This window comes from Vigna angularis, chromosome 3, assembly GCF_016808095.1.
Source record: "Vigna angularis cultivar LongXiaoDou No.4 chromosome 3, ASM1680809v1, whole genome shotgun sequence".
In the NCBI taxonomy this organism is placed as follows: domain Eukaryota; kingdom Viridiplantae; phylum Streptophyta; class Magnoliopsida; order Fabales; family Fabaceae; genus Vigna; species Vigna angularis.
The window spans coordinates 1,258,336-1,378,499 of record NC_068972.1 but is presented as its reverse complement, the minus strand read 5'-3'; the positions used below and the strand labels follow the sequence as shown (position 1 = coordinate 1,378,499).

At 33.2% G+C, this 120,164-nt stretch overlaps 11 protein-coding genes across 24 annotated transcripts; 5 read left to right on the top strand and 6 right to left on the bottom strand.

Annotated features, from left to right (window-relative positions):
* Positions 1-13,975: 13,975 nt before the first annotated feature.
* On the bottom strand, positions 13,976-16,459 carry LOC108325565 (monooxygenase 2). The gene is made up of 6 exons (XM_017558663.2): positions 16,339-16,459; positions 15,497-15,643; positions 15,350-15,421; positions 15,103-15,265; positions 14,781-15,009; positions 13,976-14,695 (listed from the first exon to the last, which is right to left on the bottom strand). The coding sequence occupies exons 1-6, from the start codon at positions 16,416-16,418 to the stop codon at positions 14,160-14,162; spliced, it is 1,227 nt and encodes a 408-aa protein (XP_017414152.1). The 5' UTR covers positions 16,419-16,459; the 3' UTR covers positions 13,976-14,159.
* A 6,724-nt stretch (positions 16,460-23,183) lies between these two features.
* On the bottom strand, positions 23,184-25,495 carry LOC108325427 (monooxygenase 2). Its single transcript, XM_017558497.2, has 6 exons — positions 25,340-25,495; positions 24,763-24,909; positions 24,604-24,675; positions 24,356-24,518; positions 24,034-24,262; positions 23,184-23,948 (listed from the first exon to the last, which is right to left on the bottom strand). The coding sequence occupies exons 1-6, from the start codon at positions 25,417-25,419 to the stop codon at positions 23,413-23,415; spliced, it is 1,227 nt and encodes a 408-aa protein (XP_017413986.1). The 5' UTR covers positions 25,420-25,495; the 3' UTR covers positions 23,184-23,412.
* A 4,308-nt stretch (positions 25,496-29,803) lies between these two features.
* On the bottom strand, positions 29,804-34,275 carry LOC108326377 (mechanosensitive ion channel protein 6). Its single transcript, XM_017559858.2, has 6 exons — positions 34,087-34,275; positions 31,913-33,921; positions 31,679-31,802; positions 30,830-31,123; positions 30,539-30,741; positions 29,804-30,439 (listed from the first exon to the last, which is right to left on the bottom strand). The coding sequence occupies exons 2-6, from the start codon at positions 33,886-33,888 to the stop codon at positions 30,154-30,156; spliced, it is 2,883 nt and encodes a 960-aa protein (XP_017415347.1). The 5' UTR covers positions 33,889-33,921; positions 34,087-34,275; the 3' UTR covers positions 29,804-30,153.
* Positions 34,276-42,708: 8,433 nt separating this feature from the next.
* Positions 42,709-54,588, bottom strand: LOC108326478 (serine/threonine-protein kinase STY46). 5 transcript variants are annotated; one of them, XR_008247764.1, is made up of 18 exons: positions 54,219-54,588; positions 53,730-53,844; positions 52,450-52,550; positions 52,154-52,273; positions 51,687-51,741; positions 49,302-49,412; positions 48,891-48,944; positions 48,620-48,795; positions 48,395-48,502; positions 46,787-46,860; positions 46,504-46,679; positions 46,255-46,350; positions 45,805-45,885; positions 45,676-45,729; positions 45,383-45,517; positions 43,652-43,768; positions 43,083-43,239; positions 42,715-43,006 (listed from the first exon to the last, which is right to left on the bottom strand). XR_008247764.1 is itself a non-coding variant. In XM_017560004.2 (17 exons), the coding sequence occupies exons 1-16, from the start codon at positions 54,437-54,439 to the stop codon at positions 43,694-43,696; spliced, it is 1,752 nt and encodes a 583-aa protein (XP_017415493.1). In that variant the 5' UTR covers positions 54,440-54,588; the 3' UTR covers positions 42,709-43,289; positions 43,652-43,693. The 5 variants fall into 5 exon arrangements, 4 of the variants coding, with proteins under 4 accessions (XP_017415493.1, XP_017415494.1, XP_017415495.1 ...); XM_017560004.2 differs by having other exon boundaries at positions 42,709-43,289; XM_017560005.2 differs by having other exon boundaries at positions 42,712-43,239.
* A 14,769-nt stretch (positions 54,589-69,357) lies between these two features.
* On the bottom strand, positions 69,358-71,997 carry LOC108326574 (F-box/LRR-repeat protein 10). The gene is made up of 4 exons (XM_017560144.2): positions 71,734-71,997; positions 71,452-71,657; positions 71,292-71,385; positions 69,358-70,969 (listed from the first exon to the last, which is right to left on the bottom strand). Exons 1-4 carry the CDS (start codon positions 71,944-71,946, stop codon positions 69,524-69,526), a joined length of 1,959 nt encoding a protein of 652 aa, XP_017415633.1. The 5' UTR covers positions 71,947-71,997; the 3' UTR covers positions 69,358-69,523.
* Positions 71,998-72,584: 587 nt separating this feature from the next.
* LOC108326042 (lysine-specific demethylase JMJ25-like) lies at positions 72,585-81,530 on the top strand. Of its 5 annotated transcripts, none has more exons than XM_017559282.2 (14): positions 72,585-72,776; positions 73,184-73,949; positions 74,062-74,177; positions 74,643-74,742; positions 74,824-74,962; positions 75,299-75,362; positions 75,446-76,154; positions 76,948-77,277; positions 77,678-77,977; positions 78,289-78,361; positions 78,445-78,530; positions 80,494-80,613; positions 81,021-81,078; positions 81,240-81,530. In XM_017559282.2, exons 2-14 carry the CDS (start codon positions 73,404-73,406, stop codon positions 81,242-81,244), a joined length of 2,646 nt encoding a protein of 881 aa, XP_017414771.2. In that variant the 5' UTR covers positions 72,585-72,776; positions 73,184-73,403; the 3' UTR covers positions 81,245-81,530. The 5 variants fall into 5 exon arrangements, with proteins under 5 accessions (XP_017414771.2, XP_052730715.1, XP_052730717.1 ...); XM_052874757.1 differs by lacking the exon at positions 72,585-72,776 and adding an exon at positions 72,858-73,058; XM_052874756.1 differs by lacking the exon at positions 72,585-72,776 and adding an exon at positions 72,858-73,074.
* A 1,601-nt stretch (positions 81,531-83,131) lies between these two features.
* LOC108326469 (lysine-specific demethylase JMJ26-like) lies at positions 83,132-91,731 on the top strand. 3 transcript variants are annotated; one of them, XM_017559992.2, is made up of 13 exons: positions 83,132-84,111; positions 84,225-84,340; positions 85,034-85,121; positions 85,211-85,349; positions 85,686-85,749; positions 85,833-86,541; positions 87,282-87,611; positions 88,048-88,347; positions 88,670-88,742; positions 88,826-88,911; positions 90,736-90,855; positions 91,247-91,310; positions 91,422-91,731. In XM_017559992.2, the coding sequence occupies exons 1-13, from the start codon at positions 83,362-83,364 to the stop codon at positions 91,427-91,429; spliced, it is 2,847 nt and encodes a 948-aa protein (XP_017415481.2). In that variant the 5' UTR covers positions 83,132-83,361; the 3' UTR covers positions 91,430-91,731. The 3 variants fall into 3 exon arrangements, with proteins under 3 accessions (XP_017415481.2, XP_017415480.2, XP_017415482.2); XM_017559991.2 differs by having other exon boundaries at positions 83,133-84,111; positions 85,034-85,133; XM_017559993.2 differs by having other exon boundaries at positions 83,135-84,111; positions 85,034-85,133; positions 91,250-91,310.
* Positions 91,732-92,751: 1,020 nt separating this feature from the next.
* On the top strand, positions 92,752-95,589 carry LOC108324063 (CAX-interacting protein 4). The gene is made up of 2 exons (XM_017556861.2): positions 92,752-92,916; positions 94,439-95,589. The coding sequence occupies exon 2, from the start codon at positions 94,466-94,468 to the stop codon at positions 95,453-95,455; it is 990 nt and encodes a 329-aa protein (XP_017412350.2). The 5' UTR covers positions 92,752-92,916; positions 94,439-94,465; the 3' UTR covers positions 95,456-95,589.
* Positions 95,590-98,780: 3,191 nt separating this feature from the next.
* Positions 98,781-106,007, bottom strand: LOC108324354 (pentatricopeptide repeat-containing protein At5g08305). 4 transcript variants are annotated; one of them, XM_052874752.1, is made up of 5 exons: positions 105,834-106,007; positions 102,872-104,945; positions 100,725-101,417; positions 100,357-100,457; positions 98,781-99,014 (listed from the first exon to the last, which is right to left on the bottom strand). In XM_052874752.1, exon 2 carries the CDS (start codon positions 104,763-104,765, stop codon positions 103,113-103,115), a length of 1,653 nt encoding a protein of 550 aa, XP_052730712.1. In that variant the 5' UTR covers positions 104,766-104,945; positions 105,834-106,007; the 3' UTR covers positions 98,781-99,014; positions 100,357-100,457; positions 100,725-101,417; positions 102,872-103,112. The 4 variants fall into 4 exon arrangements, with proteins under 4 accessions (XP_052730712.1, XP_052730713.1, XP_017412787.1 ...); XM_052874753.1 differs by having other exon boundaries at positions 103,104-104,945; XM_017557298.2 differs by having other exon boundaries at positions 102,872-104,899.
* LOC108324355 (WAT1-related protein At3g30340) lies at positions 99,496-102,161 on the top strand. Its single transcript, XM_052874754.1, has 6 exons — positions 99,496-99,863; positions 100,063-100,119; positions 100,375-100,491; positions 100,570-100,972; positions 101,139-101,290; positions 101,375-102,161. The coding sequence occupies exons 1-6, from the start codon at positions 99,556-99,558 to the stop codon at positions 101,493-101,495; spliced, it is 1,158 nt and encodes a 385-aa protein (XP_052730714.1). The 5' UTR covers positions 99,496-99,555; the 3' UTR covers positions 101,496-102,161.
* A 7,183-nt stretch (positions 106,008-113,190) lies between the features above and the next one.
* On the top strand, positions 113,191-119,469 carry LOC108326137 (E3 ubiquitin ligase BIG BROTHER-related). Its single transcript, XM_017559430.2, has 7 exons — positions 113,191-113,585; positions 114,261-114,615; positions 114,699-114,739; positions 117,848-117,889; positions 117,985-118,106; positions 118,188-118,296; positions 119,196-119,469. Exons 1-7 carry the CDS (start codon positions 113,289-113,291, stop codon positions 119,244-119,246), a joined length of 1,017 nt encoding a protein of 338 aa, XP_017414919.1. The 5' UTR covers positions 113,191-113,288; the 3' UTR covers positions 119,247-119,469.
* Positions 119,470-120,164: the final 695 nt, after the last annotated feature.

Sequence of the window (120,164 nt, the reverse complement as noted above, 5' to 3'; positions counted from 1 at the left end):
TAATTAAATTTTATATTAATTTTCATAAATTTTAATTTTAAATTTACTTTAATTTATTTTTAAAATCCACTTAAATAAACAATAAAAAAAGTTTATCTTCAAATCTTTTTAAATTCATTTAATCATTCTTTAAATAAATAAAGTTTTTGTGTTCTCTTCATGTAACATTACAAATATATCGGTACTGGTATTTTAAACTTTTTTAAATATATTTTTTAAAATATCAAAGTAATTAAAGTACTTTTAAGGTAAAAAAAAATAATAGATAGTCTAAATTACTCGTAAACTAATTTCGTGATCAATTCAAAAAAAATAATGAATTCTTGAAAAAAAAACAGATAAGCTGACGTTGCATCAAAATGAATGTATGCAGGTGTGTAACATCCCAAAATACAGTAATTACCATAATTCAGAATTAATTACAATTAACAGTAACATAAACAGTCTTTGCATTAAAATTAGGATTTAAAAGCCGAACGACATCAGTACAAAAGAAGGCGCATAAACGCAGGCCAAGAAAATCTGAAACGAACGTTCTTAAATGTATAAAACAACGTACGACAAAACAAGAATTAGAAGCTTAAGACGAACGACCTTACAAAATACTTGGCCGAACGTTTAAACTACACTAATGATCACAGATCTATTCTAACGAGCGCTCTAAGGCTCGGCCTTCACATCAACTTCCACCAGATTTGTTTCATCCAAATTTTCTTCTTCCAGCATTTGCTCAAGGGATGCACCACCATCTGCTCACATCCACAACGGATGATCATTGCATTTTGACAAAACGGATTATACATGGACAGTAGACAACACAATGGAAACGCAAGGGTAAGCTTATAATATTTAATTTATACAATCATACATACATTTACATTTCAAAACGCACATACAACATGTAGTTCATCACATGATAAACATAAAAATACTTATATAAGACAGACCGTCCGGACTGTATGAATCTGTGTAGTTACAAGCGTCCTTGCACCCGAGTGATGTAGTAACTGGGATACACCAAACAGCTGCCACTCGAGGTAAGTCCGTTCTTACGTCGCCCATGTTAACTTATGGACTAAGGACCTCCTGCCGTTCCCACACATGAATACCCCCTTCTACTTGAAGAGGCGTATCACGGAACATCAGGATGGACAGCGAGTCTTAACTTATCTACAGTCATACTTTACCAAATTTCATATTCAATATAGAAACCAGAGTCGTTCCTCCTTGGAACGCTCGTTCAAATATCAATATCACAACTTCATTTCTTAAATAGTTCGCACACTTTAACTTTTTCAATAATTCACATTTTCATTCTATGTTCCACTTTTATAAAAAGACGAACGTTAATTAACTGTATGGACAACGCTATTTGATATCAGAAAATCACTCAATTGTTCGAGCGCTTGATAGGAGACCTTACACGATTTAGAACGAACATTGGATAAGAGGTCGGACATATTCAAGAACGAATGCTCGACATGAGGTCGAACGAAATCAAAGACGAACGCTCGACATGAGGTCGAACGCTATCAAAGACAACCGCTCGACAGAAGGTCGAACGCCAATCAAGGATGAACGCTCGACATGAGGTCGAACGCCATCAAAGGAAATCGCTCGACATGAGGTCGAACGTAATCAACTACGAACGCTCGACATGAGGTCGAACGCTATCAAAGACAACCGTTCGACAGAAGGTCGAACGCCAATCAAGGACTAACACCCGACATGAGGTCGAACGCCATCAAAGGAAATCGCTCGACATGAGGTCGAACGCCATCAAAGGAAATCGCTCGACATGAGGTCGAACGCCATCAAAGGAAATCGCTCGACATGAGGTCGAATGCTATCAAAGACAACCGCTCGACAGAAGGTCGAACGTCAATCAAGGACGAATGCTCGACATGAGGTCGAACACTATCAAAGACAACCTTAGAAGAATTTTCCAGATTTCAAATTTATAAACTTTACAACTTTCATTCTAGATTTATTTCCCATTATCATCACCATACAGATCTCAACATTTTAAACATTCCTATTATTCAATAACTAAACTCCTTTCATACATCATCATATCAATATACATTTAAATCAAATTCAACAACAACATATATAATATATACATGCAGTACTCGTTCATGACAGATCAATCAAAAACCAGAATCATATCAGATATCAGTGAACAATCCATAACAGCTCAAACTTCACACAGTTCATACATGCAACTCAGAGCATACAACCTACAGAATAAATTAAACATATAAGCTTCCCTTACCTGGATAGCAGTGTACTTCCAACAGCAAGATTTTTGGGTTTCCTCTAACCACGTCTTACACCCAGGTTTCGCTCAACAGTTCTCACGTAAAAACTAAGACACCAAAATCAACGTACTTCAGACCGAGAACTCATGCATGCAACCAAACTAGGGTTCGCATGAAACCAGAGAGGACGACGTGTAGAAAGGAAAACTTACCAGTTCCGATCCAAGTTCTGTTCGGTCCAAATGAAAGATCACCGCTGGACGAACGCTTCTATGGTTCTGGAAAGTGAATCGGAGAAGAAGAAGATGAGTTACAGAAGAGAGAAGGGTAACTGGTTTTAGAGAGAGATCAGAGAAAATGGAAGGTTTGGTTCTGGGGAAGAAGACGAGTGATGCAGGTGAGCGGAAAGGTTTTCGAAAAATCATTTTTGTTCCTTCCAAATCCAGACGAGCGAGCGTCTCATTTTCGGACACCTGCAACCCTCATTCTGATTTCAGAACTTCCAAAGTGACAAGTGGCAGGCGTGCATGTAGCGCTTGGTGCGTTTTTAATGCACTGAGTGTATGTCGTGCGCACGTTTCAGAGAATGATGGGCGAGATTCTTCGTGCACGACAGAGAGGAAAATCAGAGTTTGGAAGTGGGTTTTTAATTACCCATAGCAGTGACGTGGTGTGTGTATTAGTGGTGATGTGCCAGAGAATTATTACTACTAATTATTCAGGGTTTCACATTCTCCCTAACTACAAAAATTTTCGTCCTCGAAAATTTAGAACTTACCCGTGAATAAGTGCGGATACAAGTCCCTCATTGCACTCTCCACTTCCCACGTTGAATCTCCAGTCTTGGCATCCCACACCACCTTCACTAATCGAATGTCCTTTCTCTTGTATAGTTTGGTGCGAACATCTTCAATGCGGACTGGTTGTAACTCCAACGTTCGGTTCGGTTGAAGTTGAATATCTTTCAGTTCTAAGACATGAGAGGGATTGGCTATATACTTCCTAAGTTGAGACACATGGAAGACCGGATGCAGGTTTGATAGCTGAGGAGGTAAGGCAAGCTCATAGGCTACGGGTCCAATCTTCTTCAAAATCTGGTACGGCCCTATGAACTTGGGAGACAGCTTCTTTGGACGAACGACTCGTCCTACACCAGTAATCGGATTGAGTCGAAGAAACACATGGTCTCCTGCAGCGAACTCCAATGGTCTTCTTCTTCTATCCGCATAGGATTTCTGCCTGCTCAAAGACGTCCTCAATCTATCTTGGATCAACTTAACCTTCTCGGTTGTTTGCTGGATGAGTTCAGGTCCAGTTAGTACGTTCTCTCCCTCTTGGAACCAGCAAAGTGGCGTTCGACATTTCCTCCCATAGAGTGCTTCGAACGGCGCCATTCCAATGCTCGCCTGGAAACTGTTGTTGTACGTGAACTCCACCAGTGGCAAGATCTCATCCCATGCGCCTAAGTGGTCTAGGACGCACGTCCTCAATAAATCTTCTAGCGTCTGGATAGTACGTTCGGATTGGCCGTCCGTTTGCGGATGATATGCTGAACTCATCTGCAGCCTGCTCCCCAACTCGCCTTGTAATGATTGCCAAAACCGAGATGTGAATCTTGTGTCTCGGTCAGAAATGATGCTTGAAGGCACTCCATGAAGACGGACGATCTCCTTGATATATAACTTGGCTAGGTTGGTCATTGACATCTTCAAGTTCACGGGCAGGAAATGGGCGCTCTTCGTTAGTCTGTCCACGATCACCCAGATTGAGTCATGATTCCTAACCGTTCGTGGTAGATGAGTCACAAAATCCATGGAGATGCTATCCCACTTCCATTCTGGAATCTCTAATGGTTGAAGTAATCCACCTGGTCTTAGGTGTTCAGCCTTTGCACGTTGACAGGTCAAACAAGATGTCACAAAACGAGCTATATCACTCTTCATTCCAGGCCACCAAAACGATTTCCGAAGGTCTTGATACATCTTAGTCATACCGGGGTGTATGCTAAGACGGCTATGATGCGCTTCCTCCAGTATGATCCGCTTCAGCTCGCCATCATTTGGAATGCACGTCCGACCCATGTAACGTAACATGTCGTCCGTTCCAGCGTTGAAATGTTTGGCCTGATCCGTACCGAGCGCGCTTAAAATCTCCAATAGCTTTTCATCCTCCCGTTGTTTCATCCAGATTTGGTCGAACACGTTGCTAGATATTCTAAGGTTACAGCACTTGATGCTGTTCGGTTCTAACTCAAAATGCAGCCTTAGATCTCTGAAACTCTCCACCAAGCTCAGCTCGCGTACCATCATAGACGACATATGCACCACTTTTCTGCTTAGAGCGTCCGCTACCACGTTTGCTTTTCCTGGATGATAGAGCAGCTCGAAATCATAATCCTTCAAGAACTCAAGCCACCTCCTTTGTCTCATATTCAACTCCTTCTGATCAAAGAGATACTTGAGACTCTTGTGATCACTGAACACTTGGAACGTGGATCCATACAAGAAATGCCTCCAGATCTTCAGCGCAAAAACGACCGCTGCCAACTCCAGGTCGTGCGTTGGGTAATTCCTCTCGTGAATCCTCAACTGCCGAGACGCATACGCTACCGCTCGCCTCTCTTGCATCAAAACACAACCCAATCCTTGATGAGACGCGTCACAGTAGACTTCAAACGGTTTAGACGTGTCCGGAATGATTAGTACAGGAGCACTCGTCAACTTCACTTTCAATTCTTGAAAACGCTCCTCACACAAATCAGTCCAAGCGAACGGCTGATCCTTTCTAGTCAATTGGGTAAGCGGAGCCACTATCTTGGCGAATCCCTCTATGAAACGTCTATAGTAGCCCGCAAGGCCAACGAAGCTTCTCACCTCCGTGACTGAACGCGGACGTTCCCAATCCCTAACCGCTCGTACTTTTGCTGGATCTACCGAGATCCCTCCAGCGGACACAATATGACCCAGAAATTGCACCTCCTTCATCCAGAATTCACACTTGGACAGTTTGGCATACAATTCCTTTTCCCTCAACACGCTCAGCACTGCCCTCAAGTGTTCTTCATGTTCAGCTTGCGTCTTAGAGTAGATGAGAATATCATCTATAAAAACGACCACGAACTTATCCAGATATGGCCGGAAAATGCGATTCATATAATCCATGAACACTGCAGGAGCATTTGTTACTCCAAAAGGCATCACTACGTACTCGTAGTGTCCATAACGCGATCTGAAAGCGGTCTTCTGGATGTCGTCCTCCTTCACTCTGATTTGGTGATATCCCGAACGCAAATCAATCTTAGAGAACACCGTTGCCCCATGCAGTTGATCCAACAAGTCGTCAATCCTTGGCAACGGGTATTTGTTCTTGATGGTTAGCTTGTTCAATTGCCTGTAGTTTATGCATAACCGAGAGCTGCCATCCTTCTTCTTTACTAAGAGCACAGGCGCTCCCCATGGTGACACGCTTGGTCTTATGAATTGCTTCTCCATTAGCTCTTCAATCTGCTTTTTGAGTTCAACCAACTCTGCAGGCGCCATACGGTACGGTTGAACAGATATAGGGGCTGCTGTTGTCACCAGATCAATGGTGAATTCAACCTCACGCACCGGAGGTAGTCCAGGGATCTCTTCTGGAAAGACATCCTGGAATTCGTCCACCACCGTTCGTCCTTCAGTACACTTCTTGGACGAACGCTCAAAATTCTCATCCGCACTCTCTCGGTCTTCATGCGTCATGATCAAGAAGCAAGACGCGCCCTCCATAATATCTTCTTTTAGCTGACCGAGCGTTACTGAAAATACTTCTTCTTCTTCACCAGGAAAAATTAACTCCTTCGCTCCACAATCAATAAGAATGCGATTGGCAGCCAACCAATCCATTCCTAAAATCACCTCCAAACCTTGAAGAGGTAAGCAGATGAGGCTAACCTTAAACTTACGTCCCTCCACTTCTATAGGACACTTGACGCACATAGTGGACGTCCTAACCTCACCAGCTGCTGGGGTAGACACCACCAGATCACACAACATCTCACTCACTTTTAATCCCAGTTTTTCAACACACGCCTTCGAGATGAAGGAGTGCGTCGCCCCCGAATCAAACAAAGCACAGCATGATCTACCATACAGCATGCATTCACCAATTACAAGGTTACCTGAGCTTGCTGCCTCCGCGCTCGTTATAGCATATACTCGCCCACTTGCTTGGGCTCGTCCTCCTCTCGCCTGATTCCTTCCAGCATTGGGTGGCCTCATCACCGCACGCCCACTCATATTGCACTCATGATCCGAGTGTCCGTTTCTCCCACAACTATTACAGTGCTTGACTCCCACCAACTGAGGGCAGGAAGACCTATAATGTGGCCCTCCACACCGGAAACAAACGACACCTCCCTGCCCAGACTGTCCGACAGGAACTACTGCTTGAGATCCGCTCGTCTGAGAAGACTGATTTGGACGAGCGTAAGGGGGTCTCCTGTGTACAGCACCTCCCCTGGACACGATTGGTCCTCGACTCACTTGTTGTGACCTCTTCTGACGTTCCGCTTCTGCCATGTTCCTCTCCAAGACCTTGGCTCTCTCAACCATAGCAGGGAACGTTCGGATACACAAACTGGATATCAGCACTTTCAAGTCGCTCCGCAATCCGTTTTCAAACTTTCTACACTGCCATACTTCACTTGTGGCCATGGTATTGAATCTGACAAGATGCTTGAACTTATTGGTGTATTCGGAAACAGACATACCTCCTTGAACCAGTTGTAGAAATTCTACCTCCTTCGCAAACCGAACGCTGTCCGGAAAGTATTCTTCATAAAACTTAGCTCTAAACACTTCCCAAGTGACCGGCTGTCGTGCGTCTGCGAGAATGGCTCTCGCGCTCGTCCACCAATGACTTGCTTCTCCCGTCAACAGATACTCCGCGTACGCTAATCTATTCTCATCTGGGCATCTCTTGGCATTGAAAATTTTCTCTATATCCCTTAACCATTGATCTGCTTCATCTGGGAGACCCTTCCCACCGAACTTAGCCGGATGGTGTTGGAGGAAACTCTCCAAGCTCCATTCAGCATTTGGTTGGGCAGCGTTTGAAGAGGATGCTCCAGACGCACCTCTAGTTGCTGCAAGTATCTCCATCAATTGCCTCTGCGTGGTCTCAGAATTTGCACGAGAGGACTCCAAGCTCTGCATAGCAGCTTGATTTTGCTGCATCAGAGTGGCGTTCTGCTCCATGAGGGTCGTATTTTGTTGCTGTAAGCGGTCTATCACCGTCTCCAACAACCTAGCGTTGTTGGACGCATCAGGTTCGTTAGGCTGCGGGGGAGGAGGGAGTCTAGGTGTCATTCGTTCTCTGGATACAGAGAAAAACGATCGTTAGATATGTCCAAGAGTTAAATAATAATAACTCATTAAACATGCAATAAGCACACAGCAAAAACACAGTGCACTCATAACCCTACAACGTCCTTAAGAGAACAAAACTGCTCTGATACCACTAATGTAACATCCCAAAATACAGTAATTACCATAATTCAGAATTAATTACAATTAACAGTAACATAAACAGTCTTTGCATTAAAATTAGGATTTAAAAGCCGAACGACATCAGTACAAAAGAAGGCGCATAAACGCAGGCCAAGAAAATCTGAAACGAACGTTCTTAAATGTATAAAACAACGTACGACAAAACAAGAATTAGAAGCTTAAGACGAACGACCTTACAAAATACTTGGCCGAACGTTTAAACTACACTAACGATCACAGATCTATTCTAACGAGCGCTCTAAGGCTCGGCCTTCACATCAACTTCCACCAGATTTGTTTCATCCAAATTTTCTTCTTCCAGCATTTGCTCAAGGGATGCACCACCATCTGCTCACATCCACAACGGATGATCATTGCATTTTGACAAAACGGATTATACATGGACAGTAGACAACACAATGGAAACGCAAGGGTAAGCTTATAATATTTAATTTATACAATCATACATACATTTACATTTCAAAACGCACATACAACATGTAGTTCATCACATGATAAACATAAAAATACTTATATAAGACAGACCGTCCGGACTGTATGAATCTGTGTAGTTACAAGCGTCCTTGCACCCGAGTGATGTAGTAACTGGGATACACCAAACAGCTGCCACTCGAGGTAAGTCCGTTCTTACGTCGCCCATGTTAACTTATGGACTAAGGACCTCCTGCCGTTCCCACACATGAATACCCCCTTCTACTTGAAGAGGCGTATCACGGAACATCAGGATGGACAGCGAGTCTTAACTTATCCACAGTCATACTTTACCAAATTTCATATCCAATATAGAAACCAGAGTCGTTCCTCCTTGGAACGCTCGTTCAAATATCAATATCACAACTTCATTTCTTAAATAGTTCGCACACTTTAACTTTTTCAATAATTCACATTTTCATTCTATGTTCCACTTTTATAAAAAGACGAACGTTAATTAACTGTATGGACAACGCTATTTGATATCAGAAAATCACTCAATTGTTCGAGCGCTTGATAGGAGACCTTACACGATTTAGAACGAACATTGGATAAGAGGTCGGACATATTCAAGAACGAATGCTCGACATGAGGTCGAACGAAATCAAAGACGAACGCTCGACATGAGGTCGAACGCTATCAAAGACAACCGCTCGACAGAAGGTCGAACGCCAATCAAGGATGAACGCTCGACATGAGGTCGAACGCCATCAAAGGAAATCGCTCGACATGAGGTCGAACGTAATCAACTACGAACGCTCGACATGAGGTCGAACGCTATCAAAGACAACCGCTCGACAGAAGGTCGAACGCCAATCAAGGACTAACACCCGACATGAGGTCGAACGCCATCAAAGGAAATCGCTCGACATGAGGTCGAACGCCATCAAAGGAAATCGCTCGACATGAGGTCGAACGCCATCAAAGGAAATCGCTCGACATGAGGTCGAACGCTATCAAAGACAACCGCTCGACAGAAGGTCGAACGTCAATCAAGGACGAATGCTCGACATGAGGTCGAACACTATCAAAGACAACCTTAGAAGAATTTTCCAGATTTCAAATTTATAAACTTTACAACTTTCATTCTAGATTTATTTCCCATTATCATCACCATACAGATCTCAACATTTTAAACATTCCTATTATTCAATAACTAAACTCCTTTCATACATCATCATATCAATATACATTTAAATCAAATTCAACAACAACATATATAATATATACATGCAGTACTCGTTCATGACAGATCAATCAAAAACCAGAATCATATCAGATATCAGTGAACAATCCATAACAGCTCAAACTTCACACAGTTCATACATGCAACTCAGAGCATACAACCTACAGAATAAATTAAACATATAAGCTTCCCTTACCTGGATAGCAGTGTACTTCCAACAACAAGATTTTTGGGTTTCCTCTAACCACGTCTTACACCCAGGTTTCGCTCAACAGTTCTCACGTAAAAACTAAGACACCAAAATCAACGTACTTCAGACCGAGAACTCATGCATGCAACCAAACTAGGGTTCGCATGAAACCAGAGAGGACGACGTGTAGAAAGGAAAACTTACCAGTTCCGATCCAAGTTCTGTTCGGTCCAAATGAAAGATCACCGCTGGACGAACGCTTCTATGGTTCTGGAAAGTGAATCGGAGAAGAAGAAGATGAGTTACAGAAGAGAGAAGGGTAACTGGTTTTAGAGAGAGATCAGAGAAAATGGAAGGTTTGGTTCTGGGGAAGAAGACGAGTGATGCAGGTGAGCGGAAAGGTTTTCGAAAAATCATTTTTGTTCCTTCCAAATCCAGACGAGCGAGCGTCTCATTTTCGGACACCTGCAACCCTCATTCTGATTTCAGAACTTCCAAAGTGACAAGTGGCAGGCGTGCATGTAGCGCTTGGTGCGTTTTTAATGCACTGAGTGTATGTCGTGCGCACGTTTCAGAGAATGATGGGCGAGATTCTTCGTGCACGACAGAGAGGAAAATCAGAGTTTGGAAGTGGGTTTTTAATTACCCATAGCAGTGACGTGGTGTGTGTATTAGTGGTGATGTGCCAGAGAATTATTACTACTAATTATTCAGGGTTTCACAAGGTGTACCGATTCAGAGAAATTAAGAAGTTACTATTAAAATTCAAATCATATGAATAACACTACTAATTGTAACAAATATTATTATTATTATTACTTAACTATTAACATTTCAGTATATTAAACTAAAGATATTTTTCAGCAAAAGAATTGTAAATAAGTGAAAATCTAGATCATGAAATTAATCTGATAGTCTATAGGTTGGATTATAAAGTCAAAATCTCTGTTTGAATTGTGAAACAAATATATATAAATACATGCTCAAGAAGACTCGGTTGTCTTTCTTTATTCAAAGTCACCGTATTAAATAAGGGTTAAATATGTTTTTCGTTCCTTATGTATCACACGATTTTGGGTTTAGTCTCTACTCGAAACTTTGATGATTTTTAGTCTTCATAGTTTTAAAAACTATTAATAGTAGTCCTTAAAATTGGACGGCGTTAACTTTTAGTAGATGTGGCAAACGGCGAGGTCACGTTTTATGTCAGCTTACCTCTTCACTTTCTGTCACGTTGCTTGTGTCGTTCGTCTTCTCCGGCAAAGCAGAGCCTCCATCGGACCAGCCGCTCAGTCCAATGTCCCAGCCCCAACGGTCATTATCCAGGGTGCAACATTTGCAAGTGAGGCCTTCTCGGGGCTGTTGTTCTCGGCAGATCAGGAGACAAAGATCCCCCTTGCCACTGCTGTGAACGCGCCTACAACAATGGTGTCGCGAAAGTACGGCGCGGAGCCGCTGCCAAGGGAGAGTGAGAGCATGTCAACATCGTCCTGAATGGCGTGGTCCATCCCAGCGAGAATGTCTGACGCAAAGCAGCCGTCGGTCTAGCAGGAATCTCAGGCATACCAGCGTCAGTAAAGCTTGGAGATTCAGGCCACACTCCTGTGTCCAGCACCCCAACAATAACGTCGTGCGACGCTTGGTTGAGCTCCTGCGCGGTGTGACCCTCCCACAGCCTCGTCTCTCTCTCGAGCCCCAAAAACTGCAGCGTACGCGTGGTGTGCAGTTGGTAGACTGTCTCCTCGTACACTCTAAGAACATCCTTGGATCTGAGAAGCTCCTGTGCCTGGTCCTCGGCCAGCGACGCCGCAAAGCCGTTGTAGGCATGAGTATAAGAGTAAAGCAAGGGATCAAAATCAGTTGTTAAAGATTGAAGATTTGCGATGTACCAGTCGGTGTGAATGGGGTAGATTGAAGGTTTGTTGTTCTGCTTCATGTGAACTATGTATGTCTTCTTGGGCGATGTTAGACACCAGCAGCATTGTGCCACAAGCAAGAGGAACAAAACGAAGGTGAAAAGGGAAGCCATTTCATGAAGAGAGTGAAGGTTTATAATTTAGTGAATGAATTGTGCAGGGAAGAAAACAAGGAAGTACAAATTAAAGATTAAAGTTTGTGGCTCGCGGAGGCTGGGCTCTCTCAGGCGGCGATTAACAGAGGAACAAGAGAGCTTCTCTCGCGCGCGGAGAAACGACAAGGAGGGAGAAATCCACGCCGCGGCCAGCAATGGTCCCGAGTGGCGATTGGTGTCGTCGGCGACGCGTTGGACTGAGCGGCTGGTCCGATGGAGGCTCTGCTCTGTCGGAGAAGGCGAACGGCACAAGCAACGTGACAGAGAGTGAAGAGGCAAACTGGCATAATGCATGACCTCGTAGTTTATCACATCTACTAAAAGTTAACGCCGTCCAATTTTAAGGACTGATATTAAAAATTTTTAAACTATGAGGATTAAAAACTATCAAAGTTTCGAGTAGAGACTAAATCCAAAATTATGTAATACTTAAGAGACGAAAAACATATTTAACCCATTAAATAATTACGTATACACGCAGTACCCTGATTAAAATTAAATTTTACTCACGATTTCATGGTTTACTTTTCATAATTAAGAGCAGCAACCAAACTTTAATCAAAATATATATATATATATATATATATATATATATATATATATATATATATATATAATAATAATAATAATAATAAATTTAAGAAGTTTTTAATAAGCTTATTAAATATTCAATAAATTTATATTTTTTAATTGAATTATGTTTAATTTTTATATAGGTGATATGGTTTTTAATTGACTAATATCAGTATTATTTTATTTTATCACATTGGTGTAAGTTGTCAGTAAAAGTTATCTTATCGTGTTAAAATTTATAAATTTATAATTTCATAATTTTAAATGTATAAATTGTAAAATTATGAAATAATAAAATGATATAGTTATAAAATTGGAAAATTATAAATTCTAAAATTTAAAAATTTAAAAATAAGAAAATAAGTTTAAAAAATGATACTTTAACACACATAATTTTTTTACATTCATTTGACACTACAATTCCTTATTTTTTACTTTCTTCTTTCTTGAAAAACTACAAAAATTCATTCTTGAGGGTTACTCCCTACACCACCCCACATTACTCCTTACACCACCACATTTTTTAAAAATTTCAAAACTATCATTTATATTTTAAAATATCCTACACCCCCATATTTTTTCTTTAACGGATGTCGATATCCGTTAAAGAAAAAATACTTCAACGGATATGTCACATCTGTTAACGGATGTGACTACATCCGTTCAAGTTTTTTTTTTAGTTTTTCGTTTATTAATTTAATATTTTTTATATAATTAGTTAAATGGATGTGCCACATCCGTTATTGTTCTTTTTTAGTTTATTAATTTATTATATTTTAAATTAACATATAAATATTATTTAATTTTTTTGAAAAATTTATTACATAATTATATATAAATTAATTTTATTTTATTTAATAAAATAATAATTATTAATTTAATTTATAAATTATTATTTAATTAATTATTATAACATTTTTAAAAATATTAATTAAATGGACGTGACCATATCCGTAAGGTTTTTTTTAGTTTATTAGTTTATTATATTTTAAATTAATGTATAAATATTATTTAATTTTTTTAAAATTTATTACATAATTATATATAAATTAATTTTATTTTATTCAATAAAATAATAATTATTAATTTAATTTATGTATTATTATTTAATTAATTATTATAATATTTTTTATATTATTAATTAAACGGATGTGAATGTGACAACATCTATTATGACTTTTTTTTAGTTTATTAACTTATTATATTTTAAAAATTAATGTATAAATATTATTTAATTTTTTTTAAATTTATTACACTATTATATATAAATTAATTTTATTTTATTTAATAAAATAATTATTATTAGTTTAATTTATGTATTATTATTTAATTAATTATTATAATATTTTTTTATATAATTAGTTAAGTTTTTCTTTTTTTTTTTAGTTTTTAGTTTTTAGTTTATGGATATGGTCACATTCGTTGACGGATATCAACATCCGTTGAAGGTGAAACGGATGTAAACATCCGTTTTATTGGAAATGCAAATTAGGTATGGAGTGGTGTAGGGAGTGGTGGTGGTGGAGAGAGTAACACTCTTCATTATTTTAAGAACAATTTATCCTTGTTAGATTTGTCAAATAAATGTCAATGTGTATCATATTACTCTTACTCAATAAATTATTGTAACTATTCAGAAGTATCAATTAAAAAAACAATTAAATAACATAAAGTCGATTGAAAAATAAAAATTTATTAATTAGTAATAAGCCATACAATTTTATTAGGAATTTAATTAAAAGTTTACAAATTTATCTTAAAACTTATTTAATGTATATATAACATTTATTTTCAAACACCATTGCATCATTTAACCCATTAAGTTACCCCTACCAATCATTTTACAAAATGATTGTGTAGTCTAGTAACGGTTTAACTTCCCACAGTCATAACCTGCCTTCTTAAGATATTGACCAGCCATGAACGTAGGCAATATGTTTTCCCTTAAAAAGGTAACCAACTTGGACTCAGCCTGCTGAATAGAACCCAACATGTAAGCTGTAGTAGTAACATCAACTGCTCTCCATCTTCTCTCCTTTGCATATTTCTTCAAACTTTCCTCAATCTTCTTAATATGCACCTCTTCTTCCTCTTTCTCTTTCGAAAATGCCTCAGCTAAGCATCTTGCCAAAACAATCCCATCCTCCAAAGCACAACACGCTCCCTGCCCAAGATCAGGAGTCATCGGGTGCAGAGCATCTCCACCAACACAAACATTGCCCTTACTAATATTTCCCATCATCAGATCCCATGTTTGTCTATATCTTAGTGCATACGATAGAAAACCATCTGCATCTGTTATTTCTATGCAGGCTCTAACAGCACTCGGCATGTTCTCAAGATTTTTTAACACAAATGGTTTCAATTTAGCACGATCCTCTTTCAGCTCCTTTAGCTCTGCAGGGCCAACAAATTAATCAATCATATCACATCATTTACAATTTAAGTTTCAAGTTAAGAACTTGCATTTAAGAAAAATAACCTTGGCTGGAGGGTATACAAGTGAAAAACCAGTGGACCTGTTTTTCATTACAAGGAACAACACCAACTCGAACACCATTGCCAAAAAACTGCATGAACCTCAGCTCCAATCCATGGTTGGTCTCGAACTGTGCAAAACCCCTGATTGCAAATCTCCCAGTAAAAGAGGGCTCCTTGAAGCCTAGCCATTTTGCCACCAGGGAGTTCACTCCATCACACCCAATCAACACCTGTTACCCTCAAAACATCCTCGTATCAGTTAGAGTTTACCAACTTCGATTCATAACAGTTGTTTCTCTTTACACATCACACTTACTATTTACCTTGGTTTTGATGGTTGTCCCGTCAGCAAGATGGAGTATCTTATAGAAACCAGATTCCTCAAAACCAACAACTTTTGAGGAATATCTGATGGTTTCTTTTGGAAGCTCATTCACAAGGACTTCCAACACTTTTGTTCTTTGAACACAACGAATTTCAATACCTCTACAACATCACAAGAACACCGATCATAGAAAGAATTTGGATAATTTAAACATTTAGCCACACTGATTCACATGGTATACATACTCTTGGCTTTCTGTGGATTTGAAAGACTTGGCTACTATTTGCTTCCCAGTAACCAGTGAAGTGGTGACAATCCTGTAGTCCAACTCTTGCATTAGAGAAAAATGAATGATACTAAGAGAAGAAAGTTTAAAAGATGTTTGTGCATACCCATGAAGTCGTTGATGGTTGCGGCGGAGTTTGTCTCCAACACCGACAGCATCCAAAGCCTTCCAAGCATTTTGCCACAAGGACAAAGAAAAGCCAGTGACCCTCAAAGTATCCGAAGATTCCAACACCAAACTTCGAATACCCAATCTGTGAGTATGAATGAAGAGTTGTGATACATGAACACAGTACATGTGTATATACACTATTGCGTGGCCTTTTATGGCACTAATATGCTCACACAAAATAATACAATTTGAAGTTCAAGTCCTGGTTTTGTTACCATTTAACCATGATTTTAACTAATTTCTTGTGTAATCCAAATATTTATATTCCTTAAAAATGTTGTTTCCTATATTATGAATCACTAAAAATATATAAATAAATAGGGAATTTAAAGCTTAATAAAAATATTGATTTTGAAGTATAAGTGACTGTCAAAGTTTATATGATCATTTAACTTATTTTGCAATGTATTTAACAACATTTTTAATTAATATAACCAATTTAACTTAAATGTTTTTATTCATTAACAAAGTATTGTTTTCATAACTTAAATGTTTTTATTCATTAACAAAGCCTTAAAAATGCTTTTTATTGGTGTTAACTGATGCACGCTGAGTGTGGTTGACTTTGAACATTTTTTATAAATAAAACATAGAAGTTTGGTAAAAGAATATTCTATTGACATCACAGGTATAACTTAATATTCATTATTATTAAAAAAAATCAACTTTTCTATATATAAAAATATTGAAAAGTAAAGTAATAGATGTAAAATATATATAAAAATATATTGATCTGAAAATAATAGTGGGCGAGTTTGTTAGTAAAGCAAAGAATACCTATGAAGACCTAATGAAGTTGTGACGCCTGCAATTCCAGCGCCCACAATCACAATATCTTCAACTAATTCTCTTTCCATTATTCTGTTGTACAGAAGAAGTATATGGAAGACGAACAGCTCTCTTGCATCCTTATATAGAATGAGAAAACGGAAGATGAACCATCTCTTTCACTGGACCGTGCAGCCTTGTGACCAATTAAATATCCACCTGGAAAGTGAGTTATTTAATGACGATGACATTGTACTTTTACAACAATACCCTTTCGATTTCAAATTAAAAATGCATTTCCTTTCCATTATTACAGGATAGGGGTATGCAAAAAGAAGACTCGCAGATCTTCATTCATTGCCTCTTCACATTGCTTATCAAACATTTCGTCGGTGGCCACACTCACTCTGCTTTAAAATCCAAAAAATAACCTTTCAGACCAAATTTATCTCTCAATACCATAATAACTTTAAATCTATTTCAATTTAATGCACACTCTTTTATGTCCACATATAAATTATATATTAATAAATTGTTCAATAACAAATAAAACAATATATTTAATAAATAAGAAATATATCAACATTAATATGTAAAAATTAAGAAAATTAGTATTTAAAAAATTATGAGATTTAATAAAAATAATATATAAATATTTTAAATAAAAACTAAATTATCAAACCATTATGATGGATAATTAAAGGTATGTGGTGAGATAGATGATCTTTGCATTTTTAGATAAAATACTTTGTTTTTGTTAGTTTTGTGTTGTTGTTATAAAATTTTATTTTCTAATTCCGTTGGATTAGAATAAAAAAATTTATACTTGTAACACAAAGTTCTTTACTTTAATGGTTGAGTTTCGGTTAGAAGTATTTAGTTTGAGTTATGTAGTTCTTAAAGAAAAAAAATTTGTAAATCTTATAAGGTCTTGTTCACTTGAATGGATTTGGAGGAGAGTGATTGAGGAGATTTAAGAGGATTTGAAAGTAAATTTTTTTGTTGTTTATTTGAGTGGATTTAGAGGTGGATTTGGAGGTAAGTGAGAATGAATTTGGAAGTAAAGTTTATGAGAATTAGTGTGAGATTTGATTGACGTGACAGATTAAACAAATTTATTTCCAAATCGACTCTCATTTATCTCCAAATTCACTCAAATAAACAACAACAAAATTTACCTTCAAATCTTCTCAAATCCCTTCAATCACTCTCTCCCAAATCCATTCAAGTGAACAAGGCCTAAACGATTAACTTTTGTTATCAATGTTGTGGTAGAATAAATTAGGCATGTGATATTGTGAATTGTTGTACCTTTTAATTGAGATGAAATTTCATGCGGAGACTATTTTAGCTATACTAATATCAGACACATGTAAAGTATAAATTATAGTGATAAAAGTCGATAAGAAGTTTTTATATTGCGTATATATAATTTTATCCTGTTATAGTTTATCGTGATTGTGATCGCAAAAGAGAAACGTCACTGAAACTTTGAGTAATTACTATTTACCTTGGAAAAGGGTGTTATTTTTTTTATGGTTTCAATTTCTTTTTATTTCTTAAATTTGTAAACACCGGATTCTTCACATGAATAATTATTTATATTTGTTGAGATTAGATATAAAACACTGAATTATTGTGTAAAATCATATTGTTTGGTTTTCCAATTCAAATTAGTTTTTTATTTCATATTTAATACTTAACGTGGACGTTCTTGTATTTGTGAGTTTTTAAGTGTTGGAAAAATATTTTTAGTATCTATAGTTGAAATTAAATGTCTGTTTGTATTTTCGAATAAAATTTGATTCTTTAGTAATTTTACACTTTTAAAATCAATGCATGTTATTGTAGAGGAAACTCGTTTGAAAATCTAGTATTTGAAATATCACTTTATCATTATGAGCTATATATTCATATTTACTAATATTTTATCTGGCAAAGTCATTTGATTAGATGCCTTCCACATAAGGAAGATCAAATTAATAAATAAGATGGATTCAAAATAATGATATAGATATCAGGCTTGGTTTCTTAACTATAATTCTCAAGATTGGAAGGTTAAAAGCAATCCGATTCCCTATTATTATAATTAACATCAGCCTCACGTTTGTCCAGATTCAACTTAAGCCACTCTCATCCATCATAAAAAAGAAGATAAAACTAACGTGACAAAAAAAATAAATAATTAAAAGATATCTCTTGCTAGAATCATGAAAAAACAAATTATATAATAATACATATACGTTGCACGTTAAAAGAGCATAATTAAAACAATTAAACACGTTTTATTCTTCCCCAGTTTCTTCTATTAATTTATAGATAATTGGCTATAAAACTAATCATTTGAAGTTTATGGTATGTCAGGAATTCTGTCATAAATGTGCTATATTTTTGATGATTTTAACATGATGTTATAATGTTTGTGCCTTATATTTTTCTAGATAATAACTAGAGATTGCAGGGATTAAAAGTTGTCTATTGACCTTCATATTTTTGCTATATATTAAACACTTGTACCTGACATTCACTGCAGAAGCACATGGAAGAACTGACCAAAGATGTGGAAAGATCCATTCATATTTTTTATTATCATCCATTCATATTCTTTGTCTTATTGTATTTTTTTTTATTACTTTGTGTACGTTTTCAAAGATTTTACTTTTTTATAAGTTTTGTTAAAATTGATTTTCCATTTTTTTTTCAACGTTTAAAATGATTTAATTTGATTTTTTAGTGACAACGTCTAGATCATTAACCAATTAATGTCCAGATTAATTATTAGTGAATGAAATGTAAGTTTATGATGTACATGACAACTTAAATGAAGGTAAGCTAGAATTATTTTAAGTGTTTAAGTTAATTCTTATGTATTTTTGATTATGAAAATGTTTGTGGTCTATTTGGAGACGAAAAATTATATAAGAATAAGCTGTGTATTATTTGTACAGATAGATTATTGATTTTATTTGTGTTTACTTTAAAGTATTTAAAAAGAAATTGTAGGATTGATGATTTATTTCATTTTTGCAACCCAGCAAGATTTGAGAGAATTTAATAATATTTATTTAAAAAATTAATTTTGTTCTTGGAAATTATATATTTTTCTTGTATTTATTTTGAAAAATGCATACAAATAGATAAAGAAAATTTAAACTGAAATATTTATTTATTAATTTTATTAATAATAGTAATTATAATAAATATTAAATAATAATAATAAAAAAGTTACGGTAGCGCTCTACTTCTCTATTTTCTTTTGCCATGATAAAATTATTTTTCATAGAAATTTTTTATTCAGATTATTAGTACAATTTAATTTTTTAATTATCTATTTAAATTCAATATTTTTTTACAAAAATATTTTAGTTTTATTCAGAAGATTTATTACTTCTTTATGAAAAATTGAAATTAAAATTAAAATTACGAAAAGAAAATTTGAATTTTTTGTTTAAATATATTGTATTAATTATTTATTAAATATATTGTATTAAACTTAGTTATTTTTTAAAATATATTTTATTAATTATTTATTAATTTTTCTTAATACAAATATTTCAAATAATTTGAGTCAAAATATATATTACTCTTAAATATTATTTTAACATTTTAGTAATTTTTATATTAATTTTATTATCAACAATTATCATTTTATATTATTTTTATAGGAATATTTTATAATATTCAATTTCTATCTATTAAACAATTTTTTTTATTTATTAATCAAATTCTATCTTAATTTTCACAAACTTTACTTTCAAATTCACTTAAAAAACAATTCTCAATTCATCTTCAAATTTCCTCAAATTTATTTATTCACTCTCTTTCAAATCAATATTTTAAGGTAAACACAATATTCTGTTATGAAAATGCCTGATTGAAAGAAAAATACCTTTTCAACATTTTTTTTACAAATGGTGGTTCGTGATTAATTCATTTAAAAAAAAATTGAAAATAAATTTAAATAGATCAATAAAATTTTAACACGTTCTTATTTTTAAAAATTGTCATAAAAAGTGATTACATGAAAAAAAATCCCACAAGAAACGATTTGTGAAGAAAAGGTGTTTTTTTTTTCTGCAATGAAAGTAACTCGACCACTGTGTTGTGAGAGGGGTTTACAAAATAAATAACTTATATGAATTAAATAAATAACTATAAAGATTAAAAACATTCGCATCAAGGTTTTACAAACTGATAATATAATATGCTCGAAATAAAAGTTGGATAGGATGAATTTGTATATTTATTTATTATTAACTAAAAGAAAGGATAAATAAACATCCCACTCCTAAAATGTTCTCTATGGTTTGTGGAGAAATGTACCATCATAGACAAACCACGTGGTTCCGTATTATTTTGGTGCTGTGTCTGTGTCTGTACGTCCAGCTTAATTATTGTTTTAGCAGCTCAGACCATCTTTTTTTGTCTGGTTTCGATTTTGCTTCGACATTTTATTTAGGAAATTGAATGCTTACAAATTAGCAACTCACATGTACCAGGATATGTTGTATGGGTTAAATATACACATATCTCTACGTTTGTTTGTTTTGGATTAAATTTTCAAGTGATTTATTTTACTGTGACATGTTTACTTAAGATATTGAGGGTGTTCTACCAGACAGAGAAATAGTACTAATTGAAGCAAAAAATGTCTAGCCCTAGTAATCAAGAGATAGAAGAGAAGAGAGTTACACAGGTATATGCTACTCCTTTTTTCCAATTCTTTCTTCGTGAAAACTACTATTTTTGAATAATTTTTCTTTACATCATATGAATCAATAAATTAACTTTTTGCTCAGAGTTATGAAAATCTAGAAAAGTTTCTGTTCTTGTTACGTGGACCTCAAATAGACCAATCATTGTGACCACATAGTAGTTTGGCATGAAAATTGTATCATATGATTGTTTAGATTAATCTTAAATCGGATTGGACGATATAATTAAGATTATCATGTCGATCACCTGAGAAACTTCGGAGGCCGAATAATGGAATAGTCATTTTTAAACAATGATTAGATTTAATGAATATTAATTTATGATAAAATATATTTAATAGCAATTAAGTCACAATTAAATTATCAATAATTTAATTTTTATTCCAAAATTTATAAATATAAATTTGAGATAAAAAGATAAATAATTATATTTATTATATATTAAGTTTTCTTGTCAAACTTATTTTGACATCAACATTAATAAATAATTCCATTTGACCAAATAGTAATAAAAATAAATATCAAAAGAGACGATAGTAAATAGATGATTTCAATCCCATAATATATACATATATATATATATATATATATATATATATATATATATATATATATATATATATATATATATATATATATATATATATATATATATATATATATATATATATATATAACGGTAAATAAATAAAATAAGTTTGTATTTAAAATTTATTGGTTTTCTTTGAAAAGTACTTTTGTATTGTGATAAGTTGAATATGTGTGGATGATAAGTGACAATCTAGATCATGAAATTAATTTGATAGTGTATAGGGTTGGATTATAACGTCAAAATCTCTTTTGAACTGCCAAACAAATACATAAAATAAAAAGTAGGTTGTCTTTTTTTTTTTCAAAAAGTAACCACTCAGATTAAAACACGTAGTTCCAAAAACAGCCCCGAATCAAAATTATATTTTACTCACGTTTTCTTCGTTTGTTTCTTAATAATTAAGAGCACCAACCAAACTTTAATAATATATATATTAAATAAATTTCAAATATTTAATAAAATTTGAAACTGTTCATTTCTTCTTAATTAAAAGCACCAACCAACTTTTTGTTTCTTCCTAATCAAGAGCACCAACCAAATTTGGAAACTTTTGAGTCTCTAATAATTTTTTTTATGATGTACTGAATGTTTAACAACTTTATATTTTTCAACTGAATATGTCATTTAATTTTTCTCTTAATAGGTTGATATGATTTTTAGATGACTACCATGGGTGTTATTTTACTCCATCACGCAGGACTGTTACCACTATGAGTTATTTAATTGTTTTAAAATTTATAATTTTATAACCATAATTTTAAAAATTTATACTTTTATAATTTTAAAATTATAAAATCATAAAATTATATAAATGTAAAATTTTAAATCTATAAAATTAAAAAAATTCTAAAATAATAAAATAACATGTAAATTAAAGTTGTCAAAACGGGTAATCCGGCTCATCATGGGTTGGTCACTTAGTGAACCAACCCAACCTGCCTCACTTATTAGTGAGTTGAAAAAATTCGAACCTGACCCGACCCACCACGAGTTCATGGGTTAAACAGGTTGACTCACTATGTTAAACTTCAAAGACAATTCAAAATAAATAAATAAAAGTATCATATCATCCAGTGTAATAAAAAAAACATGTAAAAAAAAAACAAATAAGTTTTTAATATTGATAATTTTTGTTCATTTATAATATTACTATAGTTCTGAATAGATAAATCTATAATATTTTTATCTCTTAAAACATCTCTTCTTTATCACCATCTACAATATAATAAAAAAAGTCTAACTAATAATATTGAAACAAAATAAATAAATAATTAAATTAAATTAGGTGAGTTGGTGAGTCAATCCGCCTCACCACGAGTTTAGCCCGGTAAGCCGAATTCTAAGTGAATCAAGTTGAAAATTAGCCCGCATAAAAATATTATATTTTTTTCAAATCCAACTTCACTCAAATATGTGATAAGCCAGATTGGCTCGCGTGTACAACGCATTTTGATATATAATAAGTAAAGTAAGAGAACATGCTAACAACCATCTCAATTTAAAATACATATTATTAATTAACAAAAAAAATATAACAAGAACCCAAATTAGAAAATATAAATTTATTATAAAAATTTATTAGAAAGCAACTTATAGCTTATTGAAGCCATACAAACACACATACATATTACAACATTTATTTTTCAAACATATTACATGATTTAGGATATTAAGTTCCGCTCCCAATCATTTTACGAAATAATTGTGTCGGTGAGGAACTATTTAATTTTCCACAATGATAACCTCACCAATCATTTTACAAAACGATTGTGTAGTCTAGGAACCGTTTAACTTTCCACAATCATAACCTGACTTCTTAAGGTATTGAGCAGCCAGGAACGTAGGCAAGATGTTTTCCCTCAAAAAGGTAACCAATTTGGACTCAGCCTGCTGAATGGAACCCAACATGTAAGCTGTGGTAGTAACATCAACGGCTCTCCATCTTCTTTCCTTTGCATATTTCTTCAAGCTTTCCTCAATCTTCTTATTTTGCACCTCTTCTTCCTCTTTCTCTTTCGAAAATGCCTCAGCTAAGCATCTTGCCAAAACAATCCCATCCTCCAAAGCACAACACGCTCCCTGCCCAAGATCAGGAGTCATCGGGTGCAGAGCATCTCCACCAACACAAACATTGCCCTTACTAATATTCCCCATCATCAGATCCCAGGCTTGTCTATATCGTAATGGATATGATAGAAAACCATCTGGATCAGTTATTTCTATGCAGGCTCTAACAGCACTAGGCATGTTCTCAAGATTTTTTAACACAAATGGTTTCAATTTAGCACGATCCGCTTTCAGCTCCTTTAGCTCTGTAGGGCCAACAAATGAATCAATCATATCACATCCTTTACAATTTAAGTTTCAAGTTAGGAACTTGCATTTAAGAAAAATCACCTTGGCTGGAGGGTACACAAGTGAAAAACCAGTGGACCTGTTTTTCATTACAAGGAACAACACCAACTCGAACACCATTGCCAAAAAACTGCATGAACCTCAGCTCCAATCCATGGTTGGTCTCAAACTGTGCAAAACCCCTGATTGCAAATCTCCCAGTAAAAGAAGGCTCCTTGAAGCCTAGCCACTTTGCCACCAGAGAGTTCACTCCATCACACCCAATCAACACCTGTTACCATCAAAACATCCACGTATCAGTTGGAGTTTACCAACTTCGATTCATAACAGTTGTTTCTCTTTACACGTCACACATACTATTTACCTTGGTTTTGATGGTTGTCCCGTCAGCAAGATGGAGTATCTTATAGAAGCCAGATTCCTCGATACTAACAACTTTTGAGGAATATCTGATGGTTTCCTTTGGAAGCTCATTCACAAGGACTTCCAACACTTTTGTCCTTTGAACACAACGAATTTCAATACCTCTGCAATATCACAAGAACACCGATCATAAAAGAATTTGGATCAAATTTAAACATTTAGCCACACTGATTCACATGGTATACATACTCTTGGTTTTCTGTTGGTTTGAAAGGCATGGCTGCTATCTGTTTCCCAGTAACCAATGAAGTGGTGACAATCCTGTAGTCCAATTCTTGCAGTTAGTTTAGAGAAAAATGAATGATACTGAGAGAATAAAGTTTAAAAGATGTTATATATATATTATACCCATTGAGTGGTCGATGGTGGTGGCGAAGTTTGTCTCCAACACCAACGGCATCCAAAGCCTTCCAAGCATTTTGCCATATGGAAAGAGAAAAGCCAGTGACTCTCAAGCTATCCGAAGATTCCAACACCAAACTTCGAATACCCAACCTGTGAGTATAAATGAAGAGTTATTATGCATGAAAACCACTGTGTGTAGGTACACTCTTGGAACACCATTAGGTAGCCATAAAAATAGTATACCGTACAAAGATAAAGTTGTTTAAAAGAAACTATTTTGTCAATGTCATTGTTTAAAAAGTATACTGGTCAGAATAATTTTATTTTGATAGGATGTTTTCCGAAGAAGCAAAAAGCAAAGGAAAATATTTTGCTTTTTCTGTGCATTCTTCCATTTTTTCAACACTCAGTCAACCTGATAAAAGATAATAATTTTATATTTTTAATTGTCTCTCTTAAATTAGGTTATGATCTTCCAGAAGCAAACATCCTAGGCAACTACCACAGGATTGTGTAGTGCACGCCAAGTGTTGGTGAATGTTAAACACAGCTGTGACAGTTAGAGAAGCGGAAAAAATACCTGTAAAGTCCTAACGATGTTGTGACGCCAGCAATTCCAGCTCCCACAATCACAATATCTTGAACTATTTCTCTTTCCATTGTTATAATATAACTGTGACTGGAAAATTTGCGTTCCCTTATATAGACGTATTAGCAATACGAACACTAGTGTATCACTTGAATGTGCAGATGTGTGGTGTAACTAAATCTCCGACATAAACTATAAATGTCCCCATAGGTGGGTGGGTTATTTATTGAAAATGGTGTAGTTTTACAAGATTACCCTTCCGCTTTAAGAGGAAACAGTTACGCATGTTAAAGGTGTGGGTATCTGCGTTTCCCTTCCATAAGAAGCTGGGTAGGGTGTCGTGTCCCAAAAGGAGCGCCCAGATCATCAGTCATTACTGACCAATTGATTGGTTGGTGAGCACCATTATTGTGCTTTAAAATCCACAACCACCTCGTAACATGCTTTCTCAGCCATATAGGTTCCTTTCATAGGATTTCTTCCTGCACCCCATACCCTTATTCAAAAATTTGCACCACCTCAATGTGGACTTCCATATAAACATTAGGATTCTACCATCAGAAATTAAAATTTACAAGGAATATATTTATATTTTGGATTTTTTCCTTCAAATTTGTATTATGAATTATATAATCCGAAATATAAATTTATATTATATGTTGTATAATATAAAATATTATTTGTATTATGAATTATCTTCAAATTTACATTTAAGATCTTATAATTTGGAATTTAAATTTGTATTACGGATTGTATAATTTAACATATGATTTATATTTTTTTTTTTTAAATTTGTAAATTTATATTATAAACTGTATAATCTAAAATATATTTTACATCACATTTATTGTTTTATTAATTTCAATAAAGGTTGGGATTTTAAAAAGTACGAGGTTGCGACTTGAAATTTTAAACAGTACGAGATGTTGGAAGAAACATGTGGTGCAGGAAGAAATTCCGTCGTTTCAAATGAACAAAAATATTTCAAACAATGAAAGAAAGAAAACAACTCGCGGGCCTCGTTTAGGGTCAACCTTAGGCCCCTTTTACCTATGGGTGTTTCACCTGTAAATCCAACGCTTCATATGTACTTTTAACTTTGTTTTTTAGAAAATTTCTTTTTTAACTTTAATAAATATTTTTTTAACTTTTTCTCTTTTTTTTATTAAAGTAATTATGTAACCATTTAACCTGTATTCCTTTAATAAAAATTTGTAAAACTTTGTTTTTATTTATAATTTAATAATTATTTAATATAATTTAAAAATATAATATTATTTAATATTTTTTATATTTTAATAATGATTAAAATATTATTTGTATTATTATAATAATTATATTAAAAAATTAAAATCAAAATAATTAAAATAAAAATAAAAACAAAAATAATAATATAAAATCTGATTTAATATATATAAATATATTCAATTATATTAAAATATTAAATTAAATTAAATTAAATTATTATTAAATTTTAAATAGAAAATAAAATTAAAAAAAAGTCAATCATCGAATATTGATACCTTTAATATGTTATCGGATTTCCACCGAAATGAAAGTTTTTTAAAATTTGTTTTTTATTTATAATTTATTAACTATTTAATTTAATTTAAACATTTAACATTATTTAATATATTTTATATTTAAATAACTATTAAAATATAATTTATATTATCATAATAGAATATTAAAAAAATAAAAATAATAGTAATTAAGAAATCTAAAAATTTGAAAATCCTATTTTATTAATTTAATATTTTAATTTAATTTAATGTATTTATATATATTAAATCACATTTTATATTATTATTTTTATTGTTTTTGTTTTTTGCTTTTATTATTATTACTTTTATTTGAATTGTTTTAATTTTAATCTTATTAATATAATTATTATGATAATATAAATTATATTTTAATAATCATTAAAATATGAAAATATATTAAATAATATTAGATTTTTAAATTAAATTAAATAGTTATTAAATTATAAATAAGTAACAAAGTTTTAAATTTTTTTGTTAAAATGATATAGAGTAAAGGAGGCAGAGTTACTTTGAAAGTGTAAGATAAAGTGTTGGAGGTGCAGATGAAACACCCTAACCCTATTCTGTCCAACTTTATTGTGCCTGGGCTGATTGCCAAATGAACGACCAAATTGACGAGGAGAAAGAAAAATATTATATTAGAAATATAAAATTCTTTTGATAAACAGTAAATAAATAAAAATAAATAATAAATTATAATAATTTATTTAAAATTGTGTATTATTTATAAATAATTAATACACTCAATAATGTGTTTTAAACTAAAAGTATATTAATTAATACTTTATCAGGCAATTAATCAGCTTTGTTAATTTTTTAGTTTAAAAAATTAGTACTGTCAGATACTTTAGTCCGACCCAGCTCGATCTACCACAAGTTGGCCATCCACCACAAGTTGGCCACTTAGTAAGTTAATCCAATCCGGTTCATTTATTAGAGAACCGAAAAAATTTGAATCCGACTTGATCCATCACGGGTTGGTGGGTTAAACGGGTTAACTCACTTAATTACAATTTCTTTTTTCAAATCTAAAAAAATTATATTTTTTTTTGTAATTCAAATCTAAATAAATTTCGCATTAAAATGATGTTAAACTCTAAAGGCAGTTAAAAAAAAGTATCATACAATCCAAATGTATTAAAAAAAAAAGTACTAAAAGCGAACAAATAAATTTCTAAAATTAATCATTTTTGTGTCATTTATTCCTTTATAATATTAGAGTCTTGAATTGATAAATCCATAATATTTTTCTCTATTGAAACATTTTTTTATCTCCATTTACAACACAATAAAAAAGTGATAACTAATAATATTGAAACACAATAATAAATAAATAATTAAATTAAATTAAATAAGTGGTGAGCCAACCTAACTTACCACGGGTTCAACTTGACTAAACCAGATTGAAAATTAACTCGTATAAAAAATTAACGGTTTTTCAAATCCAATTTAGCCTAAACTATAGTAGGCCGAGTTAATCTACGAATTCTTACTCATTTTGGCATTAATACAAAAAGTAAAAGATTTTGAACGAAAAGAATACTTATGTGATATAACTAATGAACTCAGGATAATTCAACCCAAATCAAAAAATTTGTATTAATTTTATTTTTTTAATTTTACATACATTGTTTTCTCAAAATATATACTCGATATAAATATTCGAAATTGTGTTAAAATGCACTTTCAGAATAAAATAATACTTTTAAAAATCATTAAATATTTTTTATTTGTATGTATCCATGAATCCAAATCATTATTAATCAAATTCGGTTGAACCCTAAAACACAACTATACAAGTTATAAGAGTAATTACAAAATGAATGGTCATGTGAATGGCGGTTAACTCAAGGAATTGGTTAATAATTCACGCTTCCTATTTTTTTAATCCACAAGGTCTCTTATAATTTTTTCATCTTATCGTGATTTCTCGTAATTTAATTTCTTTAAAGCTTAACTATATTTTGTAGGCCTCAAGTGATATCAAACGAATTTATGAATTAAAAATAACATTTCTATATTATAAAAAACAATACATTTAACTTCTATTTTTCTAAGTTTTGTTATCAACAAAACGAATTGTTTTGACAGTGAGCTGAGACATAAAACAACATAGTTATTAAATACATAATACACATTAAGTAAGCTCTTTATTTTCCTGCTAATCCTCTAATTTATAGAACAAAGACAAGAAAAAAAAAGTTAGAAAAAGAAAAAGAAATGATAATACAATAGTCATTTAATGATTTGTCAGAAGAGTTTAAGATTTGAATTCATATGCATTAAATATTTATTTTCAATAAAAAGCAACGAAAATTCTGTCTAACAATTGAAAAAAAAATTGTTGCTATAACAAGAAAAGTTTCACTGTAACATACAAATCTGAAGTATCCATATCATAAATTTTGAGCAAAGTCATCACAGCTGTGTGAAGGAAATAAAAAACAAATAAGAGGGTATTTTGTTTTGTTATGTTTACTTAGAATTAAAATTTCACTGTAATAATATGCATAATAACATTATGCATTAAAAATCAATGCATTTTAAATATTAGTGAGATGAAACTGAAACTCTAATCAGAAAACAAAGCCCTTAGTACCAAGAACACTTAAATATATACTCGAGGAGACAAGACCAAAGTAAAGTAATAAATATAACAATATAATATGAAAATTAAAAAAAGACTTTATCAACAAGCGTCTGTAATCCATGCTAAGGTGTTAATAATTTGAACTGGGTAACAGTGCCATCCTCCAAAATAACTGAGAATGTTACATTCCAAGATAAGTAATGCTGCTAAATCATTACTTATTTAACTAATATCCTCTTACAACGAATAATAAACAAATCTATATCAATAACAACATCTTGTTTATCTCCCCTAATTCTAAATAAAAATAAAGCTATTCAGTATCTTCAAAATAAGTGCATTGCAAACTTTCAGAATTTTTAAACGCGTGAGTTCATAAGATAGCTCTCTTATGTTGGGGGCAAGGTAGAACTAGGGAACTTTGATAGTGAAAGTATAAACAAGGCAATGATTACTACTATTGATTTCACCACATCTACTACATGCGTGTGCCTAGACATGCTTCATAGCTACAGACTAAGCTTGGTACATATGAAACTAATCTAACTAAGAAAAACCAAAGCCATTTTCTTTACACATGCTATCCTGCTAAAATATGGTGCCTCCTAGCAGTTAACGCCACGGGTATTCCACACAAAAAGGGGCTTTGAATTACATGAATTTGCTTCTGCTCAACTTGGAATCGATTGCCAACTAGGTGGAAGCCGTTCAGAGGAGGTAGGCACGGCTCTGACGTTAACGTCCAGCGGCAAGAGGCGATAACTAAGGTCGAGTTCCCTGAAAATCTTAATCAACTCTTCAAGCAAAATGGATCTCCTGGTATGCCTTTCTGTCTGATCTTGGAAGTTCATTCTATGACTGGGCCAGATAGCCATTTTCACCATGTGTATGTCTATATGATCCCTGACTACTACAGTAGGTGAAGGATACCAGTGCTCCTTCTTGCTTTCACAGAAACTGCATTGTGACCATCAGTAGTTTCAAGCACTCAGATATCACATTTAGAACAAAAAGAAAACAACAAGACAAAGGAGACAGACATTTCTCAGCACATACCTGTTTATTCTGTGTTTTATAAGTGAAATCTTTTCAACTGGGGTGCATACATGTATGTAGAATTCGATAATATCTTGCATGTCAGGACTCCGGTAAAAGTTAAATATAGCCTTGGTAGCAAGGACACTGTTAGGGATGATCACCTTATGATTATCGTATTTCAGAAATATAGTTGTCAATATGTTCATTTCTTCTACGATCATCTGAAATTGGTAAGCAAGCATGGGGTAGAAATTAGGACGTGTCTACAGGAGAATAGAATCTGTAAAGTCGTGAACGGATGAACATTACCTGAATCCCATCGATTTCACATCTATCTCCCACGTCAAATGGGTGCATGACAAATAGGAAAACAATTGCCTCAAATATGGTCTTGCAGGTGTTTCCAAATATAAATGTAACCAAGACAATCTGTGAACTCAAAAAGACAAGAAATTTGGTGGTGGCAAGTTCCAATATCAAGAGCCAAATAATCAGTACAACAATTCCAACTATAAAATTCAGCATTCGATGAAGTTTGTTCACTGCCGTTTTTGTGTCATTTAGTGTCAAAGCGAGCGCTCTCCTTTCCCTGAAGGCATTGACCTGGATAGTTAAATGCAGGATACTGCTGTAAATACTATAAAAGCAGGCATAAACAGTTGCATGAAATCAATAATTAAAAGCAGTCTGCAAATGCAAAAAAGCAAGCACAAACTGTTGCATGTAAACATTAATTGAAACCGGTCAAGGATAAATTTATTGACTCTGAACTCTATGCAAATATTATTCATAATAAAACAAAGGATTGAATTAGAAAAATGACATCGGCAAGTTAAATTATATGCTGTCAATCTTGTGTGAATTGTGTGTCATCAGCGCAACTGACAGACAGATTCTAAGAAATGAATTGGATTCTACTACTACCCCTCTTCCAACCGAACTTTGGGGTAAATACACTATTACATACCAAGTTTCGTGACAAATAAATAATTTCATAGAATCATATTGAAAATGTAAGAGAAAACATCAAGTAAAGCAATCGGACAACGAATAGAAAAAGAAGACATAACAGTAACTACATGTTTTTGACGCTACACTGAATATATCTATCCAGTTCTTCTGTTCAAATTAAGCTGCATAATGTTAGCTAATTCTCACCACCCAGTTCTTCAAAGCAGCTTTGCTTATTCTCCCAGAATCAGATGCTCCTTCGAAGAGATTCATGGTTTTTGCAGCTTCGTCTTCTTGCATAAATCGCATCAAGTCATCCGGGTATATATACCTGCAAAACAGAAAGCAATGAGAAAACGGAGAAAAGGATTCTATAAACTAGAAAAAGTTGAAATTATAAAAAGTTGTATGCAGCAAACAACAGATGAAGGTGTAAGTAACCTGCACCCACGCCTAGCAACATTTTGAAATATTTTCTTAGCAGCAGATTTTGCCTCGTTTTCACTTCTGATCTGCGTGGCGTTCTCATCTTCATTGGCGCTATCAAGTATCTGTTCATCCAAGGTGCTAAGAGCCCCATGCCGGACCATGTTCATCAACCTTTTCATATTCCAGGCAGAGATATTGTTGGGGTTGAGTTTGTTGAGGTTATCAATGGTGATGACATTACCATCGTCAGAGCCCTTGGAAAGAGGGCGCGAAAACTTGGCGCTCTTAGCTCTGGGGCTCTTGAGCACTCCACTCCTGGACCTGCCACTCTTGATATCAGAAAAAGCAGTTGCCTTAAGGTCAGGGGGTATGGTAACCCCAGCATTCTGCAGCTGCTGGACCTCATCAGCAAGCTTCTCCTCCTCCTCTTCAGCCTTCTGAATCTCCACCAATGGAGGCCCCGAAAGCGTCTCAATTACATACTGATTAAACAGTGACTCCTGAATCCTATCAAAGTACGTGCTCACATGGAAAGAAGAGGCCAACACCTTAACCATTAGAGTCTTCAGCAACCATACCAAAGTCCCCACAAGGAAACACACCAACACCTTGTTAACATACTCCAAGAAATTACTGTTGGTCTCCCTCTGCACCCTCTGGTCAAACAATAAATGCCATGCAATCAACACGAGCCCCAACCAAACACAATTCTGAACAGCTTTCTTCACACCGTACACAAAATACAACACCCTCTTCCTCAAGAGGAAGTTCCTCTCAATGCAGAATACGGCAATCCTAATAACCCAATCAGACACCAATCTCCCACATATCAAAACCAGAACCATAACCTCCCATTTCCACAATTTAAGATGCCACAGATTCATCTCCCTCAGAAAGGGAATGCATAGGGTGGTTATCAAAAACCCAATGATCAAAATCAAACTCACCCACTCCAGAAGAATCCAGAAGCTGAAATGAGTCTTCTTAAACTCATCAGGAAGATCCTCTTCCAAAAACGGATCGTCCTCCTCCTCATCACCCTTCCTCCCTAAAAACCCAGACTGGAGCTGACCCGATTTCATAACCCGACTCGATTTTCTCTCGGATTCGTCTGGCGGGGCCAGCAACCTGGATCTCGTTTTGGCCTTCAACAACGCAGATTTCCTCTGCATTGAGAGGTTTCTCTCGAAGGAAGCGTTCGAGGTGCACCGAAGTACCTCGCCGTCGTCAATAGGCGACGGCGAAGGCGAGCGACGATGGTCGTACTGCGGTGGGTGCGGAGGGCGTTGGAAGTCCGCGATCGTCGACGATTCCTTGCTGGGCCTTCTTCTGAAGGTGTCGTTCTGCTGTTCGAGGAGATTCGAATTGGAAAGGGGTTCATCGAAGGAGACCTTCAGCTCCCTGGAATTGCGATAGTTCAACGGAGACTCCTCAACCGTCGACGATTCTTTACTGTGTCTTCTTCTGAAGGGGTCGTTCTGCTGTTCGAGGAGATTCGAATCGGAAAGGGGTTCATCGAAGGAGACCTTCAACTCCCTGGAATTGCGATAGTTCACCGGAGACTCCTCCACCGGCGTCAACCTTCCTTCGCCGGCATCGTCCTGGAGCTCCTCCATTTCCAAATCCATGTCCAGCTGCATCTCGCCGGAGGCCCGCTGCTTGTGGAGGAACCGCCCTATCAGCTGCGACGGCGGGTCCTCCGTCTGCCGGAAATTAAAACTCTGGTCACTGGCGGCGGAGGACGAGCCTTCGCCCCTCCATGAGTCGTAGCTCGACTCGCGCCAAATCTTGTTGGCCTGGGTAGGATTGGCGGCATCGTCGATTTTAACGACGTAGTCGCCGGCTGGCATTGCGCTGTGGCGGTGCGTTTCTTGGTCGAGGAGAATGGGGAGCTGCTCGTGGTCGGAATCGGGGTTTCCGGCGCCGGAAAACCTTTTTGTTTGTTTGAAGGAACCATAAGATTTGAAGGACTTCCTGATAGATTGCATCAGGGTTGCAGGCAGAAATAAATGCTGCACTTTCTATTCAAACATCATAATAAAATTAAATTCATAATAATAAAATAAATTTATTTTAATAAAGTGGAGGCAAGAGAGTGAAAGAAAATGAGACTTCTGACGATCAAGAAAAACTAAAAAAATAAAAATATGAATGATATTTTGGGCTTTTGAGAATAAGAGAACTACCGATTGAATTTGAAATGGTCTTTTCCTGATAGTGTGTTGACGCGTGTAATGCAGATTCACAACGACGATGTTCTTCAGTCCAGGTGAATAATGTTGTTTTTAAAAGATTTCAGAGAGAGAGAGAGAGAGACAGCTAGGTGTTATGGTAGGTTGTTGATGTGGGACGGTGAGAATAGAAAACGTTGTTGTTGTTGTTGGTGATGATGTTTCTGGAACATCCGCGTATGTGTTCTTCGATGTGGGCCCCAACCCATGCTTAGTTGCTGATAGGTCCTTAGGGTGGCATTTTTTGTTTTCCTTCATTTTTAAAAACAAACCCTAATGAGAAATTATTTTAAGCTAAAAAAATTGTAATTTGTGCTGGAATTGTGTTTCAATTTCAAATCAATGCAACTTACTTTTGCATAACTTTTCAAAACTAGAAACAAAAAAGAGTCGTTTTGTTTGTCATAACCATTTTCTTTCCCTTTATTGACCAAGAAAGGTGCAAGATTTTATATCTTTTTCAACTTTTATATTATAATGTTAAATTGGTTTCAGTAAAATTTGACTCCAAACTACTGTTACTTTTACACTCTTAAACTAATTAATAATTTGTAAGAATTTAGCCGCAACTGCCTAATTTCCTTTAAATTTATATTTTCTGACATTATTTTAATATTAATCAAACATACTGTTCTTTTTTTCTTTTAAGATTTTCACGTTAGTATCATAAATGCAATTATTGTTTTTATTATTTTATTTCTGCTGATCTGTATGCTATTCTTATTTTTAATATTGATCATTTCATTTCATTCTCACCACAAAGTGTAAAATAGTTGCAGAGGTCAAACTAAATTTGAAATAAAATAGTCAATTAGTTTGAACTTTGAAAATTATAAATAATTATTAAAAAGTCCAGCTTTCAAAATATCAGTTTTGTTCATGATGCCATTAAAATGTGTAAATGCAAATAATAAATTATAAAATTACATTACCAACCTCAATCTAAACACAGAGTAAAGGATGACTTGAACTACACGTTAATATTATAACAGATTTTTTTCACATACAAAATATGAGGATATTTTCATATACAAAATATGAGTATTTCTTCCTGCACCTCGTTTGACAGTTATAACCTTTGTTTAATAAAATTTGAAAAAGTATAATGTTTTCAACTATCAACAATCCTTATTTATGTATTATTATATTGTAACCCTTGCATGCACTCATCTCATTTCTTCACTGTTAAGCTTGTGCATGTACTTCCAATCTCATTTATTTTGTTAATTTTTTGTTATTAAATTATTTTGTTATTTTGTATTTATTGTATATATATTTTAAGTATTAATTATTTTAACTTTTAATTTGATTTATAAGATGCTTCTATTTATATAATATGTTATATGTTGTGTAACATTCTAGATTATATAGAACTATATAATATAGTAGTCCACATTTTAATATAATAGAACAGTTAGAAAAAGACTTGCAAATAAAGTCTTGAGGTTACAGTCATCCCAAAACGGCTATAATTTAAAACTTTTAACATAAAATAGTATTTCCAAATACACAAAACGCCTATGGATCCTAACTAGGCTAAGCAACAGTGTCATCTCCCTCCAAGGCCTGCTCTAGAAGCACCTCATCTACCTCTGCTCACATTCAAATAGATGATCATTGCAACAAAAAACACAACACAAACAAAAGATAACACAAGCAGAAGGGTGAGCTAGGTATACAAAAATCATGTTATAACAATCACACACAACATGCAAGTTTAATTCACATATCCTGGGTCACTTAACACAACTTGTTACACTTTAAACTTGACTCGTCCGGACTTAGAATGATTGTCGAGCTATGGCGGGTTATGCACTCGTGGTGGCCTCTACTACTTTGCAAAGTCATTGTCAATGAGTTTCACACTACCACACTCACGAGGTTAGTCCATTATCACTCACCTTGCGCCATACTAGAAGCACCCAAGACTAGGACCTCCTGCTACTACTCACGACATGGTTCAATCCTCTCTACTTGAGAATGATTGACCATTGTAATTTCAGGATAACCCCTAAGACTGAGCTTCCATGCAAATCATTCTAAACACTAAGGGCACCACCATGAATCTTCTCCTTGAAGATCATGGAATTACGTCCAATAACATAAGGCACCACCATGTAACCTCCCTTTGAGATCCATGGAATTACGTCCATAACATAGGGCACTACCAAGTAATCTCCCTTTGAGATCCATGGAATTACGTCCATAACATAGGGCACCACCATGTGACCTCCCTTTGAGATCCATGGAATTATGTCCATCAACCATACTGTCACTTTGAAACTTAACTCAAGACATGAACAATCAAATACCATAATATTATCACATTGAATCCAAACATATAACCTCACTGATCATACAATATCATAGACACTTTTACACCATTCTAATAATCAAAACATAGTTCAAGGTTATCATAAAACAGGAATAAAAAGAATAAAAACAGGTTCTGGGCAAGTCACTCAGCGCACCAAACTCGTTGTACGAATAACAAAAACAGTGGGTTTTACTCACTCACATTCGCTCAGCGTACCAAGCCTGTGCGCTATGCTAAACTTCATCGCACAGCGCACCAAGTCTGTGCGCTATGCTAAACTGAAAATTCTGCTACACATTATCAGACCCTAAAACCTTGCATAGCATCCCAAATTTGCTATTCGAATTAAACTAGCATTTTCCAGGCAACCACCAATCGCACAACGCCCAAATTCGCTATGCGAATCACCAAACAGAGAGAAACCCTCTCTAGCCATTTGCACAACAAGTTGGTGCGCTATGTGAATGCCCTAACAAAGAGCATCTCGCTAGGGTGACTCGCTGTGCGAAACAATTCGCTCAGCGAGTCTGCATAATCTGCAGAACGCAAATTCTGCAGAATTATGCAACTCACACACTCTTTATTATTTCTAGTCATTTTCTCCAACTTCTAACACCCCTAATTCGTGTTTTATACTTAATTAAACTTGTCTAATTGATCCTAAATGTTCCTACTACATTTCTAAAGGGATTACTACTCAACTTTTACCCCTCAACATCAATTTCCACAACTCGAAGATCCCAAACCCAAATCTAACTCTTTGTACCTATTTGGACCACTTTGGTGACTCAAACAAGTCACAATGCACTGGTTAGGTATGCCCCAACAGCTTAAAAATACTCTAGACCTCAAAATGAACTAAACCCTAACAGAACACCAAGTTTCCTACTTATTCACTGATACAACATATCTCTCACCACAAGCACTTCAACATAGTCATTACAACAATTAAATACATCCAAACAGTATACAAACATCACACTCCAGTTCCACTGTCCTAAAGTTCAACACATGCAACTAAATCTTTCCAAGTCAAAACACAATACTAACAGTACAACAATACAAAACTTAGCATACATCACATGCAATCAATATAAAAATGTATCCTAGCTCCCCTTACCTTAGGGTTTCACAGCTAAGCTCACAACTTGATTCAACAGTGCCTGACTCAGCAAGAACTCAACCAAACCCTACAAACCACCCAATGGGTGATAGAACAGCTCTTTAGAACTAAGTTTTGACAAGAAATTGAAGGAGAAGGTTTTCTAGTTACATGAAATCAGTAGAATAGCATGCCCTAGGTTCTAAAACAGAGGAGGTAAAAAGGAGAACTATTTACCGGTCCGAATGAAAGAAGTAATCGGTTCAAAATAAATCCATCTACGTTGTGGACGCTTGGGCAGCACCTAAACAGACATGCACTGAGTCAGTGAATGTGGAGGTTAGAGAGAAGGCAGATGAACTTGGAGTTTTGAGTTCTAGAGAGAAGTTGTGTGTTTATGCTAATGAATCAGGATATATTTAAAATCCATTTATATTAAAATAAAATATGGTCTCATTAGTATAATACATATATTCACTCTTTTAATCTCTTTTCCAAGTTCTCACATGTTTTTTTTAAATTTAGTTTTATGTTGTTTGAGTTGTATGCTGTTTTAGTTTTATGCTTTTATTTAGGTGTTTTAGTTTTATGTTGTTTTTTAGTTAATAAATAATACTTAAATAACTGCAAATTATAACAACAACATTAAAAATTAAAAAATAAATTAAGAAACAAAATAATAAGTCAAAAATTAAAAATTTATGCATAATAAATATTATTTAAATAAATAAGTCATTTCAAAAACATTAAAGAGTAACAAACAAATATAAATTTCAAATTAATTACATTATAAATAATATTTAAATAAATATCAAATATACTAAAAATTTAAAATTAAAAAAATGTTAACAAATCAATAAAAAAAACCACAAAAACACAACAATTTAAATTTAAATTAATAAACGAATGAAAAACTAAAAAAAAATATACAACAAATAATTAAATAATAATTTATATTGAAAAATAAAATATCAATAAATAATTATAGATTCAGAAAATTAATAAACAAATTTAAATTTCGAAATTAAGAAAAATTAATTACATTGAAAATAAAATTTAAATAAATAAAGTAAAATACAAATTATAAAATATTAATCACAAAATATTTAATATTTAAATAAACTAATAAAAAAATATAAAAAGCAAATCAAATTTAGAAAATAATTAAATATAATAAAGCAAATCAAAATAAAAGAAGGAAAAGCTTGACCGTGGTTCAAGCTGCGACAAAGTATGAAACTGCACTTTCAAGTGTGGTAGCCGCATTTCCAAGAGCTTTGCAACTCTTCTTCCAACGTTGGCATGCTCTCAACCAGTCATCGACTTTCATCCCATCCAGCTTAGAAAGGCATGTACGCGACAACAAGTGAGGAAGAAGGGAAGGATGGGAGGAGCACTACACGCGAAAAGAAAGAAGAAAGGGATGTATGCGGTAGAGAAGTAAGGTTCTGATAAGGGTAGAATTGGAATAATAAAAAAATAGAAATGTGCAGGGTGATGCTGATGAGATGAAGAAAAAATCACTCACAAAATATTTATATTTACACGATAAAACGTGATAGAAAGTAAGCACTGCAGATAATAAATGATAAATAATTTAATATCTATTATAAAAGTTGGACTTGCATGTATTTAATATATTTAAAGTATCATGAAAAATTAAAATTAAAAATTAATTTACATTTTATTAAGTTAATTTAATTTATATTTAATTTAAATTATATTTAAATTTTTTTAGTTTTATGTTAAAAATTTATAAATGATTTTTTTAAATATCTATTGCATTTATATATATACCTAAATTTTAAGAAAAAAATCATAAATAATAATAACAAGATGAATAATAAGTTATAGATTAAATAGATTTTAAAAGCATCACTACTTTTGAAAGCAAATAGTTTGAGAATCTAAGTGTATAAGATCAAGTTTCATATAAATAAGAAACTATGATATTATATAAAGATAAAATATTTATTAATCTATTATCTTAAAGTTTTAGATAAAAAATAATATAAATCTCTGATTAAGTTCATCTTTATATATTTTCGATGAATCTCCCTTATAAACCTAATAAATAGTATATACATTTACGAAGGGACTACCATAATAACACTATGTAGTTTATGTGAATTTTGTATCTTTTTCTTCCCCCACATCACACATGATATTCTTTCTCATGGCATATATCCAAACAACTCAGTCCAACTCAAATGTAACAAAATGAGTTTGGTTTAGCTTAGGTAAGCAAAGCAAAAACAGAATAAAAACAAAAGAAAACAGATGAAAAGGTGAAAATAAAGACAACTAAATGCCATAAACATAGCTAAAATACGTGTTCCTTTTGGCATGTGATGTCTGCAAATAAGTGTATTATTATTATTATTATAATAATAAGAACGTAATATTTAATTGTTGATGAAAAATACTTATACCTAAAAAACATACATGCACGCATATTCATGTGACGTGAATGGTACAGAGACCAACACACTCATCACAAACCACCAGGTGTTTAGTGTTCCGCATCTCACGCCTGTCTCTTTTTATTTCTTTTTCTGTCGTTTGCATTTTGTAATCGAACAACTTTGTATGTTAATTTTAATATTTTTCATATTCATGGTTTTATTATATGAATTATAATTAGTTTAATCGATAATTATATTTCGTGAAAAATAAATAAATAGTTATTTGAAGTGAGATATTTTGTAATTGTTCTTGTAAACTGTATATTTTAAAACTCAATTTACCATTTAGTGATTTTATTATGTCAATGTTTTTAAATTTCATATATCTTACTAATTTTTTGACATGCAAAGTTTCAGGAAAAATATATTATTTTAATGTAGTATTAATATATTGAGTTATTAAAAAATGGAATAATTTAAAATTCAAGATAGTATATTTCTTAATTAAATACTTATTAGAGTAAAAGTTTATGATAATAACATATAATAATTAAAGTTAACTTTTAAAAAAAACATTTTCTCTCGCTTATTAATGAGCTGTACTGTACAACAAATAATGAGCTGTATTATACATTTGAAAAATATGTATAGAGACACAACATAATCATTGTTTTCTTTCAGTCAATAACTAATTTTGACTAATTTTCAACTTTAGTTTTCCCAAACCTACAATTCAATTCTTTAACATATAATTCATTATGATGATAAATAAATATATTTTTTAATGAGTAGTAATACATGAATAATTGGTATTCTTTATTTAATTATTTCATAACCGTTTACTGAATTATCTATTAAAATTGAATTTATTCAAATATTATTATTCAACTGTTCATTATCATTTTCTATACATTGATCTGGATCGACGTATCTTTATGGAAAAGAGAACAAGTCACGTCAACATCAATGTAGTGATTGTAAACAAAAACAAAAACACAAAATTATAAAAAATTTCAAAAGATTTGTAGTTTCTTCCTGCACCTCTTTATTTTCTTTCTCCACCTCCAAAATTCCAACTTTCATTACAAACAAACATATTTGAAAAATCGTTAAAAATTTTAAGTCTGGGAACTCTTAATCAGAATTTGATGATTAAGAATTTTACAAATTTTAAAAATAGTTAAAATCTTAATCGATTTTCAGAAACTAGTAAGATTTTATTTTGAAAATCAAGTAAATTTCTTAATTTTTTAATGAGCTTTTAAAAATTGATTAAGTAAATTTTTTAACTAATTTTCAAAAAAGTTGATTAAGAAAACTTTCAAAAACCGATTAAAGTTTATATTTTTGATATTTTTATCTAACAATTATTATTATTATTAAATTAAAACAAAAAAATAAATTATTCACCTGTAAACATATTTTTGTATATAATATTTTTAATTTGATTTCATTATTTCAATATTTTTATTTTTGTTCTATATTTGAAAGATAAGTTAATATATTATTTTTATTAAATGTGTGTTGTTGATGATACTGTATTGTCACTCGATATTTATTATTTATATATATTTTATTTTCGTAAAAGAAAAAAATAATTTTAATTAATCACATATATTTCATATTTTAATTAAAGGCCGTTATGGTTAAATTGACGAAAATTATTATATTAAGTTATTACTCAAACCAAATTGAGAACTAAATTAATAACATTTTGATAATATTGAAATGAAAAAGTTTATTTCATATAAGAAAGAATTAATATATTATAATATCTTTATAGTTCTTCAATAGGTTTGAAATATTTGATGTTTTTGTTTAAATTTTTACTATTAATAACTGTTTTGTTGTATGTAATTTCAACAAAAAAAAAAATACTAATGGACAAAAAAGATTCTTTTTATTATTTCATTTGAGTTTCAGAAGCGCATTTTTACTTCATGTCAAAGTTAATAACAAAAATAATTAGGAATTATAAAATACTTGTGGTATAATATTTATTTTATATTGTTATCTAAAATTAATGTGACAAACTTAAACAATTTCAGGATTAGAGTCTCTTAGAAAATATAATTATTTTTCAAAATAAAAATTATTAAAAAGTTAATAGGTATATATAGTAAATATATTCGATGTAAGAAATGTGAGAATAAAATAATTTTCTATACACTCATTTTAACATTTTTATTGGTATAAAGTCATTGAAAGGAATAACTTTTACAAGTTTTTTTTTATCATTTAATGACTTTTCTTTCTGTCATACATTTATAAATATCACCATTTTAATATACTTTAAAAAAATATATATTAAAAATATTGAAGAGGTAATACTTTCTTTAGTAATAAAAGAATTACATAACTCAAACCAATTTTTTAATATTACTATAAATTTTTAAGTTTTTACGGTTACAAAGAAAACAAAAATCTTTTTACACATTTTATTTTATTTTGCACCTTCTATTATACTATTTTTTATTTTTTTAATCTAAATAATCTTATTTTTCATAATTTTTCACTCGTTTTCTATTACATTGATAAAGACAAAACATACAATTTTAATTACTAAGACAATGATATTCTATAATACTTAACTGTTGAAACAATTATAAATTTCAAAATTTTAGATAAAACAGGAGAATAAGTTGGTCCTTTCAGTATACTTTTACAATCTGTTAATACAATTTTTAAAGCTGTAAATTAAAATAATTACATTTATAATCGAATGTCATTATTTGTCTCTGCATCATATTTTCAAAGTAAGAAATAAATCATTATAGATAAAATCGACAAGTTCTAACTTTTGAGATGAATTAGCAAATGTTTTATCTATCTACACTTGTTTTGTCTCCTTCACATGTGGTTATTGTCATTATTCAGAATACTTTAACGCGTTTTCTCTCTTTACAGATCCAAAAATGTCTCTATAAAGTCGGTGTTGTATAAAAACAAATTTGTGTCAATCTGGCTTTATTATATAATTGGATTGAATAAACTTTAATTATTAAACACGACCCTCCAGCAATCTAGTCTGGCTCCTTCTCTGCATGTGACCTACAGCAAACTTTGATTCCTAAGCATTCGACCTTCTTACCAATGTAAATTATGAACGCTTAAGCTTTAACCAAACCTGCAAGCTCTTGTTTCGTTTCACTTATGTAGCAAATGCAGGTACACCTTAATCGGCCATTTGCATGCAGTAAGTAATTCAACATCTCTTGCGCATCATCCTCTTCTTCAACTACGTCTTCGAAATATCTTCCCTTTCCACCAAAGCTCAGCCATAGCTGCAACATAGTTTGCTAACTACATTATCTTACACCTCTCCAGAGGTTTACTGGAATAATCCGTTCAATCAGTTCGATTAGCGAACAAACAGCTTGATAAACATGTCATCATGTGCAATAATTGAAGAATCAACTGATAAAGATTTTAAAATGTAAAAAATACTTTACATAATGTTTTGATGGGATAAAGACGGTTGATGTTACGATTTTAATTTAATATATACCATCAACAGCTTTTATTTACAGATATAAATAAATATCGTCGTAAAACTCGAAGAAATGTGCAATTGATCATATTCTCAAAATGCTTAAATCGTGACAAATCTATAAAGAAAGCAATTAGATAATGTGAAGATAACTGTACATGAGAATTTAAAAATAAATGGGAAATGGCCCTTGTGATTGATCCTACCTATGACCATGTTATGGACATCATCCATATTCAAATAATTTTTTAGTGATGTCCTCGTCTCAGGACTGACAGAAGTCCTCCAGATTTTTCTTTGTGCCGCTCCTCTCCATCTCCAACCTGCTCCACATATAAACAAAATGTTATCTACGTCATCGTCAAATTTATACGATCTCTTATATCTAGCACGTAACTAAGTCGTGACTATCAAATATAATATGCCCCTCTTAAACTCCATCTTATATATAACCTATTCTGATAAACAGGACTTGTATAACGATAGCTAACTGGATTTTATAAACTCAATTTCAAATCATCAGTCTTGACAACACAGTTAGAGTAAATTAAAAGAGATCATAAAAAAAGACGAATTATGAATGACCACAACTGTTACATACCAGTATGATATAATAGTGTCAAATGTAGAAGTATAAAATATTAAGAAACTGGAGAATTGTTTATTATTAACAATAAAATGGAAACCACAAGAGGAAACCTCCAATTACCCAGTGCATAACTCCTGTAACAAAATATAAAAAAAATAACAATGTTTATCCCCCTCTTCGACTAAATAATGACATGTTCTCACCAAGATTAACAACCTTTCCACTACTAATGCCATCTCAGTTTTAGCCCCTTCTTCCTTTTACGCTCATATACCCTCCAAGCCTTATGTGTCTCACGCCCCTCACGGACCAAGGGCTCTTTCGGCCCACGAACTTCTAGAGCTCCAACAACATTACTATAATTCGTTTTTTAAACTGACTTTTCTAAAAGTGTATGTTTTTTTTTAAAAATATTAGTACGCCTTTAAAGGCATTATTTACCACAGAATCTCTCTTAAAAACTTTATTACCATCTCTCTTTGACAGAACTAAAACACTTTTCAAAATTGTGCTGCTCCCATTAACTTTTGTAATGTCCAAATCTCTAATGTCCAAACTAACAAGAATTAATTTCTAATTAGACTTTTAATAGCGTTTGAAATGTGTAGAGTGGTGTCAACGTCGGAAACTGTTTGACACTGCTACAGATCAAACACGCGAAGTGTTCGCCCTTCATAAGCAATGAACATCCCGTCGTTCTGCTAGCACAAATGCCCGCTGCAATCCTCCTTTTCTTCATCTAACTCTTCTTCAGAACCTCCTCACAAACTTTTCCATCAACTACAATTTGCCTTCCTCTGTTTCTTCCAGCCCCGACTTTTTTGCACTTAAACAACTCCCCAGTGTTTCTAGCAGGTACATGAGAAGAACGAGAAACAACCCACTCGCTCTCGGGTCTCTCCTTTATCTCACTCAAGTTCCGACCACAAAGTACTTTGTCCTCCTCAAGTTCAACCCTCCACTCTCCTGTTAGCACCACCAATCCCTCCAACAATCACCATCATTACCACCCTTCTGATGATTATTCCCACTATCAACGGTGATCTTATCAAAACACCAATCAAATAATGATGAGGAAAATGAAGAAGCAAACAATTTTCTGACCAAAAACAGGGAGCAACAATGTTTCCATGTTACTTGCATTTCTGTTATAGCATTATAATGCTGTGTAGTTAACACAGGAACCAAAATGACTGTTGTATTTAAGAATAACGGACAACCTGGGGACCAGTTTCTATCTATTAGGAACCAAAGTCAAAATGATCGAACCCCAACCTTCCACCCTGATCATAAGAAATAATTTGCACCTTAAAAAATGACACATTTACATTAAGAAATCTTTTTATACCTCCTTCGCCAATTGCTGCAGGATGTCGATAATTTCAGAGAAATCGGGTCTCAATGTTGGATCTTGCTGCCAGGATCTCTCAAGAAGTTCGACAAATTTTGGATGAGTGTTCTTGGGGATGGTGGGTCGCAAACCCTGAAATGTATTTACAGTTATAGAAACAAAGAATCACTACCTATTTAACACACATATTTCCACTTAATAATGTAAATCGCTATCTTAAATTTCCAGATGTGACAAGACATTAACTGGTAGCTTATCCTAAAACTCAAGTTTAAGAGAAAAAATATTACCTTTTGAACCACTCCTATAGCTGCCTGAAGGGGGGTTAAATATTCGTATGGAAGCTGGCAAAAAAAACCCCCAATAATTTACTTCAGGAAAACAAATATTTGAATTAAGGTGTTGCAAATAAGAAATACCTTTCCAGTGAGCAACTCCCATAAAACAATTCCAAAACTAAATACATCAGCCTTGTGATCATACGGCTTGTGTTCTATAACCTTCAATACAGAGAAATCATGATAAGAAAATATACTCATAGTTATATCTCCCATCTACTTTAGGCACCAGAAAATATTTAAACTAGGAAAACTACTGAACAGCAAATTTTAGTGACCTAGTACAGACATTCCGAGCTTGGGATTCATGAAATCTTCAAATTTGTTATAAATTTCCACAATGATCGGTATGAAAAAAATTCATCAAGATAAGATAAACACTAACATTAATTTAGGTCGAGAAAAAAAAAGTTCAAAAAGTGAAGACATGTCACACTATAACAGATAAACACCATGGGTGTTAAAAGGCTGATCAATATCGTCGAAACTATTTGAATAACTTGATGATGGTAACTTGAGAAGATCAAGTACCTCAGGAGCCATCCATCTATATGTTCCAGTTTCTGCTGTCATAACACCAGACTGAGCTTTAACTCTAGCAACCCCAAAATCAGCAACCTTTACAACCTGTAATGGAACAAATGCACTACTTTCAGTTCTGTATGCCCCGTTTATTCACCCACATTTGTGATATACTGTGCGTGTATTTGTGGGTGGGTGGGGTGGGACACGGGCGAAGAGCAGAAGAAGCATTGCATATAAATAAAGGAAACATCATACACAATTTTCGTCCATCAAAAGGTTGGCAGCCTTCAAGTCTCTATGGATTATGTTATGTTGGTGCAAGTAGTTCATCCCTTTAGAAATATCAATTGCGACTTTAAGTAGGGTAGGAAATTTAAAAAAGCCCCTCTGCTTATGTAGGTAGTCATACACACTTCCACCTGACATAAATTCTGAAAATTGAAAAGGATACAACCATTACGAGGTTGAGAATTGCTGCATTTTTAAGACCACATATATTCCATTACTCTACAACAAAAAGTAATTCATTAAATTTCACCTGTCACTATGCATAAACGTGGGGGCTTGGTACATGCTCCTATGAATTGTACAACATTCTTGTGTCGAACCTTTCTGCTAGTTCCATTAGCAAGTTAAATACGGCAGATGCATAATATTTTCTTAAACAAGAAGATAAAACTATAATTAATTTGCTTTTTGTATTCTTTCACTGTACCAAATGACCAAAAAAAATTCAATTGTCAATAAAACAACTAAATTAAAACTTTGCATAAGATAACTAGTATCAAGTTAGATAGGAATGTAACTGTTAAAGTGCATCTGTAAACTCTGTGGCTAAAATGTGCATTACCATAACTAGTTTTAAGAAAGTCCATATTCAGGAGATACTTAAAGTCAATCTAATATCATTCATTAGTCAATTCCCCCCCTTGCTTACATTAACTATGACTATTTTTAACACAATATTATGAGGAGAAAATTTAAAACCTCACAAAAACTTAGGTTCAGATTGTCATATAGAAATCAAGATCGCAGGCAGAAATTCCACAAGGAAGTTGACACTAAATATGAAAGGAATTGGACCCTCTAAGTTGATAAATTGGTGACAACTGCTATGAAGCTCAACTTCACATCTAAAGACGGGGGATGTTCAATTACAATCAACAATGGGAAAAACTAGTACACTCCAAAGAAACACGTAACATTGTTCCAAATATCATTATGTGAAGGACAAAAGAATTGTTATGATCTCAGATCTTTATAAAATAAGGACCGAAACTTCATAATTAGGAATGTCAAGATTATATCTTTATTGTCAGGAACATTATTATTTATTCTAGTTAAGAACTTCATTATTAAAGGATATGAAATCTCCTCTATTTATTGTATTGATTTCATTTTCTCAGTATAAATAAAACGCCCATATTTTCACAAGAATAAAATGTTTCAACTTAATGCGCTTTATTTCTTAGTTAACAAGAATCATAGCATGTACATCTTTTTATTTTTTACTCCCTCTTAGTACTAGTCAATATAACACAGTAGTGAAGTGGACCAAACCTGGACTGCTACGGGAGTCAAATAGCAGAACAGTTTTTAATATCATCAATTTAGGAAGCACAACCATGGTTGTTTGGGTAAAATATTCCGCACAAAAGTACCTCTGTTTTGACATCTATTCCTTCTCACTCACTATACAAGTATTTTTTTTTCATATGTTCTATTCTTTCTTCTTACAGACTCCCCAGTTCACATTCTGTAAATTTATGTCTAACTTGTTATGTTCCTTTTCAATAAATTTCACCATCAAATTTCACTTGTTGATATCACTACTACGTTCATTGATCCTAGATTGAAGATGATTGTGATGTGTGTACTTATTATTTATCATGAATTTCTTTAATTGTGGTATTAATTCGTTTTTAATATTTTATGTGTAGTGTATATACTATTTAGTTTTATAGTAACATTTAAAATAGAGGTCATCTCCATTCCCACCATGGTGTTTCAGTGCAAGCCGATAAGTGACCTCTATCGGATATTGATAACTATGCACTCTACCAAAATTGATAGTTTTAGTTACAAAATCACCTTAGTCCTACTTTGAAGTTGTACAATCTTACAACACAAATTTATTAAAACAAACCTCATGATATAGACTTCTTGTGCAAACTCTTTCTGCAATTCTGAATTTACATGCTCAGGCTTGAGAACTTTGATCGCTACTTCCTGGCTACAGTATACACCTTTAAATCTGATTTAATTAAAAATAACCAGAAAATTAAAAAGTGAATTGATATATGCAATCAGTGAGAACATCTAACAGGAAGTAATAAAAGAAATGCATATTTCTCATCGGCTATGTACTCACAGTTCACCATATGACCCAGATGCAATTTGAGTTCCATATTTCAAATGTTTAGGATCTATTTCCCAAACATCTGTCCCATCATTTGGTATTGGCAAATGATCCAATTCAGTTTTCATCTTTGGTTGATCAGGCTCATCAACAGAAGATACAGATTGCGGACTGAACCTCACCTGTCTCTGAGAGCATTTGTTAAAAATAGATTGCACTTATCAAATATCAGTCAAATTGACTCTAACTGACATTTAGAAACACAGTATAGGGTCCAATTTACCTCAATCTTCTTCAAGACTTCTCTTTCTAAAGCTGCTTTCAGCTTTTCTGTTTCCTGTTTAAATGCCAAATAGTCAAGCTGTGCTTGATAAGAGGAACCTCTAACAATAATAATCATTAAAAAAGAGAATGGGAGTGATGGAAAAAAGTAACATAACAAGGTATTCCATAATGCATGAGAAGTAAAAAATAAAGACTTCCAGAGAAAAGAACCAGTTAGGCTTTGTGGTTGATGAACTGGTGCTTGTGACTCAAATACAGTTGCTACAACATAGTTCATATGAATTAGAACTATGTTTTTTAAAAAATAGATATGGTGTTCAATGACATCAAACTTTGAAATAAACTTCTGCCTTTTCTTAAGGATATATATCCATCAAAATAAACTTATAGCAAATGATTATCAGCATACCTCATAGGGCCATCCTTCAACAACAAATACATCTAATGAGTAACCATCAGTTGTAGAAAAGGCGTGTGCTTCTTGGATGTTCAGTCCAATCTCAGCAAGCAAAGCAGTTAACTGCACAAGGAGCAAGACCTTTCAGTTACCACGTGGGATTCAAAGTTACTCCAATTTGAGATTATCTGAGTGGGGTGATTGATTGTTTCTAAGCTATCTTAAATGCCCGTTTGATCCGAGTCAAATGCTAAGCAATGCTAATTTATCCAGTACCAATTTAAGAATAAGGTAGTACTAATATATGACCTTTTGATTATAAATATGACAAATCTATTACTAAAAATTGGGTATTTAGTAACTACAAATTAGCGATTCAATTTGTTCTTACATATTTATGATTTTGTTGTATGTACACTAACAAGTGACCCTATTTCATGTAATGTAAGACCCATACTCCTGCAATCCTCTCCAAACCTTTTCTGCCTTTATTCTTTAGACCTCCAACGGATCCTCTTTGGATTCTGGTACTATAGTAACATTTACCATTATCCTGCTGATCTAATGCGAAAAATTGATTGGGACAACTAACTACACTTCCTAGATTGTTCTGTCTAGTTGTGGTTTCAAGTGCTAATCACCTAACCAAACAAACCAAGGTTATTCCCAACAAGTTGGAAGAAAATTCTTGCCACTTTGTGAAGCATTTTTTGTTTTTTTTTTATTGCACCTAAACTCCAATAGCAAAACCAAGACTCTACAACTTACTATGATCTTTAGATAAAAGGCAATAATACTTATTACGACAATGGTCATCATCACTTTAATGTGATTTTCAACTTGATTTTGGGAAACATGAATATGCAAACCAATATTAATGAGCTTGATCATTTAATTGTTTATGAAACCCTCATGGTGTTTTAGTGATGCAACAACTCATGCTGAACAACACAGTAAAGTTTTCATGGTTCTTGCCCTTGTCATTGTCAGCCTTGTAACTAAACTTGATTCCATTTGTAATTTTTCCAGTCAATTTGGAAATGATGACATGAGCATGCAGGCCAATATTAGTGAGCTTGATCATTTAATTGTTTATTTGAAATTCTGATGGTGTTCATTGGTGATATAACAACCCATGCTGCACAACAAAGTCAATTTTTCACGGTTCTTGCACTAGGTATTGTCAGCCTCGTAACTGAACTTGATTTCATTTGTAATTGAATATATATTATCAAGATCCCATCTACCCTCGTATGATATAGATAATGAACAACTATTCTGTCCTTTAATCCACACTTTTGGCCACTTCTCTACAGCTGCTAATGATTCCTCAACCCTTGAATCCCATTCTTATCATAGAGGATGAAGTGGAGGTCATGGTTACCCATTTATTGCAACTCCCATGGATATATGGAGATAGAATGTCACAACAAGGCTAGACAACAGTCAAAACTTGCTACTGTGGCTCAAGTGATCTGCCTGTAGTATTGCTAAGGATGTTGCTATTTCTAGTAAAAATGATGTATTTGGGACAAATGCTAAAATTAAATTACTTCAATAATTTAATATTCATAATTGAATATTCTTATAATATATTGTTACAGAGATATTCTAGGTAATTAATTTTATTTGGACATAATACAGAAAAAGTAATCTTTTACCAGTAAAATATGAAAAGGGTATGTATGATGTAAATGAAAACAAAAAGAAATTGGCAACAATTTCAAACTTCAAAGTTTCCTATTCGTTAAAACTACTAATTTCAAATAATAGCAAACTTTCCCGACTTACCATTGCCATTGGTCAGTTGTAATCATGTACCCTTTGTTTCTCTACCTTATTTTCGAAGTCCTTGGTAACTTGATTTGTTATATCATTTGTTACTATTACACTAACTAGGTAGGATTATCAGCAAATAAGGGATCCACTTCAGCTATTATGATTTTATTGGAGGAAATATGACATCAATGAGAAATAAGAAGCATACACAGTTGCTAGATCGAATGCCAAGCTGCATATTGTGTTGTGGCAGCGACTACATGCCAGATTACATTGTTTAAAACAACTTTTCCGACTGCTAAAATTTGAGGAAATCCAATAAATGACACATATCAATGGCCCCTTCACATTGCACCAAATTTGGTCTTCCAAGAAGAGACTAGACATGTACAAATAGATCGCCACTTTGTAAGAGAGATAAGAAAATCTAATATTGGTTAAAGTATTGCATTATTTATTAGTAGAAATCAAAGTGTAGTTACTACAATTGGGGATTTAATTTATTCTTATGCATTTATGAATGATTGATTGTTATACTCTAATATGTCATTCTATTTGGTCCATAATACAACATCAAATATATCCTGTACATATTTTTATCAGAAAGATATCAAATACCTGGCTAAGAATCTTTGGCTTGTCATCTGTTGAGATGGTGATTTCATGCATGGGTCTGCATTTTTAGAATACAAATGCTTAATATTTCAAAGTAAACATCAAAACTATATTAGAACATTTGACTAAAAACTGCATAAACCATTTAATTGTTATAAAGGCTCCACACATCATACAAGTTCATATAGGCGTACTAGCAAAGTTCTTAAATTTGTCTTTTACAGGATTGACCAAAGGAAATTCAAATAATATTATCATCACACCTCAGCCTCAAGAAAGCCAAAAAAATATAACAATATTAAAAAGTATATATATGAAAGCTACAAGTATCACAGACCAGCTGGGTTATATCTTCATATCTACAGCCATGAAAATAGAAAAGCATATGCAATTTAGACTCTACGTCTTCAAAGAAATTTTCCATGCCTAGTTTCTAAATTATTGAGTGCAGCTTGCAGAAGAAGTTTCACCGTGAATATTGAACATTGGCATGTACAGATTGTTCCTCCTCTATGTCTTCAGAACTATTTGCTTCAAGAGCCAATGCTTCAAGATTAGGAGAAGAACCAAAAGCAGGAGGTGGATGTATACTAGAACGTTGAAAAGAAGAAGAAAAATTAGAATTGAAGAATGTCGGCATCAACCCTGGTTAACTAGAATAATTAGTATTGCTTTATGCAGACCCGTTTCTTGTCCTTTGTGATAATGGTACCCAATAAGTTACTAGAAATTTATGAAATATATAACAAGTGAGAGAAAATAGTACCTCTGTCTGCTAGAGTACTTTGAAGAACTTTGACCAGATTCTGTCCCAGGATCATCCAATTCAGAAGCATCAGCTGAGTTTCCATCAGATATGGGATGAACCTGCACGAAGATTCCAATACCAAAATGATATGACCAACATGGACTGAGGTAAAGGACATGAATCACAACACCCAAAAAATGAAAATTAAAATTAAAAACAACTTGAATCCAGCAGGAAAGAACATAATCATTACAAAATATGGGCATGAAAAATATATTTTGAGTACAAGGGACAAATCAACCAAACAAATCAAGGTTGATTTGCTGATAGTAAATATTCCTCGACATTCTAATCATACAGTAACCAAATAGACTTTTACAATATTAATCATGCTAATATGCAGATAGTGGCTCAAGTGAACATCCACAATGCTATATGAAGACAAACAAGTTGAAATCCACGAAGTATTTTAATTATTCGATGAATAATGTAATAAGAAAAATCAAGCAATGTTGAGTTTAGAGTCCTCGACCATCATAGATCATACAACTGTAAATTGAGCCAAAATCCATAAGCACAACTTAGAAGCAAATGCTATTTCAGGTATGAACCACAATTTCACAATCAAACTAACATTTGTAATCATCATTTTTTTCTTAAACTTTCCCCTTCTCACCAGTACTCGCAATCAAGCTAGCTTCAGACCACATACTAAGTAGAGACGCAAATTAACCTTTCTTAATCTTAGATACATTTATATTATTCCAGGATGATTCGGTGGAGATCCTGGAAGAACTATGGAGTGATCCTATAAAATCTAAACAAGCTCGTTTGGTTCTAGTTCAGCAAGAGACTGAATTGTGTTAAGTATGCTGCATTGCTGACAGTGTGTATTTGTTCGTAGTTGCATTTGATCAAAATGGCTCCCTCCTGACTCCAGACAGATAGAAGACTATCTTAATGAGTAGGAAAAGTTTCACAAAAAGAAAAAAAGAAAAACAATCGTTCACATGCAGGGAGTCCAACAACACCTAGAGACTCCAGACGCATTTAGTAATGTATTAGCATATATATAGATATAACATGCAAGTCTAATTGAAACTTGTACATTTCATATAGTTATCCTCTGCCAGGAACAAAAAGATCCACTTGGAAATGACAATTAAGAAGTCGACAAGGCACAGCCGACAACAATGCTGCACCACGTGAAAGCACTAAAAAGCAAAAACTGAAAGAAAATGATCTAACAGCATGAAGAATACACCAGTGTCATCCATAATGAGTAAGGATCAGGTCACCTGAACTAATCTAACTTCAATTGAAGGCCTATTAGCAGGATCATGCGCCAACTGCAATAATCTCTTGTGCATAAGAACATCAGCCGCCCTTTCCACATTCACATCCAGCGCGTACCTGCATTACAGAATAACCTCAAATCTCTCTCCAACAACCAAAATCGCAGACCTAATGTAACACATGACACCAAACAAAACACAATTACAACAAACATTCACTAAAACCTAGTGTCTCCGTACGGATTCAGGAGAAGCAGGAAAGGTTAATTCTACTACGCAAGTTCACGCTTGAAACAAAACCAATCCACTGCCAAAACCTCACGTAAACAGACTCATAAAAAGTAAATAAAATAAAACTCCAACAAAACGACAAAGAAAACGAGATTTATACATAAAGATAGAAATGAAACACGTATGAGAATGGTAGAAGAATAATTAACGTAGTTTGCAGCGAGTATTTGTAGAAGAGAAGAGAGAATGCAAGGAGAGGACCGTGTGGGAAGGCGATTGAAGTGAGCCCAAAGCTGATCGTTGAAGCCAGGTTGCATAGCATCTTCGTGGCCGGAATCTTTCAAGCGGCGAAGAATCTCATTGTATACTTCGACCTTGTGGCGCTGCTGACGAGTTTGCGCAGGCGAGGAGGAGGAGGAATTGCTATGGTGCTGCACTCCGCTGCCGCAGCTGTCGTTGCCCTCCGTCACCATCATGGCCATGGAACGACGTAAAGGACTATGCGATTGGGTGTTTCACATGAAACAACGCACACAGTGGTGCTTTTATTGCCAGGGATAGACTATGCGGACCTCACCTGGGTTTGTTATAATCCACTACACACGTATGCGGAATATGGATTATGGATTATGCAAATTGGAACGGATACACAGAATTTCAAAATAATCCAAAGTAAAATTAAAGGGTCATTTTTTGTTATTATTATAATTAATTATAATTATTATAATTTATTATAATTATAATATTAATTGAAGTACCTTTCTTTTTCTTCTTTTTTCCGTCTCCAACCTACATCATTATCTATTTTTGTTTTTTCATGGGTAAACATGTTACATGTGTGTTGTTAGCTTGTACTTACAATTAATGGGTCTTCCCTTTCGTTTTTTTCTATTCTCTTAATATCTTCTTCCTTGTGTGATTGTGATGTGTAAGTGTAAGATGCATGTGTGTTTAAGTTGTATGTGGCCGTGATGGTGGAATGGTGAACAGCTTGGAGGATAGGGAATCAGAGCTTTTTTTTTCGCACACCAACCACATACATGAGTTTTTTTAATTTCATAATAAAAAGTATTTTTTTAACTTTATATATATATATATATATATATATATATATATATATATATATATATAAGATAAAAAATCTTATACCATTATTTTAATATTTTCACTTAAATGTTAAATATAATTATAATATATGACATATTGTGTAAAAAAAAAAAGTAGCTTATGCATCTTTTTCAGCAGTCTCTCTGGAGGCTGAAACCGCGATTTCAATTTGAATTTGATGACCACCACCTGTTCGTGTTTGTGTTCTCAATGAATGTTCTCCAATACTGTACGCATTGTTATCAGAAGTTAAAAACGGAAATATAACCTGATAAAATATTGGTTGGAACACTACAAAGGTAAGAAAGAATGAAGTGGCGCATTGTGGGTGCTTACTCATTTGGATAAGCATAAGCCCTTTGAGAAAACTCAATTCTACCCTTCTCCACGAAAACGATTATATTCACCAAAAGCTAGATTAGATCTAAATATACCATTTAAATATGTTGAACATGAATAGATCTTTAGATTCAAGCCCATTGTCGCATTATCCATAATGGGAGAGACACTGCAAAATATTACTCATTTCTTTTTGGGGTAACAGTTGAAGATTTATTTGTAGGGTGGTGCTGCATGAGGATTAAATAAGAGAGGAAATTTTATGTTTGTATGTTTTTGCCATTACAAAACTTTAGTATAATTTTTTTCCTTGTTCATAATACGTGGTGGGACCAAATTTCGCAAATGTGTGCATATTTTTTTTTTCTTTTTTAAATGCACAATCTTCTACATGTCGTGATAACTATCATTTGAACGAGGATTTGAAATATATTATAATTTTATTTTGATCACATATGCATTTGTTGTCACCCGTTCGATGTAATCCGTAAGCATCACATGTTGTGTGTAACATAAAATAATAACACCACTTCGATTTTTTACATTCATGATAGAGACACAAGAAGTAATTTGAATATGAAACTCTGTTGGTCATATAAAATGAAGAAAGAACTACAGGAAACATTCTTTTCACTAATAAACTCTTTAACATAGTGTATCTTTCAAATGGAGGATTAATTTGGTCATTTTCGGAAACTGTTTCAGGGTAAAATTATGCAAACAAACTTAAAGAATATTATCTTGTTGATTATAGATTTTAAAAAATTTGTGTGTCTCACGTTGTTATGTATAGTCATGTGGAAGTTAGGAACTTTAAATTAATTAGGGTAACGAGAATTAGTCACGTGGGATGAGGAAACCCGAAGTCACAAAATGTTGCGAAACACAAGGTTTACTCACACCACTGACACCAGCACACATGATATTCACATTCAAGAAAGCATCATTGCCAGCGTGGAAAATAATTATTCTCGACCGGATCATTGCAAGAATATCCCTGAATTATACCATAATACGTTTAAAAAACTCTCAATTTTTAATTACAACCATTAAATGATTTGTTTCTAATAGAATTACTATTTTTGTTTTAATAATTTGGGATTCAAACTTTTATTTTTTAACTGAAAAATTGTCTTTTTTTTCTACTATTCCATCAAATATTGTCTTGAGATAAATGATATAGTAAAACATTTAGGATGTGTATTTTTTACATCTGTTTTTTAGAATCAAATACTCTTTTGGACTTATGATTTGTAATTTAAAATTAATATTCATATTTCTCATTCTATGTCTTGTATCATTTATTTTCTTATTTGATGATTAATTGGTCATACTTTCTCTTATTAAGATATGTTATATTATTCAATTAATTTATTCTAAAATTTGTATTTATTCTCATTTAATTGTGATAATTTAATTTCTATATTTGCATAGCATAAATATGTTTTGATTTATTTGTTAATATTTGTATCCTAATTTCCTAATTAATCTTGTATGACAGGATTTTTACAAAAAAGTAGGTCAAAATTTTATCTTTCATTACACAAACACATGATATATTAGCTATAAAACTCACTTATGATGTTAAACAAATTATAAAATATTAAGATCAAAATATCATATTCTCTTCATGTATATAATCCATGTCAAAAATATAAATTATTTTAATATTTTATATATCATAGAAAAACACTCTTGTGAAAAAAAATAGTAGTGTTGAGAGCATTTTTCTTACAGGCATTATTATCAAGCTTTAATGTCTTAATTAGACTAGTACTCTAGAATCTCAATAATCATCTGTTTAAGGAGTATACACAAATAAAGAAAAAAAAATATGTCAATATCCATTAGTTAAAACAAACTTTTTTTCAAAAAAATAATCAACTAGTAAACCTATATATATATATATATATATATATATATATATATATATATATATATATATATATATATATATTATCTATATAATATGAATGAATGTGTAAATTCTCAAATAAAGATTACAACCTAATTTAGTTTTCAACCATATAAAATAATATAAATTATTTAATATTTAATTTATATGTATTTATATAAAAAAAATCATAATAAATATAATTTGTTTAAATTTTATGAAGTATAATTTTTATTATAAGTTTAATATTGTTACATATATTTTGTATTTTTATTTAATTTTTTTAATCATTTTTTATATGATAACTATGAATAATTTTTGAACGATTATATAACATCAAAGTTTATGACCTTATTCTAAAAAAAATCCCACATCGATTTTAAACTTAAATGTCTTTTTTTAACTAACTTTAAGAAATCAAAACACAAAATTTACAAGTCAATATAAAATCATTCTCCCATCCAAACTTTTAGATACTCTTATTTCTATAAATCTCTATAGCATAATATAAGACAAAATATAAATGTATTATTATCCATAAAGATACATCCACTAACATAATAATGAATACCTCTTGAAATACTATTTATGATCATTTTTACATTGATATATACTGATCCAATTGATAAAGACATTATTCAATTAACTATATTTTTTTTTTAATCTCAGGAGTTTTTCCCTTTCTAGTCTAAACATAAAAAACTTTAAAATATATGTATGATATTCTTAAGTTAAAAAAAATGTTTTTATGTCATTTCCTCCAAAAGCTATCAACGTGATATATATTAACATCTTATATGTAAATTATATTAATCATTATTTTTAATAATTTATAACAGTTAATTTGAGAATAAAATTGTCCTTTTTCTCAAAACAAAGAATAATTTGTATTGAATAATAAGACAGTGAGATGGTAAAAAGATATTTTAAATATATCACATATCCCGTGATATAAAAGATATATAATTATACAAGATTTTATACAACTTTAGTGTTCAAACAAATATATAAACAAAACATTATTTTAATTCAACTCTCCAATTTATGTACTTTATTTTTATTATATTTCAATATGATTGAATCATGTACACACTATATTATTTTGAATTATCATTAGAAAATTAATTAAATATTTAAAATATAAAATTAAATAATATAGAAAATAAAAACTAGACCAAAAATCATGATTTTTTAAAAAAACAAAAGACTAAAACTATAAAAAATTAAATAAAAATATACAATAGTTAATTAAAAAAATGAAAAAGGATCGGTGACCCTTCCGAAGATGAAGGGACGTTTTGGACGAGGTTGACAGTGCAACTGCCCTTACTTTCTGGTTTCCCCGCTTTATCCGAATCTATGTATTCAAAAGTCAAAATAACTAATATTTCTATTACAAATTTTGGTTATTTGACTTTAAAAAAATATTAATATGTTAATATTTTTGTTTCAAAAATAAAATGATAGATCTAGTTTTATTTATTTTTTAAATACTCTCAAACCATGATTTAATGAATAAAAATTTTATTTAATTTTTAATATATATATATATATATATATATATATATATATATATATATATATATATATATATATATATATATATTCCGATGAGTTATCACTCAATACAATATAGCTACAATAATTATATTGACGAAAAGAGTTTTTGATAATTATTTTTTCATTAATAAGAATGCTTCAGTTTGATTTGTTTTGTAAGATTTGTTGCTTCAGTTTGATTTGTTTTGTAAGATTTGTTCTTCTTAGCTCCTTCTTTTTCGTACAACAACATTTTTATTATCTTTATAGATATCTTTCTACCAAAACTTAATTATAAAATGACGATTTGTTAACTTAAGAGCCCAACTTAATTTTGAAATAATTTGATATATAAAAAGGTAATAGTTTTAAATTTAACGAGATTAATCATTTTATGAAAGTTAATAACCAAATGCTTTTAATATTTACATCAAAGTTTGTGATTATGTATATGAAAAAAATATTTAATAAATTAAGATCAGTAATAAAATTAAAAATAAACTGCATTAAAAAGATTTCGTTCTAATATTAAATGGCATAATTAAATATTTACAGGTTGAACAAAATGTCAAATGAAATGACAGTTTAAGTTGTGCCTGATAATATTGTGATATAATTTCAACATATTACATCTAACAAAATTATAAAATTCATCAAGTAGATGTTTTTTTATCCATTTTTAAATAAAATTTAGTACTTTTTATAAAAATTAAAAATAATAATTTCAAATTTTATACAAATAAAAAAATATACATTAAAGTTTTCTAATTGTACTGGAATTAAAACACGTTTAAGTTGATTTATAAGGGTGAGACTTTTATTTTTAATATTCATCCTCTTAAAAAATACAAATTAAAAGCGTTAACACCTGGACACACTGGGTGGGAATATCACGTTGGTCAAAAGAGAATATTAATTTATTTAATGTAGATAAAAAGATTGGGATATTATTGTTTACGATTTAAAAAATATAATAACTTATCATCCAAAAATAATAAATGAGAGGAGGATAATCAAACCCCAGATACAACCTCAACTGAATATCGTATCATGTTTTTTTGACTAGGTGCAGTGTTTAGTTGGAAAAAGGAAAAAAAAAGACAAAAAGTATGAATACGATAAAAATATTAATTTTATTTTGAATATTTTAAAATGTAATTATTTTTAATTGATTTTTAATAAAAATAATTTTTTGAGTATTTAAATTATTTTTTATTTTTATTTGGTACATTATTATTTTATGATATAGATGGCGTAATTGTTACTTTTATATTTTTGTTATTATTTTTTTATTTATTTTTTTCTTTTTTAAGAATAAGTTAATCCATGCAGAAGAAGTGAGAGAGATTCAAGAGAATAAATAGACGGATTAATAAGTTGAAATAAATAATATATATATATCCATGTCTTATCAAACAAAATAATAAAAAATATTTTAAACAAATAAATTTTTAATTAAACCTCAACTAGAAATTCTTAAATTTTTAAAATAAAAATAAGAAAAGCCAAAAAAGAGAGATTAGAGAAAAGAGTTGATTTGTCTTTTTATTTAAATTGTTTATTTCAACTTTTGGTAATATGTAATTTGTAAATCAACTTGATTTAGCGGATTAACTCTTCATATATACATGCCTTCATAAATATCAATAACATCTGAGTCAACTATATAAAAAATCGACATTTCTCTCTACCCAAAAGACAATGGGTGGTCTTTCATCTTTATAAGATGCTCTCTTGTTTTTATCTAATGTGAGACTTGAACTCACATGGATTTCCAACACTTATCAATTTCGAATGATGAAATACTTGAAAAAATATTTTAATATTAAAGTCAGTATTATATTAATAGTTGAAAAGAGTAGTCTACTAAAGAGAAAAATCATCTTATTTATTTTCTGTGTTTACTTATTTATAGCATTTTTTATTGCCTTTTATAAGGACAATTCAAAGGTTTATGAAATCCAAATAATGAATTTTTTATTTTTATTTTCTTTTATACAATTAAATAGTTTTTCAATTCAATCCAAACAAAAGTCATAGTTCTTCATCAAAATATATATGTAAGGAAAACTTTAAAAATCTATAAATTAAAAAATAATGAAAAACAAAATTAAATAGAAAACGCATTTTTAATCCTAATACAAATTCAATAAATAGAATTAGAAAAACAACACATATAAAAAACATATTAATAAGAAATGAGATAAAAAAAATTAATACACACAACTAACATAAAATTTAATAAATTTAATGAATAGAATCTGACAAAATCCTAAAAAAAAACTTTGTAATAAAAGAAAGTAAGAGAGTAAAAAAAAATGATAATAATATGAGAGTCAAAAAAATGATATTAATATATGAGAAGTCACATATAGATAAAAGAAAAAAAATGATTTAAAAGAATAAAGACAATCAATGGTTGTAATTTTACAAAACAAGATTATAATTTATTGAAAAAATATTTTAACTTTATAAACATCACTTTTAATACTAATATATTACCCTATAATAATTTAATTAAATTTTATTATCACACATAAAGTTATAACTAATTTAATAGAAGTACGTTGGTAAAAAAATATTTTAGACCTTTTTATATTAAACATAATTTTATAATTAATTTAATAAGAGTATATTAGTGTCGAAAAACGTTTAAAGCTTTTTTTTTCATAAACATAATTCTATAATAATTAATTTGATAGAGTAATATTAGTAATATTGTTTTTTCAGAGGCCTAAAGGAAACGTTTTGTCTGTTTTATTCTTAAACACTATTTTAGATTATTAAGAAAGATGAATCATAACTTAATAACTACCAGATAACGGGAAGATGTCAAGTAGTTGATTAAGTTCGGTTTTGTATCAAGAAATTGTAGTATTTTAAGAATTTAATAAATACACCAAGGCTTTATTTATTTTTTCTTTACCAGTTGACATCATTTACATATGGTAATAATATAAAGTATAACATAAATTTTAGTATTTTATCTTTAATAATATTCTTAAGTCATGAAACAAAATTTGTTGAAAACCAAAAGTATAAAAATAGTGAAAAAATAGTGAAAAAAAGCACAGATAATAATTAGTGCTGTCAAAATGGCTTGTAACTCGCGAACCAATCCGGATCATGACGGATTTGAGCAAGATTGGGTTTGAAAAAATATAATTTTTTTATGCGGGTCAGTTTTCAACCCGGTGAGCCGGGTTGAACCCGTGGTGGGCCGAATTGGCCTACCAACCCAATTAATTTAATTATTTATTATTTTGTATTTCAATATTATTAGTTAACATTTTTTATATTGTACAGGATGATAAAGAAGAAGATGTATCAAGAGAGAAAAATATTATAGATTTATCTATTCAAGACTCTAATATTATAAATGAACAAATGATACAAAAATTATCAATATTAAAAACTTATTTGTTTTGTACATGTTTTTTGATTACGCTTAGATTGTATGATACTTTTATTTATGATTTAATACCTCTTTTGGTCCCTCTTTAGGGAGGCAATGTTCAAGTCCGTCCTATCTTTTTAAAAAAGTTCAATGTGGTCCCAACTTGTGAAAAAAGTGTACAATTAAATCCTTTTTGGTCACGGCGTTAAATATTTAACGATCCAGCTGACGTGGCTTAACCCGATAATATTCTCCAGTAAATGGACCAAAATCTATTACTTTCAAGAAGGATGTCTTTGAAAAAGTTAATTAACTTGAACAATGGTTTAACTCAGCCTCTTGATCTTCCCTTCATTTTGTTCTTCGGCTAATTCTTGATTTTGTGGAGGGGGTGGAGGAGGAGGAGGCTGATTTTGTTGATCTGGTGGGCTCTCAGTAACAACTGACTGGGGCAGAATGACCAATTCTACCTGTATCAGAGAATGTATGATAAACAATTTACTGGGTATAAATGCATATATAAAGAGAGCATGAATATGATCAAGTTATGATATAACAATCAGTTTTCGTAAAACTTCTCTCTCACACACAAAGCATTAAAGCTAAATTCTAAAGCTAGGATAAAACACTAACCCTCAGCATCTCCTTCCAAAATAATGAAAAACTACTAAAATTATGTTAGAGAATATTGAATAACTTTCCTTAGTCCTTTTCATGGGGAATTGCAGATCATATTGTTAGATTACACCATTTTTTGAAATCAGACAATTTGGGGAACAATCAATCTGTTTTCAGACAATTTAGATTACACCATGCTTAACCCCAAATCGCGATTTCTGCAACCCAAACCCTAACTCAGAATTTTTTAATCAAAACATATCGAAAACCTCAACTTCTTAAAATTATCAAATGTAAACCCTAACCTGATTTGCGGAATTCAATTTGCTCTGCAGATTTTAGCTTCAAGATCACCCAATTTGGAAGATAGCTCCTCCAAAATGCTTAACCCCAAATCGCGATTTCTGCAACCCAAACCCTAACTCAGAATTGTTTAATCACTGTCATGTCAACTTTAATGAAAATCACATGTTTACCCCTTATGCAGCCACGTTATGAACCTAAACAGCCACGTTGCACAGATCACTCCACGCTGTCTGCTGGATCGTTAAATATTTAACACCGTGACCAAAAAGGATTTAATTGTACACTTTTTTCACAAGTTGTGACCACATTGAACTTTTTAAAAAAGGTAGGATGGACTTGAACATTGCCCCCCTAAAGAGTGACCAAAAGAGGTATTAAGCCTTTATTTATTTATTTTGAATTGTGTTTAACATAATTTTAGTGTGAAATTTATTTAGATTTGAATTAAAAAATTGTAACTTTTTTATTTTAAAAAATACTTATAATTAAATGAGTAGTGAGTCAACCTGTAGTTCGAATTTTTTCAACTCGTTAATAAGTGAACCGGTTGGGTTAACTCACTGAATGACCAATCCGTGGTGGGCCGGGTCGGATCGAGCCGGTTACCCATTTAAAAATAATTAAAAGAAAAAGTAAATGATCAAATTTTACATACAATTAAACTCTAGATATTTATAATTTTTTTATGCTTTTTAAATTATAAAATAACTTGAATTATAATTAATAGTATAGTTAATTATCTTATTTCGTATGATACAAATAAAAAATTAAAAATATTTATTTATTTACAAAAAATTACAAAACATTGTAATAGAAAACCAACACAGAGTTTTTATATTTTGACTGGTAGAAAATAAATAAAAGGTCATACAATGCACGTGTTAGCCCTACTTCCGATATTTTCTGATTCTATCAATAAGTGTTATAAGTCAACAAATAAAACATTTTTTATCTTCTAAATTTTAAACCTCAAAAAAATAGCTGGAATGATTTCCCAAACCAAAAAAAAAACAATGAAGAGTGTAAAAGAGGATTACGAGCACTAACACTAATTAAATTTTAAAAACTCTGAAATTATTTACAAGGATAGTTAATCTAATATTGGTTGGGTTTAACAGTGCAATTAATTTGATGAAACATGACATAAATTAGTCCATGGATTTTTTATGATTGGTCAAATTTAACCAAACTTTAATTATCCAAATTTCCTACAACTTTTTTGCAGGTTATCTATATTAAATTTCACTCTAGCTTAACCCAATAAATTTTATTTTATTAGACAACTTGATTATTTATTATTTTAATTTACTAATGTTTAAATACTAAATCTGTATTTTGTTTTTTTTTAAATACCACAGTTATATAATCTACTTTGAAAAAAAAAATTCAAATAACGTAACAAAAAAGTTTAAAAGTTACAAATTAAAAAGAAGAAGTGTTTTTTTAATGTGCAACTTTGGCTTAATAGGATAAAAAATGAATTAGGTATTAGACCAATACAAAAAATTAAGAAATCTAACTCACTTCATCTATAAATTATTTTATTACTTAATTAATGAATTTGTACAAACTTAACCCTTATTCACCTTATATTAGAATATAGCTAGTAATCAACTTGCTGGATATTCCTTGAAACAATACTACCCTTACTTCAAAATAACAACAACAATTTAATTATTTAAGGTTGAGGATATTTAATAATTCATCATTGAAATGTCAAAAGAATTATCTTTGCAGCAAGGTTTTTCTTTTAATTGTAATTTTTGACATATTAAAAGTGTTATTTTTATTATTGTAATACATGTTATGTTGAGTCTAAAAGAAGAAATTCATTGAAGATATATTATATGATATTAGAGTTTAATTATATAAGAAATTGACACGTTTTTTTATTTAAAACTTTAAAACAATTAGTCGGTGGATATTCAACAATATTCTAATTTTTTATTTTTATATTTAACGCAAGACTAATATTTAAACTTAGTAATTCTAACATGTTTTACTTGACAACCAGAATTTCCATTTCTATTTTTGCATATTTGTTGAGAAAAAAATTAAATCATATTTAATTATAAAATATTGTTTTGTAAAATCAAAAAATTACATTTTTGAGATGAACAAGAGGTATTTTGAAATGAACCATGGAAGTTGATGAATGTTTGATTTTCAACCTCAGACCAAGAAAAAGACATGTTGGTCAATGTTTTCCTAAATAAAATTTCAAAAATGATAGCCGTAGCATGTTTGCCTTCCATATAACCCTTGTGTTTCATGTGTTATTATGTGAAAGAAATTGACCCTGGAATTTAGACTTGTGTTAATATCAATAATTGGTATTATCCAGGCATTGAAGAGTTAGACTAAAGTGGATTAGTATTGGGTTGATAACATTTGTCAACGGTGACTCACAGATACATTATTGAAGAACTTTTTGGTGGGTTGTTTGTCGTTGGAAAAGAAAGAAACATAACAGAGACACTCGTAACATTTTTTGGTGAATGGTGACGGAAGACTAGTTTAAATCCGTGATTTCCAAAACTCAAATAAAAGTTGAAAGCAAACTGGAGAAATTACAGGACCTAGAAAACATAATTGATATTTTTATCTTTTAGTTTTAAATTTATTGATTCATTCATTTTTTTTCACTAATCTTCTTTTACTTACATTAACTAGATTTTTAGCTGAGTTTGAAAAGACTGAAGAGAAAAAAAAAACAAATTACTTAACAAATTGAAAACGTGAAAACAAAAATAATGATCACATACTATCATTAACCAAAAACCAAATTAAAAGGCACTTAAAAAGAATCAAACATTAAAAAAAATACACTAAATTAAAAATACGAAAAGTCGTCGGTTACTTCAAATTTAATTAAGTCTATCATTTAGAACCACGGATGGATTTGGGCTGGATTGCTTAAAAATCTATTAGGCCTGTAATAAGTGGTAGGGATTATTTATGGTCTTTCTTCCTGCACCACCATAATTTCTAATTGCATTCCATTTTTTTTGTAAAAGCAACTTCCATATTGTCTTTTCCGTATAACTTCTGGAACAAACTTTCTCAAACTTTTGGAACATATTTCTAGAATATGATTTTTGAAATATTATTTCCAGAACAAGCTTCCTAAAACTCAATATATTTCGGAATATATTTTCTTGAACAGGCTGTCTGAAACACCTTTTAAAACAAGTTTTTCAAAATGATATTTTTTTTTAAACTGGTCTTCTTTTTGCAGTGGAGAACGGAAGTGTAATAAGAATGAAACAATGGTGATGAGATGAAGATGACAGCGGAAGAGTGGTGTAGTGAAAGGAGGTATTTTAGCCCTTTTCCTAATAAGTCTTTCAATATGGGGTGCAATTAATAATAAAGGAGGTGTGAGAACCATTAAATTCCCCATCTTAATGAGAAACGTGTGTCTTCAAGAGGGGAACGAGACTCAGGAAGTGGAAGACAGGTGACTGCAGGAGAGTGGACGATCGATTTTCTGAGGAAATATATAAGCTAAAATTTCAAAAGCTGGTTCCACTTTCTGCATGCAATCTTCTCCTCCAAACCTTCTGAACTCGTTTCTCCTCCTTCTCTCTAAAATTATCATCTTTTCCTCCATTAAATCTCACGTTTTCTTCCATCTGATCATTCATCAGAGTGTATGTAAGGTTGCTAAGGTTGCTGGTGGCAAGGATCCTCCTTTCAACCGATCGTTTAATGGTTTGAATTGGTAGGTCTTCCTGATTCTAATAAAGTCTAGTTTGGGGCACATGCAAACCAAGTTTCTGTTGCATGTGTTTATCTTCTTCTTCTTCTAAGGTTCTGATCACGTTTCTGGTCTTTTGGGTGGTTTGTTTTCCTCAAATAGTGAATCTGGGAGGTTGAGTGTTTGGTCATGGTATAAATTATGTCTTGTGAGCGATCGGTCTGTTAAGAGGTAAGGGAAGCTATTAAATTTAATTATGCATGTGATGATTTTGTGTATGTATGGAATGAACTGATTGATGATTTGTATATGAGTGTATGAAATGTATGTTTCTGGATTTTTGGTGGTTCTGCATAAGTCTATAAGGAGTCTGCAAAATTATGTAGAATAGTTGGGTGTTCGGTCTCAACCGTTCGGTTATGGTTAGTGAATAAGTTATCAATAGAGTTAGCATTTTAGCCTTACCAGGGTATAATCGTTCGTTTTATAGGAAGTGATTAATATATCAAGTGTTGATGGTTATATACAGTTTTAATCAGTCTTATTGGATTAGGTATTTTGGTTTGTGATAGCTCATATATTATTATTAGTAGACTTCGTACTAGTATTAGGCTTAAAATACGTTCATTTATGATCGAATATAAGTTTATGTATATTTCAGCTAAAATGTCTTAACGTTTGGTTTCCTTAAAAGTATTAGGTTTGATGAATAGTTTGTAGGAGTAATCATAGTGTTCGATATAAGCTCTAGGTGTTCGGTTTTGTCAAATAATGAAGTAATGTTCGGTCTTACACCAAGTGTCAGTAGTTATAAGTGCTCAGTATAAGCTTTAAGCGTTCGATTTTGTTAGACAGTGAAATACCGTTCGTTCTAGTGTCGAGAATAGTTAAATATGGTTCATTCTTATGTTAAGTATTTGATTTAATTAGAGTGTTTTATTCTTAAAAATGTGTTTGGTTCATGTCAAAGTCCTAATGATTACATAAACGTTCGGTTATATTGTCTGTTGTTTTGATCCTTTCCGTTCAGTTGTAATTGAGGGTGGTATTATTTGAGCGTTCAGTCTTTTTACATGAAATGTTGTTTGATCTTGTCATGCTGATGTTATGGCTTGGTGCTGGTTGCTTATTATAGCGAAGATCCATTATGAATGAGAAATATTATTGGCATTCAAGTAAAAGTTTATGTTTCAAGTAATGTGAAAGAGAATTCCGGGGAGGAATGTCTCAGTGTAAGGATAATATTGTGGTAAAGTATGAATACGGATAGTGAAATTCATGGAGTTCATCCTGATATTCTGATGATTACCAGTTCTCAAGTAGAGATGAGTAAGTCATCGTGTGAGAATGACAGGAGGTCCTAGCCCATAGGTTCTTGGGTGAGTTATAACGGACTAACCTTGGGTGACAGCTGATGGTTTTCCAGTTACTACACCACTCGAGTGCACGAACGACCTCAAGCTACGTATTCATACAATCCGGATGGTCAAGTCAAGTGTCGGTTGTACATGAATTATGATATTTAAGTTATGTGTGATATCTATGTTGGCTCTTGTATGTTATAGTGTTCGGTCTGTAAGGGTTTGTAGTTATTACATGTATGAATACATGCTCAATTGAATTATAGTAGCTTATCCTTATTTTCTGTTTTTATCTATGTTATCGTTCGATTTTCTATTGCAATGATCATCCTTGTTGGATGTGAGCAGAAGGGGAAAAGCTTACGTTGGAACAGGAGCTGGACGGTGAGACTCCTGCTGAATAGGAGATGACCGTTCGGTCATATAGTATAGATAGTTTTGGTGAACCAGACGTTCTCTATTTTTGTTCTGTAAATATAACCGTTCGGTTATATATTGAACGTTCGATAGTAGTATATGAAGCTCTTGTAAAGTTAAACGAAAAATTTTATGGTTATTTTTGTAATAACGGTAAGTTTTAACTTTATTGTAGTAACTGTTCTATCATATTATTAGATGTTGACACCTATATATAATTGTGTGCTATATTTTTGAGATGTCACAGTAGGTTAGAAAAAAAAAAGCCTTATATAGAATAATTGAGTGATACTAAGTAATTATGCAATAGTATTACATAAAGAATGTTTTTTTTTTCAAATAATAAAACGGTAACTAATCATATTGCTTAAAATAATAATAATAATAATAATAATAATAATAGTAAATAAATAAATAATACAATATCTAGATTAAGTATGGAAGCTTTCCAGTTCCAAGACTTCTTATTTTTATCATATTATCTAGTTTGTTTATTTTTCTTCCCCTTCCTTACAATGTAGATAAGTTATCGGATAACAATTCAATCTAAAAAACAAATATATATTATGATAAATTTGTGTTTAATTCCGCTCAATGTTAATATATGAACTACTAAATCTAAAGAAAAAACTCAACAATCACGAGTAATACCACAAAATTATAGGCAAACTACAAGGATTTGAAAGATTAAAAAATATCAAAATATTAAAAATCTAGAGACATTTTACAGAACATTATCCATACAGAGTTACATCAAAAGGATCATACAGAAGTCTTTTGTACTAAAACCTGTGACAAATAACATCTAGCCAGAGAACAAAGTTACAACAAACAGATATACATACAGAGTCATCACATAAAGATACACGACAACAGTATAAAAGAAAGTCACGCAACCATTTCATCATTATTTTCAGCATCGCCCATCTCTTCAAAGTCACTGTCAATATCTGCTTCAAGAAGCCATTGCTCAAACTCATCCACGTCATCATAATCATGTGTGTATAACCCATCTGAAGTATCGTAGGGATCAGCCCCAAGCTCCTCACCATGGCATGCCACATGTAAGAAAGGTCTGCTTCTGGCTAAGGCATCTACCATGTCTCTGTTAACATTCCCTGTCACTCCCAACCATTTGAGCCTTGGAAAATATGGTTTCTTCAACCAGCGAAATGCAAGCGCTGTAATGCCACCACAGTTATAAAAATCCAGCAATCGCAAACTGCTTCCATGTTTGGCCTCGTCAATTAGCATCGAAGCTAATGCCATGACTGCAGTATCACCAACCAGAGGGCATTGTCGCATACGGAGCTCAAAGAAGGGAATCCTACTTTTTGCAAGCAGCAGAACTCCATTATCCGAGAGGTTAGGAAGGTTAGATAGATCCAGTTCTCGCAATTCCAGCACGCAGCAGCCATTAAATAGAGCTGTGATACATTTATCTGTTAGTCTCTTGCAGCCACGAAGAGACAATGCATACAGTGAACTAATAACAGATGCTCTTAAGTACAAAAGTCCTGCATCAGTTATATCAGAGCCATCTAATAGTAAAATTTTCAGTCTAGGCAGAGTGCCAATGGCCAGGAGAGCTTCGTCCCCAAGGCTTCTGCAATCCCTCAGGTCAAGAATTTTGAGTTCCTTGTTTGATGCCAAACTCAAAACAGCATGGTTAGTTAACAGATTGCACCGTCTTAAGCTAACATGTGTCAAAGTAAGGGATGTTGCGGAAATATCATGAAAAACTAAATCAGTTAAATGAGTCCCATGAGTGACCTTAAGCTTGTACAAGCGAGTGCAAGAATGCAGGATGGTTTTGAAACCAGTGTCTGTGACGCGACAAAAGCCACCAAGGCATATGCTTTCCATGTTTGCACACTTGTCTGCCATTAGAAGCAATCCCAGATCATTCACTCTTCGAAAGTAGGTAATGAGAAACTCCTGGCTTCGAACCAGTGAAAGATGTTTCAATCTCCCAAGTTGATTAATTTGTTGAAGACCAGCGTTGGTCAGGTCAAACGTAACTCTTGGTTCAATCAATGGTGCATCTTGAAGATCCAAATGCGTCAAAAACATTAGACCTTTGGATATTGTGCCGATCATAGCATCAGTTATATAGTCTACATTAAGACACAGTTTCTGAATGCTTGGAAGTATAGCCGGTTGAACAGGATTTGAGGGCAGATGGGATCCCAAATTTGGGCTGAGCAGTTCAGTGACGGTAACTGAAGAAATGTAGCCAATCTCAAGAGAAGTGAGTTTCTCTGATGCAGAAGCCCAAACTCGAGCAAAGTTGTGCCGTAGAAAGAGAGAGACATCAAACATCAGAATCAGTGCCTACCAAAACAATCACACTACATCTTAGACCCAATTAAATCAACAATTAACGAGCAAGCAGCAACGTTGACTACTACAAAGATTGAGTTTTAAACGATTTTAAGGCACATTAGTAAATGAGAGATGCCAAAATAGATTATTATTCAATACAGTGGACAAGTTTCCCTAATCCAGAGATAATTGCAGCATAAATTGTGGTCGGTAATCATGTAATAAAAGCTTGTATCAGACAACATCCAAGGAACTGCATGTGAGTTATATCATATCATAATTTCATCAAATGTTGAGATTAAAAGTTTCAACTTTAAATGGCATGCCTTACTTCCAAGTGGGAGCAACCGCTGAGCAACTCCTCCAGATCGGAAATATGAATGGCCCTCCCTCTTTTCTCGGCGACGGAGCCAAGGTAAAGAGACCTGAAGGGGAAAAATGATGAGTGAAGAGTATAAAGCGAGCGATGTGGGAGATGAGAGAGAGGAAACCTTAGATCCTTGCAGCGGTTGCCGATCTCAGACAAGAGTCTGCCACTGAAATCGGCGCAATTGTGGAGAGATAGGTCTTGGAGGGAGGGTTTGAGGAGGAAGGCGATGGCGGAGTCATCGAGGCGGGAACAATCGAGCTTGAGAGTGGTGAGGTAGGGATTGGGCGGCAGCAAGGGTCTGAGCATGTCGCCGGAGGGAGCAGTGTCCTGGAAGAAAGAGGAGAATGAGTTTGGGAAATTGGGGAAAAATAAGAAAGAAGAAGGTTAGGAGAGAGAATGGTACGAGGAGGTTGAAGGAGGGGAGGAAAGAGAGGATGTGACGGGCGCAGGAGCGGAAGGCGGAGGAGGTGGAGGCGAGGGAGCAGATGGAGGCGATGTCCAGCTTCGTCATGACGGTTGCCACCAGAGCCGACGGCAGCCCATCTAGGCTCGCCTCCCCGGCGACGGCAGTTTCTTCCTTCGTTTCCATCACACAAACTTTCCTCAGATCCTCCATTATTCTTAAACATACATTCCTAAATAAATAAATTAAAAAAAAGGACCAAGCCCGGGGTAAGGTAATAAGTTAAAAATACGAGTTTTATAATAATGTCTTATTAGATTAGACTAACATAAAATTTGAGGTATTATATTTTTTTTAAAAAATTCTTACATCATTAAACTATTTTAATCTTAAAATATATTTTTCTTTCAAAAAGTTAGTAAAATATAAATTTATTTTTTTTTTGTTTGGGTGAAAATTAAAATTTAATAAAATTTAAATTAATTTAAAATTTTTATTTTTGATTTATATTCTTTAAATTAAAAATCCAGATAAATAAAATAACTAAATATTAAAATATTTATATTTTGGGATGAAAAATTAAAACCCAATAATATAAAGATATCTATACTTCTTAGAAAAAGAATACATAAATCATAAATATTAAATTATTTGTATTTCATTGAAGAATAAAAAAATATTTAACACTACTATAGCATATAAAAAGACAAAATTTAAATACTAAAGCATTTAAAATAAAGTGTTTTAAAAAATTAAAATAATTTAAAACAGATTTTTCAAAATTTTAATTAATCAGTTATTATCAATATCTGGTGTGTAATTGATCGATAGGTTATTTAAAAAAGTTCTCATGAAAAAACTGGGTGACTTGTGATCCAACAAGATCTTTGAGATGTACCAACCCATTGGTTGAAGCCCACAGTTTCGAAGATTGACACCTTCCTCGCACACTCAATTGTTTGAAATACCGACTCCAGTTTTGCTCAGCGTGAAGAGACGTCTCCCACAGAAGCATCGATTTTCGCACTTCTTTTGCCCTTTCGGTACTTTTCTTGAACCCATCAAAGTGTTCAGCTGTTTCCCACTTTCCACAAACTATTACAATAAATGCGCATCCATTGAAATTTTAATTTTCTGACTAATTAGTTGATTAAATTTGGAGAGCATTTTCTAAAGCTTTAATTTTGGCGCGGGTTTTGAAAATTCTCCCTGTCCCTTTGTCTATTTTATTTATCATTTCCATGTAAAAACATAATAATCTAGGTACTGGTCCTTTGGGGCGTGTAACAGAACTGAAATAGAATGCAGACAGTCAAGGGCAGATAGTTAGGGTTCAAACTGGTTTTTATTCAATCTTTATCACTTTTCGTTAGTGATTCTCAATCTTGGTTATTTATATTTTGCCAATACACTGAAAATTTGATATTCTCTACTTTATGGCGGGCAAAAGGAAAAGGCGACGAGGAAATACAGCCACCATTCCGGTAGACTCAAACCCGACCAAGCAAAATATTCAATCTTTGGATTTTAATGCCGAGTGTGAGGCTGATCAGAGGAAAGCGATCAACTTTACTGAAACAGTTGATGATGGGGAAGTAGGGTATTCTACTATTGCCGAAGGTGTGAAGAAAAAACGTGGCAGAAGAAGTGAAAAGGAGGGCAAGGCAACGATGTCAGAGGGCAGTTTGTCCGAGAAGAACAGCGCTCAAGACGAAAACCATGGTGAAAATGGTGGGGTTGGAGTCTCTACCTCTGTTCAAGGTGTGAAAAAAAAGCGTGGCAGAAAGAGTAAAGAGGAAAAGGAGGAGATGGAAAGGAAGTTGTTGGAAGAAAATTTGTTGGAGAAAAATGGTGAAAATAGCAGGGTCGGATATTCTTTTTTTGAAGATGTGAAAAAGGAAACGGAAGAAATGGACAGGAAGAATTCAGACGAAAATTTGTTGGAGAAGAAGGGTGGTCGAGATGTTAGCCACGGTGAAAGGGTTGAGGTAGGTGGTTCTTCTCTTCAAGAAGGCGTGACAGATGGGGGTAATGGCGAGCTTCATGAGAAGAGACCTGTGAGGAAAAGAAAAGTTGTTAAGGAAGGTGGCGGTGAGTTTGAAATACCTGCCGGTTTTTCGGGAAGTGGAAGTGACATTCGGAAACAACACAATATTAGAAACCGTAAAGTCAAAATAGAAGCTGTGATGCCGAAAAAGAATAAGAGGGATAAGGAGGTGAAGTGATTTATTATTTAATAAAAAGTATTATGTTTGGTTGGGTTTAGCTTTTCATACAAACATGTTTTAGCTCACATTTGAGATGGTATTTCTGTTTTTCAATCAACAGTGTATTGAAAATCAATCCAAAATGTGCCATCAATGCCAGAGAAATGATAAAGGCGAGGTTGTGAGGTGCACAAAATGCAAAACCAAAAGATTTTGCATACCCTGTATTAAAAATTGGTATAACTTGTCTCACTTTTAAATTTATTTATTCTCTCTATTTAAATTGTAATGTCATGATATTGTATAGCATGCCTTGATTGGTTCGTTAAGATCAATACGAGGTTTATTTCTGCGCCATTACTGCATTGCCAGCTACCAAAGTCGGTGTTACTGACATATTCTTTGTGCTGTAAGATTTTAAGCAGATTATTTGAAAGACTAGAAATGACAAGCCGATGTATAAATGACATGTCCAATTGTTTACCCATATGTTTAATGCTTTCTATGGGGAATTTCTAGAAGTTACACAATATATGTCTAATATGCTCCCCTTTCCTATGTTAGGACGAAATGTCTTTAGTGGATAGAAACAATTCCCAGTTCATTTCCTGGATCAGTTATTGCAAATATTTGGTAGTTTTGGTTTTGAATAATGATAACATGACCTACTGTTAATCCTTGAGGTGTTTTCTGTGCCTTTAGGTATCCTCATTTGAAAGAGGATTACATTGCAGAGGCATGTCCCGTGTGCCGTGGTAATTGCAACTGCAAAGCATGCTTGCGATCCGATGCATTTATTAAAGTTAGGTCTTCCCCCTTCAAGTAAGTGTCTTGTAATTTTCTGAGTTCAGCGTTTAAAATGGTGTCATTTCGGTTGCTGTAGAAAATGAAGGCAAAAACAAGTTCCGTTAAAGATGAGAAGGTTGAGGTCTCTATGTGTTTGCTGCAAGTATTTCTTCCGTATTTAAGATTGTTGGATGAAGAGCAAATGTTTGAGAATGAGATAGAAGCTAAGATACATGGTATTTTTCCATTACAAGTGTTGATTTTGGTTACTATTATGTGAATCAATGTTTCTCACCAAACAAATGAATTTGATGCAGAAGAAGACACGATTTGTTCTTGCATGTTTGTTCCATCCAACACATTATGATACTCACAACTAAACCAATTTTTTGTATATCATGAAGCCACACATCCCTTTGCAATGAATTCTGACTTGCAAACGAGAAAGAATTATCTGTTTTGTAATAATTGATAAACTTTAAGTTTGCCTTTCATCTTATGCTCTAGTCAGAGTTTAGTACAAGTTCCATATATTTGCATTATATAATTTGCTATTTGGATGTGCACTATAGGAATCTCAGTCTCAGAGCTTGAAGTAGTACACGCAGATTATTTTAAGGATGAACGTGTATATTGGTTGGTATCTTTCTCTCACATCGTATTTTCTTTTTTCCAATTATCCTGGTATATTTATTTATTAACTTAACACTCTCTTGCAGTGACAATTGCAAAACATCAATATTTGATTACCACAGAAGCTGTACAGAATGCTCTTTTGATCTTTGTCTCATGTGTTGCCGTGAACTTCGTAGTGGTCAGCTTGTGGGGGGTGCAGATCCAATTACGTTGGAGTTTCCGTTCAGAGGTCGTGATTACTTGCATGGAAAAATTGTAGATAAAACGGTAAACCAAACTGAACCAAATGATGCTGCTAAGCCTCTAATTCGCGACTGGTCTAGAGCTGTATGGCATGCAGAAAGTAATGGTAGCATTCCTTGTCCAAAAGAATGTAAACATGGTTTTCTTGAACTTAAAAGTGTGTTAGGTCAACATTTTATTACTAATTTATTGTGTAAAGCAAATGGACTGGCACAAACATTGAAGCATGAGACCCCTGACAAATTGTGTTTGTGTTCAAGGCCTGATAGAAGCGGAAATTATGGTATGAGGAAGGCTGCATCCCGTGCAGATTCTGGTGACAATTATTTGTACTGTCCTAACTCTGTACAACTACAGGATGAGGATTTAGGGCATTTTCAGTGGCATTGGGAAAAGGGCGAGCCTGTCATTGTTAGCCATGTGATTGATTGTACATCTGGTTTAAGCTGGGAACCACTTGTCATGTGGCGTGCATTCCGTCAGATGAATAATACCAAACATGAGCAACATTTAGATGTAAAGGCAATTGATTGCTTAGATTTCTGCGAGGTTTGTTTAACTTTTGTTCACCGGAGTGATTCTTTCTCAAAAATTGTTATTCACTCCCATGAAGTTTATGTTTAAATTATTTAATATTGGTACTTATTTTACCTGGAACCACTAGGCTTCAAAGGGTTGATAGAGACTATTTTTTTATGGCAAATTTACGTTGAATTTCTTGAATTTGGTAACTTCACCCTTTTCTTGATTTTGTGTTATTGTCAATTGCCGACTTCCAAGAACTTGTCTGAGCCGAATGTTCAAAAAATATTTTGCAACGTACCTAAAAATTACGATATTTTTGTGGATAGTTCCACTAAAGGAACGAATTATTGATGTTCTGTTGTCCGGGTCATAAAGAGACGCCAGTCCAAGGTTGAATGTGGGTCATTAGAACACACATTAGGGTGGTAATTAAAAGTTCATTTTTGTGAGTGTAGTTAATATATTAGTCAGATGCTTTTAATACTTGTTGCTTGCTTTATATATTAAAAGCATATGACTAATATATTAACTAATAAAGCATCTGACTAATATATCCTAACAGACCCTTTCCTGTTGCCTATGCACCATGTTTTGTTATTATCATTGTCTATTTTTTAACCCCTGCCACGAGTTCTTGTTTATGCTGTGTAATGTTTATTTTAATTTTCTTGTTCTTTTCAAATTTTGTAATCAGACTCAAGTAAGTGGCTTCTGCTTTATTTTACCGATTCTGCATTCTTTACTGCTTTTACTGGACATTTGTTATATTCTGTTGCTGTCGATTTCTGCATTTTTATGAGTTGTTGGTTAAATTCAGGTAGAAATTAACATCCACCAATTCTTTACTGGGTATACGAAAGCTTTTGGGGATTGGCTTCATTGGCCTCGGATATTGAAGTTAAAAGACTGGCCGCCTTCTAATTTATTTGAGGAACGCTTGCCTAGACATTGTGCTGAGTTCATATCTTCCTTACCATTCAAGGAATATACTGATCCTCTTGGTGGTTGTCTTAACATAGCTGTTAAATTGCCTAAAGAGTGTCTAAAGCCAGACATGGGGCCAAAGACATACATTGCTTATGGATTTCCCCAGGAGCTTGGACGTGGGGACTCAGTTACTAAGCTCCACTGTGACATGTCCGATGCAGTATGTTCTATTTCCTTTTCTCCTTCCAGATCTGCTATTTTCAAGGATTTATTCTAAATTATTTGAAGATTTAAGGGTGTTTTTTTCCGATTGTGTCTTACGTTTCAAAGTGCATAGTTTTTAGGATGTATTCATTGTTGTATTTCATAATCCATTTCATTTATCTGTCTGGATTCTTATGAGTGGAGTAAGAAGATTGTTGTTTCAATTCACATCATGAATCAGTAAACTTTTGTATTTGGAAGCATTTCAGATAAGCGGTACATTTGGATCAGATATATATATGCTATTAACTTTTCCTCATCAAATGTATTTCAGTGTTTTGTGTTTATTGCTATACGTTCTTGGTTGTGAAATTAAAGTATTTTTTCCCTTTTGTATAACTACTTGACTGTTCTAGGTAAATGTGTTGACTCATATTGCTGAACTCAAATTGGATCCCGAGCATCTTAGTGCCATTGACAAGTTGAAACTACAGCACTTTGAGCAAGACAAGAGGGAGCTGCTTAGTGACCGCGATGGAGAAACTAATGTTGACGAAGTAGAAACGGTGCCAGAAAGTGATTCGTCCTTTGCAGGGGATGGTTCGGAAGGTGCTCTGTGGGATATTTTTCGGAGGCAGGATGTACCTAAATTGCAGGAGTACCTGAGGAAGCATTTTAGAGAGTTTAGGCATATCCATTGCAGTCCTTTAGAGCAGGTAAATCAATATTGGGTATTATTTTTCAGCCTGAGTTATTTGTGAAGCTTGGTTCATAACAAATAGATTTAGTTAATATTTGTAATAATTGGAGGATTTCACCCTTGTAACTTTGGATTCTCCCATTCCCTCATTTTCTTGTAATAAAATTTTCATTAAATGCATGTCCTTATGGATTGGGTGAATAATTATTTTAAAGTATATTGGCGGACAATACCTGTTGTATACATATAGTGCATCAGCTGTGATTTCCTCACCTACTCATTTGACTTTAATTTTTCTTGAACGGTTCATATCCTCCGGTATGGAAGGTTATTCACCCGATCCATGACCAGACATTCTATTTGACCGTGGAGCATAAGAGGAAGCTTAAGGAGGAGTATGGTTAGTAACCCAATTTCTGTATTTTGATTTTGCGTAGAAGTCTGAATTGTTCCTCTCCAAATTCACTGCTATGTATCTCGTAGGAATTGAGCCCTGGACATTCGTTCAGAAGCTTGGAGATGCTGTTTTCATTCCAGCTGGCTGTCCTCACCAAGTCAGAAATCTGAAGGTAAAATGAACATACAGGGTAAATTTGTTTGATCTTCATTGTTGCTGTGAAGGTTGTTAAATTCAAGAGCTTACCTAAAGTCTTGGGAGTTTTGCTAGCTGGACTCCTACATCATATAAATTATTAAAATACTTATATTATAAGTTCAATATTTAAATTTTATAATAGTGAAAAATAATGAATCCCAATAACATTGAAAGAAATCTAGTAGTAAATTATTACTAATTAAGTTTAAACAACGTCAAATAAAGGGAACATTTTTACTTCTAGTTTCTAGTATTTGCGGAGACTTCTGCAGTGCCATCAGTTGAGTTTGATCCTGTTGTACACTCTGCCATTCCAAAGTAAATGGTACTGAAATATTAATGTAAACCTATATAAGAATTTCTATTTCAGCAAATAAAAAATGTGATTAGTATCAGTTAACTGGGGAAGTGAGAAGCACCAGGTACTATATAAATTTGGGGTTGTAATAAAACTGAATATCATGAATCTTATGATAGAATATGAAGTATGTGACTTTAATAGAAAGCTGGAAATTTTTTAAATTGTATAAAATAACAAAAAAAGACAGTAATGAACATTAAAACTCAACAGTCTGTTGTTCTCAATGGCGATCAAATTGTCTGCTCAACAGCGAAGTTAAATTTTGTCCATTACATTTGTAATTACATTTTCTTTTGTTATCATGAATGTTTATTTTTTGGTGTAATTTTCCTGGGAACTGGACCCTTGTGAGTCTACTAGTCAAGGGTAATCTTCCCACAAGTCTACGTAGACTCAGTTCAATAACCTTGGCTATTTGTCTAACAAAAATGGTACAAATGTCATCATCACCCTTGTACTTGTTGAGTTTTTATCAACACGGATGTTAGTTTTCAGGAAATAGAATCTGTTCACCAATAGCTTTAGGATAAAACACCTAAGGTGAAGTATTCTTCCCTCCTGCCGTTGCCATGTTTGTATTGGCAGGATCCCCAAGATAATAGAACAAACTCAACGAGAAAGTCAAATTCTTTGGCAGGAAAACATCAAAAAGGAATCAACCCACTTTTGACAATGTTACAATTAGAATTGTTGGACTAGGAGTTACGTGGTATTTGAGAAAGGAAATTATTCCTCAATATTTTCCAATTACAGTTGTTGGATTAGGTGGTAAGTTGCCAGAAAATTCTTATCTTAGTCTTGGAAGTCATGAAAAGTGAACATTGGACTCAATTCCTGTGAGGGAAGTTGAATTCATTAAAAAGATAACCTTAATATCAAGGCAGGTGTCCATATGCAGCTATATTGTGGCAGTAAGTTAGCTATGAACTTTGCCCATAATCTATTACAACATGTCATAATCAAACATATAAGAATTAACAGTCATATAATTGAACGTAGTCTATATAGAGATTTTGTGGTTATAACTAATGTTCCTTTAGGACTTCAGATAATACAAGTTTTCGCCAAAGTGTATTTTTGAACATATTTCAAGATTTATGGGCAAGTTGGGTATGAATGACGTTCATTTACCAATTTGAGTGGAAGTGTTGTAAATAGCAGTTAATTGGTACATAAATATATCTTCATATTGATTGGGATGATATCTTTAGAATTTTCCTTTTTGTTTCGACATATTTTGTTTCCTTATTTTTGAGAAATTAATTTTTACAAATAGTAGAGTTGAGACTGTAATTGATGTGATTGATATTAATAAAATTATTTCATTGATTCGTTGATATTAATCCCATGTCCATGAAGGTAATGAAACTGTTGATACATCAGATTTTGGTTGCTATAATTTCGTCGTAATTCATACTTTTTCTTTTAGATATTTGATACAATGGCAACATTGAGGTTTGAATTAGTTGTTTTTTTTAGTCTCCTTCCGATCAGTTTGCTTTTTGTTGTTCATAAGTTTTATTGAAAGTAATATTTAAATGTTCTCTGTAAATGCATGATATGTCTTTCTTTTCAGTCATGTATTAAGGTTGCATTGGATTTTGTTTCTCCTGAAAATGTTGGGGAGTGCTTTCGATTAACAGAGGAATTTCGTACACTTCCCATAAACCATGTGTCTGCTGAGGATAAATTGGAGGTATGTCAAACTATTTCTGTTGATTCGTTTCTGCCATTTATTTGCTTCATATTTTGAGATATAACATCTCTTAATTTTTGTTACTCCTTGATGGGCTAACTGTGAATTACGAAGTTAGCTTCAGTGATATTTGCAATAAGTTTTGATAGACTTGAAGGAGGATGTTAGTTTACTGTTTTTCCAGGAGAATGTTTGTGTAGATGTTTGTGTAGATGTTTGTACTGAAATGTTGTCTTTATTTCTTTTCATATTAACTACTCAGAACCAAACACATGACTAGCAAATATGATTAATTCTACAGTTAATTTTTTCAAATGCATCAAGAAATGAACTTTGCATTGTTATGTCAACAGCTTTGTGCTGTATATTTATGTTACTTTTCTCCTTGATTACTTCTTTTGAAACAGGTGAAAAAGATGATAATATATGCTATGCAAGATGTGGTAACAAAATTGGAGACGGAAGGTTAGTAATTCCAACCTTCAGGCCCTTTGAAATGGACTGTATACTTACATTTACTGAGTACATTGTTAGATTATTTCTTGATTACTGTGCCATTCTGATTATGTTTTTTAGGCTCTTGATTCAATTATCATTCTTCAAATTGATTACTGTTCAATTTACAGGATGAAAGTAAATATTCCCTTAACAGACAACGAGGAGGAGGAGGTGGAATAATAAATTTTGGGTCATTGGCTCATTCGTGACTGTAAGAATGGTTCCATATTTTGTTGTTTCAACCACACCGGGGAAGGTTGTTTTTGGTTACCATAATACGACTTGTAAACCTAGCTTTCACATCTAGCTTGTATCTTCTATAGATGTTCTGTTTCCTATTACCAACTCTTAAATGCTATTTAATTGTATTCTGAAGAATGCAACCAGAGGTAATATAAATATTATGTTAGAGTACTAAATCTACTGTGTCATTCGTATTTAGACCGTTCCAAAGTTTACGTATTATTTTGAAACATTAACAATTATACATAAAACTGTTCTCTATTTTTTTGTTATGGAACACTCGTATTGAAATAAAAATAACATTGTAACGTATGATTATTAATTTTACTCATTTTTTAACACGTAGCATCTGAGGAGCAGAATGAATCACTTACTTTAAGTTGTGTTGCATTATGTTAGAACAGGGTGTGAAGATATACAAAATGTACTCTGAATCTAAAGCTGTTTAAAGATGATGGTGGATTAATTATTTATATAATATGATAAATTTATTTGCTTTCATATAATAGAACTCTTGCACATTTTCTACATTCAATTTTAATTAATAAAACAAAGAATTAAGGTTCAGAATAAACTATTGCCTTTTTGCATATGTATTCTCCTGTGTATTAAAGCAGAGTAAGGATGCAACACAATGGATGTGAACATGTGAATCTTCAAAAGTTGATGTTACTTTTCATAGTTTACATTATATTGTAGTTGTTATCTTAACATCATGTAGTACAATGTTGGGAGTGCTGATAAATGCATGAGTCATGTTGGGTGTTTACTCTTAACCTGATTTGAAAGAAATAAATTCACTCGGTATCTGATTTGGTATTCGCACGGTACATGTATATACTCACAAATATTTTAAAAAATATATTTTTATAAATTATTAAAATACAATTTAAATATGATTACAAAAAATATATAAAATATAATATAAATTAAATTAAAGATAAATTAAAATTCAATTTTAATTAAATTTAACCTTATAAAATATAAATTAATGTTAATTTTAATTAAATTTGACTTAATAAAATATAAATTTTTATTTTTATTTTTTACGTATAACAGTATAATACTCGTACTCGATCCGTTTATAAACTTGTTACCCTAGTTATTATTATTATTTTATTTTACTAAATTATCATTTTTTATATTTTAAAAATTAATTTTTATTTTTATTTTTCTTATAAACATTTTTACAATTATATATATCATTAACAATTATCATTTTATATTACTTTTATAATTAAGGACATTTTGATAATATTTAATTTCTACTAATAAAATAAATTTTTTTTATTTGTTATATCGGTCAAATCCTAAACTAATTTTTACAAACTTTAAGACCAAATTCACTCTCACTCACATTCAAATTCCCTCAAGAAAACAAAATCAATTCATTCTAAAATCTCCTCAAATTTATCCACTTACTTTCCTTCAAATCAATCCTTTAAAGTGAACACACTAAAAGAAAATTTCGGACACTAAAAGAAAATTTATGAGTTTAAAAATAGACTTCAACCAAGTTAATTTTAAAATGAAGTAATTGAAGTTTGAGTGCTTATATTTAAATGATAAGTTTGTTGTAAAATTTAGATTTTGTTCGTGAATCCATGAAAACTTTTATTTAGGATTATGGTGCTATATTTCAGTAATATGTAATAGTGTATAATCTAAATATTAGAAAAAAAATGCTTTTCCATTGAAATCTTAATTTTCTGATTAATTGGTTGATTAAATTTGGAGAGCATTTCCTAAAGCTTTAATTTTGGCGCGGGTTTTGAAAATTCTCCCTGCCCTTTGTCTTTTTTATTTATCATTTCCATGTAAAATCTTAATAATCTAGGTACTGTTGGAGCGTGTAGCATAACTGAAATAGAATGCAGACAGTCAAAGGCAGATAGTTAGGGTTCAAACTGGTTTTAATTCAATCTTTATCACTTTTCGTTAGTGATTCTCAATCTTGGTTATTTATATTTTGCCAAGACACTGAAAAAATTTGATACCCTCTACTTTATGGCGGGCAAAGGGAAAAGCCGACGAGGAAATACAGTCACCATTCCGGTCGATTCAAACCCCACCCTGCAAAATATTCAATCTTTGGATTTTAATGCCGAGTGTGAGGCTGATCAGAGGAAAGCAATCAACTTTACTGAAACAGTTGATGATGGTGTGAAAAGAAAACGTGGCAGAAGAAGTGAAAAGGAGGGCAAGACAACGATGTCCAAGGGCAGTTTGTCCGAGAAGAACAGCGCTCAAGACGAAAACCATGGTGAAAATGGTGGGGTTGGAGTTTCTACCTCTGATCAAGGTGTGAAGAAGAAGCGTGGCAGAAAGAGAAAAAAGGAAAAGGAGGAGATGGAAAGGAAGTTGTTGGAGGAAAATTTGTTGGAGAAAATTGGTGAAAATAGCAGGGTCGGATATTCTTTTTTTGAAGATGTGAAAAAGGAAACGGAAGAAATGGACAGGAAGAATTCAGACGAAAATTTGTTGGAGAAGAAGGGTGGTCGAGATGTTAGCCACGGTGAAAGGGATGTGGTAGGTGGTTCTTCTCTTCAAGAAGGCGTGACAGATGGGGGTAATGGCGAGCTTCATGAGAAGAGACCTGTGAGGAAAAGAAAAGTTGTTAAGGAAGGTGGCGGTGAGTTTGAAATACCTGCCGGTTTTTCGGGAAGTGGAAGTGACATTCGGAAACAACACAATAGTAGAAGCCGTAAAGTCAAAATAGAAGCTGTGATGCCGAAAAAGAATAAGAAGGATAAGGAGGTGAAGTGATTTATTATTTAATAAAAAGTATTTATGTTTGGTTGGGTTTAGCTTTTCATACAAACATGTTTTAGCTCACATTTGAGATGGTATTTCTGTTTTTCAATCAACAGTGTATTGAAAATCAATCCAATATGTGCCATCAATGCCAGAGAAATGATAAAGGCAGGGTTGTGAGGTGCACAAATTGCAAAAGCAAAAGATTTTGCATTCCCTGTATTCAAAATTGGTATAACTCCGTCTCACTATGAAATTTATTTATTCTCTCTATTTAAATTGTAATATAATGATATTGTATAGCATGCCTTGGTTGGTTCGGTAAGATCAATACGAGGTTTATTTCTCCGTTATCACTGCATTGCCAGCTACCAAGTCGGTGTTACTGACATATTCTTTGTTCTGTAAGATTTTAAGCACATTATTTGAAAGACTTGAAATATAATGATATTGTATTTCATTATTTGAAAGATTTTAAGCACATTATTTGAAAGACTTGAAATATTAAATTGTAATATAATGATATTGTATAGCATGCCTTGGTTGGTTCGGTAAGATCAATACGAGGTTTATTTCTCCGTTATCACTGCATTGCCAGCTACCAAGTCGGTGTTACTGACATATTCTTTGTTCTGTAAGATTTTAAGCACATTATTTGAAAGACTTGAAATGACAAGCCGATGTATAAATGGCATGTCCATTGTTTACCCATATGTTAATGCTTTCTATGGGGAATTTCCAGAAGTTACGTAATATATGTCTAATATGGTCCCCTTTCCTATGTTAGGGGGAAATGACTTTAGTGGAAAGAAACAATTCCCAGACCAATTTCTGGATCAGTTATTGCAAATATTTTGTAGTTTTGGTTTTGAATGATGATAACGTGACCAACTGTTAATCCTTGAAGTGTTTTCTGTGTGTTTAGGTATCCTCATTTGAAAGAGGATTGCATTGCAGAGGCATGTCCCGTGTGCCGTGGTAATTGCAACTGCAAAGCATGCTTGCGATCTAATGTACTTATTAAAGTTAGGTCTTCTCCCTTCAAGTGTCTTCATCTTTTCTGAGTTCAGCATTTAAAATGGTGTCACTTTGGTTGCTGTAGAAAATGAAGGCAAAAACCAGCACCAATAAAGATGAGAAGGTTGAGCTCTCTATGTGTTTGCTGCAAGTACTTCTTCCGTATTTAAGATTGTTGGATGAAGAGCAAAGGATTGAGAATGAGACAGAAGCTAAGATACAGGGTATTTTTACATAACAAGTGTTGATTTTGGTTACTATTATGTGAATCAATGTTTCTCACAAAACAAATGAATTTGATGCAGAAGAAGACATGATTTGTTCTTGCATGTTTGTTCCATCCAACGCATTAAGATACTCACAACTAAACCAATTTTTTGTACATCATGAAGCCACACATCTCTTTGCAACGAATTCTGACTTGCAAACGAGAAAGAATTATCTGTTTTGTAATAATTGATAAGCTTTAAGTTTGCCTTTCATCTTATGCTCTAGTCAGAGTTTAGTACAAGTTCCATATATTTGCATTATATAATTTGCTGTTTGGATGTGCACTATAGGAATCTCAGTCTCAGAGCTTGAAGTAGTACACGCAGATTATTTTAAGGATGAACGTGTATATTGGTTGGTATCTTTCTCTCCCATCTTATTTTCTTTTTCCCAATTATCCTTGTATCTTTATTTATTAACTTAACACTCTCTTGCAGTGACAATTGCAAAATTTCAATATTTGATTACCACAGAAGCTGTACGGAATGTTCTTTCTATCTTTGTCTTATCTGTTGCCGTGAACTTCGTAGTGGTCAGCTTGTAGGGGGTGCAGATCCAATTACGTTGGAGTTTCCATTCAGAGGTCGTGATTACTTGCATGGTGGAAATGTAGATAAAACGGTAAATCAAATAGAATCAAATGCTGCTGCTAAGTCTCTAATTCGCGAATGGTCAAGAGCTGGATGGCATGCAGATAGTAATGGTAGCATTCCTTGTCCAAAAGAATGTAACCATGGTTTTCTTGAACTGAGAAGTGTATTAGGTCAACATTTTATTACTGATTTATTGTGTAAAGCAAATGGACTGGAACAAACATTCAAGCATGAGACCCCTGACAAATTGTGTTTGTGTTCAAGGCCTGATAGAAGCGCAAATTATGGTATGAGGAAGGCTGCATCCCGTGCAGATTCTGGTGACAATTATTTGTACTGTCCTAAGGCTGTACAACTACAGGATAAGGATTTAGGGCATTTTCAGTGGCATTGGGAAAAGGGGGAGCCTGTCATTGTTAGCCATGTGTTTGATTGTACATCTGGTTTAAGCTGGGAACCGCTTGTCATGTGGCGTGCATTGCGTCAGATGAATAATACCAAACGTGAACAACATTTATATGGAAAGGCAATTGATTGCTTAGATTTCTGCGAGGTTTGTTTAACTTTGTTTGCCGGAGTGATTTTTCTTAAAATTTGTTATTCCCTCCCATGAAATTGATGTTTAAATTATTTAATATTGGTGCTTATTTTACCTGGAACCACTAGGCTTCAAAGGGTTGATAGAGATTAATTTAATTATGGCAAATTTACGTTGAATTTCTTGAATTTGGTAACTTCACCCGTTTCTCTATTTTGTTTTTTTCTTGAATGTTCAAAAAATACTTTCCAAAGTAGTTAAAAATTACGATATTTTGGTGGATAGTTCAACTAAAAGAAACCAATTATTGATGTTCTGTTTTCCGGGTAATAAAGATACGCCAGTCCTAGGTTGAATGTGGGTGATTAGAACACACATTAGGGTGGTAAATAAAAGTTCATTTTTGTGAGTGTAGTTAATATATTAGTCACATGCATTTAATAATTGTTGCTTGCTTTATTTTGGACCCTTCCCTTATGTTTATTTTCTTTTCCTAACAGACCTTTTTCTGTTGCCTATGCACCGTGTTTTATTATTTTATTGTCTGCTTTTTAATCCCTGCTACAAGATCTAGTTGATCCTGTGTAATGTTTATTTTAATTTTCTTGCTCTTTTCAAATTTTGTAATCAGACTCAAGTAAGTGGTGTCTGCTTTATTTTACCGATTCTGCGATTCTTTACTGCATTTACTTGACATTTATGATATTCTGTTGCTGCTGATTTCTGCATTTTTATGAGTTGTTGGTTAAATCCAGGTAGAAATTAAGATGCACCAATTCTTTACTGGGTATACGAAAGCTTTTGGGGATTGGCTTCATTGGCCTCGGATATTGAAGTTAAAAGACTGCCCACCTTCTAATTTATTTGAGGAACGCTTGCCTAGACATTTTGCTGAGTTCATATCTTCTTTACCATTCAAGGAATATACTGATCCTTTTGGGGGTTGCCTTAACATAGCTGTTAAATTTGCTAAAGATTGTCCAAAGCCAGACATGGGGCCAAAGACATACATTGCTTATGGATTTCCCCAGGAGCTTGGACGTGGTGACTCAGTGACTAAGCTCCACTGTGATATGTCCGATGTTGTATGTTCTATTTCCTTTCCTGATCTGCTATTTTCAAGGATTTATTCTAAATTATTTGAAGATTTAAGGGTGTTTTTTTCCGATAGTGTTTCATGTTTGTAAACGCTAGTTTGTAGGATGTATTCATTTTTGTATTTCATGATCCATTTAATTTATCTGTTTGGAATCTTATGAGTGGAGTAAGATGATTCTTGTTTCAATTCACATCAAGAATCAGTACACTTTTGTATTTGGAAGAATTTCAGATAAACGATGCATTTGGATCATATATATATATATATATATATATATATATATATATATATACGCTAGTAACTTTTCCTCATTAAATGTATTTGTTTGTGTTTTGTGTTTATTGCTGTACGTTCTTGGTTGCATACGCATTAATGGTGAAATTAAAGTATTTTTTCCCTTTTGTATAAATTGACTGTTCTAGGTAAATGTGTTGACTCATATTGCTGAACTCAAATTGCAACCTGAGCATCTTAGTGCCATTGACAAGTTGAAACTAAAGCACTTTGAGCAAGACAAGAAGGAACTGCATAGTGATCACGATGGAGAAACTAATGTTGACGAAGTAAAAACGAGGCCAGAAAGTGATTTGTCGTTTGCAGGGGATGGTTCAGAAGGTGCTCTGTGGGATATTTTTCGGAGGCAGGATGTACCTAAATTGCAGGAGTATCTGATGAAGCATTTTAGAGAGTTTAGGCATATCCATTGCAGTCCTGTAGAGCAGGTAAATCTGTATTGGGTATTATTTTTCAGCCTGAGTCATTTGTGAAGCTTGTTTTATAACAAATCTATTTAGTTTTAATATTTGTAATAATTGGAGGATTTCGCCCTTGTAATGTTGGATTCTCCCATTCCGTCATTTTCTTGTAATAAAATTTTCATTAAATACATGTCAATATGGATTGGGTGAATGGTGGTTGTGAATAATTATTTTAAAGTATTTGGCGGACAATACCTGTATATAGATAATGCATCAGCTGTAATTACCTCACGTACTGATTTGACTTTATTTTTTCTTGAACGGGTCATATCCTCGGGTATCGAAGGTTATTCACCCCATCCATGACCAGACATTCTATTTGACCGTGGAGCATAAGAAGAAGCTTAAGGAGGAGTATGGTTAGTAACCCAATTTTCGTATTTTGATTTTGGGTAGAAGTCTGAATTGTTCCTCTCCAAATTCACTGCTATGTATCTTGTAGGAATTGAGCCCTGGACATTCGTTCAGAAGCTTGGAGATGCTGTTTTCATTCCAGCCGGCTGTCCTCACCAAGTCAGAAATCTGAAGGTAAAGTGAACATACAGGATAAATTTGTTTTATCTTCATTGTTGCTATGAAGGTTGTTAAATTCAAGAGTTTACCTAAAGTCTTGGGAGTTTTGCAAACATTTTTCAACTGACGAGGGAAACTTGCAACTGCAAACATTTTTAGTCAAAGAAAAACTCAGAATAAGAGCTGCATTTATGAAGTACGCCAGCTTTTATACAGAGAACTTATGATAAGAAATCACAATGTTGTGACGAGGAAGATCAAAGTGAAAAGTTGTGATGCCCAACCAAGGTTATCAAATTCAAGAGTTTACGTAAACTCGTGAGAGTTGAGTAAATTCGACTCGTAAACTTGTTAGAGTTTACTTCAGATGAAAAAAATTATATAAATAATACCTTAATTCAAATAAGTCTACAAAATTATATAACTTTAAATAAATAAAATTTATAAATATATTGTTCATAAAAATAAATATTGTAAAACATAAATACTTGGATTATTGTCATTAACTTTGATGCATTTCATTAAATATATAACTTTCAAGCTTGCATAATCGCTCCAAACTCGCGATTCTACATGATCCGACCGATTTCCCAGTCTATTTTACCGAGTTTACGCAGAAAACGAGTTTACTTCCGAGTTAACTCGAGAGTTTGATAACACGTGCCCAATAGTTGCAGTTTGAGGGGAATAATAGCGTTGCCAGGGTATGTTTGATCCCCCAATTTTTCTTCTTTCTCCACAACCAAAAACTAAGTTAGTGTGTTTTTAATTTAAAAAAACTTCAACTAAATGTACCCACAGTCGTTGTTAGTTTGTTTCGGTCAACAGTGAAAAGGCGTTCTTGTTGCAGTTAACTCACATTGTTGTCAGGGCTTGTGTCCCTTTGCCTCCTTCAGATTTTCTTTTGTTATTGGGTATGATTTTGACACCATTGTGGAATTGGTATCATGAATGTTTATTTTTTGTGTAACTTTTCTATGAACTAGACCGTTATGAGTCTTACTAGTCAAGGGTAATCTTCCCACAAGTCTACGTAGACTCAGTTCAATGAAAAGTTACCATTGGACTCAATTCATGTGAGGGAAGTTGAATTCATTAAAAAGATGACTTTAATATGAAGGCAGGTGTCCATATGCAGCTATATTGTTGCAGTAAGTTAGCTATGAACTTTGCCCATAATCTATTACCACATTTCATAATCAAAACATATTGGAATTAACAATGACATAATTAAAGGTAGTCTATAAAGAGATTTTGTGGTTACAAATAATGTTCCTTTTAAGACAATATACGTTTTCACCAAAGTGTGTTTTTGGACATATTTCAAGATTTGTTGGCAAGTTGGGTATGAATGACATTCTTTTACCGATTTGAGTGGAAGTGCTGTAAATAGTAGTTAATTGGTACACAAATATATCTTCATATTGATTGAGATGATACCTTTAGTAGAATTTTCCTATTTGTTTCGACATATTCTGTTTCCTTATTTTTGAGAAATTAATTGTTACAAATAAAAAACTTGAGACTGTAATTGGTGTGATTGATATTAATAAAATTATTTCATTGTTTCGTTGATATTAATCCCATGTCCATGATTCGCAAAGCAAGCAAGCCTGTGAAGGTAATGAAACTGTTGATACATCAAAGTTTGGTTGCTTTAATTTCGTCGTAATTCATACTTTTTCTTTTAGATATTTGATACAATGGCAACATTGAGGTTTGAACTAGTGGTTTTTTTTAGTCCCCTTCCGATCAGTTTGCTTTTTGTTGTTCATAAGTTTTATATAAAGTAATATTTAAATGTTCTCTGTAAATGCATGATTTGTCTTTCTTTTGCAGTCATGTATTAAAGTTGCATTGGATTTTGTTTCTCCTGAAAATGTTGGGGAGTGCTTCCGTTTAACAGAGGAATTTCGTAAACTTCCCATAAGCCATGGGTCTGCTGAGGATAAATTGGAGGTATGTCAAACTATTTCTGTTGATTCGTTTCTGCCATTTTTTTGCTTCATATTTTGAGATATAACATCTCTTAATTTTTGTTACTCCTTGATGGGCTAACTGTGAATTACGAAGTTAGCTTCAGTGATATTTGCAAGAAGTTTTGATAGACTTGAAAAAGGATGTTAGTTTAGTGTTTTTCCAGGAGAATGCTTATGTGTAGATGTTTGTACTGAAATGTTTTTATTACTTTTCATATTAACTTCTCAGAACCAAACACATGACTAGCAGATATGATTAATTCTACAATTAATGTTTTCAAATGCATCAAGAAATGAACTTTGCGTTGTCATATCAACAGCTTTGTGCTGTAAATTTATGTTATTTTTCTCCTTGATTACTGCTTTTGAAGCAGGTGAAAAAGATGGTAATATATGCTATGCAAGATGTGGTAACAAAATTGGAGAAAAAGCAAGGTTAGTAATTCCAACCTTCAGGCCCTTTGAAATGGACTGTATACTTACATTTACTGAGTACATTGTTAGATTATTTCTTGATTACTGTGCCATTCTGATTATGTTTTTTAGGTTCTTGATTCAATTATCATTCTTCAATGAGGAGGAGGAGGTGGAATAATAAATTTTGGGTCATTAGCTCATTCGTGACTGTAAGAACGGTTCCATATTTTGTTGTTTCAACCACACCGGGGAAGGTTGTTTTTGGTTACCATTATACGACTTGTAAACTTAGCTTTCACATCTAGCTTGTATCTTCTATAGATGTTCTGTTTCCTATTACCAACTCTTAAATGCCATTTAATTGTATTCTGAAGAATGCAATCAGAGGTAATATGAATATTATGTTAGATTACTAAATCTACTGTGTCATTCATATTTAGACCGTTCCAAAGTTTACGTATTATTTTGAAACATTAACAATTAAACATAAAAATGTTGTCTATTTTTTTGTTATGGAGCACTCGTATTGAAATAAAAATAACATTGTAACGTATCATTTCACAAACTCCATCAATATGAAGCTTGATGGTGACAATTTCCTCATCTCATTTGGCAATAATAATTTCTTGTTACAATTTGTGGTCTCAAACTCGTAGATTTTAGATGTTTCACACACTATTAACACTGCTTGATTTTATCAGTAACGACAAGATCAACTTATTGTGACCTGGCTTAAAATATCTATAACAATGATTAATATTTATTAAAATCTAACATTTATCATGTTAATATCTATAACAATGTTTAATATTTATTAAAATCTAACATTTATCATGTTAATATTACAATATTAAAATGTTTGTAAAAAGAATAAAATTAGACTAATAATGAATACACAAAATAAGAATAATCCTAATTTAATTTATCCACAGTAATTTGATATTATTCCAAAAAGTACTAGAATAGTAATATTACAAAAAAAAAATGACACGGTAAAGATGACATATAGTCTTAAATAGTCTTAGAACTCCATTTACATGTAATAGAAAAAATTAGTTAAATAAAATTTTCAATAAATCGTAAAATATCATATACATTTTTTAAAATAATAAAAGTGTAATAATGTAAATTTTAATTGATTAGTTTGGTATTACTCATTTTCAAGTAAATATCAAAGTAAATAAAGTAACAGTAATAGCCACTATAAACAACAATGATAAAAAAGTAGAAAATAAAAAAAAATTATATCAGTGAAAAAATCTAATAATATAATAATCTTTAAAATAGTAAAATCTATAAAAGAAAACACAAGAAAAATACAATTATTCTTACAAAAAAAATTGAAAACATTGAAGTATTATTATACCGAACCCAGTATTTAATCAGATTAATTTTCTTTTCCCTTATTTATGAAATTATTGTCTTATTTATCCTTGTTTGTTTTTTTTTTTATCGTATTTTTACCACTTTCTCTGAACCTCTTACGCGGTCTCTTCTCTATTTAAAGGATTCATATCGCAAAAAAAAAAAATCCCAAATTCTCTCACAAACCCTATCTCACAACAATTTAATTCCTATTCCTTTTCTTATCCAATCATTGTCTTCTCCGCGGTCACAATTCAGGGTAAGCATGCGATTCTTCTCAGTTTCTTTATTTTCTTTTTGATTGCTTTTCATGTTCTATTTCGTGTTTGCTGAATAGCCTCAACATCTTGTTTTAGTTGACGATTTCTCTCTTTCACTGTTCCATGCCAGCTTATTTTCTGATTTTTGTTGAAATCTTTTATATGAGCACATGGGACGATGAATAGGGCCGACTCAGGGAATTATATGCTTTTTTTATGAGGGGTGCTATATATTTGATGAAAATTCTGAAAATATAGATCACTTGTGCTAAGCCAATGAATGAATGTATGCGTGGAAATGTTTCTATTTTCTTTTCTTTTGCGGGTGAGGAAGGGATCAGTGTTTTTTTTTTTGGGTTTGATGGTTTTTGTCTAGTTGGGTTTGATGGTTTTTGTCTAGTTGATTCGGATCTTTGGTTGAGCACGGGTTGATCGCTGAATTGTCTAACCCAATATTTTCCTGCTTTCTGCGTCATGGATTGATGAGTTTTGCTTTGGTCCCTTGAGATTTGAAGCCTGTACAAATTGTTGAGATTTGGGTGTTTTAAGATGTTTCCATTTATCTGGTCTAATGCTAACCAAGCATGTAGACATGGAATATGCACGTTCTTTCTATATTCAATCAAAGGATATATACTGTAAAAATTTAGAGCTGGGTTTGGTTTCTAAAAAATTAGAACCGATTAATGGATGGTTTTCTCTGAATGAACCGTCATATCCTATCCGGGTGAAGGGTTAGGTTTAGCGTTCACCAACAATATTTGCAACAACAGTGTATTTAGGACACAGATATCGCACTCCATGGTTCTTCCAATGGTAGTTTTAGCTGATTTTATGGCATGCTTCAACGGTTCCTTGTGATATTAGGTTTATGTGATGGAGGCTTTTGTCAAGGTTATTGTATTGATTGTTGTTTTACAGTCTGGTAATACTTATAAGTGGCTATGATCCTTGCCTTTTGGATCTTTTAGCCTATTGGGACAAGTAACTGAGCATCACTGTGATGGCTGGATCTCTTTATGTGAATAAGAATTCATTCTTTGTACTAGGCATGTTTGCACGTTGTAGTCTATTTCAGATTATGGACCACAGTGATCTAGTCCTCTTATAGTTACTATAATGAAAGAATTGTGGATTGCGTGATATCTTGAATTTGGATAAAAGAATAATTTTATTTAATAGCAGGTTAAAGTGATATCTTGAATTTGGATAAAAGAATAATTTTATTTAATAGCAGGTTAATATAATATGTGGTGATCCATTGTAACTCTGATTATAGGGAAATAAGATAAATGTATTAGCAACGTAATCTGTCTTTTTTTACGTGTGTTAGGATTCTTTTCTCTTGAAGGGCTATGTATATTGTTTTACCTTAAATAAGGAATCTTAACACATTAAAACAGAAAATAGACTCACCACCTTCTAGGTCATAGACCTTCCTTCGGAAAGATAGAATCCCCTCCCCTCCCTTCTCCCCTTTATCTGCTTCTGATAACGAAGTTGTGTGTTTCTTCTTCTCAGGAGAAAGATTGAAATTTAAACATCAAGATGCCGGCTACAGCAGGAAGGGTTCGCATGCCAGCGAACAATAGGGTTCACAGCAGTGCAGCTCTTCAAACCCATGGCATATGGCAAAGTGCCATTGGTTATGACCCTTATGCACCCAACAAGGAAGACAAGAAGGACTCTTCACAAAATCTGCCTAATGCAGAACCTGATGCTGAGAATGCATATGCTAGTTTTCAAGGTCTTCTACAGCTTGCTAAGATAACAAATGCTGATGTGGATGTATCTCGTGGGGCCTGCAAGAAATGTGGCCGTGTTGGACACCTTAAGTTTCAGTGCAAGAACTATCTGAAAATCAAGGATGACAATGAAGAGAAGGATCCTGATGCAATGCAGCCTGTGGGGTTGGTTGGACTGGATAAAAAGTTGAAGGCTGAGAAACTGGATAGGAGAAGTAATGTTGAGAGCTTAGAAGAGGAGGACAGTGATAGTTCAGATTCTGAGATTGATTCGGAGATTGAGAGAATTATTGCTGAAAGGTCTGGGAAGAAAATTAGTGGGAAGAGAAGTTCTTCCAATAAGAAGGGGAATTCAGATGATGATGGATCAGACAAAGATTCTGACCAGAGGAGAAAGAGAGGTAGGTCAAAGAAGAGGAGTTCTAAGAGAAAAGTTAGTGATTCAGATGATTCAGATGAAGAGAGGAGGAGAAGGAGGAGGAAGAGAAGAAGGGAACACAGGAGGAAGAGGGAGAAGTCTTCAGATGAAGATGATGAGCATAGACGCAGGCAAAGGAAGAGTAGGAAAGAGAAAAGAAGAAGGAGAAGCCATCTATCAGATTCTGATTCATCTGAAGATTCCATTGTAAGGCACAAGCGAAAGAACAAAAGAGCCTCATCATCTTCTGAAACTGATTCAAGTGGTCATAATGATTCGAGGAAGGGTAGGCATGTCAACAAATCAGAAAAGAGAAGGAGCCGTCACCATGGGGTGATGAATGATCGTTGTGGAATTCAATTTTATGACCCTTGATGATTATGAAATTCATGTGTAATACATCCTATGCTGGTTTAGATATTGGACCTTGTGCTTGAGTTTCAGGTTTTGGACTATCAGTTACTTTGACTATTGCTTACTCCCGTTTAAGATTAAATATTTTGCAGTGACTTGTAGTGTATTGTGTTATGTTATTTATATCCTGTCAAAATGACTTTTATTGTAGCCGAAAGAATTTCATGCATACTCCTGGTTTTTATATGCTAGTCTCAACAAGGTAAGGTATAAAGACCAACAAATTTCGATTTCACCAAGAATAAATAGAATTGATATATGGTGTAGCTTAACCAATTGCTACCATATTTGATGAGACTAGTTTTAGTTTATCTAATTTCTTTGAAGCTTACTGGAATAAAAAATAGCAGAGAAAAAACTTACCTTACTAATAGTGTTTATTTTAAATGTTAATCATTTGATGTCATGAGTTAACTTCTCTTTTTTGTTTTGTATAGTTATTCCTTGCTTGTTAACTGTAATAGATGCTTATAGCTCATGCTATATAATCTTTGGTGATAATGAATTCTCATTTACACTATCAATTTCATTTCATAAAAATATTTTTAAAATGAGAATAAAATAAACAATTGGTTTTAGTTTTAGATGATAAATTATTCGGGAAAAAAATATACACAGAAACGATAATATGATAATATAAAAGATTACTCACTCTTTCAGAAACCTTTGGTTTTAATTATCCGGGAACGTGATTTGATTCTGAATAAGATGAATACAATGAGTATAGGGGCAGGTATTGATGGTTTTGAATTTTCATGTAACATACATACACTTACATGCTTCTTCAAATATAGTACATTGCTCTGCTTGAGTTTCAGAGTTTTGATGTTCAATTGCTTTGTCCATATACTGGTTTCTACTTCTCTTTTAAGATTAATCAATGGTTGTTTTGCACAAGCTTATAGCATATGGTGATGTATTTATTAATGTAGCTGATTTCCTTTTATCTTTGGTCACCTTTTATTTTTGCCATTTTTTTTTTGTTTAAAACTATCAAAATGGTTTAAACTGTTATTAAACCATTAAAACATTTAAAAATAAGTTTCTAAAGACTGCTAAGTAAATAAGAACAGAGATCAGATGAATAACTAAATAGGAAAAAAGAAATCTTCTTGAACAAATGGCTAAATCTGAAATACAAGTTGATCTGATGATTGAATAAGTTGCTTTTTATCCACAAATCCATTGATTTCCCTCCTAATATTATTTAGAGAACGAAATTAGTTTGCATTTAAATATTAAACAAAAAAAATCAATCTTATGGTAAATGTTATTACAATGAATTTTATAATTAATTTTTTAAATCCTAAAATTAAGTTGAAATAGTAATAGTTAAAACATTTTTTAACTAATTGTTTCACTCAAAATATATATTTTTTGAAGTGACAATGATCATATGAACTCTGTCCTATCATTTGTTGAGTCACTGTTTTTTGCTAAACAACTCTGATTAACTTCAAGAGCATTTATAAACAACTGATGAAGATAAGTGTTTGTTTAGTGGCCATGCAAGATCTCAACCATTAGTTGATTATTAAGTAATTGAGGATAAAGCGAATATAATGAATGTATGGAAACAAAAGAGCCTTGTATTTTTATTTTGAAGAAAAGCATTGGTACAACCTAATATATTTGAAAAACGATTAATGTACATATAAAAGATACATCAACACTTAATATACACTTAGAAAGAGTGAAAATGACATATTTATAGATTATATGTTCTTATAAGAAAAAAGAGATAGAAAGAAAAGAAAATAAAATATATAACAAGTGTAGATAAAATAAAAGTGCACAGTACATATTAAAATAAAATAATCATTAAGTGTGTTTTTTGAAATTACTTTTTTATATTTCATCTTTGTAATTTATGAAATTAATATCTATTAAATATGAATGAATGTTATATTATAGTCAGATGTAAAATTTTATTTGTCTAATAGTAAATATTTCAAGTATAATTTGTTGATGAAAATATTTTATTTAACTTTCATATAATATAATGACAATAAATATATATTTAACTTAAAAATAAAAAAAAAATTTAAATAAGAAAATGAAAATTATATTATCTAACCCTCATTCAAACAACTTTCAAATAATATTTCAATTCTCTAAAATAAATAAATAAAAAATGCACGGAATGTACTTGATCCAAATAACTTCAAAATTCCATCATGTTGATAGAAATACTTTAAAGTGACCACTCAAAACTAAAATATTATTACATTTAAGCAAAATTATATTTGCGGTTTTTAAATAATATTTTAATAGTTTCATATTAGACATGTGATCTGATTTCTATCATCAAAATATATATTTATGCAATAAAATAACGGCCATAATTTTAAATAATATTTTAATAGCTTCATACTATGTTAATAGTTTGAAATGTATTTTAATTCTTAATATGTGTATAAGTTTGTTTTTAATTATTCAAATTTAAAATTAGTTTAAAATCTGTAGTTTGAAGAAAAAACTTGTACTTCTTTTTATCAATATTTTTACCTCAATATTATCACAAGGATTATTTTGAAAGCAAAAAAACACACAATAAAATATATGATAATGACAATGTAAAATCAAACTATGTTGTCATGTAAATGACTTATAATTACCAATAATATAAAAAATAATAATTATATTTAAAAGAGATATTAGAACTAATACTTTATAAAATATAGGAAATAAAATAATTTTAATTGGAGCATAGGAAACAAACTTATTTTAAAATTTAAGGGAATACAAATATACTTAAAAGTTGTTATTTTATTATTATGGAATGTCACGGATTGTCATCCCATAAAAGAGATATTGAGGAAGATGAAGAGATTATTTATAAGTATAATAAATTGAAAACTAGAGTGGAAGTAGAAGTGAATGAAATAACATAAAGCATTGATTCTTTGTTTATTTGATCAAAACCACTGCATGGTGAACTGTTTTGGTGGAAACATGGTATTGTGTTCCTTCATTTTCATGATGAAATGTCAATTCCTATATCTAGGAAATATCCATTCTTTTGGTTTCAAAAGTTTTTTCTTTGTTCTTTTCGAAAAGAAAATCTCATTATGTTTTTAGTGAATTCCAATATTTTCCTCCCACCAAATGGTTACTGAGATGTATTTGTGCTAAAAACTGTGGAAAATAGTATTTCCAGAATATTAAGTTCCAAGAGCTCTACCTTTATAATTTAGCTATGATGTGACGAAACTATACTATAATACAATACAAATAACTGAACATGGGAATCAATTCACATAGTGTTATTTTAACTTTCTCATGGTCTCAAATTCTATATGTTTAGTTAAATTAAATATTCACAACAGGCTTTATTTTTTCACAGTGATTTTACTTGACTTGAATAATAATGTCTCTAATAAATGATATATTGATCTATGAAAGTAAAAAGATACACCACAAACCTCTTTTCACATTCTGCAATTTGCATTCCAGTAAGACAGCATCTTACACCTTTCTGCTATCTTTCTTTTCCCATGATTTGACATCTTGTTTTTGCCTGCAATAAGACGGATAAATATAATAAGGCGTGAAGAAAATCAAAAAAACAGATTCCCAGTAATCAAAAGAAATTGGAGACAGTGTCATATCTGTCTTAACTTTCTAATGTTGCTTACAAGTTACACCACTAGTGAAATTCTAATACAACCACTTATTCACCAGGATAATAAGGTAACGGTTCAAAGGGCGGTACCATATGTTGGATTATACTTATTCAGAAGATAAGAAGCTTATTCTGATGTCAATTGATATGTATATAAACAACACGTGATCTAATTTATTACTGATCTTAGCAGAAAATTGCAGGAAAGGGAATGTGAAAGGAATCAACATGTAAAATGTGGCAATTTGACTGGAAAGAAGATTGATGTGATAAATCTGATATGTTCCTCATTTGCCCAGACTAAGGTGAGTCAATGACAAGAACGAATATCTCATCGATTACGTGTAAATTTCCACCATTAGAAATTGAAAACAAACAAATAATAAAGTCTGGAACACTGAATGGGGAATGTTGATGTGGTGAGGAATATATCATCATGTTTGTTCCCCTGTTCTGGGAGACTGTTGAATTCCTCTATATATTGGAGAAAACAGCCGTCATCACACCATTCTTCAAAAACTTTACAAACAACAAAGTACAACAAATAAATTTCATGATGTTGACGCATTGCCATGAACTGTTCAAGCCAGTCTCCATCATGATTCTAGTTAACTTGGCTTTGGCTTTTGTCAATTTGCTTATGAAGAAGGTTCTTAATGAAGGAACGGATTACATGTCCATTATAACTTATCGACAGGCAATTTCGTTTATCTTCATGGCACCTATTGCCTTCATCTATGAAAGGCAAGAACCAAATTCATTTCTCGTAACATTCTACTTAGAGGAGAAAAAAAAGTTATTGTTGAATTCTTCATTCTATGTCACCTTAAACACATCTTTGGTTAACATTGACGACCATGTTTGTTTTAGTGACGCAACTTTTCTTGTAGAACTACCTAAATTTTGCAAATGACAAGAAAAGCCAGTTTTTTGCTGTTTACAGGAAACACAAAGTGGAAGTTCGCATAATATTTCTCCTTTTCCTCAGTGCCCTACTCGGGTAAGTAATATTGTAACTAAACATAAGCTTCTGATTTTGTATTTATGTTGTCTAATTAAATCGTAACATAAAAAGTGCTAACTAAATCGTAACATAACAAGTGATAACTAAATCGTAACATAACAAGCCTTAGTACCTAGCAAAATCTCAGGATATCTTGAAACATAATCCTTCTATCCAAAACCTCACTTTTAAAACAAATTGTAACAAGCATCGCAATGTTTGTGATTTTAATACCTTATTAATGCTTTTCAGAGTAACAGTTCCACAAAACCTATTCCTTCTCGGACTTGAATATACTTCAGCTACGTTCTCGTGTGCGTTCCTCAACATGGTGCCTGTATTTACGTTCATTATGGCAGTGCCATTTGGGTAAGTTAAAACAAAATGATATTATTTGATTGTGGAACACAACAGGAATTTTGATCCTTGGACTTGAAAATTTTCAAGGATAGAGAAGGTGAATGTGCAAAGCAAGGGAGGCAAAGCTAAAGTCATGGGAACTTTTGTGTGCATTGGTGGAGCCTTGTTGTTGGTCCTTTATAAAGGAATGCCCCTTATCAAGCCACAATCTCAATACATAGCTGACAAAGTTACAAGTGTACCTTCAACTGCCAAGTTAGAGACGTGGATTATAGGTTCCATAATTCTGACTGTAAGCTGCCTCCTGTGGTCTTCATGGTTCATCATACAAGCAAAGATTAGCAAAAAATATCCATGTCAATACTCTTGCACAGCTATTTTGTCACTCTTCGCTGCCATTCAATCAGCAATATTAACTCTGATCATCAAGAGAAATAATGCTTCGTGGATTCTTAAAGGAAAGCTAGAAATAATAAGTATTATATATGCTGTAAGTACATTCTTCGTAATATCATGATCATTTTAAATTATCTTTAAGTAGTCTGTTTCTTTGCAAATTCTAACTTCAAATTAAAAACATTGGTTTGCATTTCAAGTAGAACTCAGCAATCCTAACTGTTTGTCCAAGCCTTTAACATTCAAATTTGTGAGTTTAGGGATTGGTAGGGTCGGGCTTGTGCTATGTGGCAATGTCATGGTGTGTCAAACAAAGTGGTCCAGTTTTCACCGCCGCTTTTACCCCCCTTATACAGATATTTGTGGCCATCCTTGATTTCTCTGTACTAAAGGAGGAAATTTATCTGGGAAGGTTGATTTCTTATCTTATTCTTTTGTGATTTCCGCCCTTTCTACTTTTCGTTGCACCTGATGTATCTCTGTCTGCAATAAACAGTGTTGCAGGATCTGCGTTGGTCATTGCTGGTATGTATATTCTTCTGTGGGGAAAAAGCAAAGAGCAAGGACAAGATGTTCAGAAGGATACGCAAACAAATCAAGATGTAGAACGTCAATAGCAATGTCATCAATGACAATGAATAACTTGATGCTAATGTGTCCTCTAATCTCCGCGGGACACGAGTTCTCTAAATAACAAAAAAAGTATTGTTATTATAGGAACCAAAAGCAGTTGCATTTGAGACTCTATACAAAACAACAGATAAAAAGTTTAGTTTGAGGATGAATATTTTGTCTATTATTCAAGTCAGTAGTAGACTCTAACCTTTGCGCAAATCACTGAATGCTTAATCTTGAAGTTTTATCCAAATATATATTCTATATGGACTTATACATGCGAAGCAAGAGTTCCAACTTCATATGGAGAGATGGAACAGCATCCACTCATCAAAATCTGGACTATTACAGTCAAAATGTTCACTTTCAACCAATCACCACCACACGTTTCAAAATGTAAAACTTCTTAATAATAAACACCTTGATTTTGTTTCCTTGTAGAAACAAAATATCAGCAAGCAAACATCTGAACATGGAACATCAAGTTCATTTCAGACAAGAATACTTAACATAAATTGTTGCAATCATGATGTAAACCCAGGCTAGGTTTGCTTGGATACGAGGATAATTTCACTCAAATTTCACAAAAAGAACTTTTGGTTAACTTCTTGGTTGGACCTTGGATAGATTTTGAAAAGATTCTTGAATAAATGGTGATATTGATTTTGCAAAAGCTATGAAAAGAAAATATTCAAGATTATAATTCACGAAAATGTTAGAAACTATAATTGTTTTATTTATTTTCTATGAGATAAGCAAGTACAGTGATTTGCAACTTGAGACTCAACTTTTATAATAAGGTTAAAGAGAAAAATTCTCTACTTTCTTCAACAATGAACTTTGAATCACACATATGAGTCACTCACCATGAGATAAACAAAAGAAGGAGGATGGTAACTTGAATCTCTAATCAAAAACAAAAATTCTTTAAATTTTATTATGATTGAGGTTTTTTGACACCGCACTTAACTCCTTATATGTGTGTTCGTGTATGTGTACATATATATACATATACACACACTAAGACCAAATATCTTTTTATCCAATCAAGGGTGGCTATGAGAAACAATTATATTCCTAAGATAGCTAGCTTATTCCTATCTCCAAACAAAGATGCTCAAATTCAAGCTAGGCTAAAACAATATGAGAACACAATTAATATTCCCTTTTAGGACCACATTAAATCACATAGCCAACTCCAATAAGATCAATTTCACTTTAACTTTAGCTGAGAATGTATCTGCAATAGTACCGAAATGTCACACCAAAAAAGGAAATGCAGCACACAAAGAAAGAAATACATCTAATGATGCAGTTTTTTCCCACTCATTAACTGGTAATTAGAGTTCAAAATTTACACTTAGCAAGTTGTACTTACATATTAGATGGCTTTCTTTTCCTTTCTTTTTTTTGGATTAAAAAAAATGGCGTTCCTCAATTTTAAGGCTGGAAAAATCTCCCAACTCCGAGAACACTTACAGATGACTTCAGGTGAGTGACGGCATTTTGCTAAACCCATAAATTTAGAGGACTTCTCATTTTGCTAAAAAACACTGAGCATTTGAGATAATTCTTCCAAAAAAAAGTAAATAGCTACAAACTTTTAATACCGTCTACTACTAAAAAGATAACCAAGTCAACAAGTCATCTCCCATTGATGTATCCTTCAGCGACTTTTCCTTGTCTTTGTACCAACTAAATTTCATTTGACGGACAACAAAATTTAGCATACAATAAGTTTCCTCTGAATCAGGATGCGCTTTATCGTGAGCAATGAATTTGTGAAGGACTCCAGATATTTCAACAAAACTAAACCCGGGTGATTTTTTCACCCCTCTTCTATCCATAGCTTCTCTCATGCTTCTTGCATCATCCCAGCGTTTGTCCACAGCGTAAACATTAGATAAACCAATATATCTACCATCATGATTTGGTTCTAGCTCAATAAGCTTCTTGCCGACCGTTTCTGCAAGAGCTAAATTTCTATGGTTGATACACCCACTAAGCAGGGCACCTAACATGGCAGCTGTTGGCTCTATGGGCATTCGACAAATAAATTGGTATGCCGTGGTTAACTGATTTGCACGTGCCAACACATCTACCATGCAAGCATAGTGCTCGATTGTAGGCGTCATGCCACATTTATTAAGATTCTCAAAGAAGTGCCATGCTTCCTTAACTAAACCTCCATGGGCACAAGCAGCCAACAAGCACAAGTACGTGACCTCATCAGGCTGAATACCAACCGTTTGCATTTCCTTAAACAATTTAAGGGATTCTTCTACTAACCCATGTGTCGCAAGACCTCCAATCATTGCATTCCAAATCAACACATCAGTTTGACTCTTAGAGACCCTGCGGAATACAAGCAAAGCCTCCTCTATTGCCCCACATTTGGCGTACATGTCCACAAGAGAAGTCTGCAAGACCAATGTCAGTGGCAAATCACAGTCCACTATGTGCTTATGTATCATTTTTCCCTTCTCTAAAGCACCCAGGTGTGCACAAGCACATGATACACTCACCATGGTAACTTCATTGGCTTTGGGTCCAGCAGCCCGCATCTTTTCAAAGATAGACATAGCTTCACTATATTCCCCAGCCTTAACATAACCGTTGATCAAAGAGCTCCATGACCGAACATCCTTCTCTAACATAGAGTCAAAAACTTTCTGAGCCGTAACCATTTCTCCACAATTAGCATAACCATCCAACATGGAATTCCATGAAACCAAATTTTTTCCCTGTATGCTGTCAAATACCTTTTGAGCCCACATAATATTCCCGCAAGAAGCATACATGTGAATCAAAGAATTCTGAATAAATCTGTCAGACTCATGCCCACTTTGAATAATATGAGCATGCACAGATACTCCAATTTCCTGGTTTAAAAGGCGGGCTGATGCCTTCACAAGAAATGGGTATGTAAAGTAGTCCGGTGCAACCCCAAGTCGCAGCATCTTTAGAAAAATAGACAGGGAATTAACTGGAATTTTGCTATTTGAGTAGCCTCTTATGATTGTATTCCAGTTAAAAATTGTTGGACTTGAAAGCTGAGAAAAAACCCTGTAGGAATAGTTAATGTCGCCTGAATTGGATAGAGCAGAAAAACAAAGAATTTTGGATATAAATGGGTCATCTTGGGATAAGCCGAAGGAGATCACAACAGCATGAAGTTGCTTCAGTTCAAGCATTGATTTGCATTTTTCAATGAGGCTAAGTAGATTTTGGTTTAAATTTGTAATTTTACATGACCATGACACACCAAACATTTACCGATATATCTTGGAAAACCTGAAGATCTAATGCTTCAATATTTATGTATCATCAAAGCAAGGGTGAGCCCAGGCAACACTGTTAAGAGACAGAATATAATGGTTAGGCTTCAATAGGTCCTCCAGTTGCTCTGAGTATAATTAACAAAGTGAGCCATTAATGAATGAGAACGATCTCTGTAAACATGAATCAAATTAACAAAAAACGGAAGCACTCAGTCTTATGCCTAACTAAAAAAAAAGGTAACAGACTATTTGAACAAATGAGAAAATAAAGGAAAACGACTTCTTTTATTGTTTATTTTAATAAAGATATTCCAATTCTGAAACCTTCTAGTAAAGCACCACAAAACTGAAGAATAACTCAGTCTTGTATTTCTTGACTTCAAAGTCCTTGCACCAATAATTTAGTCACCATTTTTTCAAAAAGTGAAAAGATAGAGTTTTCACAGCAAGAGGAAGACTGAACCACAAGATTAAGAACAAAGCATTAAACATGAACACAAAGATCGTACACTATCCAGACCTTTAATCAAAGTTACATAACATGCTTCATCCTCGAATCAAAAGCAAGATGATGAAAAGTGACATTCTATAACTGACACCCAGTCAGCTAAACCTCTCAACTAGGCAGATGGATCATAATAAATTCAACTTAAAGTATAATCCAAACTAAATATAGCATACAACAATAGCATTCCCCGACTTCTTATCTATATACGCTGCACTCTGTCGAGCAACAAAATTTAGAAACTGCAGTTCAAGAGAGTGAAAGTTAAAAATGTTCAGCACAGCAATGCATAATATGAATTCACTTTTAAAGCACTCCAATTTGTACAAAACTATTTATCCCCCATTAAGTTGTTGTTTATGCAGTCAAGGTTCTTTCGGGCATTTTATCAAACAGTTAGCAGTCGGTAACAATATATGTGATCCCATAAGACAGCACAAACATATTTGAAACTAAGTCACTTCAATCATAAAATCAAGGTCAAACAACCATGTTGTAAAATGTAGCATGTAGCATAAAATAGAACAATATAGCTAAGTCCATGTGAATCGTACCCATGAAAAGAGACGTGCGTTTATGAAGATTTTCTTCCACAACATGTCACAGTAATTTCTGCTCCCGTTCTTTTCGCGTCAATACTATTATATTATATGGAATTTGCAATGCAATTTCATGAATTTCTTCACTCACTCTATTTCTATCCAACTTCTCTCAGGTGCTTACTTAGAAGGAATGACAGTACAACAAGTACATAATAAAAATTAATTTATTTTGTTTTGTTTACTTAGAAGTAATGACACGTGTTTTACATGTTAAATATTTTAATTTAGTGTGAATACATCTATATAACTCAAGAGAATAAAAAATGTTTCGACTGAGTCGGTGAGGACCCTGTTAAAACATACAAACTTATTTGTCGAAGACGGGCGGGCGGACGGCGAAGATGTATGGATCGGGCGGACACTGTTGAATCCCACGAACCGAAGCAAGCTGAACTGGCGGACGGTCGCTGCTCCATACGGTACAAAGATGGGCGGCGCTGCTCCATGCTCCAAGCCGGGGGCCGGGTACATGCTAAAGGCACTCCAACGCTCAAGTCAGTAATATGACAGAGCAGTTTGTGATGCATGGATGCATCGTAAGGAAAAGTTGTCTAGAACTCATACCTGAGACCTTTATTTATAATGATCGTAATGGGCTTTTGCCATTAATGGGCCTGATGAAGGCCCCCTTTTACCTTTAGTGGGTCTGATAACGGCCCAAGTACAAACGGTTGGAAGGATGATCGGCCAGGGATGTCAACTTGTGCGGGCGGCCATCTGACTTTGCTGACCGGTCACACTGGACGCTCGGTCCTTTTGCGTACCTGGGCGGGCGGTTGAATCATGTCTGGCAAACCTTGGAGGGTCGCCCGGTCTATTGAGCGACCGGGCAGTGATAACTTTGACGCTCGTTCTTGGCGCTCGGCAGTGGACGTTCGGTCTTCACTGTGACTAGGGAAGGGGTGCGACCTTGGACGAACGCTCGGTCTTGTTTGTGACTTGGGGGGCGGGCGACTTTGGACGAACGTTCGGTCTTGTTCGTGACCTGGGGGGGCGGGCGGCCTGTGGTTGTCCGTACATCGCCCGGTCCTGCTGGTACAAAAAACATTGTAAATTTTCAATATTTTAAACTATTTTATGTATGTAAAATTATAATAACCTTTTTTTTAGCACCATTATACTATAAACTTAAATATTCTTCTAATAACTGTTTTATAATAATAATAATAATAATATCATCAATTCAGATTTACGCATATAATTAAAAAATCTGTAAAAAATTGACGTAATCAAGAGTGACGTAATATCATATAAAAAATATATAAATAAGTCTAAATCTGAAGAGTTGCTTTGTCATTCTTTACTTAAAATAACAAAAATTATGTAAACACTTTGTAAGTAATTTGTAAATTGTAGCACATAATTGTTTTAGGCCAAAAAAATAGCTTAAATGATCCTTACTTACATTCTCTCCATAGTTTTATATTATTAATTAAACTATTTTCGCATAAATACTTAATGAAAAAAAATTATGCTGCTTTAATAGGTTTTAACACACCAATTCTTCCATATTTTTTCAGTAATTAAAAAAAAAGCTTTTTGATTCATTTATTGACAACTTTAAGTTATTGTCATCCAAATATTTAATAAGAAATTCTCAGTACCAATGTTTTGACACTCCAAACTTTCCATCTTTACCTTTAGTAATTAAAAAATAGGTTAAACCTCTCCCTATTTTTGTTAGGTTTATTAGAATTCCTAATTGAGTCCTTGTGCTAATTTGAATCAATTGAGTCTCTGCCGTTAAATTTAGTTAACAGAGTTAAGTTTTTGCATACGTAAAAGGTTAATGTGTCAATTTTTTAAAACGTGGCATACTTAGAGTTGAATAAGTGGAATTTGGCAACTTTTTAAATTTTAATAATATGGATTTCTAAAATGGGATTTAGGGTTCAAAGAAGAGGAAGAAGAAGCCACATGTGGCAAAGAAGATGAAAGTAAATTTGTCATTAAATGGACAGAGGATGACCAAAAGAACCTCATGGATTTGAGAAATTTAGAACTGGAAAGGAACACGTGGTTGGAGAATCTTATTGCCAGAAGAAGACAAAGGAGATTGATATCTGAGAAGAATTTAATAACTTAGACTTTGTTGATATTCCCAGTAATGTTGCACCTATTGCTACAACCAGGCATAATCCATTTGATTTCCCTGATGACTCCTTTGCTGCCATGGGATTACCACCAATTCCTGGATCTGCTCCTTTTATTCTACAACCTAGACGAAACCCTTTTGATATTCCCTATGACTCAAATGAAGAGAAACCTGATCTTAAGGGGGACAGTTTTCAACAAGTGTTTCATCAAAAATATTCCTTTTTTCTGAGGCATGAAAGTTTTAGCATAGGACCTTCAAAACGATTCTCTTTTTCATGAACAATTTAATGCAAGGGAAACGTCTCATGAAACAATCGGGGGATGGCCCAATGCACCGGACGGACCATAGGCATGGGATTACTGCTTCGTGAGAGAGCGGAACCCAAGCGATTACTGCTCCCCAACTCCCCAGTTCCCATGCGCTTCGATCTTGTCGCCACTGACGTCATCGTCTCCTTCAAGTCCGCCACTGGATGACCCTACGGTCCCCCAAGCCTTCCTTCCACAACAACCTTGACTGTTACTCCCATACCCCATGTTTCGACTGGACCTGGCGGGGACCCTGTTAAAACACACAAACTTACTGTTGAAGACGGACTGGCGGACGGCGAAGATGCATGCTGAACTGGCGGGCGGCACAAAGATGGACGGTCGTTGCTCCACGCTCTAAACCGGGCGGACGTCCACCAAATCCAGACGCTCGCTCTATGCTCCAAGCCGGGCGGACGTCCTCCTACTCCAGACGCTCGCTCTACGCTCCAAGCCGGGCGAACGTCCTCATAATCCAGACGCTCGCTCTCTGCTCCAAGCCGGGGGGCCGGGTACCTGCTAAAGGCACTCCGACGCTCAAGTCAGTAATATGACAGAGCATTATATAATGCATGCATGTGTTGCGTTCTAAGCAATCTGTCCAGAAATCATACCTGAGACCTTTATTTATACTGATCGTAATGGGCTTTTACCTTTTGGGGGCCTGGAAACGGCCCAATAATACCTTAATCTTCATTAAGGACTTTAATGTGTCATTTAGCTTTTAACAATGTTATCAACTGAGTGCGGATCGTTTGGGAAGGCGTTCAGTCTATGGATGATTTAGACGCTCGGTCCTAATTGGTGGGCGGACGTCCAATCTTGGGTGGACGTCCGGCTCCCGAGTGGGTGGGCGCTCGTTAGACACCTTGGGCGGACGTCCTTGGACGGATGTCTGGTTCCTGAGGACGCTCGGTCCAGATTATTGGGCGGACGTGCCAACCTTGGGCGGACGTTCTGTCTTGGTTGGCTGGACGCTCGCCATCTTGGACGGACGTCCCTTCTTGAATGGTTGGACGCTCGTCCTATGCCGGGAGGACCTCGCAGTACACCCCATTAGGAAATTCATTACTTAATCTCATCCCTTCGTCTGATCTACAACAACCTCTCGGATTTTTAATCTCATTCAATTTGATTGAACCTTAAATCCCATGAAATCCCTAATATTATATTATTACATTTTACCAAATTTCGGCCTAAATCATGTCACGTTTCAACTCTCATCATGCCACGTCTTAAAAAATTAGACACATCAACCTCCCATCTATACACACAAACTTAATCCCTTTAACGGCATGAATTCAATCAATTCAAATTAACACTTTTAAAAACTCAATTGAAAATTCTAATAAAAAAGAAATCAGAGAAAAATCCACATAAATAAAAACAACTAAAGGCTTTAAACCTTAAAAAATATACAACATTCGATTCATTTGTTAACAATATTTTTATAAGAAATACCCGTTAAATATTTTTATATTAATTTTTCCTCTTCTTTATATAATAAAATTCTTAATATTTATATTTCCAATTCCATAATCATAAAAAAGTCTCGAGCACGCTTTTGAAAAAGAACAATTATCTCAGTTTATGGTTAGATAAAAATATTTAAAAATCAATAAATCAAAGAAAAAAACACAAATAAACAAAAGCTTAATTTTCATTTATCAAACTGTGAGATCCCTAATAATTAGCAGTAATAATTTCTGTCACATCAAATTAATACACACCACAATCAATGCTTATTTCATTAAAAACCCACTCCCAAATCTGATGCATTACTCTGCTGTGCACTGAGAACCGAGCCACATCATTCCTCTGAAAGCATTAAAAACGCACTTTGCACCACATGCACACACGCCACCTGTTGCGGGAGAAGCTTCCAATTCAGAGTTTGGTGTGCAGGTGTCGGCTTGGGAGACGTTCGATCAAACGAACGTGAGTTTAACAAAACTAGATTTTCGAAAACTCTCTCTCACCTGCACCACTCATCTTCTACCTCACGAAACTCAAACCTTCATCTTCTCCAACTTCTCTCTAGAACCTTCCAACTTCTCTCTACTGTAACTCACCAAGCTCTTCTCCGATCACGTTTCAGAACCGTAGGAACGTTCGTCCAGCTGTGATCTTCCTTTTGGACCGAACAGAATTGGAATCTAAGCTGGTAAGTTCCCTTCTCTAGTAGTTGTCCATTTAGGGTTTCATACGAAACCATTTCTCTCGGTTCATGCATGGACTGTATCTGAGTAATCCCTGATTTTGGTGTTTAGATCAAGTGAGAGTGCCTAGTGAAACTAAGGGTTGAACGCTGTAAGAGACAAACCCAACTTTTGCATTAGGGCGTACACTGCTATCCAGGTAAGGGAAGCTTATATGTTTAATTTATACTTGTATGCTGCATGATTTGATCTGGATATATGAAAAGTATGCTGTTTGAGTTGTATGAACGATCGTTGATGTTGTGTATGTTTTCTGTTGGTTGAAATGTATGTTGATTTGGATACGTATGAAAGATGCATGGTTATGGTATGGGTGAATGTATTAAAATGATGAGATCTATATAGTATGAAAATGAAGCATGGATATGAATTTACTAGATATGAATCATATGGAAAATGTTAAAGTTAAGATAGTTGAAAAATCTGGATATGATAATTCTCCTATGATAAATTACGCTCGTCACCGTACGGTCTTAGACCATTCGTGTTCCCTGGAAGTAACTTAGAGTAGAATTCTTTCATTGGGAAGAATTCAATTTGAGAACGAGCGTCCTTATTTCGAATTGCTATGTTTGAGCGCTCGGCTCAACATAGAGTTGTCGTACGTTTTAAATGGTACGGAATTAAGTAACGAACGGTTTTACACTGAGCGTTCGTTCTACATAGCGCTCGGTCTAATACCGACGTTCGTTCTACATAGCGCTCGGTCTAATACCGAACGTTCGTCCTAAATAGTGCTCGGTCTAATACCGAACGTTCGTTCTAAATAGCGCTCGGTCTCATACCGAACGTTCGTCCTAAAGAGCGCTCGGTCTTGAACTAAGCGTTTGTCATGATTGGTTTTCGGTCATCTACCTAGCGTACGTCTTAACGTAGTGTTCGGTCATAAATCGAACGCTCGTCCTCATCGTTAATTTATTAACGGACGTAAATAACGTTCGTCCAAAATAATTGTAAATGTATATCTGCGCGTTCGGTCATTGACTGGCAGTCGACCCTTTTAAACAAAAGATTTCCAATGTAGCTCAGTATTCTTCTTAATGTATATTCGTCCGAGTTGAGTCAATCTGACCTCTTGGTATCTAAATTATTAAGAAAATAGTCCTATCACTTTGGAGTCTCCCTTATTGTTATTTGAGTCATTATAAATTCTGATTTTTCACGTTCGTCCTCTTCCTTCATAAAGTTGAACGTTCATCTTTTTAAGAAAGTGGAACATAGAATGAAAATGTTGTGAATAAGAAATACTAAGACGTGTGAACACTATATTACATGATTATATGATTATGGAATTTGGACGAGCGTTCCAGGGTGGAACGTCTCATGTATGTTGGATATTAAATTTGTAAAGTATGACTGTGGCTATTGCTAATGCTGGCTTGGTCCATCCTGATATTCCGTGATACTCATCTTCATATAGAGGAGAGTAGTTCATGTGTGGGAATGGCAGGAGGTCCTTAGTCCATAAGTTAACATGGGTGACGTAAGAACGGACTAACCTCGAGTGGCAGCTGTTGAGTGTCTCCCAGTTACTACACCACTTGGGTGCAAGGACGCCTGTAGCTACACAGTTCATACAGTCCGGACGGTCGTCACTTATATAGATTCTACATGATGATTATAGGTTAAACTATGTGTTTGTGTGGAATGAAATATTGTATATGTTGATGTATAACTTAAACTATATAAGCTTACCCTTTCCGTTTTCCTTGTGTTGTCGTATCGTCTATGTACGTTCGTCCTGTCCTTGCAATGATCATCCGTGTGGGTGTGAGCAGATGGAGGGGCGTCACTTGAAGAAGTGCTAGAAGAAGAAAATTTGGAGGACGCAAATCTGGTGGACGTGGAAGTTAAAGCCGAGCCTTAGAGCGCTCGCGTGACGTTATATTATTAGTTTCATTAGTTTTATTTTGAACGTTCGGTCATAGTTTTGTAAGACCGTTCGTCTCTGAACTCTTGCCTGTTTAAGCGTTCGTTATTTCTGTATCTTTATGCCGTTCGGCTTTTAACGCTCGTTCGGATTTTGTAAGACTGCACTGTTTTATTAGCTTAATGTAATTAATTCTGATTATGGTAATTACTATATTTTGGGATGTTACACTAGGTGGATGGCTCAAAATCCACTTACAAAAAAGAATTTAAGTTCAAAATAAGTTGAGTGATCCACACTCCTAAAAATAAACAAAGTTATTTAAAATTAATACAGAAAAAAATTACAAATTAGTTACTATTTGTTAAACATATACAAATAACTGCTTCAGAAAAATGTTATTTGAAAAGTATAATAATACATTTGATGAGGTAGTCTTTCTGTTTTTTGTTTTTGTTATCTCATATAAAATAAATAATTTTTCAAAAATTAAAACAAACACGTTGTCTTCTCCCCCAAGTTATAACTTACTGGGAAGAGGCACGAGGAGCCGTTGATCTTACGTGGGACCACATTGATGGACGGTGATGTTGAATCGGAACGTCGAAGCTTGTGGAGCCCACAGCGTCTCCTTATTCCATCCTGTGGACCTTTTCAGTTTTGATTTTGATTATGATCTTTCTCTCTAAAGCCACTAACCTTCATCTCCTATTTATTTATTTATTTGATTATTTTCGAATATATATATAATGTATAATAATAAGTTAATTAATAATTAATTATATAATCATATTTATATATATTCGCTTCGATTGATTCGATCCTCTTAATCTATCTGCGCCTGCTTCATCTCCAATTCCTCTCTCTTTCACCGTTTTCTTCTTCTTCTGCTTCTTCTTCTCTCGCATTCGCATGGAGAACGACACCGCCGCCGCCGCCGCTAACAATAACACCGCCACTGCGAAAGTAGGTTCCGGAGGAGTGAAATCGAACAATCATAACCTAGAGGAAGAGCATTCCAATTTGAATGGCGAGGAGCACATGGCAGAGCAAGTGGAGGCGGAAGAGGAAGAAGATCGAGAAGCCGATGTAGGTGAAGGAGAACCAACTGGATCTGCGCCCAACCCTCGCCAACCTACGCGAACCCCGTTCACTAATCTCAGCCAGGTCGATGCTGACCTTGCTCTTGCTCGAACCCTCCAGGAACAGGTTTCGCTCTTCTTCTTCTTCTTCTTCTCATTCTATTATATTCCTTTGTTTAGTTCTATACCTGTGTTTAGAAACCAAAATCAAGTGAACTATAAGCTTAGTAATCCAATTTTGACAGTGATTTACGAGTACTGAGTAATCAAAATGATTTTCTGTATCAGGATGCTTGATACTACTTAAAGCCTATAGTATTACTGAAATTCTGTTTTACCTAAATTGTATTTAGGTTAATGTTTCGTTTTATTTAGTAGCGCTTGCATGTCCCTGCTGTACTCTTTCACCCGTCTTTCACAAACAGCTATGTCTTCATGTCGTTAATCGGTGTCTGATTTGACGGGCTTTGCTATTGAAGTCTAACAGTTATGATTCTCCCCCAAGCTGTTTCCTCTTTAATGATAGATAATCAAAGCCAAACTTCACATCAAAAGTTTTCGGGCTAACACTCACGAACCCAACTAATTTTAATGTTGATCAAACCGTCCAGTTACATGTAGAGATATGGAATGAATGTTGTTGTATGACGAATGTGATTTAGTAAGTTGTTTTAATTAGGCTCCCTGCCTCCGTATGTGTGTAATACACTTATACGTCAATAAACTACTAACTACAGGGTTGGTTTTTTGCTTTTATTTTCACATTCTTCTTATTGATATTGTGTTTTTAATTACTAAATAGGAAAGGGCATATATGATGCTGAGAATGAATAATGATGGAAGTGATTATGGTAGTTGGGAAGGTGAAGGCTATTTGCATGATGATGGAGATGATTTTGATGATCTACACGATGGTACTGACGTGGATGAGGATGATGACGATGATGACGAGGATGACGACGAAGATGATGATAATGAGGAGTATGAAGATGAAGATGCATTTGATGTCCATGCTAATGCTGGAGAACATGATAATCCCAGCATTGAATTTGACCCAGATGTTTTTTCAAGCGATGAAGCATATGCTAGAGCATTACAGGAAGCTGAAGAGAGGGAGATGGCAGCTAGATTGTTGGCTTTTGCTGGGATAAATGATCGTAAGTTTTCTTGGCTGAGTGTAATTTATAGTTTTTTATTTTATTCTTTTTGAAATAAACACTAATTTCTTTTTCAAATACAGGGGAGGCAGAGGACGTAGAGGAACATGGTGCTAATTCTCAGGTAAATGTCTCTGTACATGTACTCTCACACGGAACCATGTACACAATACCAAACATTGAAAAGGTGTAAAACCTCTGTACTGTATAATTTGGGGCATATTTTATGGTTCCTTGGAATATAATATCTGTTGGTGGAAATTTGCTTTAGTAATGGACATAATTTAATCCTGATTTGAAAATTATCGTAACCCAGGGTGTACATTTTCTTTGAGGAAACTTTGGAGTTTTTTTTGTTCTATCTACTATTGCATCACTTTTAGGGTAGACAACCAGCTACTCTCCTTCAACTGTTTGTGCATTCAGTATAAGTATAGGTTTACAAGACTTTACTTAAACAGCTCAGACTTCTTCAATTTCAAATCTTTCATTTATTTTGTTAACAAAAATGAGCAAGCCTTATCCAACTCAATAGAATTGGCCACATATATAATGATGCCATTTGGCTTTACCAACTCCAAGTTTTCAATAAATCCATTTAGGGCATGGTTCTTTCATCTACTTTCTACCACTACACTCTAGAGAGCTTACTAAATTAAGAGTGTATGATTTATTGTAATGTGTGTTTGGACACTCAATAAAGCACTGTCTCCGTATGTGTTTTTTATGTGTGGGATCATAATCTCCCCCCTAGGTATTTTTTTTTTTAATTATTTCATACTTTTAGAGTAGAGCTTCTTTTTTTTTGGATATTTTGGAGATTTTATCATTTCAGGGACATTTCCCCCTTATTCTTCAGTAAGATGTCCATTTGGATACTTTAGGAAGTGTTTTGAAGCAGTTTTCTTCATTTTTAGAGGTTGGCGATTATTAGCACGGTCAACCTCTTCTCCTTCTGTCTTATGGTTAGCAATTCATCTATACCCATTGTTATATCAGTACCGGATATCAATGTGGAGGGAGTGTTTGCCCCCAAAAGGTGTTGTAGCGGTATTGCATATAGCAGAACGGCTGCTATTCTGACTATTATATTATAGATTTATACTAACACCCATATATTCAAAAGCAAAAGTTATCCAAAATTAATCATATTCATTATTAAAAAAAAAAGGAATAGTGTTGAAGGATTTAGTAGCAGAGCAGGTGGAAAAAAGGAATGAGGCTTGCAACCTGCGTCTTGGGGGTGTGAACAGAGAATGAGCATTGGATTGGGTAGAGTGTGCAGTTGTGTAGTGAGGGTGTTGGAAAACATTGGAAATGGTCGTAAATATCACTGGCAATCAATGAGATAGAGCTCATGAGGGTGGATGAGATTATTAGAGGCTTTCTTCAATGAATAATGAATGATTGGAAATGAAGGATGGCGAAAATGCTCCATGAAATGAGGTTTGTGGGGGCCTCAGGCTGTAACATGCTGTGATGGCATTAGTGCTGCATTCTATTGATAACTATGCCTTCCTACACCTGAACTTCATTTTCCAGAAAAAAAAAGGATGATGGAAAAGTTACTGGTGCTTGTAATCAATGAACATTGACAGAGTTCCTCCACTTTTACTTGGCTTGAGGAGAATCCCCCTATTAGCTCTCCAAACATATGTTGATTTGATTTTGCTAAATTCTTTCAAAGACAAGCTTGACCTGTAATTTATTTTTGGAATAAATCTATTAACTTCAATTGTTCTCATCTATTTATCATTTATAGTGTATATTATTTTATTTGCACCAAGGGAAAGCCTTGGCACAATGGTAATTTTGTTACCTTGGGGGTGGGCTCAGGCTCTGAATATATACTCTCTCCGGACCTGTTCAGGAACCTCGTTCCTATCTATAGGGTAGGATGAAAAGAATAAAGCACCTCTCACCTTGATTGGGTTCTCTGGGTCGTTTATTGTGAATACTTTATTACATTCATTCAGATGTTTATGAGTAATTTGTTTGAAATTGGAGGTCTGCTCACTAGGAAAAATATTTTTTGCACTGGAAACTAATAGAGATGCGACCAAAGCTATTGGATGATAGGCTTATATTGGGGACCAGTTCTTTATTTTATGGCTTATCTGTGACAAAGCAGATTCGGGAGCAATCTGTAAAGGACAAGGTTGATAATTTTAAGAGTTTCAAGTCTTTGTAAAATATGGTAACTTCTAATTACTACGGATTCTTGTCATGTCAAGTTCAATCTACATCATATAGAAGCTAATACAAGTAGCTTTTGCGTGTTGGAAATGATTTGTCGGGATGACGTGAGTATAAAATGTGTTTCCAATTTCCAAACATGTGAGTTAAGTCCCCAAATTCCAATTAGTAAACCTAAAATGAACTAAAAGTCAGGTCAGATGGATGTGACTACGAAGTTTTAAGTTGTGCAAAAGAACAGAGAAATACCTAATGAACCTAAACAATGGTGGGATCATTGGAATTGAAGACCAGATCAACGTGTCGGAACTGTCTGAGAATGTGCAAGTCCCAAAGTAATTTGAACAATGGTAGAAGTGTGAAGTCCCAGCTGTGCGTGGGTGGACCTAAAAGTACAAAATTGTGATAGATTATGTCCTAAATATTGCTTGTGTATGGAGCTAGAAGTAGTTGCAGACATTCAATGATGGTCAGTTTTAGTGATGTTAAAACAGAAAGGTCTCCCTTTAGAGGATAGTAGTGACCGCCACTATTACAGGCCCAGTGCTGCTGTGATAGCCAAGACTATGTCTAAATTGCTCCGTTAATTTCAGATAGGTGCCTGCTATATTGATAACCTTCTAAAGCTCTATGTCAATAGCTTTAGCATGTTTTAATAGCAAAATGGTGATAACTTTGTTAACGAAAAATCCTATGTATTTATGGGCCAAAATCTTTGAGATAAAAGGTTAATCTTATTTCATTTACTTGCATGTCTGAGAAAAAGGAGACATTATTAGAAAATAAATACAAAAATAAAATAAAGTTTAGGGGCGTATTAGTACTGTTGGACCAACAGTTGACTCAATATCCTGCATCGTATGTCAGAATATCTTGTTCTGATTTGGCTTCTTCGTCTTATCACATGTTATTGTGATCACAATATCAGTTTGGCTGGATTGATTTGTTACTATTTTTGGAATGTAATATTAATCACACAACTCATGTATTTTTGTTAATTCTATAAGTGCTTCCTGTTAATAATTTGTTTTTGTAGGATGCTTGGGAGGACGTTGACCCAGATGAACTTTCATACGAGGTAACTTTGATCTACATACCAAAGTTTGTGTAATGCTGTCCACCCTCTTTGTCTCCTTGTGTCTCATGGTTGATAGAAAATTTCAATTATTTCAGGAATTACTGGCATTGGGTGAAGTAGTTGGAACTGAGAGCAGAGGTCTTTCAACCGATACTATTGCCGGTTTGCCTTCACTCAACTACAAGATTGGGAGTGATCAGCATGGAAGCAATGATTCGTATATGCAAATTCTGTTACTTGTAAACTTAACTTTGTTAATGCTATACCAGGGTGCCTAATTGTTGTGATCCTGTTTCAGGTGCGTCATTTGCCGGGTGGACTTTGAGGATGGTGAGTCTTTAACACATCTTTCCTGCAAACATCTGTACCATCCTGAGTGTATCAACAATTGGTTGAAAATAAACAAGGTATGCTTCTGCCTTAACGTTTTCATCTATTTACATACATGAGGTCAATGTTCATCTTTTAATGTAGCTATTAGTTTCCAATTTCAACAAGCAAGTTCTAATTTATGGTTCCATTAGGCTTTTGGCGCACACCTCTTTGCCTTTGGTTGGATAATTCGTTTGTGCCCTAATCCTAAGAGAATTATAGGGTGCATAGATACTCTTATGTGGTTTTTGGTCCTTTTCTGCTTTAAATACCTGGAATTGAGCATGGATTGCACAGTACATATGTTATTGTCGTAATTTTTTACCAATCCATTACAACCTAGATTCTCCTTATTGCGCATACATTTACATGTTTTAACAGCCTTCACAGACCCAATTTTACATCTGATTATTTCTATAATCTTGATTTTTCTATTCACTATTTCTGGCTGTAAACCAACAGTCTTCTATGATCCTATTCCCATGTTTCACAGCTCTATATCTTAAGTTTTATAGCTTGTATTAGACATTTCCTAGACTTTTTTAAGAAAGTGTGGAGTTTTAAATATTTCACTGGCATTAGCTGACATTGATATATCATATATCCCTTCTAAGGTTTTATGCACTCATCGATTAAAAACCATTTTGTCACTATCCGAACTTGGAGGAAGCTTTTAGAAAGAAAATAACTGGCCACAAGCCAAATTAAACTTAGAACAAATCAGCTAAGACCATTTAAGCAGGTGTGGAGTTGAAGCTTGAATAATGATTGATCCACCTCATTCTTCAGGGCATATTTATTATTACTTATTTCACGATAACTGTTTTAGTTCTCTAGAGGTTTAAGTTTCATTCGCAAGACCTAATTGTAACGTATCAACAATTCATAAATTATTCCATTGTTTTTATCAAATTCCTTGGCTCTTTGTCGGCAGGTTTGCCCAGTCTGTAGTACCGAGGTATCTGCTTCTGGGAGCAACTTGTAGGAGGAGATTTGATACATGTTCTCCACTTAAAATTGAAGAAAAGTTGTGCAAGTTGGGGCCTAATATTCCCTTATTTTAATAGCATTGCCATGTTGGGGGAGATAGTCTTTATTTCCAGCTCCTTCGTTTTAAATGTAACATGTAACTTTTGGAACCAGCTCTCTAGAGTCTAGATTGACTTTTTTTAATGGAATGAATGGCGTTAAATTGGCCAGTTTTTTTATAGGATAACTCTGATGATTATTGTGGATGTTTTTCTCTACTATATCTCAATTTCGGAGAATGCAAATATGAGGGGATTCCGAACACTGGAGTTATACACTACTATCGCAATGAAGAGGGAAGCACGTGTTTATATAACTTAAAATTACACTACGTGTATTGATTTTTAAAATTACACTACGTGGTGATGATGGAAGATTAAAGTGTTTTAAATACTCTAAATCAGTTCAGCAAATCAATCAAATTCTAAGAAAATGTGTTTTAAATGTTATATAAATTAATCCAACAAATCAATCAAATTTTAACAAAACATAGTTAGAATACTTCTACAACTCTAGTATATCTTTTTCTTCTGAGTTACGTTACTCTATCGGAAAATCTAGTTCTCACGTGGAACACGGTAGCTCAACTCATGAGTTCAGTGACAAGAAAATGACTCTAGTAATCTCTCTAAATTATTTAATCTAATCTATTTTGCCAATCCATTTTCAAATTCAGACATGTAATAGTTCCTCAAATTTCAAAATTTCCCAGTTTAAGCTCACCATCAGTTGAATATCCATGGTGAAATATGTGACTAATTGATTGGTGCTTACATGACTCGTGAAAAATAAAAAATGTACCCGTAGTCTCTTGTGTAACGAGTTTACAGGTTCCCTCATATCATAAATAAGATATAATATTAAATAGTGCTTT

Excerpts from the sequence above, each read along its gene's own strand:
- LOC108325565 (XM_017558663.2), bottom strand. The coding sequence starts at position 16,418 with ATGGAAAGAGAATTAGTTGAAGATATTGTGATTGTGGGCGCTGGAATT. Across the intron at positions 15,644-16,338 it reads ACTTCATTAGGTCTTCATAG|ATTGGGTATTCGAAGTTTGG; the intron begins GTATTCTTTGCT and ends TCATACTCACAG. Across the intron at positions 15,422-15,496 it reads AACCATCAACGACTTCATGG|GATTGTCACCACTTCACTGG; the intron begins GTATGCACAAAC and ends GTTGGACTACAG.
- LOC108325427 (XM_017558497.2), bottom strand. The coding sequence starts at position 25,419 with ATGGAAAGAGAAATAGTTCAAGATATTGTGATTGTGGGAGCTGGAATT. Across the intron at positions 24,263-24,355 it reads GGACAACCATCAAAACCAAG|GTGTTGATTGGGTGTGATGG; the intron begins GTAAATAGTATG and ends TGATGGTAACAG. Across the intron at positions 23,949-24,033 it reads TTGTGTACCCTCCAGCCAAG|AGCTAAAGGAGCTGAAAGCG; the intron begins GTGATTTTTCTT and ends TTGGCCCTACAG.
- LOC108326377 (XM_017559858.2), bottom strand. The coding sequence starts at position 33,888 with ATGCAATCTATCAGGAAGTCCTTCAAATCTTATGGTTCCTTCAAACAA. Across the intron at positions 31,124-31,678 it reads CTGCTTTGAAGAACTGGGTG|GTCAATGCCTTCAGGGAAAG; the intron begins GTGAGAATTAGC and ends TTAACTATCCAG. Across the intron at positions 30,440-30,538 it reads ATAAAACACAGAATAAACAG|TTTCTGTGAAAGCAAGAAGG; the intron begins GTATGTGCTGAG and ends GTCACAATGCAG.
- LOC108326478 (XM_017560004.2), bottom strand. The coding sequence starts at position 54,439 with ATGGCCATGATGGTGACGGAGGGCAACGACAGCTGCGGCAGCGGAGTG. Across the intron at positions 46,861-48,394 it reads CAAGAAGTCTATATCATGAG|AAAGGTTCGACACAAGAATG; the intron begins GTTTGTTTTAAT and ends TGGAACTAGCAG. Across the intron at positions 46,351-46,503 it reads TTTTGATGGACGAAAATTGT|GTTGTAAAGGTTGCTGATTT; the intron begins GTATGATGTTTC and ends GTTCCATTACAG.
- LOC108326574 (XM_017560144.2), bottom strand. The coding sequence starts at position 71,946 with ATGGAGGATCTGAGGAAAGTTTGTGTGATGGAAACGAAGGAAGAAACT. Across the intron at positions 71,386-71,451 it reads AACCGCTGCAAGGATCTAAG|GTCTCTTTACCTTGGCTCCG; the intron begins GTTTCCTCTCTC and ends TTTCCCCTTCAG. Across the intron at positions 70,970-71,291 it reads GCGGTTGCTCCCACTTGGAA|GCACTGATTCTGATGTTTGA; the intron begins GTAAGGCATGCC and ends TTGTTTTGGTAG.
- LOC108326042 (XM_052874755.1), top strand. The coding sequence starts at position 73,170 with ATGGCGGGCAAAAGGAAAAGGCGACGAGGAAATACAGCCACCATTCCG. Across the intron at positions 77,278-77,677 it reads ACTGTGACATGTCCGATGCA|GTAAATGTGTTGACTCATAT; the intron begins GTATGTTCTATT and ends TGACTGTTCTAG. Across the intron at positions 77,978-78,288 it reads ATTGCAGTCCTTTAGAGCAG|GTTATTCACCCGATCCATGA; the intron begins GTAAATCAATAT and ends CCGGTATGGAAG.
- LOC108326469 (XM_017559991.2), top strand. The coding sequence starts at position 83,362 with ATGGCGGGCAAAGGGAAAAGCCGACGAGGAAATACAGTCACCATTCCG. Across the intron at positions 88,912-90,735 it reads ACCAAGTCAGAAATCTGAAG|TCATGTATTAAAGTTGCATT; the intron begins GTAAAGTGAACA and ends TTTCTTTTGCAG. Across the intron at positions 90,856-91,246 it reads CTGCTGAGGATAAATTGGAG|CAGGTGAAAAAGATGGTAAT; the intron begins GTATGTCAAACT and ends CTGCTTTTGAAG.
- LOC108324063 (XM_017556861.2), top strand. The coding sequence starts at position 94,466 with ATGCCGGCTACAGCAGGAAGGGTTCGCATGCCAGCGAACAATAGGGTT.
- LOC108324355 (XM_052874754.1), top strand. The coding sequence starts at position 99,556 with ATGTTTGTTCCCCTGTTCTGGGAGACTGTTGAATTCCTCTATATATTG. Across the intron at positions 100,492-100,569 it reads ATTATGGCAGTGCCATTTGG|GATAGAGAAGGTGAATGTGC; the intron begins GTAAGTTAAAAC and ends AAAATTTTCAAG. Across the intron at positions 101,291-101,374 it reads GAGGAAATTTATCTGGGAAG|TGTTGCAGGATCTGCGTTGG; the intron begins GTTGATTTCTTA and ends TGCAATAAACAG.
- LOC108324354 (XM_052874752.1), bottom strand. The coding sequence starts at position 104,765 with ATGTTTGGTGTGTCATGGTCATGTAAAATTACAAATTTAAACCAAAAT.
- LOC108326137 (XM_017559430.2), top strand. The coding sequence starts at position 113,289 with ATGGAGAACGACACCGCCGCCGCCGCCGCTAACAATAACACCGCCACT. Across the intron at positions 114,616-114,698 it reads TTTTGCTGGGATAAATGATC|GGGAGGCAGAGGACGTAGAG; the intron begins GTAAGTTTTCTT and ends TTTCAAATACAG. Across the intron at positions 118,107-118,187 it reads CAGCATGGAAGCAATGATTC|GTGCGTCATTTGCCGGGTGG; the intron begins GTATATGCAAAT and ends ATCCTGTTTCAG.